Here is a 144179-nt window from a genome sequence, read left to right as displayed (position 1 = left end):
AAACACAAAGCCCAACATGATCTGGGGTGCTTGTTAACCTGTTCCTGCAACCACTGAGCATTTTTACTGGTAACTAAAAGCTGAGGCGGCCTAAGACTGAAGAGGTGTGTAGCATTTGAATGAAGTTCCCCCCATCTTCTTCTTTACATTTTACAAGCTTATCCAAGCTGATTTTGAAGTGCAGCAAAGGGGGCTTTTCTCTCTGGTGCAACATGCCTCATCTGTTCAGAAACTTTTCGTTTTATCACCACGTGTAAGTTTGCACATGGCAGTTTTTCCTACTCTTTTTCACTTGCAAAAGCAGGAGAATTTCCCTGGGATTCCCCAGTGAGGGGTTGATTTAAGCTCTGTCGATCAGTGCGTTCGTGGTGGCACCTTGAATAATAACAATATCATAGGAAGGTTTGGGGAGAAGCCTTTGCTCAAACAGCATGGAGGGGATTATTCAACAAGCCGACAGGCGTGAGTAGTGGACAGGGTGTCTACTCACGAATAAGCCAACTGGGGTCTACTCACGAGTAAGCAGAGCGGGGGTCTACTCAAGAGTAAGCCACTCGTGGTCTACTCAGGCGTAAGCTGAGCGGGGTCTACTCATGAGTAAGGCTACCAGGGTCTACTCATGAGTAAATAAATTGGCATGTATGGCTGCTGTGGTCTACTCGTGAGTCGCTGAGGGGGTTGGTCTACCCGTCTACTCTAACCTTTTAAAGGTATTTCTTATATCCATGTTTTTTGCATCTGTGTAAACACAATTCTGCGGAAACACAAAACACAAAGCCCAACATGATCTGGGGTGCTTGTTAACCTGTTCCTGCAACCACTGAGCATTTTTACTGGTAACTAAAAGCTGAGGCGGCCTAAGACTAAAGAGGTGTGTAGCATTTGAATGAAGTTCCCCCCATCTTCTTCTTTACATTTTACAAGCTTATCCAAGCTGATTTTGAAGTGCAGCAAAGGGGGCTTTTCTCCCTGGTGCAACATGCCTCATCTGTTCAGAAACTTTTCGTTTTATCACCACGTGTAAGTTTGCACATGGCAGTTTTTCCTACTCTTTTTCATTTGCAAAAGCAGGAGAATTTCCCTGGGATTTCCCAGTGAGGGGTTGATTTAAGCTCTGTCGATCAGTGCGTTCGTGGTGGCACCTTGAATACTAACAATATCATAGGAAGGTTTGGGGAGAAGCCTTTGCTCAAACAGTATGGAGGGGATTATTCAACAAGCCGACAGGCGTGAGTAGTGGACAGGGTGTCTACTCACGAGTAAGCCAACTGGCGTCTACTCACGAGTAAGCTGAGTGTGGGTGTACTGAAGAGTAAGCCACCCGTGGTCTACTCAGGCATAAGCTGAGCGGGGTCTACTCGTGAGTAATGCTACCAGGGTCTACTCTCGAGTAAACCAATTGGCATGTATGGCAGCTGTGGTCTACTCGTGAGTCGCTGAGGGGGTTGGTCTACCCGTCTACTCTAACCTTTTAAAGGTATTTCTTACATCCATGTTTTTTGCATCTGCGTAAACACAGTTCTGCGTAAACACAAAACACAAAGCCCAACATGATCTGGGGTGTTTTTCAACCTGTTCCTGCAACCACTGAGCATTTTAACTGGTAACTAAAAGCTGAGGGGGCCTAAGACTGAAGAGGTGTGTAGCATTTGAATGAAGTTCCCCCCATCTTCTTCTTTACATTTTACAAGCTTATCCAAGCTGATTTTGAAGTGCAGCAAACGGGGCTTTTCTCTCTGGTGCAACATGCCTCATGTGCTCAGAAACTTCTCGTTTTATCACCACGTGTAAGTTTGCACATGGCAGTTTTTCCTACTCTTTTTCACTTGCAAAAGTAGGAGAATTTCCCTTGGATTTCCACGTGAAGGCTTGATTTAAGCTCTGTCGATCAGTGCGTTCGTGGTGGCACCTTTAGTAATAACAATATCAAAGGAAGGTTTTGGGAAAAGCCTTTGCTCAAAGAGCATGGAGGGGATTATTCAACAAGCCGACAGGCGTGAATAGCGGACATGGTGTCTACTCACGAGTAAGCCAAGTGAGGTCTACTCACGAGTAAGCCGAGCGGGGGTCTACTCAAGAGTAAGCCACTCGTGGTCTACTCAGGCATAAGCTGAGCGGGGTCTACTCGTGAGTAAGGCTACCAGGGTCTACTCATGAGTAAATAAATTGGCATGTATGGCTGCTGTGGTCTACTCGTGAGTCGCTGAGGGGGTTGGTCTAACCGTCTACTCTATCCTTTTAAAGGTATTTCTTATATCCATGTTTTTTGCATCTGTGTAAACACAATTCTGCGGAAACACAAAACACAAAGCCCAACATGATCTGGGGTGCTTGTTAACCTGTTCCTGCAACCACTGAGCATTTTTACTGGTAACTAAAAGCTGAGGCGGCCTAAGACTAAAGAGGTGTGTAGCATTTGAATGAAGTTCCCCCCATCTTCTTCTTTACATTTTACAAGCTTATCCAAGCTGATTTTGAAGTGCAGCAAAGGGGGCTTTTCTCCCTGGTGCAACATGCCTCATCTGTTCAGAAACTTTTCGTTTTATCACCACGTGTAAGTTTGCACATGGCAGTTTTTCCTACTCTTTTTCATTTGCAAAAGCAGGAGAATTTCCCTGGGATTTCCCAGTGAGGGGTTGATTTAAGCTCTGTCGATCAGTGCGTTCGTGGTGGCACCTTGAATACTAACAATATCATAGGAAGGTTTGGGGAGAAGCCTTTGCTCAAACAGTATGGAGGGGATTATTCAACAAGCCGACAGGCGTGAGTAGTGGACAGGGTGTCTACTCACGAGTAAGCCAACTGGCGTCTACTCACGAGTAAGCTGAGTGTGGGTGTACTGAAGAGTAAGCCACCCGTGGTCTACTCAGGCATAAGCTGAGCGGGGTCTACTCGTGAGTAATGCTACCAGGGTCTACTCTCGAGTAAACCAATTGGCATGTATGGCAGCTGTGGTCTACTCGTGAGTCGCTGAGGGGGTTGGTCTACCCGTCTACTCTAACCTTTTAAAGGTATTTCTTACATCCATGTTTTTTGCATCTGCGTAAACACAGTTCTGCGTAAACACAAAACACAAAGCCCAACATGATCTGGGGTGTTTTTCAACCTGTTCCTGCAACCACTGAGCATTTTAACTGGTAACTAAAAGCTGAGGGGGCCTAAGACTGAAGAGGTGTGTAGCATTTGAATGAAGTTCCCCCCATCTTCTTCTTTACATTTTACAAGCTTATCCAAGCTGATTTTGAAGTGCAGCAAACGGGGCTTTTCTCTCTGGTGCAACTTGCCTCATGTGCTCAGAAACTTCTCGTTTTATCACCACGTGTAAGTTTGCACATGGCAGTTTTTCCTACTCTTTTTCACTTGCAAAAGTAGGAGAATTTCCCTGGGATTTCCCAGTGAGGGGTTGATTTAAGCTCTGTCGATCAGTGCGTTCGTGGTGGCACCTTTAGTAATAACAATATCAAAGGAAGGTTTTGGGAAAAGCCTTTGCTCAAAGAGCATGGAGGGGATTATTCAACAAGCCGACAGGCGTGAATAGCGGACATGGTGTCTACTCACGAGTAAGCCAAGTGAGGTCTACTCACGAGTAAGCCGAGCGGGGGTCTACTCAAGAGTAAGCCACTCGTGGTCTACTCAGGCATAAGCTGAGCGGGGTCTACTCGTGAGTAAGGCTACCAGGGTCTACTCATGAGTAAATAAATTGGCATGTATGGCTGCTGTGGTCTACTCGTGAGTCGCTGAGGGGGTTGGTCTACCCGTCTACTAACCTTTTAAAGGTATTTCTTATATCCATGTTTTTTGCATCTGTGTAAACACAATTCTGCGGAAACACAAAACACAAAGCCCAACATGATCTGGGGTGCTTGTTAACCTGTTCCTGCAACCACTGAGCATTTTTACTGGTAACTAAAAGCTGAGGCGGCCTAAGACTAAAGAGGTGTGTAGCATTTGAATGAAGTTCCCCCCATCTTCTTCTTTACATTTTACAAGCTTATCCAAGCTGATTTTGAAGTGCAGCAAAGGGGGCTTTTCTCCCTGGTGCAACATGCCTCATCTGTTCAGAAACTTTTCGTTTTATCACCACGTGTAAGTTTGCACATGGCAGTTTTTCCTACTCTTTTTCATTTGCAAAAGCAGGAGAATTTCCCTGGGATTTCCCAGTGAGGGGTTGATTTAAGCTCTGTCGATCAGTGCGTTCGTGGTGGCACCTTGAATACTAACAATATCATAGGAAGGTTTGGGGAGAAGCCTTTGCTCAAACAGTATGGAGGGGATTATTCAACAAGCCGACAGGCGTGAGTAGTGGACAGGGTGTCTACTCACGAGTAAGCCAACTGGCGTCTACTCACGAGTAAGCTGAGTGTGGGTGTACTGAAGAGTAAGCCACCCGTGGTCTACTCAGGCATAAGCTGAGCGGGGTCTACTCGTGAGTAATGCTACCAGGGTCTACTCTCGAGTAAACCAATTGGCATGTATGGCAGCTGTGGTCTACTCGTGAGTCGCTGAGGGGGTTGGTCTACCCGTCTACTCTAACCTTTTAAAGGTATTTCTTACATCCATGTTTTTTGCATCTGCGTAAACACAGTTCTGCGTAAACACAAAACACAAAGCCCAACATGATCTGGGGTGTTTTTCAACCTGTTCCTGCAACCACTGAGCATTTTAACTGGTAACTAAAAGCTGAGGGGGCCTAAGACTGAAGAGGTGTGTAGCATTTGAATGAAGTTCCCCCCATCTTCTTCTTTACATTTTACAAGCTTATCCAAGCTGATTTTGAAGTGCAGCAAACGGGGCTTTTCTCTCTGGTGCAACATGCCTCATGTGCTCAGAAACTTCTCGTTTTATCACCACGTGTAAGTTTGCACATGGCAGTTTTTCCTACTCTTTTTCACTTGCAAAAGTAGGAGAATTTCCCTTGGATTTCCACGTGAAGGCTTGATTTAAGCTCTGTCGATCAGTGCGTTCGTGGTGGCACCTTTAGTAATAACAATATCAAAGGAAGGTTTTGGGAAAAGCCTTTGCTCAAAGAGCATGGAGGGGATTATTCAACAAGCCGACAGGCGTGAATAGCGGACATGGTGTCTACTCACGAGTAAGCCAAGTGAGGTCTACTCACGAGTAAGCCGAGCGGGGGTCTACTCAAGAGTAAGCCACTCGTGGTCTACTCAGGCATAAGCTGAGCGGGGTCTACTCGTGAGTAAGGCTACCAGGGTCTACTCATGAGTAAATAAATTGGCATGTATGGCTGCTGTGGTCTACTCGTGAGTCGCTGAGGGGGTTGGTCTACCCGTCTACTCTAACCTTTTAAAGGTATTTCTTATATCCATGTTTTTTGCATCTGTGTAAACACAATTCTGCGGAAACACAAAACACAAAGCCCAACATGATCTGGGGTGCTTGTTAACCTGTTCCTGCAACCACTGAGCATTTTTACTGGTAACTAAAAGCTGAGGCGGCCTAAGACTAAAGAGGTGTGTAGCATTTGAATGAAGTTCCCCCCATCTTCTTCTTTACATTTTACAAGCTTATCCAAGCTGATTTTGAAGTGCAGCAAAGGGGGCTTTTCTCCCTGGTGCAACATGCCTCATCTGTTCAGAAACTTTTCGTTTTATCACCACGTGTAAGTTTGCACATGGCAGTTTTTCCTACTCTTTTTCACTTGCAAAAGCAGGAGAATTTCCCTGGGATTTCCCAGTGAGGGGTTGATTTAAGCTCTGTCGATCAGTGCGTTCGTGGTGGCACCTTGAATACTAACAATATCATAGGAAGGTTTGGGGAGAAGCCTTTGCTCAAACAGTATGGAGGGGATTATTCAACAAGCCGACAGGCGTGAGTAGTGGACAGGGTGTCTACTCACGAGTAAGCCAACTGGCGTCTACTCACGAGTAAGCTGAGTGTGGGTGTACTGAAGAGTAAGCCACCCGTGGTCTACTCAGGCATAAGCTGAGCGGGGTCTACTCGTGAGTAATGCTACCAGGGTCTACTCTCGAGTAAACCAATTGGCATGTATGGCAGCTGTGGTCTACTCGTGAGTCGCTGAGGGGGTTGGTCTACCCGTCTACTCTAACCTTTTAAAGGTATTTCTTACATCCATGTTTTTTGCATCTGCGTAAACACAGTTCTGCGTAAACACAAAACACAAAGCCCAACATGATCTGGGGTGTTTTTCAACCTGTTCCTGCAACCACTGAGCATTTTAACTGGTAACTAAAAGCTGAGGGGGCCTAAGACTGAAGAGGTGTGTAGCATTTGAATGAAGTTCCCCCCATCTTCTTCTTTACATTTTACAAGCTTATCCAAGCTGATTTTGAAGTGCAGCAAACGGGGCTTTTCTCTCTGGTGCAACATGCCTCATGTGCTCAGAAACTTCTCGTTTTATCACCACGTGTAAGTTTGCACATGGCAGTTTTTCCTACTCTTTTTCACTTGCAAAAGTAGGAGAATTTCCCTTGGATTTCCACGTGAAGGCTTGATTTAAGCTCTGTCGATCAGTGCGTTCGTGGTGGCACCTTTAGTAATAACAATATCAAAGGAAGGTTTTGGGAAAAGCCTTTGCTCAAAGAGCATGGAGGGGATTATTCAACAAGCCGACAGGCGTGAATAGCGGACATGGTGTCTACTCACGAGTAAGCCAAGTGAGGTCTACTCACGAGTAAGCCGAGCGGGGGTCTACTCAAGAGTAAGCCACTCGTGGTCTACTCAGGCATAAGCTGAGCGGGGTCTACTCGTGAGTAAGGCTACCAGGGTCTACTCATGAGTAAATAAATTGGCATGTATGGCTGCTGTGGTCTACTCGTGAGTCGCTGAGGGGGTTGGTCTAACCGTCTACTCTATCCTTTTAAAGGTATTTCTTATATCCATGTTTTTTGCATCTGTGTAAACACAATTCTGCGGAAACACAAAACACAAAGCCCAACATGATCTGGGGTGCTTGTTAACCTGTTCCTGCAACCACTGAGCATTTTTACTGGTAACTAAAAGCTGAGGCGGCCTAAGACTGAAGAGGTGTGTAGCATTTGAATGAAGTTCCCCCCATCTTCTTCTTTACATTTTACAAGCTTATCCAAGCTGATTTTGAAGTGCAGCAAAGGGGGCTTTTCTCTCTGGTGCAACATGCCTCATCTGTTCAGAAACTTTTCGTTTTATCACCACGTGTAAGTTTGCACATGGCAGTTTTTCCTACTCTTTTTCACTTGCAAAAGCAGGAGAATTTCCCTGGGATTCCCCAGTGAGGGGTTGATTTAAGCTCTGTCGATCAGTGCGTTCGTGGTGGCACCTTGAATACTAACAATATCATAGGAAGGTTTGGGGAGAAGCCTTTGCTCAAACAGTATGGAGGGGATTATTCAACAAGCCGACAGGCGTGAGTAGTGGACAGGGTGTCTACTCACGAGTAAGCCAACTGGCGTCTACTCACGAGTAAGCTGAGTGTGGGTGTACTGAAGAGTAAGCCACCCGTGGTCTACTCAGGCATAAGCTGAGCGGGGTCTACTCGTGAGTAATGCTACCAGGGTCTACTCTCGAGTAAACCAATTGGCATGTATGGCAGCTGTGGTCTACTCGTGAGTCGCTGAGGGGGTTGGTCTACCCGTCTACTCTAACCTTTTAAAGGTATTTCTTACATCCATGTTTTTTGCATCTGCGTAAACACAGTTCTGCGTAAACACAAAACACAAAGCCCAACATGATCTGGGGTGTTTTTCAACCTGTTCCTGCAACCACTGAGCATTTTAACTGGTAACTAAAAGCTGAGGGGGCCTAAGACTGAAGAGGTGTGTAGCATTTGAATGAAGTTCCCCCCATCTTCTTCTTTACATTTTACAAGCTTATCCAAGCTGATTTTGAAGTGCAGCAAACGGGGCTTTTCTCTCTGGTGCAACTTGCCTCATGTGCTCAGAAACTTCTCGTTTTATCACCACGTGTAAGTTTGCACATGGCAGTTTTTCCTACTCTTTTTCACTTGCAAAAGTAGGAGAATTTCCCTGGGATTTCCCAGTGAGGGGTTGATTTAAGCTCTGTCGATCAGTGCGTTCGTGGTGGCACCTTTAGTAATAACAATATCAAAGGAAGGTTTTGGGAAAAGCCTTTGCTCAAAGAGCATGGAGGGGATTATTCAACAAGCCGACAGGCGTGAATAGCGGACATGGTGTCTACTCACGAGTAAGCCAAGTGAGGTCTACTCACGAGTAAGCCGAGCGGGGGTCTACTCAAGAGTAAGCCACTCGTGGTCTACTCAGGCATAAGCTGAGCGGGGTCTACTCGTGAGTAAGGCTACCAGGGTCTACTCATGAGTAAATAAATTGGCATGTATGGCTGCTGTGGTCTACTCGTGAGTCGCTGAGGGGGTTGGTCTACCCGTCTACTAACCTTTTAAAGGTATTTCTTATATCCATGTTTTTTGCATCTGTGTAAACACAATTCTGCGGAAACACAAAACACAAAGCCCAACATGATCTGGGGTGCTTGTTAACCTGTTCCTGCAACCACTGAGCATTTTTACTGGTAACTAAAAGCTGAGGCGGCCTAAGACTAAAGAGGTGTGTAGCATTTGAATGAAGTTCCCCCCATCTTCTTCTTTACATTTTACAAGCTTATCCAAGCTGATTTTGAAGTGCAGCAAAGGGGGCTTTTCTCCCTGGTGCAACATGCCTCATCTGTTCAGAAACTTTTCGTTTTATCACCACGTGTAAGTTTGCACATGGCAGTTTTTCCTACTCTTTTTCATTTGCAAAAGCAGGAGAATTTCCCTGGGATTTCCCAGTGAGGGGTTGATTTAAGCTCTGTCGATCAGTGCGTTCGTGGTGGCACCTTGAATACTAACAATATCATAGGAAGGTTTGGGGAGAAGCCTTTGCTCAAACAGTATGGAGGGGATTATTCAACAAGCCGACAGGCGTGAGTAGTGGACAGGGTGTCTACTCACGAGTAAGCCAACTGGCGTCTACTCACGAGTAAGCTGAGTGTGGGTGTACTGAAGAGTAAGCCACCCGTGGTCTACTCAGGCATAAGCTGAGCGGGGTCTACTCGTGAGTAATGCTACCAGGGTCTACTCTCGAGTAAACCAATTGGCATGTATGGCAGCTGTGGTCTACTCGTGAGTCGCTGAGGGGGTTGGTCTACCCGTCTACTCTAACCTTTTAAAGGTATTTCTTACATCCATGTTTTTTGCATCTGCGTAAACACAGTTCTGCGTAAACACAAAACACAAAGCCCAACATGATCTGGGGTGTTTTTCAACCTGTTCCTGCAACCACTGAGCATTTTAACTGGTAACTAAAAGCTGAGGGGGCCTAAGACTGAAGAGGTGTGTAGCATTTGAATGAAGTTCCCCCCATCTTCTTCTTTACATTTTACAAGCTTATCCAAGCTGATTTTGAAGTGCAGCAAACGGGGCTTTTCTCTCTGGTGCAACATGCCTCATGTGCTCAGAAACTTCTCGTTTTATCACCACGTGTAAGTTTGCACATGGCAGTTTTTCCTACTCTTTTTCACTTGCAAAAGTAGGAGAATTTCCCTTGGATTTCCACGTGAAGGCTTGATTTAAGCTCTGTCGATCAGTGCGTTCGTGGTGGCACCTTTAGTAATAACAATATCAAAGGAAGGTTTTGGGAAAAGCCTTTGCTCAAAGAGCATGGAGGGGATTATTCAACAAGCCGACAGGCGTGAATAGCGGACATGGTGTCTACTCACGAGTAAGCCAAGTGAGGTCTACTCACGAGTAAGCCGAGCGGGGGTCTACTCAAGAGTAAGCCACTCGTGGTCTACTCAGGCATAAGCTGAGCGGGGTCTACTCGTGAGTAAGGCTACCAGGGTCTACTCATGAGTAAATAAATTGGCATGTATGGCTGCTGTGGTCTACTCGTGAGTCGCTGAGGGGGTTGGTCTACCCGTCTACTCTAACCTTTTAAAGGTATTTCTTATATCCATGTTTTTTGCATCTGTGTAAACACAATTCTGCGGAAACACAAAACACAAAGCCCAACATGATCTGGGGTGCTTGTTAACCTGTTCCTGCAACCACTGAGCATTTTTACTGGTAACTAAAAGCTGAGGCGGCCTAAGACTAAAGAGGTGTGTAGCATTTGAATGAAGTTCCCCCCATCTTCTTCTTTACATTTTACAAGCTTATCCAAGCTGATTTTGAAGTGCAGCAAAGGGGGCTTTTCTCCCTGGTGCAACATGCCTCATCTGTTCAGAAACTTTTCGTTTTATCACCACGTGTAAGTTTGCACATGGCAGTTTTTCCTACTCTTTTTCACTTGCAAAAGCAGGAGAATTTCCCTGGGATTTCCCAGTGAGGGGTTGATTTAAGCTCTGTCGATCAGTGCGTTCGTGGTGGCACCTTGAATACTAACAATATCATAGGAAGGTTTGGGGAGAAGCCTTTGCTCAAACAGTATGGAGGGGATTATTCAACAAGCCGACAGGCGTGAGTAGTGGACAGGGTGTCTACTCACGAGTAAGCCAACTGGCGTCTACTCACGAGTAAGCTGAGTGTGGGTGTACTGAAGAGTAAGCCACCCGTGGTCTACTCAGGCATAAGCTGAGCGGGGTCTACTCGTGAGTAATGCTACCAGGGTCTACTCTCGAGTAAACCAATTGGCATGTATGGCAGCTGTGGTCTACTCGTGAGTCGCTGAGGGGGTTGGTCTACCCGTCTACTCTAACCTTTTAAAGGTATTTCTTACATCCATGTTTTTTGCATCTGCGTAAACACAGTTCTGCGTAAACACAAAACACAAAGCCCAACATGATCTGGGGTGTTTTTCAACCTGTTCCTGCAACCACTGAGCATTTTAACTGGTAACTAAAAGCTGAGGGGGCCTAAGACTGAAGAGGTGTGTAGCATTTGAATGAAGTTCCCCCCATCTTCTTCTTTACATTTTACAAGCTTATCCAAGCTGATTTTGAAGTGCAGCAAACGGGGCTTTTCTCTCTGGTGCAACATGCCTCATGTGCTCAGAAACTTCTCGTTTTATCACCACGTGTAAGTTTGCACATGGCAGTTTTTCCTACTCTTTTTCACTTGCAAAAGTAGGAGAATTTCCCTTGGATTTCCACGTGAAGGCTTGATTTAAGCTCTGTCGATCAGTGCGTTCGTGGTGGCACCTTTAGTAATAACAATATCAAAGGAAGGTTTTGGGAAAAGCCTTTGCTCAAAGAGCATGGAGGGGATTATTCAACAAGCCGACAGGCGTGAATAGCGGACATGGTGTCTACTCACGAGTAAGCCAAGTGAGGTCTACTCACGAGTAAGCCGAGCGGGGGTCTACTCAAGAGTAAGCCACTCGTGGTCTACTCAGGCATAAGCTGAGCGGGGTCTACTCGTGAGTAAGGCTACCAGGGTCTACTCATGAGTAAATAAATTGGCATGTATGGCTGCTGTGGTCTACTCGTGAGTCGCTGAGGGGGTTGGTCTAACCGTCTACTCTATCCTTTTAAAGGTATTTCTTATATCCATGTTTTTTGCATCTGTGTAAACACAATTCTGCGGAAACACAAAACACAAAGCCCAACATGATCTGGGGTGCTTGTTAACCTGTTCCTGCAACCACTGAGCATTTTTACTGGTAACTAAAAGCTGAGGCGGCCTAAGACTGAAGAGGTGTGTAGCATTTGAATGAAGTTCCCCCCATCTTCTTCTTTACATTTTACAAGCTTATCCAAGCTGATTTTGAAGTGCAGCAAAGGGGGCTTTTCTCTCTGGTGCAACATGCCTCATCTGTTCAGAAACTTTTCGTTTTATCACCACGTGTAAGTTTGCACATGGCAGTTTTTCCTACTCTTTTTCACTTGCAAAAGCAGGAGAATTTCCCTGGGATTCCCCAGTGAGGGGTTGATTTAAGCTCTGTCGATCAGTGCGTTCGTGGTGGCACCTTGAATAATAACAATATCATAGGAAGGTTTGGGGAGAAGCCTTTGCTCAAACAGCATGGAGGGGATTATTCAACAAGCCGACAGGCGTGAGTAGTGGACAGGGTGTCTACTCACGAATAAGCCAACTGGGGTCTACTCACGAGTAAGCTGAGCGGGGGTCTACTCAAGAGTAAGCCACTCGTGGTCTACTCAGGCGTAAGCTGAGCGGGGTCTACTCATGAGTAAGGCTACCAGGGTCTACTCATGAGTAAATAAATTGGCATGTATGGCTGCTGTGGTCTACTCGTGAGTCGCTGAGGGGGTTGGTCTACCCGTCTACTCTAACCTTTTAAAGGTATTTCTTATATCCATGTTTTTTGCATCTGTGTAAACACAATTCTGCGGAAACACAAAACACAAAGCCCAACATGATCTGGGGTGCTTGTTAACCTGTTCCTGCAACCACTGAGCATTTTTACTGGTAACTAAAAGCTGAGGCGGCCTAAGACTAAAGAGGTGTGTAGCATTTGAATGAAGTTCCCCCCATCTTCTTCTTTACATTTTACAAGCTTATCCAAGCTGATTTTGAAGTGCAGCAAAGGGGGCTTTTCTCCCTGGTGCAACATGCCTCATCTGTTCAGAAACTTTTCGTTTTATCACCACGTGTAAGTTTGCACATGGCAGTTTTTCCTACTCTTTTTCACTTGCAAAAGCAGGAGAATTTCCCTTGGATTTCCCAGTGAGGGGTTGATTTAAGCTCTGTCGATCAGTGCGTTCGTGGTGGCACCTTGAATACTAACAATATCATAGGAAGGTTTGGGGAGAAGCCTTTGCTCAAACAGTATGGAGGGGATTATTCAACAAGCCGACAGGCGTGAGTAGTGGACAGGGTGTCTACTCACGAGTAAGCCAACTGGCGTCTACTCACGAGTAAGCTGAGTGTGGGTGTACTGAAGAGTAAGCCACCCGTGGTCTACTCAGGCATAAGCTGAGCGGGGTCTACTCGTGAGTAATGCTACCAGGGTCTACTCTCGAGTAAACCAATTGGCATGTATGGCAGCTGTGGTCTACTCGTGAGTCGCTGAGGGGGTTGGTCTACCCGTCTACTCTAACCTTTTAAAGGTATTTCTTACATCCATGTTTTTTGCATCTGCGTAAACACAGTTCTGCGTAAACACAAAACACAAAGCCCAACATGATCTGGGGTGTTTTTCAACCTGTTCCTGCAACCACTGAGCATTTTAACTGGTAACTAAAAGCTGAGGGGGCCTAAGACTGAAGAGGTGTGTAGCATTTGAATGAAGTTCCCCCCATCTTCTTCTTTACATTTTACAAGCTTATCCAAGCTGATTTTGAAGTGCAGCAAACGGGGCTTTTCTCTCTGGTGCAACATGCCTCATGTGCTCAGAAACTTCTCGTTTTATCACCACGTGTAAGTTTGCACATGGCAGTTTTTCCTACTCTTTTTCACTTGCAAAAGTAGGAGAATTTCCCTTGGATTTCCACGTGAAGGCTTGATTTAAGCTCTGTCGATCAGTGCGTTCGTGGTGGCACCTTTAGTAATAACAATATCAAAGGAAGGTTTTGGGAAAAGCCTTTGCTCAAAGAGCATGGAGGGGATTATTCAACAAGCCGACAGGCGTGAATAGCGGACATGGTGTCTACTCACGAGTAAGCCAAGTGAGGTCTACTCACGAGTAAGCCGAGCGGGGGTCTACTCAAGAGTAAGCCACTCGTGGTCTACTCAGGCATAAGCTGAGCGGGGTCTACTCGTGAGTAAGGCTACCAGGGTCTACTCATGAGTAAATAAATTGGCATGTATGGCTGCTGTGGTCTACTCGTGAGTCGCTGAGGGGGTTGGTCTAACCGTCTACTCTATCCTTTTAAAGGTATTTCTTATATCCATGTTTTTTGCATCTGTGTAAACACAATTCTGCGGAAACACAAAACACAAAGCCCAACATGATCTGGGGTGCTTGTTAACCTGTTCCTGCAACCACTGAGCATTTTTACTGGTAACTAAAAGCTGAGGCGGCCTAAGACTAAAGAGGTGTGTAGCATTTGAATGAAGTTCCCCCCATCTTCTTCTTTACATTTTACAAGCTTATCCAAGCTGATTTTGAAGTGCAGCAAAGGGGGCTTTTCTCCCTGGTGCAACATGCCTCATCTGTTCAGAAACTTTTCGTTTTATCACCACGTGTAAGTTTGCACATGGCAGTTTTTCCTACTCTTTTTCACTTGCAAAAGCAGGAGAATTTCCCTGGGATTTCCCAGTGAGGGGTTGATTTAAGCTCTGTCGATCAGTGCGTTCGTGGTGGCACCTTGAATACTAACAATATCATAGGAAGGTTTGGGGAGAAGCCTTTGCTCAAACAGTATGGAGGGGATTATTCAACAAGCCGACAGGCGTGAGTAGTGGACAGGGTGTCTACTCACGAGTAAGCCAACTGGCGTCTACTCACGAGTAAGCTGAGTGTGGGTGTACTGAAGAGTAAGCCACCCGTGGTCTACTCAGGTATAAGCTGAGCGGGGTCTACTCGTGAGTAATGCTACCAGGGTCTACTCTCGAGTAAACCAATTGGCATGTATGGCAGCTGTGGTCTACTCGTGAGTCGCTGAGGGGGTTGGTCTACCCGTCTACTCTAACCTTTTAAAGGTATTTCTTACATCCATGTTTTTTGCATCTGCGTAAACACAGTTCTGCGTAAACACAAAACACAAAGCCCAACATGATCTGGGGTGTTTTTCAACCTGTTCCTGCAACCACTGAGCATTTTAACTGGTAACTAAAAGCTGAGGGGGCCTAAGACTGAAGAGGTGTGTAGCATTTGAATGAAGTTCCCCCCATCTTCTTCTTTACATTTTACAAGCTTATCCAAGCTGATTTTGAAGTGCAGCAAACGGGGCTTTTCTCTCTGGTGCAACATGCCTCATGTGCTCAGAAACTTCTCGTTTTATCACCACGTGTAAGTTTGCACATGGCAGTTTTTCCTACTCTTTTTCACTTGCAAAAGTAGGAGAATTTCCCTTGGATTTCCACGTGAAGGCTTGATTTAAGCTCTGTCGATCAGTGCGTTCGTGGTGGCACCTTTAGTAATAACAATATCAAAGGAAGGTTTTGGGAAAAGCCTTTGCTCAAAGAGCATGGAGGGGATTATTCAACAAGCCGACAGGCGTGAATAGCGGACATGGTGTCTACTCACGAGTAAGCCAAGTGAGGTCTACTCACGAGTAAGCCGAGCGGGGGTCTACTCAAGAGTAAGCCACTCGTGGTCTACTCAGGCATAAGCTGAGCGGGGTCTACTCGTGAGTAAGGCTACCAGGGTCTACTCATGAGTAAATAAATTGGCATGTATGGCTGCTGTGGTCTACTCGTGAGTCGCTGAGGGGGTTGGTCTACCCGTCTACTCTAACCTTTTAAAGGTATTTCTTATATCCATGTTTTTTGCATCTGTGTAAACACAATTCTGCGGAAACACAAAACACAAAGCCCAACATGATCTGGGGTGCTTGTTAACCTGTTCCTGCAACCACTGAGCATTTTTACTGGTAACTAAAAGCTGAGGCGGCCTAAGACTAAAGAGGTGTGTAGCATTTGAATGAAGTTCCCCCCATCTTCTTCTTTACATTTTACAAGCTTATCCAAGCTGATTTTGAAGTGCAGCAAAGGGGGCTTTTCTCCCTGGTGCAACATGCCTCATCTGTTCAGAAACTTTTCGTTTTATCACCACGTGTAAGTTTGCACATGGCAGTTTTTCCTACTCTTTTTCACTTGCAAAAGCAGGAGAATTTCCCTGGGATTTCCCAGTGAGGGGTTGATTTAAGCTCTGTCGATCAGTGCGTTCGTGGTGGCACCTTGAATACTAACAATATCATAGGAAGGTTTGGGGAGAAGCCTTTGCTCAAACAGTATGGAGGGGATTATTCAACAAGCCGACAGGCGTGAGTAGTGGACAGGGTGTCTACTCACGAGTAAGCCAACTGGCGTCTACTCACGAGTAAGCTGAGTGTGGGTGTACTGAAGAGTAAGCCACCCGTGGTCTACTCAGGCATAAGCTGAGCGGGGTCTACTCGTGAGTAATGCTACCAGGGTCTACTCTCGAGTAAACCAATTGGCATGTATGGCAGCTGTGGTCTACTCGTGAGTCGCTGAGGGGGTTGGTCTACCCGTCTACTCTAACCTTTTAAAGGTATTTCTTACATCCATGTTTTTTGCATCTGCGTAAACACAGTTCTGCGTAAACACAAAACACAAAGCCCAACATGATCTGGGGTGTTTTTCAACCTGTTCCTGCAACCACTGAGCATTTTAACTGGTAACTAAAAGCTGAGGGGGCCTAAGACTGAAGAGGTGTGTAGCATTTGAATGAAGTTCCCCCCATCTTCTTCTTTACATTTTACAAGCTTATCCAAGCTGATTTTGAAGTGCAGCAAACGGGGCTTTTCTCTCTGGTGCAACATGCCTCATGTGCTCAGAAACTTCTCGTTTTATCACCACGTGTAAGTTTGCACATGGCAGTTTTTCCTACTCTTTTTCACTTGCAAAAGTAGGAGAATTTCCCTTGGATTTCCACGTGAAGGCTTGATTTAAGCTCTGTCGATCAGTGCGTTCGTGGTGGCACCTTTAGTAATAACAATATCAAAGGAAGGTTTTGGGAAAAGCCTTTGCTCAAAGAGCATGGAGGGGATTATTCAACAAGCCGACAGGCGTGAATAGCGGACATGGTGTCTACTCACGAGTAAGCCAAGTGAGGTCTACTCACGAGTAAGCCGAGCGGGGGTCTACTCAAGAGTAAGCCACTCGTGGTCTACTCAGGCATAAGCTGAGCGGGGTCTACTCGTGAGTAAGGCTACCAGGGTCTACTCATGAGTAAATAAATTGGCATGTATGGCTGCTGTGGTCTACTCGTGAGTCGCTGAGGGGGTTGGTCTAACCGTCTACTCTATCCTTTTAAAGGTATTTCTTATATCCATGTTTTTTGCATCTGTGTAAACACAATTCTGCGGAAACACAAAACACAAAGCCCAACATGATCTGGGGTGCTTGTTAACCTGTTCCTGCAACCACTGAGCATTTTTACTGGTAACTAAAAGCTGAGGCGGCCTAAGACTGAAGAGGTGTGTAGCATTTGAATGAAGTTCCCCCCATCTTCTTCTTTACATTTTACAAGCTTATCCAAGCTGATTTTGAAGTGCAGCAAAGGGGGCTTTTCTCTCTGGTGCAACATGCCTCATCTGTTCAGAAACTTTTCGTTTTATCACCACGTGTAAGTTTGCACATGGCAGTTTTTCCTACTCTTTTTCACTTGCAAAAGCAGGAGAATTTCCCTGGGATTCCCCAGTGAGGGGTTGATTTAAGCTCTGTCGATCAGTGCGTTCGTGGTGGCACCTTGAATAATAACAATATCATAGGAAGGTTTGGGGAGAAGCCTTTGCTCAAACAGCATGGAGGGGATTATTCAACAAGCCGACAGGCGTGAGTAGTGGACAGGGTGTCTACTCACGAATAAGCCAACTGGGGTCTACTCACGAGTAAGCTGAGCGGGGGTCTACTCAAGAGTAAGCCACTCGTGGTCTACTCAGGCGTAAGCTGAGCGGGGTCTACTCATGAGTAAGGCTACCAGGGTCTACTCATGAGTAAATAAATTGGCATGTATGGCTGCTGTGGTCTACTCGTGAGTCGCTGAGGGGGTTGGTCTACCCGTCTACTCTAACCTTTTAAAGGTATTTCTTATATCCATGTTTTTTGCATCTGTGTAAACACAATTCTGCGGAAACACAAAACACAAAGCCCAACATGATCTGGGGTGCTTGTTAACCTGTTCCTGCAACCACTGAGCATTTTTACTGGTAACTAAAAGCTGAGGCGGCCTAAGACTAAAGAGGTGTGTAGCATTTGAATGAAGTTCCCCCCATCTTCTTCTTTACATTTTACAAGCTTATCCAAGCTGATTTTGAAGTGCAGCAAAGGGGGCTTTTCTCCCTGGTGCAACATGCCTCATCTGTTCAGAAACTTTTCGTTTTATCACCACGTGTAAGTTTGCACATGGCAGTTTTTCCTACTCTTTTTCACTTGCAAAAGCAGGAGAATTTCCCTTGGATTTCCCAGTGAGGGGTTGATTTAAGCTCTGTCGATCAGTGCGTTCGTGGTGGCACCTTGAATACTAACAATATCATAGGAAGGTTTGGGGAGAAGCCTTTGCTCAAACAGTATGGAGGGGATTATTCAACAAGCCGACAGGCGTGAGTAGTGGACAGGGTGTCTACTCACGAGTAAGCCAACTGGCGTCTACTCACGAGTAAGCTGAGTGTGGGTGTACTGAAGAGTAAGCCACCCGTGGTCTACTCAGGCATAAGCTGAGCGGGGTCTACTCGTGAGTAATGCTACCAGGGTCTACTCTCGAGTAAACCAATTGGCATGTATGGCAGCTGTGGTCTACTCGTGAGTCGCTGAGGGGGTTGGTCTACCCGTCTACTCTAACCTTTTAAAGGTATTTCTTACATCCATGTTTTTTGCATCTGCGTAAACACAGTTCTGCGTAAACACAAAACACAAAGCCCAACATGATCTGGGGTGTTTTTCAACCTGTTCCTGCAACCACTGAGCATTTTAACTGGTAACTAAAAGCTGAGGGGGCCTAAGACTGAAGAGGTGTGTAGCATTTGAATGAAGTTCCCCCCATCTTCTTCTTTACATTTTACAAGCTTATCCAAGCTGATTTTGAAGTGCAGCAAACGGGGCTTTTCTCTCTGGTGCAACATGCCTCATGTGCTCAGAAACTTCTCGTTTTATCACCACGTGTAAGTTTGCACATGGCAGTTTTTCCTACTCTTTTTCACTTGCAAAAGTAGGAGAATTTCCCTTGGATTTCCACGTGAAGGCTTGATTTAAGCTCTGTCGATCAGTGCGTTCGTGGTGGCACCTTTAGTAATAACAATATCAAAGGAAGGTTTTGGGAAAAGCCTTTGCTCAAAGAGCATGGAGGGGATTATTCAACAAGCCGACAGGCGTGAATAGCGGACATGGTGTCTACTCACGAGTAAGCCAAGTGAGGTCTACTCACGAGTAAGCCGAGCGGGGGTCTACTCAAGAGTAAGCCACTCGTGGTCTACTCAGGCATAAGCTGAGCGGGGTCTACTCGTGAGTAAGGCTACCAGGGTCTACTCATGAGTAAATAAATTGGCATGTATGGCTGCTGTGGTCTACTCGTGAGTCGCTGAGGGGGTTGGTCTAACCGTCTACTCTATCCTTTTAAAGGTATTTCTTATATCCATGTTTTTTGCATCTGTGTAAACACAATTCTGCGGAAACACAAAACACAAAGCCCAACATGATCTGGGGTGCTTGTTAACCTGTTCCTGCAACCACTGAGCATTTTTACTGGTAACTAAAAGCTGAGGCGGCCTAAGACTAAAGAGGTGTGTAGCATTTGAATGAAGTTCCCCCCATCTTCTTCTTTACATTTTACAAGCTTATCCAAGCTGATTTTGAAGTGCAGCAAAGGGGGCTTTTCTCCCTGGTGCAACATGCCTCATCTGTTCAGAAACTTTTCGTTTTATCACCACGTGTAAGTTTGCACATGGCAGTTTTTCCTACTCTTTTTCACTTGCAAAAGCAGGAGAATTTCCCTGGGATTTCCCAGTGAGGGGTTGATTTAAGCTCTGTCGATCAGTGCGTTCGTGGTGGCACCTTGAATACTAACAATATCATAGGAAGGTTTGGGGAGAAGCCTTTGCTCAAACAGTATGGAGGGGATTATTCAACAAGCCGACAGGCGTGAGTAGTGGACAGGGTGTCTACTCACGAGTAAGCCAACTGGCGTCTACTCACGAGTAAGCTGAGTGTGGGTGTACTGAAGAGTAAGCCACCCGTGGTCTACTCAGGTATAAGCTGAGCGGGGTCTACTCGTGAGTAATGCTACCAGGGTCTACTCTCGAGTAAACCAATTGGCATGTATGGCAGCTGTGGTCTACTCGTGAGTCGCTGAGGGGGTTGGTCTACCCGTCTACTCTAACCTTTTAAAGGTATTTCTTACATCCATGTTTTTTGCATCTGCGTAAACACAGTTCTGCGTAAACACAAAACACAAAGCCCAACATGATCTGGGGTGTTTTTCAACCTGTTCCTGCAACCACTGAGCATTTTAACTGGTAACTAAAAGCTGAGGGGGCCTAAGACTGAAGAGGTGTGTAGCATTTGAATGAAGTTCCCCCCATCTTCTTCTTTACATTTTACAAGCTTATCCAAGCTGATTTTGAAGTGCAGCAAACGGGGCTTTTCTCTCTGGTGCAACATGCCTCATGTGCTCAGAAACTTCTCGTTTTATCACCACGTGTAAGTTTGCACATGGCAGTTTTTCCTACTCTTTTTCACTTGCAAAAGTAGGAGAATTTCCCTTGGATTTCCACGTGAAGGCTTGATTTAAGCTCTGTCGATCAGTGCGTTCGTGGTGGCACCTTGAATAATAACAATATCATAGGAAGGTTTGGGGAGAAGCCTTTGCTCAAACAGCATGGAGGGGATTATTCAACAAGCCGACAGGCGTGAGTAGTGGACAGGGTGTCTACTCACGAATAAGCCAACTGGGGTCTACTCACGAGTAAGCTGAGCGGGGGTCTACTCAAGAGTAAGCCACTCGTGGTCTACTCAGGCGTAAGCTGAGCGGGGTCTACTCATGAGTAAGGCTACCAGGGTCTACTCATGAGTAAATAAATTGGCATGTATGGCTGCTGTGGTCTACTCGTGAGTCGCTGAGGGGGTTGGTCTACCCGTCTACTCTAACCTTTTAAAGGTATTTCTTATATCCATGTTTTTTGCATCTGTGTAAACACAATTCTGCGGAAACACAAAACACAAAGCCCAACATGATCTGGGGTGCTTGTTAACCTGTTCCTGCAACCACTGAGCATTTTTACTGGTAACTAAAAGCTGAGGCGGCCTAAGACTAAAGAGGTGTGTAGCATTTGAATGAAGTTCCCCCCATCTTCTTCTTTACATTTTACAAGCTTATCCAAGCTGATTTTGAAGTGCAGCAAAGGGGGCTTTTCTCTCTGGTGCAACATGCCTCATCTGTTCAGAAACTTTTCATTTTATCACCACGTGTAAGTTTGCATATGGCAGTTTTTCCTACTCTTTTTCACTTGCAAAAGCAGGAGAATTTCCCTGGGATTTCCCAGTGAGGGGTTGATTTAAGCTCTGTTGATCAGTGCGTTCGTGGTGGCACCTTGAATAATAACAATATCATAGGAAGGTTTGGGGAGAAGCCTTTGCTCAAACAGCATGGAGGGGATTATTCAACAAGCCGACAGGCGTGAGTAGTGGACAGGGTGTCTACTCACGAATAAGCCAACTGGGGTCTACTCACGAGTAAGCTGAGCGGGGGTCTACTCAAGAGTAAGCCACTCGTGGTCTACTCAGGCGTAAGCTGAGCGGGGTCTACTCATGAGTAAGGCTACCAGGGTCTACTCATGAGTAAATATATTGGCATGTATGGCTGCTGTGGTCTACTCGTGAGTCGCTGAGGGGGTTGGTCTACCCGTCTACTCTAACCTTTTAAAGGTATTTCTTATATCCATGTTTTTTGCATCTGTGTAAACACAATTCTGCGGAAACACAAAACACAAAGCCCAACATGATCTGGGGTGCTTGTTAACCTGTTCCTGCAACCACTGAGCATTTTTACTGGTAACTAAAAGCTGAGGCGCCCTAAGACTAAAGAGGTGTGTAGCATTTGAATGAAGTTCCCCCCATCTTCTTCTTTACATTTTACAAGCTTATCCAAGCTGATTTTGAAGTGCAGCAAAGGGGGCTTTTCTCCCTGGTGCAACATGCCTCATCTGTTCAGAAACTTTTCGTTTTATCACCACGTGTAAGTTTGCACATGGCAGTTTTTCCTACTCTTTTTCACTTGCAAAAGCAGGAGAATTTCCCTGGGATTTCCCAGTGAGGGGTTGATTTAAGCTCTGTCGATCAGTGCGTTCGTGGTGGCACCTTGAATACTAACAATATCATAGGAAGGTTTGGGGAGAAGCCTTTGCTCAAACAGTATGGAGGGGATTATTCAACAAGCCGACAGGCGTGAGTAGTGGACAGGGTGTCTACTCACGAGTAAGCCAACTGGCGTCTACTCACGAGTAAGCTGAGTGTGGGTGTACTGAAGAGTAAGCCACCCGTGGTCTACTCAGGCATAAGCTGAGCGGGGTCTACTCGTGAGTAATGCTACCAGGGTCTACTCTCGAGTAAACCAATTGGCATGTATGGCAGCTGTGGTCTACTCGTGAGTCGCTGAGGGGGTTGGTCTACCCGTCTACTCTAACCTTTTAAAGGTATTTCTTACATCCATGTTTTTTGCATCTGCGTAAACACAGTTCTGCGTAAACACAAAACACAAAGCCCAACATGATCTGGGGTGTTTTTCAACCTGTTCCTGCAACCACTGAGCATTTTAACTGGTAACTAAAAGCTGAGGGGGCCTAAGACTGAAGAGGTGTGTAGCATTTGAATGAAGTTCCCCCCATCTTCTTCTTTACATTTTACAAGCTTATCCAAGCTGATTTTGAAGTGCAGCAAAGGGGGCTTTTCTCTCTGGTGCAACATGCCTCATGTGCTCAGAAACTTCTCGTTTTATCACCACGTGTAAGTTTGCACATGGCAGTTTTTCCTACTCTTTTTCACTTGCAAAAGTAGGAGAATTTCCCTTGGATTTCCACGTGAAGGCTTGATTTAAGCTCTGTCGATCAGTGCGTTCGTGGTGGCACCTTTAGTAATAACAATATCAAAGGAAGGTTTTGGGAAAAGCCTTTGCTCAAAGAGCATGGAGGGGATTATTCAACAAGCCGACAGGCGTGAATAGCGGACATGGTGTCTACTCACGAGTAAGCCAAGTGAGGTCTACTCACGAGTAAGCCGAGCGGGGGTCTACTCAAGAGTAAGCCACTCGTGGTCTACTCAGGCATAAGCTGAGTGGGGTCTACTCATGAGTAAGGCTACCAGGGTCTACTCATGAGTAAATAAATTGGCATGTATGGCTGCTGTGGTCTACTCGTGAGTCGCTGAGGGGGTTGGTCTAACCGTCTACTCTATCCTTTTAAAGGTATTTCTTATATCCATGTTTTTTGCATCTGTGTAAACACAATTCTGCGGAAACACAAAACACAAAGCCCAACATGATCTGGGGTGCTTGTTAACCTGTTCCTGCAACCACTGAGCATTTTTACTGGTAACTAAAAGCTGAGGCGGCCTAAGACTAAAGAGGTGTGTAGCATTTGAATGAAGTTCCCCCCATCTTCTTCTTTACATTTTACAAGCTTATCCAAGCTGATTTTGAAGTGCAGCAAAGGGGGCTTTTCTCTCTGGTGCAACATGCCTCATCTGTTCAGAAACTTTTCATTTTATCACCACGTGTAAGTTTGCATATGGCAGTTTTTCCTACTCTTTTTCACTTGCAAAAGTAGGAGAATTTCCCTTGGATTTCCACGTGAAGGCTTGATTTAAGCTCTGTCGATCAGTGCGTTCGTGGTGGCACCTTGAATAATAACAATATCATAGGAAGGTTTGGGGAGAAGCCTTTGCTCAAACAGCATGGAGGGGATTATTCAACAAGCCGAAAGGCGTGAGTAGTGGACAGGGTGTCTACTCACGAATAAGCCAACTGGGGTCTACTCACGAGTAAGCTGAGCGGGGGTCTACTCAAGAGTAAGCCACTCGTGGTCTACTCAGGCGTAAGCTGAGCGGGGTCTACTCATGAGTAAGGCTACCAGGGTCTACTCATGAGTAAATAAATTGGCATGTATGGCTGCTGTGGTCTACTCGTGAGTCGCTGAGGGGGTTGGTCTACCCGTCTACTCTAACCTTTTAAAGGTATTTCTTATATCCATGTTTTTTGCATCTGTGTAAACACAATTCTGCGGAAACACAAAACACAAAGCCCAACATGATCTGGGGTGCTTGTTAACCTGTTCCTGCAACCACTGAGCATTTTTACTGGTAACTAAAAGCTGAGGCGGCCTAAGACTAAAGAGGTGTGTAGCATTTGAATGAAGTTCCCCCCATCTTCTTCTTTACATTTTACAAGCTTATCCAAGCTGATTTTGAAGTGCAGCAAAGGGGGCTTTTCTCCCTGGTGCAACATGCCTCATCTGTTCAGAAACTTTTCGTTTTATCACCACGTGTAAGTTTGCACATGGCAGTTTTTCCTACTCTTTTTCACTTGCAAAAGCAGGAGAATTTCCCTGGGATTTCCCAGTGAGGGGTTGATTTAAGCTCTGTCGATCAGTGCGTTCGTGGTGGCACCTTGAATACTAACAATATCATAGGAAGGTTTGGGGAGAAGCCTTTGCTCAAACAGTATGGAGGGGATTATTCAACAAGCCGACAGGCGTGAGTAGTGGACAGGGTGTCTACTCACGAGTAAGCCAACTGGCGTCTACTCACGAGTAAGCTGAGTGTGGGTGTACTGAAGAGTAAGCCAGCCGTGGTCTACTCAGGCATAAGCTGAGCGGGGTCTACTCGTGAGTAATGCTACCAGGGTCTACTCTCGAGTAAACCAATTGGCATGTATGGCAGCTGTGGTCTACTCGTGAGTCGCTGAGGGGGTTGGTCTACCCGTCTACTCTAACCTTTTAAAGGTATTTCTTACATCCATGTTTTTTGCATCTGCGTAAACACAGTTCTGCGTAAACACAAAACACAAAGCCCAACATGATCTGGGGTGTTTTTCAACCTGTTCCTGCAACCACTGAGCATTTTAATTGGTAACTAAAAGCTGAGGGGGCCTAAGACTGAAGAGGTGTGTAGCATTTGAATGAAGTTCCCCCCATCTTCTTCTTTACATTTTACAAGCTTATCCAAGCTGATTTTGAAGTGCAGCAAACGGGGCTTTTCTCTCTGGTGCAACATGCCTCATGTGCTCAGAAACTTCTCGTTTTATCACCACGTGTAAGTTTGCACATGGCAGTTTTTCCTACTCTTTTTCACTTGCAAAAGTAGGAGAATTTCCCTTGGATTTCCACGTGAAGGCTTGATTTAAGCTCTGTCGATCAGTGCGTTCGTGGTGGCACCTTTAGTAATAACAATATCAAAGGAAGGTTTTGGGAAAAGCCTTTGCTCAAAGAGCATGGAGGGGATTATTCAACAAGCCGACAGGCGTGAATAGCGGACATGGTGTCTACTCACGAGTAAGCCAAGTGAGGTCTACTCACGAGTAAGCCGAGCGGGGGTCTACTCAAGAGTAAGCCACTCGTGGTCTACTCAGGCATAAGCTGAGCGGGGTCTACTCGTGAGTAAGGCTACCAGGGTCTACTCATGAGTAAATAAATTGGCATGTATGGCTGCTGTGGTCTACTCGTGAGTCGCTGAGGGGGTTGGTCTAACCGTCTACTCTATCCTTTTAAAGGTATTTCTTATATCCATGTTTTTTGCATCTGTGTAAACACAATTCTGCGGAAACACAAAACACAAAGCCCAACATGATCTGGGGTGCTTGTTAACCTGTTCCTGCAACCACTGAGCATTTTTACTGGTAACTAAAAGCTGAGGCGGCCTAAGACTAAAGAGGTGTGTAGCATTTGAATGAAGTTCCCCCCATCTTCTTCTTTACATTTTACAAGCTTATCCAAGCTGATTTTGAAGTGCAGCAAAGGGGGCTTTTCTCTCTGGTGCAACATGCCTCATCTGTTCAGAAACTTTTCATTTTATCACCACGTGTAAGTTTGCATATGGCAGTTTTTCCTACTCTTTTTCACTTGCAAAAGCAGGAGAATTTCCCTGGGATTTCCCAGTGAGGGGTTGATTTAAGCTCTGTCGATCAGTGCGTTCGTGGTGGCACCTTGAATAATAACAATATCATAGGAAGGTTTGGGGAGAAGCCTTTGCTCAAACAGCATGGAGGGGATTATTCAACAAGCCGACAGGCGTGAGTAGTGGACAGGGTGTCTACTCACGAATAAGCCAACTGGGGTCTACTCACGAGTAAGCTGAGCGGGGGTCTACTCAAGAGTAAGCCACTCGTGGTTTACTCAGGCGTAAGCTGAGCGGGGTCTACTCATGAGTAAGGCTACCAGGGTCTACTCATGAGTAAATAAATTGGCATGTATGGCTGCTGTGGTCTACTCGTGAGTCGCTGAGGGGGTTGGTCTACCCGTCTACTCTAACCTTTTAAAGGTATTTCTTATATCCATGTTTTTTGCATCTGTGTAAACACAATTCTGCGGAAACACAAAACACAAAGCCCAACATGATCTGGGGTGCTTGTTAACCTGTTCCTGCAACCACTGAGCATTTTTACTGGTAACTAAAAGCTGAGGCGGCCTAAGACTAAAGAGGTGTGTAGCATTTGAATGAAGTTCCCCCCATCTTCTTCTTTACATTTTACAAGCTTATCCAAGCTGATTTTGAAGTGCAGCAAAGGGGGCTTTTCTCCCTGGTGCAACATGCCTCATCTGTTCAGAAACTTTTCGTTTTATCACCACGTGTAAGTTTGCACATGGCAGTTTTTCCTACTCTTTTTCACTTGCAAAAGCAGGAGAATTTCCCTGGGATTTCCCAGTGAGGGGTTGATTTAAGCTCTGTCGATCAGTGCGTTCGTGGTGGCACCTTGAATACTAACAATATCATAGGAAGGTTTGGGGAGAAGCCTTTGCTCAAACAGTATGGAGGGGATTATTCAACAAGCCGACAGGCGTGAGTAGTGGACAGGGTGTCTACTCACGAGTAAGCCAACTGGCGTCTACTCACGAGTAAGCTGAGTGTGGGTGTACTGAAGAGTAAGCCACCCGTGGTCTACTCAGGCATAAGCTGAGCGGGGTCTACTCGTGAGTAATGCTACCAGGGTCTACTCTCGAGTAAACCAATTGGCATGTATGGCAGCTGTGGTCTACTCGTGAGTCGCTGAGGGGGTTGGTCTACCCGTCTACTCTAACCTTTTAAAGGTATTTCTTACATCCATGTTTTTTGCATCTGCGTAAACACAGTTCTGCGTAAACACAAAACACAAAGCCCAACATGATCTGGGGTGTTTTTCAACCTGTTCCTGCAACCACTGAGCATTTTAACTGGTAACTAAAAGCTGAGGGGGCCTAAGACTGAAGAGGTGTGTAGCATTTGAATGAAGTTCCCCCCATCTTCTTCTTTACATTTTACAAGCTTATCCAAGCTGATTTTGAAGTGCAGCAAAGGGGGCTTTTCTCTCTGGTGCAACATGCCTCATGTGCTCAGAAACTTTTCATTTTATCACCACGTGTAAGTTTGCATATGGCAGTTTTTCCTACTCTTTTTCACTTGCAAAAGCAGGAGAATTTCCCTGGGATTTCCCAGTGAGGGGTTGATTTAAGCTCTGTCGATCAGTGCGTTCGTGGTGGCACCTTGAATAATAACAATATCATAGGAAGGTTTGGGGAGAAGCCTTTGCTCAAACAGCATGGAGGGGATTATTCAACAAGCCGACAGGCGTGAGTAGTGGACAGGGTGTCTACTCACGAATAAGCCAACTGGGGTCTACTCACGAGTAAGCTGAGCGGGGGTCTACTCAAGAGTAAGCCACTCGTGGTCTACTCAGGCGTAAGCTGAGCGGGGTCTACTCATGAGTAAGGCTACCAGGGTCTACTCATGAGTAAATATATTGGCATGTATGGCTGCTGTGGTCTACTCGTGAGTCGCTGAGGGGGTTGGTCTACCCGTCTACTCTAACCTTTTAAAGGTATTTCTTATATCCATGTTTTTTGCATCTGTGTAAGCACAATTCTGCGGAAACACAAAACACAAAGCCCAACATGATCTGGGGTGCTTGTTAACCTGTTCCTGCAACCACTGAGCATTTTTACTGGTAACTAAAAGCTGAGGCGGCCTAAGACTAAAGAGGTGTGTAGCATTTGAATGAAGTTCCCCCCATCTTCTTCTTTACATTTTACAAGCTTATCCAAGCTGATTTTGAAGTGCAGCAAAGGGGGCTTTTCTCCCTGGTGCAACATGCCTCATCTGTTCAGAAACTTTTCGTTTTATCACCACGTGTAAGTTTGCACATGGCAGTTTTTCCTACTCTTTTTCACTTGCAAAAGCAGGAGAATTTCCCTGGGATTTCCCAGTGAGGGGTTGATTTAAGCTCTGTCGATCAGTGCGTTCGTGGTGGCACCTTGAATACTAACAATATCATAGGAAGGTTTGGGGAGAAGCCTTTGCTCAAACAGTATGGAGGGGATTATTCAACAAGCCGACAGGCGTGAGTAGTGGACAGGGTGTCTACTCACGAGTAAGCCAACTGGCGTCTACTCACGAGTAAGCTGAGTGTGGGTGTACTGAAGAGTAAGCCACCCGTGGTCTACTCAGGTATAAGCTGAGCGGGGTCTACTCGTGAGTAATGCTACCAGGGTCTACTCTCGAGTAAACCAATTGGCATGTATGGCAGCTGTGGTCTACTCGTGAGTCGCTGAGGGGGTTGGTCTACCCGTCTACTCTAACCTTTTAAAGGTATTTCTTACATCCATGTTTTTTGCATCTGCGTAAACACAGTTCTGCGTAAACACAAAACACAAAGCCCAACATGATCTGGGGTGTTTTTCAACCTGTTCCTGCAACCACTGAGCATTTTAACTGGTAACTAAAAGCTGAGGGGGCCTAAGACTGAAGAGGTGTGTAGCATTTGAATGAAGTTCCCCCCATCTTCTTCTTTACATTTTACAAGCTTATCCAAGCTGATTTTGAAGTGCAGCAAACGGGGCTTTTCTCTCTGGTGCAACATGCCTCATGTGCTCAGAAACTTCTCGTTTTATCACCACGTGTAAGTTTGCACATGGCAGTTTTTCCTACTCTTTTTCACTTGCAAAAGTAGGAGAATTTCCCTTGGATTTCCACGTGAAGGCTTGATTTAAGCTCTGTCGATCAGTGCGTTCGTGGTGGCACCTTGAATACTAACAATATCATAAGAAGGTTTGGGGAGAAGCCTTTGCTCAAACAGCATGGAGGGGATTATTCAACAAGCCGACAGGCGTGAGTAGTGGACAGGGTGTCTACTCACGAGTAAGCCAAGTGAGGTCTACTCACGAGTAAGCCGAGCGGGGGTCTACTGAAGAGTAAGCCACCCGTGGTCTACTCAGGCATAAGCTGAGCGGGGTCTACTCGTGAGTAAGGCTACCAGGGTCTACTCATGAGTAAATAAATTGGCATGTATGGCTGCTGTGGTCTACTCGTGAGTCGCTGAGGGGGTTGGTCTACCCGTCTACTCTAACCTTTTAAAGGTATTTCTTATATCCATGTTTTTTGCATCTGTGTAAACACAATTCTGCGGAAACACAAAACACAAAGCCCAACATGATCTGGGGTGCTTGTTAACCTGTTCCTGCAACCACTGAGCATTTTTACTGGTAACTAAAAGCTGAGGCGGCCTAAGACTAAAGAGGTGTGTAGCATTTGAATGAAGTTCCCCCCATCTTCTTCTTTACATTTTACAAGCTTATCCAAGCTGATTTTGAAGTGCAGCAAAGGGGGCTTTTCTCTCTGGTGCAACATGCCTCATCTGTTCAGAAACTTTTCGTTTTATCACCACGTGTAAGTTTGCACATGGCAGTTTTTCCTACTCTTTTTCACTTGCAAAAGCAGGAGAATTTCCCTGGGATTTCCCAGTGAGGGGTTGATTTAAGCTCTGTCGATCAGTGCGTTCGTGGTGGCACCTTGAATACTAACAATATCATAGGAAGGTTTGGGGAGAAGCCTTTGCTCAAACAGCATGGAGGGGATTATTCAACAAGCCGACAGGCGTGAGTAGTGGACAGGGTGTCTACTCACGAGTAAGCCAACTGGCGTCTACTCACGAGTAAGCTGAGTGTGGGTGTACTGAAGAGTAAGCCACCCGTGGTCTACTCAGGCGTAAGCTGAGCGGGGTCTACTCGTGAGTAATGCTACCAGGGTCTACTCTCGAGTAAACCATTTGGCATGTATGGCAGCTGTGGTCTACTCGTGAGTCGCTGAGGGGGTTGGTCTACCCGTCTACTCTAACCTTTTAAAGGTATTTCTTACATCCATGTTTTTTGCATCTGCGTAAACACAGTTCTGCGTAAACACAAAACACAAAGCCCAACATGATCTGGGGTGCTTGTTAACCTGTTCCTGCAACCACTGAGCATTTTTACTGGTAACTAAAAGCTGAGGCGGCCTAAGACTAAAGAGGTGTGTAGCATTTGAATGAAGTTCCCCCCATCTTCTTCTTTACATTTTACAAGCTTATCCAAGCTGATTTTGAAGTGCAGCAAAGGGGGCTTTTCTCTCTGGTGCAACATGCCTCATCTGTTCAGAAACTTTTCGTTTTATCACCACGTGTAAGTTTGCACATGGCAGTTTTTCCTACTCTTTTTCACTTGCAAAAGCAGGAGAATTTCCCTGGGATTTCCCAGTGAGGGGTTGATTTAAGCTCTGTCGATCAGTGCGTTCGTGGTGGCACCTTGAATACTAACAATATCATAGGAAGGTTTGGGGAGAAGCCTTTGCTCAAACAGCATGGAGGGGATTATTCAACAAGCCGACAGGCGTGAGTAGTGGACAGGGTGTCTACTCACGAGTAAGCCAACTGGCGTCTACTCACGAGTAAGCTGAGTGTGGGTGTACTGAAGAGTAAGCCACCCGTGGTCTACTCAGGCGTAAGCTGAGCGGGGTCTACTCGTGAGTAATGCTACCAGGGTCTACTCTCGAGTAAACCATTTGGCATGTATGGCAGCTGTGGTCTACTCGTGAGTCGCTGAGGGGGTTGGTCTACCCGTCTACTCTAACCTTTTAAAGGTATTTCTTACATCCATGTTTTTTGCATCTGCGTAAACACAGTTCTGCGTAAACACAAAACACAAAGCCCAACATGATCTGGGGTGTTTTTCAACCTGTTCCTGCAACCACTGAGCATTTTAACTGGTAACTAAAAGCTGAGGGGGCCTAAGACTGAAGAGGTGTGTAGCATTTGAATGAAGTTCCCCCCATCTTCTTCTTTACATTTTACAAGCTTATCCAAGCTGATTTTGAAGTGCAGCAAACGGGGCTTTTCTCTCTGGTGCAACATGCCTCATGTGCTCAGAAACTTCTCGTTTTATCACCACGTGTAAGTTTGCACATGGCAGTTTTTCCTACTCTTTTTCACTTGCAAAAGCAGGAGAATTTCCCTTGGGTTTCCACGTGAAGGCTTGATTTAAGCTCTGTCGATCAGTGCGTTCATGGTGGCACCTTTAGTAATAACAATATCAAAGGAAGGTTTTGGGAAAAGCCTTTGCTCAAACAGCATGGAGGGGATTATTCAACAAGCCGACAGGCGTGAATAGCGGACAGGGTGTCTACTCACGAGTAAGCCAAGTGAGGTCTACTCATGAGTAAGCTGAGCGGGGGTCTACTCAAGAGTAAGCCACTCGTGGTCTACACAGGCATAAGCTGAGCGGGGTCTCCTCGTGAGTAAGGCTACCAGGGTCTACTCATGAGTAAATAAATTAGCATGTATGGCAGCTGTGGTCTACTCGTGAGTCGCTGAGGGGGTTGGTCTACCCGTCTACTCTAACCTTTTCAAGGTATTTCTTACATCCATGTTTTTTGCATCTGCGTAAACACAATTCTGCGGAAACACAAAACACAAAGCCCGACATGATCTGGGGTGCTTGTTAACCTGTTCCTGCAACCACTGAGCATTTTTACCGGTAACTAAAAGCTGAGGCGGACTAAGACTAAAGAGGTGTGTAGCATTTGAATGAAGTTCCCCCCATCTTCTTCTTTACATTTTACAAGCTTATCCAAGCTGATTTTGAAGTGCAGCAAAGGGGGCTTTTCTCCCTGGTGCAACATGCCTCATCTGTTCAGAAACTTTTCGTTTTATCACCATGCGTAAGTTTGCACATGGCAGTTTTTCCTACTCTTTTTCACTTGCAAAAGCAGGAGAATTTCCCTGGGATTTCCCAGTGAGGGGTTGATTTAAGCTCTGTCGATCAGTGCGTTCGTGGTGGCACCTTGAATACTAACAATATCATAGGAAGGTTTGGGGAGAAGCCTTTGCTCAAACAGTATGGAGGGGATTATTCAACAAGCCGACAGGCGTGAGTAGTGGACAGGGTGTCTACTCACGAATAAGCCAAGTGGGGTCTACTCAAGAGTAAGCCGAGCGGGGGTCTACTCAAGAGTAAGCCACTCGTGGTCTACTCAGGCGTAAGCTGAGCAGGGTCTACTCGTGAGTAAGGCTACCAGGGTCTACTCACGGGTAAACCAATTGGCATGTATGGCAGCTGTGGTCTACTCGTGAGTCGCTGAGGGGGTTGGTCTACCCGTCTACTCTAACCTTTTAAAGGTATTTCTTACATCCATGTTTTTTGCATCTGCGTAAACACAGTTCTGCGTAAACACAAAACACAAAGCCCAACATGATCTGGGGTGTTTTTCAACCTGTTCCTGCAACCACTGAGCATTTTAACTGGTAACTAAAAGCTGAGGGGGCCTAAGACTGAAGAGGTGTGTAGCATTTGAATGAAGTTCCCCCCATCTTCTTCTTTACATTTTACAAGCTTATCCAAGCTGATTTTGAAGTGCAGCAAACGGGGCTTTTCTCTCTGGTGCAACATGCCTCATGTGCTCAGAAACTTCTCGTTTTATCACCACGTGTAAGTTTGCACATGGCAGTTTTTCCTACTCTTTTTCACTTGCAAAAGTAGGAGAATTTCCCTTGGATTTCCACGTGAAGGCTTGATTTAAGCTCTGTCGATCAGTGCGTTCGTGGTGGCACCTTTAGTAATAACAATATCAAAGGAAGGTTTTGGGAAAAGCCTTTGCTCAAACAGCATGGAGGGGATTATTCAACAAGCCGACAGGCGTGAATAGCGGACAGGGTGTCTACTCACGAGTAAGCCAAGTGAGGTCTACTCACGAGTAAGCTGAGCGGGGGTCTACTCAAGAGTAAGCCACTCGTGGTCTACTCAGGCATAAGCTGAGCGGGGTCTACTCGTGAGTAAGGCTACCAGGGTCTACTCATGAGTAAATAAATTAGCATGTATGGCTGCTGTGGTCTACTCGTGAGTCGCTGAGGGGGTTGGTCTACCCGTCTACTAACCTTTTAAAGGTATTTCTTATATCCATGTTTTTTGCATCTGTGTAAACACAATTCTGCGGAAACACAAAACACAAAGCCCAACATGATCTGGGGTGCTTGTTAACCTGTTCCTGCAACCACTGAGCATTTTTACTGGTAACTAAAAGCTGAGGCGGCCTAAGACTAAAGAGGTGTGTAGCATTTGAATGAAGTTCCCCCCATCTTCTTCTTTACATTTTACAAGCTTATCCAAGCTGATTCTGAAGTGCAGCAAAGGGGGCTTTTCTCCCTGGTGCAACATGCCTCATCTGTTCAGAAACTTTTCGTTTTATCACCACGTGTAAGTTTGCACATGGCAGTTTTTCCTACTCTTTTTCACTTGCAAAAGCAGGAGAATTTCCCTGGGATTTCCCAGTGAGGGGTTGATTTAAGCTCTGTCGATCAGTGCGTTCGTGGTGGCACCTTGAATAATAACAATATCATAGGAAGGTTTTGGGAAAAGCCTTTGCTCAAACAGCATGGAGGGGATTATTCAACAAGCCGACAGGCGTGAGTAGTGGACAGGGTGTCTACTCACGAGTAAGCCAAGTGGGGTCTACTCACGAGTAAGCCGAGCGGGGGTCTACTCAAGAGTAAGCCACCCGTGGTCTACTCAGGCGTAAGCTGAGCGGGGTCTACTCGTGAGTAATGCTACCAGGGTCTACTCTCGAGTAAACCAATTGGCATGTATGGCAGCTGTGGTCTACTCGTGAGTCGCTGAGGGGGTTGGTCTACCCGTCTACTCTAACCTTTTAAAGGTATTTCTTATATCCATGTTTTTTGCATCTGTGTAAACACAATTCTGCGGAAACACAAAACACAAAGCCCAACATGATCTGGGGTGCTTGTTAACCTGTTCCTGCAACCACTGAGCATTTTTACTGGTAACTAAAAGCTGAGGCGGCCTAAGACTAAAGAGGTGTGTAGCATTTGAATGAAGTTCCCCCCATCTTCTTCTTTACATTTTACAAGCTTATCCAAGCTGATTTTGAAGTGCAGCAAACGGGGCTTTTCTCCCTGGTGCAACATGCCTCATCTGTTCAGAAACTTTTCGTTTTATCACCACGTGTAAGTTTGCACATGGCAGTTTTTCCTACTCTTTTTCAGTTGCAAAAGCAGGAGAATTTCCCCGGGATTTCGACGTGAAGAGTTGATTTAAGCTCTGTCGATCAGTGCGTTCGTGGTGGCACCTTTAGTACTAACAATATCAAAAGAAGGTTTTGGGAAAAGCCTTTGCTCAAACAGCATGGAGGGGATTATTCAACAAGCCGACAGGCGTGAATAGCGGACAGGGTGTCTACTCACGAGTAAGCCAACTGGGGTCTACTCACGAGTAAGCTGAGTGTGGGTCTACTCAAGAGTAAGCCACCCGTGGTCTACTCAGGCATAAGCTGAGCGGGGTCTACTCGTGAGTAATGCTACCAGGGTCTACTCTCGAGTAAACTAATTGGCATGTATGGCAGCTGTGGTCTACTCGTGAGTCGCTGAGGGGGTTGGTCTACCCGTCTACTCTAACCTTTTAAAGGTATTTCTTACATCCATGTTTTTTGCATCTGCGTAAACACAGTTCTGCGTAAACACAAAACACAAAGCCCAACATGATCTGGGGTGTTTTTCAACCTGTTCCTGCAACCACTGAGCATTTTTACTGGTAACTAAAAGCTGAGGGGGCCTAAGACTGAAGAGGTGTGTAGCATTTGAATGAAGTTCCCCCCATCTTCTTCTTTACATTTTACAAGCTTATCCAAGCTGATTTTGAAGTGCAGCAAAGGGGGCTTTTCTCTCTGGTGCAACATGCCTCATCTGTTCAGAAACTTTTCGTTTTATCACCACGTGTAAGTTTGCACATGGCAGTTTTTCCTACTCTTTTTCACTTGCAAAAGCAGGAGAATTTCCCTGGGATTTCCCAGTGAGGGGTTGATTTAAGCTCTGTCGATCAGTGCGTTCGTGGTGGCACCTTTAGTAATAACAATATCAAAGGAAGGTTTTGGGAAAAGCCTTTGCTCAAACAGCATGGAGGGGATTATTCAACAAGCCGACAGGCGTGAGTAGTGGACAGGGTGTCTACTCACGAGTAAGCCAAGTGGGGTCTACTCAAGAGTAAGCCGAGCGGGGGTCTACTCAAGAGTAAGCCACCCGTGGTCTACTCAGGCGTAAGCTGAGCGGGGTCTACTCGTGAGTAAGGCTACCAGGGTCTACTCTCGAGTAAACCAATTGGCATGTATGGCAGCTGTGGTCTACTCGTGAGTCGCTGAGGGGGTTGGTCTACCCGTCTACTCTAACCTTTTAAAGGTATTTCTTACATCCATGTTTTTTGCATCTGCGTAAACACAGTTCTGCGTAAACACAAAACACAAAGCCCAACATGATCTGGGGTGCTTGTTAACCTGTTCCTGCAACCACTGAGCATTTTTACTGGTAACTAAAAGCTGAGGGGGCCTAAGACTAAAGAGGTGTGTAGCATTTGAATGAAGTTCCCCCCATCTTCTTCTTTACATTTTACAAGCTTATCCAAGCTGATTCTGAAGTGCAGCAAAGGGGGCTTTTCTCCCTGGTGCAACATGCCTCATCTGTTCAGAAACTTTTCGTTTTGTCACCACGTGTAAGTTTGCACATGGCAGTTTTTCCTACTCTTTTTCACTTGCAAAAGCAGGAGAATTTCCCTGGGATTTCCCAGTGAGGGGTTGATTTAAGCTCTGTCGATCAGTGCGTTCGTGGTGGCACCTTGAATAATAACAATATCATAGGAAGGTTTTGGGAAAAGCCTTTGCTCAAACAGCATGGAGGGGATTATTCAACAAGCCGACAGGCGTGAGTAGTGGACAGGGTGTCTACTCACGAGTAAGCCAAGTGGGGTCTACTCACGAGTAAGCCGAGCGGGGGTCTACTCAAGAGTAAGCCACCCGTGGTCTACTCAGGCGTAAGCTGAGCGGGGTCTACTCGTGAGTAATGCTACCAGGGTCTACTCTCGAGTAAACCAATTGGCATGTATGGCAGCTGTGGTCTACTCGTGAGTCGCTGAGGGGGTTGGTCTACCCGTCTACTCTAACCTTTTAAAGGTATTTCTTACATCCATGTTTTTTGCATCTGCGTAAACACAGTTCTGCGTAAACACAAAACACAAAGCCCAACATGATCTGGGGTGCTTGTTAACCTGTTCCTGAAACCACTGAGCATTTTTACTGGTAACTAAAAGCTGAGGGGGCCTAAGACTAAAGAGGTGTGTAGCATTTGAATGAAGTTCCCCCCATCTTCTTTACATTTTACAAGCTTATCCAAGCTGATTTTGAAGTGCAGCAAACGGGGCTTTTCTCCCTGGTGCAACATGCCTCATCTGTTCAGAAACTTTTCGTTTTATCACCACGTGTAAGTTTGCACATGGCAGTTTTTCCTACTCTTTTTCAGTTGCAAAAGCAGGAGAATTTCCCCGGGATTTCGACGTGAAGAGTTGATTTAAGCTCTGTCGATCAGTGCGTTCGTGGTGGCACCTTTAGTACTAACAATATCAAAAGAAGGTTTTGGGAAAAGCCTTTGCTCAAACAGCATGGAGGGGATTATTCAACAAGCCGACAGGCGTGAATAGCGGACAGGGTGTCTACTCACGAGTAAGCCAACTGGGGTCTACTCACGAGTAAGCTGAGTGTGGGTCTACTCAAGAGTAAGCCACCCGTGGTCTACTCAGGCATAAGCTGAGCGGGGTCTACTCGTGAGTAATGCTACCAGGGTCTACTCTCGAGTAAACTAATTGGCATGTAAAGCAGCTGTGGTCTACTCGTGAGTCGCTGAGGGGGTTGGTCTACCCGTCTACTCTAACCTTTTAAAGGTATTTCTTACATCCATGTTTTTTGCATCTGCGTAAACACAGTTCTGCGTAAACACAAAACACAAAGCCCAACATGATCTGGGGTGTTTTTCAACCTGTTCCTGCAACCACTGAGCATTTTTACTGGTAACTAAAAGCTGAGGGGGCCTAAGACTGAAGAGGTGTGTAGCATTTGAATGAAGTTCCCCCCATCTTCTTCTTTACATTTTACAAGCTTATCCAAGCTGATTTTGAAGTGCAGCAAAGGGGGCTTTTCTCTCTGGTGCAACATGCCTCATCTGTTCAGAAACTTTTCGTTTTATCACCACGTGTAAGTTTGCACATGGCAGTTTTTCCTACTCTTTTTCACTTGCAAAAGCAGGAGAATTTCCCTGGGATTTCCCAGTGAGGGGTTGATTTAAGCTCTGTCGATCAGTGCGTTCGTGGTGGCACCTTTAGTAATAACAATATCAAAGGAAGGTTTTGGGAAAAGCCTTTGCTCAAACAGCATGGAGGGGATTATTCAACAAGCCGACAGGCGTGAGTAGTGGACAGGGTGTCTACTCACGAGTAAGCCAAGTGGGGTCTACTCAAGAGTAAGCCGAGCGGGGGTCTACTCAAGAGTAAGCCACCCGTGGTCTACTCAGGCGTAAGCTGAGCGGGGTCTACTCGTGAGTAAGGCTACCAGGGTCTACTCTCGAGTAAACCAATTGGCATGTATGGCAGCTGTGGTCTACTCGTGAGTCGCTGAGGGGGTTGGTCTACCCGTCTACTCTAACCTTTTAAAGGTATTTCTTACATCCATGTTTTTTGCATCTGCGTAAACACAGTTCTGCGTAAACACAAAACACAAAGCCCAACATGATCTGGGGTGCTTGTTAACCTGTTCCTGCAACCACTGAGCATTTTTACTGGTAACTAAAAGCTGAGGGGGCCTAAGACTAAAGAGGTGTGTAGCATTTGAATGAAGTTCCCCCCATCTTCTTCTTTACATTTTACAAGCTTATCCAAGCTGATTTTGAAGTGCAGCAAACGGGGCTTTTCTCCCTGGTGCAACATGCCTCATCTGTTCAGAAACTTTTTGTTTTATCACCACGTGTAAGTTTGCACATGGCAGTTTTTCCTACTCTTTTTCACTTGCAAAAGCAGGAGAATTTCCCTGGGATTTCCCAGTGAGGGGTTGATTTAAGCTCTGTCGATCAGTGCGTTCGTGGTGGCACCTTTAGTACTAACAATATCAAAAGAAGGTTTTGGGAAAAGCCTTTGCTCAAACAGCATGGAGGGGATTATTCAACAAGCCGACAGGCGTGAGTAGTGGACAGGGTGTCTACTCACGAGTAAGCCAAGTGGGGTCTACTCAAGAGTAAGCCGAGCGGGGGTCTACTCAAGAGTAAGCCACCCGTGGTCTACTCAGGCGTAAGCTGAGCGGGGTCTACTCGTGAGTAAGGCTACCAGGGTCTACTCTCGAGTAAACCAATTGGCATGTATGGCAGCTGTGGTCTACTCGTGAGTCGCTGAGGGGGTTGGTCTACCCGTCTACTCTAACCTTTTAAAGGTATTTCTTACATCCATGTTTTTTGCATCTGCGTAAACACAGTTCTGCGTAAACACAAAACACAAAGCCCAACATGATCTGGGGTGCTTGTTAACCTGTTCCTGCAACCACTGAGCATTTTTACTGGTAACTAAAAGCTGAGGGGGCCTAAGACTAAAGAGGTGTGTAGCATTTGAATGAAGTTCCCCCCATCTTCTTCTTTACATTTTACAAGCTTATCCAAGCTGATTTTGAAGTGCAGCAAACGGGGCTTTTCTCCCTGGTGCAACATGCCTCATCTGTTCAGAAACTTTTCGTTTTATCACCACGTGTAAGTTTGCACATGGCAGTTTTTCCTACTCTTTTTCAGTTGCAAAAGCAGGAGAATTTCCCCGGGATTTCGACGTGAAGAGTTGATTTAAGCTCTGTCGATCAGTGCGTTCGTGGTGGCACCTTTAGTACTAACAATATCAAAAGAAGGTTTTGGGAAAAGCCTTTGCTCAAACAGCATGGAGGGGATTATTCAACAAGCCGACAGGCGTGAATAGCGGACAGGGTGTCTACTCACGAGTAAGCCAAGTGGGGTCTACTCACGAGTAAGCTGAGTGTGGGTCTACTCAAGAGTAAGCCACCCGTGGTCTACTCAGGCGTAAGCTGAGCGGGGTCTACTCGTGAGTAATGCTACCAGGGTCTACTCTCGAGTAAACCAATTGGCATGTATGGCAGCTGTGGTCTACTCGTGAGTCGCTGAGGGGGTTGGTCTACCCGTCTACTCTAACCTTTTAAAGGTATTTCTTATATCCATGTTTTTTGCATCTGTGTAAACACAATTCTGCGGAAACACAAAACACAAAGCCCAACATGATCTGGGGTGCTTGTTAACCTGTTCCTGAAACCACTGAGCATTTTTACTGGTAACTAAAAGCTGAGGGGGCCTAAGACTAAAGAGGTGTGTAGCATTTGAATGAAGTTCCCCCCATCTTCTTCTTTACATTTTACAAGCTTATCCAAGCTGATTTTGAAGTGCAGCAAACGGGGCTTTTCTCCCTGGTGCAACATGCCTCATCTGTTCAGAAACTTTTCGTTTTATCACCACGTGTAAGTTTGCACATGGCAGTTTCTCCTACTCTTTTTCAGTTGCAAAAGCAGGAGAATTTCCCTGGGATTTCGACGTGAAGAGTTGATTTAAGCTCTGTCGATCAGTGCGTTCGTGGTGGCACCTTTAGTACTAACAATATCAAAAGAAGGTTTTGGGAAAAGCCTTTGCTCAAACAGCATGGAGGGGATTATTCAACAAGCCGACAGGCGTGAATAGCGGACAGGGTGTCTACTCACGAGTAAGCCAACTGGGGTCTACTCACGAGTAAGCTGAGTGTGGGTCTACTCAAGAGTAAGCCACCCGTGGTCTACTCAGGCATAAGCTGAGCGGGGTCTACTCGTGAGTAATGCTACCAGGGTCTACTCTCGAGTAAACTAATTGGCATGTATGGCAGCTGTGGTCTACTCGTGAGTCGCTGAGGGGGTTGGTCTACCCGTCTACTCTAACCTTTTAAAGGTATTTCTTACATCCATGTTTTTTGCATCTGCGTAAACACAGTTCTGCGTAAACACAAAACACAAAGCCCAACATGATCTGGGGTGTTTTTCAACCTGTTCCTGCAACCACTGAGCATTTTTACTGGTAACTAAAAGCTGAGGGGGCCTAAGACTGAAGAGGTGTGTAGCATTTGAATTAAGTTCCCCCCATCTTCTTCTTTACATTTTACAAGCTTATCCAAGCTGATTTTGAAGTGCAGCAAAGGGGGCTTTTCTCTCTGGTGCAACATGCCTCATCTGTTCAGAAACTTTTCGTTTTATCACCACGTGTAAGTTTGCACATGGCAGTTTTTCCTACTCTTTTTCACTTGCAAAAGCAGGAGAATTTCCCTGGGATTTCCCAGTGAGGGGTTGATTTAAGCTCTGTCGATCAGTGCGTTCGTGGTGGCACCTTTAGTAATAACAATATCAAAGGAAGGTTTTGGGAAAAGCCTTTGCTCAAACAGCATGGAGGGGATTATTCAACAAGCCGACAGGCGTGAGTAGTGGACAGGGTGTCTACTCACGAGTAAGCCAAGTGGGGTCTACTCAAGAGTAAGCCGAGCGGGGGTCTACTCAAGAGTAAGCCACCCGTGGTCTACTCAGGCGTAAGCTGAGCGGGGTCTACTCGTGAGTAAGGCTACCAGGGTCTACTCTCGAGTAAACCAATTGGCATGTATGGCAGCTGTGGTCTACTCGTGAGTCGCTGAGGGGGTTGGTCTACCCGTCTACTCTAACCTTTTAAAGGTATTTCTTACATCCATGTTTTTTGCATCTGCGTAAACACAGTTCTGCGTAAACACAAAACACAAAGCCCAACATGATCTGGGGTGCTTGTTAACCTGTTCCTGCAACCACTGAGCATTTTTACTGGTAACTAAAAGCTGAGGGGGCCTAAGACTAAAGAGGTGTGTAGCATTTGAATGAAGTTCCCCCCATCTTCTTCTTTACATTTTACAAGCTTATCCAAGCTGATTTTGAAGTGCAGCAAACGGGGCTTTTCTCCCTGGTGCAACATGCCTCATCTGTTCAGAAACTTTTCGTTTTATCACCACGTGTAAGTTTGCACATGGCAGTTTTTCCTACTCTTTTTCAGTTGCAAAAGCAGGAGAATTTCCCCGGGATTTCGACGTGAAGAGTTGATTTAAGCTCTGTCGATCAGTGCGTTCGTGGTGGCACCTTTAGTACTAACAATATCAAAAGAAGGTTTTGGGAAAAGCCTTTGCTCAAACAGCATGGAGGGGATTATTCAACAAGCCGACAGGCGTGAATAGCGGACAGGGTGTCTACTCACGAGTAAGCCAACTGGGGTCTACTCACGAGTAAGCTGAGTGTGGGTCTACTCAAGAGTAAGCCACCCGTGGTCTACTCAGGCATAAGCTGAGCGGGGTCTACTCGTGAGTAATGCTACCAGGGTCTACTCTCGAGTAAACTAATTGGCATGTATGGCAGCTGTGGTCTACTCGTGAGTCGCTGAGGGGGTTGGTCTACCCGTCTACTCTAACCTTTTAAAGGTATTTCTTACATCCATGTTTTTTGCATCTGCGTAAACACAGTTCTGCGTAAACACAAAACACAAAGCCCAACATGATCTGGGGTGTTTTTCAACCTGTTCCTGCAACCACTGAGCATTTTTACTGGTAACTAAAAGCTGAGGGGGCCTAAGACTAAAGAGGTGTGTAGCATTTGAATGAAGTTCCCCCCATCTTCTTCTTTACATTTTACAAGCTTATCCAAGCTGATTTTGAAGTGCAGCAAACGGGGCTTTTCTCTCTGGTGCAACATGCCTCATCTGTTCAGAAACTTTTCGTTTTATCACCACGTGTAAGTTTGCACATGGCAGTTTTTCCTACTCTTTTTCACTTGCAAAAGCAGGAGAATTTCCCTGGGATTTCCCAGTGAGGGGTTGATTTAAGCTCTGTCGATCAGTGCGTTCGTGGTGGCACCTTTAGTACTAACAATATCAAAAGAAGGTTTTGGGAAAAGCCTTTGCTCAAACAGCATGGAGGGGATTATTCAACAAGCCGACAGGCGTGAGTAGTGGACAGGGTGTCTACTCACGAGTAAGCCAAGTGGGGTCTACTCAAGAGTAAGCCGAGCGGGGGTCTACTCAAGAGTAAGCCACCCGTGGTCTACTCAGGCGTAAGCTGAGCGGGGTCTACTCGTGAGTAAGGCTACCAGGGTCTACTCTCGAGTAAACCAATTGCCATGTATGGCAGCTGTGGTCTACTCGTGAGTCGCTGAGGGGGTTGGTCTACCCGTCTACTCTAACCTTTTAAAGGTATTTCTTACATCCATGTTTTTTGCATCTGCGTAAACACAGTTCTGCGTAAACACAAAACACAAAGCCCAACATGATCTGGGGTGCTTGTTAACCTGTTCCTGCAACCACTGAGCATTTTTACTGGTAACTAAAAGCTGAGGGGGCCTAAGACTAAAGAGGTGTGTAGCATTTGAATGAAGTTCCCCCCATCTTCTTCTTTACATTTTACAAGCTTATCCAAGCTGATTTTGAAGTGCAGCAAACGGGGCTTTTCTCCCTGGTGCAACATGCCTCATCTGTTCAGAAACTTTTCGTTTTATCACCACGTGTAAGTTTGCACATGGCAGTTTTTCCTACTCTTTTTCAGTTGCAAAAGCAGGAGAATTTCCCCGGGATTTCGACGTGAAGAGTTGATTTAAGCTCTGTCGATCAGTGCGTTCGTGGTGGCACCTTTAGTACTAACAATATCAAAAGAAGGTTTTGGGAAAAGCCTTTGCTCAAACAGCATGGAGGGGATTATTCAACAAGCCGACAGGCGTGAATAGCGGACAGGGTGTCTACTCACGAGTAAGCCAACTGGGGTCTACTCACGAGTAAGCTGAGTGTGGGTCTACTCAAGAGTAAGCCACCCGTGGTCTACTCAGGCATAAGCTGAGCGGGGTCTACTCGTGAGTAATGCTACCAGGGTCTACTCTCGAGTAAACTAATTGGCATGTATGGCAGCTGTGGTCTACTCGTGAGTCGCTGAGGGGGTTGGTCTACCCGTCTACTCTAACCTTTTAAAGGTATTTCTTACATCCATGTTTTTTGCATCTGCGTAAACACAGTTCTGCGTAAACACAAAACACAAAGCCCAACATGATCTGGGGTGTTTTTCAACCTGTTCCTGCAACCACTGAGCATTTTTACTGGTAACTAAAAGCTGAGGGGGCCTAAGACTAAAGAGGTGTGTAGCATTTGAATGAAGTTCCCCCCATCTTCTTCTTTACATTTTACAAGCTTATCCAAGCTGATTTTGAAGTGCAGCAAACGGGGCTTTTCTCTCTGGTGCAACATGCCTCATCTGTTCAGAAACTTTTCGTTTTATCACCACGTGTAAGTTTGCACATGGCAGTTTTTCCTACTCTTTTTCACTTGCAAAAGCAGGAGAATTTCCCTGGGATTTCCCAGTGAGGGGTTGATTTAAGCTCTGTCGATCAGTGCGTTCGTGGTGGCACCTTTAGTACTAACAATATCAAAAGAAGGTTTTGGGAAAAGCCTTTGCTCAAACAGCATGGAGGGGATTATTCAACAAGCCGACAGGCGTGAGTAGTGGACAGGGTGTCTACTCACGAGTAAGCCAAGTGGGGTCTACTCAAGAGTAAGCCGAGCGGGGGTCTACTCAAGAGTAAGCCACCCGTGGTCTACTCAGGCGTAAGCTGAGCGGGGTCTACTCGTGAGTAAGGCTACCAGGGTCTACTCTCGAGTAAACCAATTGCCATGTATGGCAGCTGTGGTCTACTCGTGAGTCGCTGAGGGGGTTGGTCTACCCGTCTACTCTAACCTTTTAAAGGTATTTCTTACATCCATGTTTTTTGCATCTGCGTAAACACAGTTCTGCGTAAACACAAAACACAAAGCCCAACATGATCTGGGGTGCTTGTTAACCTGTTCCTGCAACCACTGAGCATTTTTACTGGTAACTAAAAGCTGAGGGGGCCTAAGACTAAAGAGGTGTGTAGCATTTGAATGAAGTTCCCCCCATCTTCTTCTTTACATTTTACAAGCTTATCCAAGCTGATTTTGAAGTGCAGCAAACGGGGCTTTTCTCCCTGGTGCAACATGCCTCATCTGTTCAGAAACTTTTCGTTTTATCACCACGTGTAAGTTTGCACATGGCAGTTTCTCCTACTCTTTTTCAGTTGCAAAAGCAGGAGAATTTCCCTGGGATTTCGACGTGAAGAGTTGATTTAAGCTCTGTCGATCAGTGCGTTCGTGGTGGCACCTTTAGTACTAACAATATCAAAAGAAGGTTTTGGGAAAAGCCTTTGCTCAAACAGCATGGAGGGGATTATTCAACAAGCCGACAGGCGTGAATAGCGGACAGGGTGTCTACTCACGAGTAAGCCAACTGGGGTCTACTCACGAGTAAGCTGAGTGTGGGTCTACTCAAGAGTAAGCCACCCGTGGTCTACTCAGGCATAAGCTGAGCGGGGTCTACTCGTGAGTAATGCTACCAGGGTCTACTCTCGAGTAAACTAATTGGCATGTATGGCAGCTGTGGTCTACTCGTGAGTCGCTGAGGGGGTTGGTCTACCCGTCTACTCTAACCTTTTAAAGGTATTTCTTACATCCATGTTTTTTGCATCTGCGTAAACACAGTTCTGCGTAAACACAAAACACAAAGCCCAACATGATCTGGGGTGTTTTTCAACCTGTTCCTGCAACCACTGAGCATTTTTACTGGTAACTAAAAGCTGAGGGGGCCTAAGACTGAAGAGGTGTGTAGCATTTGAATGAAGTTCCCCCCATCTTCTTCTTTACATTTTACAAGCTTATCCAAGCTGATTTTGAAGTGCAGCAAACGGGGCTTTTCTCTCTGGTGCAACATGCCTCATCTGTTCAGAAACTTTTCGTTTTATCACCACGTGTAAGTTTGCACATGGCAGTTTTTCCTACTCTTTTTCACTTGCAAAAGCAGGAGAATTTCCCTGGGATTTCCCAGTGAGGGGTTGATTTAAGCTCTGTCGATCAGTGCGTTCGTGGTGGCACCTTTAGTACTAACAATATCAAAAGAAGGTTTTGGGAAAAGCCTTTGCTCAAACAGCATGGAGGGGATTATTCAACAAGCCGACAGGCGTGAGTAGTGGACAGGGTGTCTACTCACGAGTAAGCCAAGTGGGGTCTACTCAAGAGTAAGCCGAGCGGGGGTCTACTCAAGAGTAAGCCACCCGTGGTCTACTCAGGCGTAAGCTGAGCGGGGTCTACTCGTGAGTAAGGCTACCAGGGTCTACTCTCGAGTAAACCAATTGGCATGTATGGCAGCTGTGGTCTACTCGTGAGTCGCTGAGGGGGTTGGTCTACCCGTCTACTCTAACCTTTTAAAGGTATTTCTTACATCCATGTTTTTTGCATCTGCGTAAACACAGTTCTGCGTAAACACAAAACACAAAGCCCAACATGATCTGGGGTGCTTGTTAACCTGTTCCTGCAACCACTGAGCATTTTTACTGGTAACTAAAAGCTGAGGGGGCCTAAGACTAAAGAGGTGTGTAGCATTTGAATGAAGTTCCCCCCATCTTCTTCTTTACATTTTACAAGCTTATCCAAGCTGATTTTGAAGTGCAGCAAACGGGGCTTTTCTCCCTGGTGCAACATGCCTCATCTGTTCAGAAACTTTTCGTTTTATCACCACGTGTAAGTTTGCACATGGCAGTTTTTCCTACTCTTTTTCAGTTGCAAAAGCAGGAGAATTTCCCCGGGATTTCGACGTGAAGAGTTGATTTAAGCTCTGTCGATCAGTGCGTTCGTGGTGGCACCTTTAGTACTAACAATATCAAAAGAAGGTTTTGGGAAAAGCCTTTGCTCAAACAGCATGGAGGGGATTATTCAACAAGCCGACAGGCGTGAATAGCGGACAGGGTGTCTACTCACGAGTAAGCCAAGTGGGGTCTACTCACGAGTAAGCTGAGTGTGGGTCTACTCAAGAGTAAGCCACCCGTGGTCTACTCAGGCGTAAGCTGAGCGGGGTCTACTCGTGAGTAATGCTACCAGGGTCTACTCTCGAGTAAACCAATTGGCATGTATGGCAGCTGTGGTCTACTCGTGAGTCGCTGAGGGGGTTGGTCTACCCGTCTACTCTAACCTTTTAAAGGTATTTCTTATATCCATGTTTTTTGCATCTGTGTAAACACAATTCTGCGGAAACACAAAACACAAAGCCCAACATGATCTGGGGTGCTTGTTAACCTGTTCCTGAAACCACTGAGCATTTTTACTGGTAACTAAAAGCTGAGGGGGCCTAAGACTAAAGAGGTGTGTAGCATTTGAATGAAGTTCCCCCCATCTTCTTCTTTACATTTTACAAGCTTATCCAAGCTGATTTTGAAGTGCAGCAAACGGGGCTTTTCTCCCTGGTGCAACATGCCTCATCTGTTCAGAAACTTTTCGTTTTATCACCACGTGTAAGTTTGCACATGGCAGTTTCTCCTACTCTTTTTCAGTTGCAAAAGCAGGAGAATTTCCCTGGGATTTCGACGTGAAGAGTTGATTTAAGCTCTGTCGATCAGTGCGTTCGTGGTGGCACCTTTAGTACTAACAATATCAAAAGAAGGTTTTGGGAAAAGCCTTTGCTCAAACAGCATGGAGGGGATTATTCAACAAGCCGACAGGCGTGAATAGCGGACAGGGTGTCTACTCACGAGTAAGCCAACTGGGGTCTACTCACGAGTAAGCTGAGTGTGGGTCTACTCAAGAGTAAGCCACCCGTGGTCTACTCAGGCATAAGCTGAGCGGGGTCTACTCGTGAGTAATGCTACCAGGGTCTACTCTCGAGTAAACTAATTGGCATGTATGGCAGCTGTGGTCTACTCGTGAGTCGCTGAGGGGGTTGGTCTACCCGTCTACTCTAACCTTTTAAAGGTATTTCTTACATCCATGTTTTTTGCATCTGCGTAAACACAGTTCTGCGTAAACACAAAACACAAAGCCCAACATGATCTGGGGTGTTTTTCAACCTGTTCCTGCAACCACTGAGCATTTTTACTGGTAACTAAAAGCTGAGGGGGCCTAAGACTGAAGAGGTGTGTAGCATTTGAATGAAGTTCCCCCCATCTTCTTCTTTACATTTTACAAGCTTATCCAAGCTGATTTTGAAGTGCAGCAAAGGGGGCTTTTCTCTCTGGTGCAACATGCCTCATCTGTTCAGAAACTTTTCGTTTTATCACCACGTGTAAGTTTGCACATGGCAGTTTTTCCTACTCTTTTTCACTTGCAAAAGCAGGAGAATTTCCCTGGGATTTCCCAGTGAGGGGTTGATTTAAGCTCTGTCGATCAGTGCGTTCGTGGTGGCACCTTTAGTAATAACAATATCAAAGGAAGGTTTTGGGAAAAGCCTTTGCTCAAACAGCATGGAGGGGATTATTCAACAAGCCGACAGGCGTGAGTAGTGGACAGGGTGTCTACTCACGAGTAAGCCAAGTGGGGTCTACTCAAGAGTAAGCCGAGCGTGGGTCTACTCAAGAGTAAGCCACCCGTGGTCTACTCAGGCGTAAGCTGAGCGGGGTCTACTCGTGAGTAAGGCTACCAGGGTCTACTCTCGAGTAAACCAATTGGCATGTATGGCAGCTGTGGTCTACTCGTGAGTCGCTGAGGGGGTTGGTCTACCCGTCTACTCTAACCTTTTAAAGGTATTTCTTACATCCATGTTTTTTGCATCTGCGTAAACACAGTTCTGCGTAAACACAAAACACAAAGCCCAACATGATCTGGGGTGCTTGTTAACCTGTTCCTGCAACCACTGAGCATTTTTACTGGTAACTAAAAGCTGAGGGGGCCTAAGACTAAAGAGGTGTGTAGCATTTGAATGAAGTTCCCCCCATCTTCTTCTTTACATTTTACAAGCTTATCCAAGCTGATTTTGAAGTGCAGCAAACGGGGCTTTTCTCCCTGGTGCAACATGCCTCATCTGTTCAGAAACTTTTCGTTTTATCACCACGTGTAAGTTTGCACATGGCAGTTTTTCCTACTCTTTTTCAGTTGCAAAAGCAGGAGAATTTCCCCGGGATTTCGACGTGAAGAGTTGATTTAAGCTCTGTCGATCAGTGCGTTCGTGGTGGCACCTTTAGTACTAACAATATCAAAAGAAGGTTTTGGGAAAAGCCTTTGCTCAAACAGCATGGAGGGGATTATTCAACAAGCCGACAGGCGTGAATAGCGGACAGGGTGTCTACTCACGAGTAAGCCAAGTGGGGTCTACTCACGAGTAAGCTGAGTGTGGGTCTACTCAAGAGTAAGCCACCCGTGGTCTACTCAGGCGTAAGCTGAGCGGGGTCTACTCGTGAGTAATGCTACCAGGGTCTACTCTCGAGTAAACCAATTGGCATGTATGGCAGCTGTGGTCTACTCGTGAGTCGCTGAGGGGGTTGGTCTACCCGTCTACTCTAACCTTTTAAAGGTATTTCTTATATCCATGTTTTTTGCATCTGTGTAAACACAATTCTGCGGAAACACAAAACACAAAGCCCAACATGATCTGGGGTGCTTGTTAACCTGTTCCTGAAACCACTGAGCATTTTTACTGGTAACTAAAAGCTGAGGGGGCCTAAGACTAAAGAGGTGTGTAGCATTTGAATGAAGTTCCCCCCATCTTCTTCTTTACATTTTACAAGCTTATCCAAGCTGATTTTGAAGTGCAGCAAACGGGGCTTTTCTCCCTGGTGCAACATGCCTCATCTGTTCAGAAACTTTTCGTTTTATCACCACGTGTAAGTTTGCACATGGCAGTTTTTCCTACTCTTTTTCAGTTGCAAAAGCAGGAGAATTTCCCCGGGATTTCGACGTGAAGAGTTGATTTAAGCTCTGTCGATCAGTGCGTTCGTGGTGGCACCTTTAGTACTAACAATATCAAAAGAAGGTTTTGGGAAAAGCCTTTGCTCAAACAGCATGGAGGGGATTATTCAACAAGCCGACAGGCGTGAATAGCGGACAGGGTGTCTACTCACGAGTAAGCCAACTGGGGTCTACTCACGAGTAAGCTGAGTGTGGGTCTACTCAAGAGTAAGCCACCCGTGGTCTACTCAGGCATAAGCTGAGCGGGGTCTACTCGTGAGTAATGCTACCAGGGTCTACTCTCGAGTAAACTAATTGGCATGTATGGCAGCTGTGGTCTACTCGTGAGTCGCTGAGGGGGTTGGTCTACCCGTCTACTCTAACCTTTTAAAGGTATTTCTTACATCCATGTTTTTTGCATCTGCGTAAACACAGTTCTGCGTAAACACAAAACACAAAGCCCAACATGATCTGGGGTGTTTTTCAACCTGTTCCTGCAACCACTGAGCATTTTTACTGGTAACTAAAAGCTGAGGGGGCCTAAGACTGAAGAGGTGTGTAGCATTTGAATGAAGTTCCCCCCATCTTCTTCTTTACATTTTACAAGCTTATCCAAGCTGATTTTGAAGTGCAGCAAAGGGGGCTTTTCTCTCTGGTGCAACATGCCTCATCTGTTCAGAAACTTTTCGTTTTATCACCACGTGTAAGTTTGCACATGGCAGTTTTTCCTACTCTTTTTCACTTGCAAAAGCAGGAGAATTTCCCTGGGATTTCCCAGTGAGGGGTTGATTTAAGCTCTGTCGATCAGTGCGTTCGTGGTGGCACCTTTAGTAATAACAATATCAAAGGAAGGTTTTGGGAAAAGCCTTTGCTCAAACAGCATGGAGGGGATTATTCAACAAGCCGACAGGCGTGAGTAGTGGACAGGGTGTCTACTCACGAGTAAGCCAAGTGGGGTCTACTCAAGAGTAAGCCGAGCGGGGGTCTACTCAAGAGTAAGCCACCCGTGGTCTACTCAGGCGTAAGCTGAGCGGGGTCTACTCGTGAGTAAGGCTACCAGGGTCTACTCTCGAGTAAACCAATTGGCATGTATGGCAGCTGTGGTCTACTCGTGAGTCGCTGAGGGGGTTGGTCTACCCGTCTACTCTAACCTTTTAAAGGTATTTCTTACATCCATGTTTTTTGCATCTGCGTAAACACAGTTCTGCGTAAACACAAAACACAAAGCCCAACATGATCTGGGGTGCTTGTTAACCTGTTCCTGCAACCACTGAGCATTTTTACTGGTAACTAAAAGCTGAGGGGGCCTAAGACTAAAGAGGTGTGTAGCATTTGAATGAAGTTCCCCCCATCTTCTTCTTTACATTTTACAAGCTTATCCAAGCTGATTTTGAAGTGCAGCAAACGGGGCTTTTCTCCCTGGTGCAACATGCCTCATCTGTTCAGAAACTTTTCGTTTTATCACCACGTGTAAGTTTGCACATGGCAGTTTTTCCTACTCTTTTTCAGTTGCAAAAGCAGGAGAATTTCCCCGGGATTTCGACGTGAAGAGTTGATTTAAGCTCTGTCGATCAGTGCGTTCGTGGTGGCACCTTTAGTACTAACAATATCAAAAGAAGGTTTTGGGAAAAGCCTTTGCTCAAACAGCATGGAGGGGATTATTCAACAAGCCGACAGGCGTGAATAGCGGACAGGGTGTCTACTCACGAGTAAGCCAACTGGGGTCTACTCACGAGTAAGCTGAGTGTGGGTCTACTCAAGAGTAAGCCACCCGTGGTCTACTCAGGCATAAGCTGAGCGGGGTCTACTCGTGAGTAATGCTACCAGGGTCTACTCTCGAGTAAACCAATTGGCATGTATGGCAGCTGTGGTCTACTCATGAGTCGCTGAGGTGGTTGGTCTACCCGTCTACTCTAACCTTTTAAAGGTATTTCTTACATCCATGTTTTTTGCATCTGCGTAAACACAGTTCTGCGTAAACACAAAACACAAAGCCCAACATGATCTGGGGTGCTTGTTAACCTGTTCCTGCAACCACTGAGCATTTTTACTGGTAACTAAAAGCTGAGGCGGCCTAAGACTAAAGAGGTGTGTAGCATTTGAATGAAGTTCCCCCCATCTTCTTCTTTACATTTTACAAGCTTATCCAAGCTGATTTTGAAGTGCAGCAAACGGGGCTTTTCTCTCTGGTGCAACATGCCTCATCTGTTCAGAAACTTTTCGTTTTATCACCACGTGTAAGTTTCAACATGGCAGTTTTTCCTACTCTTTTTCACTTGCAAAAGCAGGAGAATTTCCCTGGGATTTCCCAGTGAGGGGTTGATTTAAGCTCTGTCGATCAGTGCGTTCGTGGTGGCACCTTGAATACTAACAATATCATAGGAAGGTTTTGGGAAAAGCCTTTGCTCAAACAGTATGGAGGGGATTATTCAACAAGCCGACAGGCGTGAGTAGTGGACAGGGTGTCTACTCACGAGTAAGCCAACTGGCGTCTACTCACGAGTAAGCTGAGTGTGTGTGTACTGAAGAGTAAGCCACCCGTGGTCTACTCAGGCATAAGCTGAGCGGGGTCTACTCGTGAGTAATGCTACCAGGGTCTACTCACGGGTAAACCAATTGGCATGTATGGCAGCTGTGGTCTACTCGTGAGTCGCTGAGGGGGTTGGTCTACCCGTCTACTCTAACCTTTTAAAGGTATTTCTTATATCCATGTTTTTTGCATCTGTGTAAACACAATTGTGCGGAAACACAAAACACAAAGCCCAACATGATCTGGGGTGCTTGTTAACCTGTTCCTGCAACCACTGAGCATTTTTACTGGTAACTAAAAGCTGAGGGGGCCTAAGACTGAAGAGGTGTGTAGCATTTGAATGAAGTTCCCCCCATCTTCTTCTTTACATTTTACAAGCTTATCCAAGCTGATTTTGAAGTGCAGCAAAGGGGGCTTTTCTCTCTGGTGCAACATGCCTCATATGCTCAGAAACTTCTCGTTTTATCACCACTTGTAAGTTTGCACATGGCAGTTTTTCCTACTCTTTTTCACTTGCAAAAGCAGGAGAATTTCCCTGGGATTTCCCAGTGAGGGGTTGATTTAAGCTCTGTCGATCAGTGCGTTCGTGGTGGCACCTTGAATACTAACAATATCAAAAGAAGGTTTTGGGAAAAGCCTTTGCTCAAACAGCATGGAGGGGATTATTCAACAAGCCGACAGGCGTGAATAGCGGACAGGGTGTCTACTCACGAGTAAGCCAACTGGGGTCTACTCACGAGTAAGCTGAGCGGGGGACTACTCAAGAGTAAGCCACTCGTGGTCTACTCACCATAAGCTGAGCGGGGTCTACTCGTGAGTAAGGCTACCAGGGTCTACTCACGGGTAAACCAATTGGCATGTATGGCAGCTGTGGTCTACTCGTGAGTCGCTGAGGGGGTTGGTCTACCCGTCTACTCTAACCTTTTAAAGGTATTTCTTATATCCATGTTTTTTGCATCTGTGTAAACACAATTGTGCGGAAACACAAAACACAAAGCCCAACATGATCTGGGGTGCTTGTTAACCTGTTCCTGCAACCACTGAGCATTTTTACTGGTAACTAAAAGCTGAGGCGGCCTAAGACTGAAGAGGTGTGTAGCATTTGAATGAAGTTCCCCCCATCTTCTTCTTTACATTTTACAAGCTTATCCAAGCTGATTTTGAAGTGCAGCAAAGGGGGCTTTTCTCTCTGGTGCAACATGCCTCATGTGCTCAGAAACTTCTCGTTTTATCACCACGTGTAAGTTTGCACATGGCAGTTTTTCCTACTCTTTTTCACTTGCAAAAGCAGGAGAATTTCCCTGGGATTTCCCAGTGAGGGGTTGATTTAAGCTCTGTCGATCAGTGCGTTCGTGGTGGCACCTTGAATACTAACAATATCAAAAGAAGGTTTTGGGAAAAGCCTTTGCTCAAACAGCATGGAGGGGATTATTCAACAAGCCGACAGGCGTGAATAGCGGACAGGGTGTCTACTCACGAGTAAGCCAACTGGGGTCTACTCACGAGTAAGCTGAGTGTGGGTCTACTGAAGAGTAAGCCACCCGTGGTATACTCAGGCATAAGCTGAGCGGGGTCTCCTCGTGAGTAAGGCTACCAGGGTCTACTCACGAGTAAACCAATTGGCATGTATGGCATCTGTGGTCTACTCGTGAGTTGCTGAGGGGGTTGGTCTACCCGTGTACTCTAACCTTTTAAAGGTATTTCTTATATCCATGTTTTTTGCATCTGTGTAAACACAATTCTGTGGAAACACAAAACACAAAGCCCAACATGATCTGGGGTGCTTTTTAACCTGTTCCTGCAACCACTGAGCATTTTAACTGGTAACTAAAAGCTGAGGCGGCCTAAGACTGAAGAGGTGTGTAGCATTTGAATGAAGTTCCCCCCATTTTCTTCTTTACATTTTACAAGCTTATCCAAGCTGATTTTGAAGTGCAGCAAAGGGGGCTTTTCTCTCTGGTGCAACATGCCTCATCTGTTCAGAAACTTTTCGTTTTATCACCACGTGTAAGTTTGCACATGGCAGTTTTTCCTACTCTTTTTCAGTTGCAAAAGCAGGAGAATTTCCCTGGGATTTCGACGTGAAGAGTTTATTTAAGCTCTGTCGATCAGTGCGTTTGTGGTGGCACCTTGAATACTAACAATATCATAGGAAAGTTTGGGGAGAAGCCTTTGCTCAAACAGCATGGAGGGGATTATTCAACAACTCGACAGGCGTGAGTAGCGGACAGGGTGTCTACTCACGAGTAAGCCAACTGGGGTCTACTCACGAGTAAGCTGAGCGGGGGTCTACTCAAGAGTAAGCCACCCGTGGTATACTCAGGAATAAGCTGAGCGGGGTCTCCTCGTGAGTAAGGCTACCAGGGTCTACTCACGAGTAAACCAATTGGCATGTATGGCAGCTGCGGTCTATTCGTGAGTCGCTGAGGGGGTTGGTCTACCCGTCTACTCTAACCTTTTAATGGTATTTCTTACATCCATGTTTTTTGCATCTGCGTAAACACAATTCTGCGGAAACACAAAACACAAAGCCCAACATGATCTGGGGTGTTTTTCAACCTGTTCCTGCAACCACTGAGCATTTTTACTGGTAACTAAAAGCTGAGGCGGCCTAAGACTGAAGAGGTGTGTAGCATTTGAATGAAGTTCCCCCCATTTTCTTCTTTACATTTTACAAGCTTATCCAAGCTGATTTTGAAGTGCAGCAAAGGGGGCTTTTCTCTCTGGTGCAACATGCCTCATCTGTTCAGAAACTTCTCGTTTTATCACCACGTGTAAGTTTGCACATGGCAGTTTTTCCTACTCTTTTTCACTTGCAAAAGCAGGAGAATTTCCCTGGGATTTCCCAGTGAGGGGTTGATTTAAGCTCTGTCGATCAGTGCGTTCCTGGCATCGGCATGCAGAAGGTTCCACGTTCCCTCTCTGGCATCTCCAAGATAGGAGACTCCTCCCTGCAAATTTGGAGAGGCCACTGTCAGTTTGTGCAGACAATACTGAGCTAGATGGACCAGTAGAAGGCAGCTTCCTATGTTCCTGTGATTTTGAAATCATAGCCAAAGATCAGTGGACAACAGAACTCTGAACTAATAGCCGAGTGAACTTGTGTGGGTGTGCCCATCACGACCTATTTCCCTTTCAACAGAGAGTCTATTAGAAGCATCAGATTTGGAAAAAAAGTGTATCCTCAACTTATCACATACTCGCCATCGGCTCTGTGCTGGCAGGCTGCCCTCTTGGTTTGTGTTTTGATATCAAGTGTGCAGAAGTGAGATGACCAGATAAAAATGTTCACTATGTACTTCGAGTGGGTGGAAAGCAACCTGAACCCATCAAACTGGAGACACGTTGACAGGTGAGCCAGGTAAAAATATCTTGGTTTTTCCCTTTGGGGAATTGCATAGGAAATGGCTATACCTGATGCTTTCTCAGGTTCTTGTGTTTTGGGCAGTGGGGAGAGACAGAGGGTCAGGGCCAGGAGGACAAAGGAGGGAAGTGATGAAGATGCACAGCAGCCCCTATGATTGGCTAATGAGGGAGGGACAGCAGGCAGAAATGTTCACTCTGCTTTCTCAAGTATGAATCAGATTCATGTAGAAGAAGACAGCCCTTCAGGGACCTTGGCCTCAAGGTGTTTAGGTCATTAAAGGTCATCACTGCCCTGTGCTTTGTAGAGTTGCATTGGGCAGAAACTCATCAGGTGCATTCCTAACAAGTGATTGCGGCTTAAATTTCTACGTGGTTGCAGCAAAAGGTGGCAGCTTAGTGAAGGCTATATAAAGTCTTGATTGCCCAGGAATATAACACAAGGCTATATAAAGTCTTGATTGCCCAGGAATTAAGTGCAATGTCTGTTATGATTTCCACACTTCTTAGAGCACAAGTGAGAATTGTAAGGGCTTAACTCTCATCTTAAACCAAAGAGTTTTAAAAAATTATTTTATTATCATTAATAATACCATTTAAAAGAACGTCTTCATCACCATGAGCCCCACCACCTGTTGAGATCATCTAGAGAGGTTCGCCTGCAGTTGCTGCCAACTCGTTTGGTGGCTACTCAGGAACGGGCCTTCTCCATTGCTGTCCCTGGACTTTGGAATATGCTCCCTGGTGACCGCCCTGAGCCATTTTTGGAAGGGCAGTATAGAAATTGAATGAATGAATGAATAAATGAATAAATAAGAGCCTCGCATCTCTGGCAATTTTTAAAAAGGAACTGAAGATGCATTTATTTACCCAGGCTTTTAATTAGATGTATGGTTTAACTCTTTAATGCTGGTTTTAAATGATTTTAATGTTAATGTTTTTAACGTTTAAGTGATTTCAATTGTTTGATTTAGTTTTGATTTTAACTTTTAACTGTTTTTGTTTGTCGTAAACCGCTCTGAGCCATTTTTGAAGGGGCAGTATATAAATCAAATCTAAAGAAATCAATGATAAACACCATAGTCTTATAAATATGCTAGCATGCTCTTTTACCAGACTCTATCGATCAAGTTCTATGGGAGCGTATTCTGTTATATAGAGGTGTGGAGCCGAGATGCCTGTTGTCATCTTGGCACTGACTGCACGGGCCTCTCACTTCTCTGCCGAACAGCCCCTTTCTGGCCTTCCTCCATGTGGAGGAAGCAGAAAGGTGGGACTTGGAAGGCCTGTGCAATCAGCCGGGAAGACGGAGGGCAGCTGGAAGGATCTCGCGACCTCCCATCCCAACAGAAGGGGAACTCTCTGCTCCTCGCCCCCCTCCCTGCAGCCTCCGCCACCAGCGTCACACCGCATCCCACACTCCCTCCCTTGGTAAAAGGTAAAAGATTTGTTAGGGTGAACTCTCCTCTCCTTGCCCCCACTCCCACCCTCATTGCAGCCACTTCCACCATCCACAGAGAGGGGTGGAAAAATCTGAGGAGCTGCTCCTCAAATTTTGCCGCCGTAGGCAGATGTCTTCTCTGCCTCGCCGGTAATCCGCCACTGTATCTTGTTTGTCAACAGCGGCAAGAATCTGCATTTGATTTTGATAAAAGATCTCCAACCCACCAGCGGTTTTCGAATGGATTTGGACCAGCCCCAGTGTCGTCAAATCACATGACATAACCAGGGGAAAGTCTCCAGAAATGAAATAGGATCCAAAGAAAGCTAAAACTAGGAGAATCCAAATGCTCAAGCTAGTTTGATGAAAGGAGAACGCAAATATTCTTTGAGAGTTTTCAAAGGATTATTTGGTTCAGCTTTGCTAATTCTCCCCCACCCCACAACGAAAGGATGATATCTAAGTCACATTCCAGACTATCAAAGTTCTTGGTTCCAACATGTTCCTTTGCGGTTTTCTTTGGTTTTTATCAGTGTGCCGAACTGTCTTTCAAGTTGATATTTTTGTTGTTATTCATTTAACTTCTGAAAGTACATTTCGGTGTTGTTCTAAATTACAAGAAAGAATTATGAGGCCAGCATGCACACTAGACTGGTAATGCCTCCACTGATTCAAATGCACCGATGTTTTTAATGAGTTTAGAGTTATGTGAGGGACGTCACATTATGGCAATATTTGGGGGCTTAAAATGCTGAGTTCAAATAGGACTGAAAATAAATAAAATGGGGCCCATATCTAATTTTTTTTAAATCTCTATGGGAGTTTAAGGAGTTTATGGATTTATGGGAGGAGAAGTGGTCTTGTGGTAGGAAGCATGACTTGTCCCATTTGCTAAGCAGGGTCCACCCTGGTTTGCATTTGAGTGGAAGACTACGTGTGTAAGCACCGTAAGTTATTTTTCTTTGGGGATGGGTCTGAGGTTCCAAGTTCCTTCCCTGGCAGGGTTTGCAGGGTTTGCAAACTTTTTTAAAAAGTTATTTTTTAAAAACTTACCCCCTCCGGGGGCATTCAGCTTATGTCCAGGCCAGGCAGAGGCCAATTGTGCAGGCACGGTGGCCTCCAAAATGGCCACCACACCAGGGGGAAAGGCCTGAACAGGCCGAAGAACAGCCGAACGGGCTGGTTTTGAACAAAAAGGAGTTTGGCTGGGGAAGGGGTAACCTCCGTGGACCCTGTGGACCCCCTGCCACCGCGCAGAACAACCCCAGAGGGGGTAAGTTTGTAAGTATGTGTGTGTGTGTATCTCGAACCCCTGAACGGGTCGGGAGGGTGGGATTTCAGTCCAGGGTTGGACCAAACAGGGGGTGGTTCGGTTCAACCCTGAACTGTCAAACCGAACCACTTCAACATCGAACATGTTCGACATCGAACCTGTTTGCACATCCCTATAGCTCATTGGAGGAAGCAATTGATATATTTTCAAAGTATACCTGCAAATAAAATGGTAGGGTGGAATTGGAAAGTAAGATGGACCAGAAGACTTTCTGTGTGCAGAGCAGATGGGAAGGGCTTGAGTGTCCAGGCGAAACTAGTGATGGGGCTTTGGGCACCATCAAACTGGGGGACACCAATCAGCCCACACATCTACTCCACCAGGATGAGTATCTACCCACCAGACCCCTTGCAGATCATCCTGTGAGGTAGACCACAAGTTCCACTGGCATAGGTGGGCAATCTCAGGCCTCCGGCTGATGTTGAACTACAACTCTCATCACCCCCAGGCACAATTGTGTCTGGGGATGATGGGAGTTGTAGTTCAACAACAGTTGGAGGGCTGAGCCAAGAAAAGGAGTTCTTGAACCAGCAAAGGGCTGGCTGCAAATGGAGCGGTTACAATACAGCCAGTGTGGCACCAGTAATAATATTGGAGCAGGTGTGACCTTTGGAACCTTGAAGGCTTCATTTTCTATGAATACACAACTTGCCGGGGAATGCTAGACCTTTAAGCTGCTCCAGCTGGGCTCTTCTTAGGTTCTTCCCATGGAAAAGGCCATTCTTCCCATTAAAGTAGCCAAAGCTATGGCAAATCCTGTGGATCTCCTTTGTGGAATGGGTTCCATTTATAGAATCCGAGATGCTCACGATGCCCATATGAAACCTTTCCCCAATGACAGTGTTGTTATTTATTGATTGATTGATTTGATTTTTATACCACCCTTCCAAAGTGGCTCAGGACGGTTTACAATTAAATCAAAACCATTAAAACCAATAACAGTTAGAACAGAAATATAAATAATATAAACATCAATTAACAATTAAAACATCATAAAAAACAATTAAACAATCACAACAATTAAAAAACACCCTGAAAACAGATTACAGCATAAAAACAATTAAAACTAATTAAAAACCCTGGAAGGCCAGGCCAAACAGATAGGTTTTAAGGGCTCTCCTAAAGGTCAACAAAGAATTCAGATTGCGGATTTCTGCTGGGAGTGCATTCCACAGCTCAGGAGCAGCTACAGAGAAGGCCAGCCTCTGAGTCGCCACCAGACAAACCGGTGGTAACTGGTCAGATGACCTTAAGGTGCGGTGGGGATCATGTAGAAGAAGGCGCTCTCTAAGATACCCAATACATTAATTTTAAATATGTTTGTTTTATTTGTACCCTGCCTTTCAGCCCAAGGCACAATGCGATGATAGGTCAGTGGTAAGGCAAAGGCACTGCAGAGTGAAGCTCTGGCATATCTGAGTAGGGCTGGGAAAGATCCATGTCTGAAACTCTGGAGAGCCGCTGCCAGTCAGTGAACACCAGGGGTAGGCAACCCTCGGCGCTCTAGCTGTTGCTGAACTACCATACAATTTAGGTGGAGGTGATGGGAGTTGTAGTTTAACAACATCTGGAGTAGGGATGTGCAAACCGGCTCAAATTTGAGTCGGTTCACCATTGAACTGGTTCGGCTTGACCTTGAGCTGGACCGGGCCCAGTTCGGCTCGACCTTCAGAGTTGGTTCAGGATTTGGATTATTTTTTAGAATTTTTTTTATTGAACCCTGGACTGGCTCAAAATCGAGCTGAACTGGGGGGCTGTTCGGTGGTGCACAAAACCGAACATGCCCAGTCCGGTTCAAGTTCAGTCCAGACTTGAACCGAACTGGGCTAACTGGTTTTGTGCACACTCCTAGTCTGGAGTGCTAAAGGTTGCCTACCTGTAGATGATCCTGTACTAGGCAGACAAATGGTCTCACTCAATAGAGATCAGCTTCATAATGCCCCCTGTTAACTGGGCAAAGAGGCACCTTTTACCGTGGTGATTCTCTTTATTTAGCAGGGGGAGAGTAACTGGCCCTATCCACTCCCAGCATAGTACCTCCAGTGACTGTTGCTGGTGTGTGTCTTATGTTTCTTTTTTAGATTGTGAGCCCTTTGGGGACAGGGAGCCATCTTATTTGTTTGTTATTTTTCTTTGTAAACTGCCCTGAGCCATTTTTGGAAGGGCGGTATAGAAATTGAATTAATAATAATAATAATAATAATAATAATAATAATAATAATAATAATAATAATATCACCGGTGGTGGGACTGCGGCTCAGTGGCAGAGTACCCAACTAGGAGTTGGGGCCAAAGCAGTGGAGAGTCTGCTTTGCATGCAGAAGGTACCTGTTTCAATCCTTGGCAGCATCTCCAAGTCAGGTTGGGAAAGATTCCTGCCGGAAACCTTGGAGAGCGGCTGCTGCCAGTCAGTGTACACCAGGGATTCTCAGCGTTGGGTCCCCAGATGTTATTGGACTTCAACTCCCATAATCCCCAGCCAAAGGCCACTGGGGCTGGGGATTATGGGAGCTGAAGTCCAATAACATCTGAGGACCCAACGCTGAGAATCCCTGGTCTACGCACGGACCAAGGGTCTGACCTGGCGTTGATGAGAATGTTTGATTTATATTTCTCATTTTAATGTGCTAGTTAATGGCTTTTAATAGAAGGGTGATGGTTAAATGCACACTATGAAAGTGAAGTGGGTGGGGTGGGGTGGGGTGGGGTGAAAGGAAAGGAAGAAAACCTTGCCCCATAGTACTACCAAATAAAGGGACTGTGGGTAGAAGGTGAAAAAAACAGGAACCATATGAGAGGCAATGTGGGGAAATGCTTCAGTAGAAAGGCTGACACAATGTTTGTGACCACAATCTTCGGTACATTTTCCGGGTACTGCCCATTAACAAGACAACTGCTGCCACATTCTTCCTGCTAGAAGACACATTGCACAGGGCCATTTAGCTTTGCAGTCAGATGAGGTAGCGTCATCATTCTGTCTTTGGGCTGTTTTGCATAGGAAAGGAAGGACAAAAGGGGCTTACGAGTGAAAAAGAACCCAAAAAGGAGACGTCAGTAACAGCAGCTCCGATGGGAAACGAGGCCCCTGTTTCTTGGCGTGTACAACCAATAATTGTTCCAACCAGGTACAAATCATTCCGTAGGCTTGTTCACACTGCTGTGTACTGGATAGGACAGTTTCAGGAGTCGTGTACGCTCTAGGAGTCGACACCGACTCAATGGCACAACTTTATTTTACTTTGCAAGTGCGAAACCAGGTAGGAGGCAGGCAGCATGATGCTAAGCCCCAGCTAGGTAGGAAGGCGAGCTGGTCTTGTGGTAGCAAGCACGAATAGACACCTTTGCTAAGCAGGGTCCACCCTGGTTTGCATTTGAATGGGAGACTACCTGTGCGAGCACTGTAAGCTATTCCCCTTAGGGGATGGGGCCACTCTGGGAAGAGCATCTGCCTACTTGCATGCAGAAGGTTCCAAGTTCCCTCCATGGCGGCATCTCCAAGAAAGGGCTGAGAGAGACTCCTGCCTGCAACCTTGGAGATGCTGCCAGTCTTTGGGGACAATACTGAGCTAGATGGAACAATGGTTTGACTCAGTAGAAGGCAGCTTCCTATGTTCCGATGTACCTATCTCATGAATGCGCTACTTTGATGCCGGCTTCAGGATATCACTAAATCAGGATTGCAGGCCTCTTGCAACTTCTTCTTTGGTCTGCTTCCCTCTTTCTCCCTAGCTCACTGCAGATAGCAAGCAAGCAGTGAAGAACCAAGCCAGCCCTGAGCCCATCCCTCCATTCCTGCACTGGAACATCCTGAACCCCATCTATTCTTTCCCCACCACCCCCTTTTCCCTTGGCTGTCTTATCTTTTACTGTGCAGACCTGAGAGCAGGATCTTTCTCTTCTCATCATGTCTGTAAACCACCCACCAGCAGCATTGTGCTTTATGACATCTCAATTACCGTGAGCAGCTTTGAGATCCTTTTTTTTGGTCTGGTAAATGGGGAAAAAGTAAATGCGATGTTGTCTGCAGACTAATTGTCCTCATCCCTGCATGAAAAGTTGTACAACTGTCCAAAATGGCATCTCATCTCATCTAATCTAATCTAGAGCTCATCACAAACTTCACTGAGAATTGGAGTCCAAAAAATGCAATTGACTTGCAGCATTTGCAGCAAGCTATAAGCCAGAACACTGTGGATCTGTCTTCCTCTAGAGGTGCTTCAGTCGGAGCTTCAAGTGCTTTCTGGAAGTGCTTGTTCTTGTTTGAATAGCTTTTAATAGCTGAGGCTAAGAATCGTAGGGCAATGGGATGTAACTTTAATCTGTTCACATGCAGTACTTTTCAAAGGGCTTAGGTCATTTTGCTGGGTTTGTCATGTCGCCTTTTATTTTTAAATGATCTTACCCGCTCTGAACCCAAAGAACAAGATGGGCAGGAAACTGAAAGAATGAACTAACTAGGAAGGATGAGCAGATTTTATCCTTCCAATTTCAGTGGACCAGATGGTTTAATCTTCAAATATAATGACTGAGATGTGGTCATGGATATCTTACAGCCACAACATAGTAGATCCATGATAGGATATTTCAACCTCCTCCTTTTTTTTTAAAGTCTCTGGGGTAGAGCTGAATTAGATCTGGGCTGTGGCCCTGGGAAGGAGCTGCATATTTTCTCTGTACCTTTCCCCCATTCTTCATTGCCTCCCCTGCACATTTTCTCCATTCTTAAATGCTTTTCCTGCAGCTTTACCCTAGTCTTCCCCTCCACCATTTCCCCATTCGAATTGCCTTCATGAACCTTTTCTACATTTCTAATTGTCTCCCCTGCACCTCCCCCCTCCACTCTTGATGGCCTCCCCTGCACCTTTTTCTCATTCTTAATTGCTTCCCCTGCATCTTTTCCCCATTTGTAATTGCTTCCAAAAGTTGCTATTAGCCCTGCTTGGGAAGAAAAAGAAAAGCACAATGCAGCTATTAATATTTTTCCCCAGAGGGGGGGAACTGATAGCAACTTCAAGGGCAGTGAGGGACATTGATCAGGAATATGGCAGAGTAAGCATTAATCACTGCCTTCTCCAGTTCAGAAATCCCCAGATTTTTTAAAACTGGAAAATACAAGCACAGTCTCCTACATCATGCCTGAAATAGCGTCATAATGTTGACTCAAAATGTATGTAACATTGTTAATGGTTTTTATAGATCGTATTTTAAATTGTGTTTTATCACTTATAATCAATAGTGCAATCTGGAAAGCAACTCATACAAATATGCAGATATGCAAACTATAGCTTGCTATGCAGCTTTCACTATTGGAGAGAATATTTGTCCAGGGGCTGTTTTTCAAAATATGTTTTTGAAAAGCCCAAAGGAGCTAAATATTTGCTTTTTCTAGTGATAGCTGTTCCTGGGAAAAAACCCCACACACACACAATCAGTAACATAAGATTTGCATGCAAATTTTAAAGATAATTTTTATCTGCATTCCAATTTTTGGATGTTGGAATTTCAGTTTCATGTTACATAGAGTTTATTTTGGCAGAATGGAACAAGCAGCAAGCAATTCCTCTGTTTCACCAGCAACTCTTGTTTCTCATCTAGCAGAAAAGTTAAAAAAAAAATAAAAATCCAATGAACTTGAATTCCAAGTCAATGAACTGCAAAGCAACAACTTTAGTAGTTTAGGAATATTAGGAGAATGTTCAAAATTGTTGATATTTCATTTTAGCTCAAGTGTAATTTCCTCCCTTTCCCTTTTTGGTGGCATATTGTGTAACTGTTTGATAGTCTTATATGGTTTAGAATGTTTTGTAAACCACTTTGAGATTGTTTTAATGAAAGGCGGTATATACATTCAACGATAAATAAATAAATATGAAAATTGTGCAACTATCATAAAAGTAAACAAGCTCTAAATTGTAGAGATTAGGCTATCAGTATAAGCCTTGTAATGATTAATCATAAGCCTTGTAATGGATTAGTCAATTATTATTGGAATAAATTTGCATATTGCCAAAACCTCCATGAGGGTGTATTATTTTTCAGATATTGAAGAAAGTCTAATGTAATAAATGCACAGTGTGATCTTATGCGTGAAGGACATTTCACTGAATTCAATGAAATTTACTTCCAAGATAATGTGCTTAGAATTGCTACCAAAATCCACCAACAAATATTAATCATTGTTAATATTTTCTTCATTCTATACTAAACTAACATCCTAGAGGTCCTTACCCTGGGGTCCATGGACTCCCTGGCGGAGGGGGACAGGGTAGACCTAGGTGGTGTGTGGAAAATTAAATATATAATTAAAGGTAGCTCCCCCCAAAAACATCATTTATAAGCCAATACAGTGCTTCTTTTCTCTCTCTATTTTTTCCTGGGGTCTTATGGAAATATATAACACAGAAGTTTTCAACCTCTGGTCCTCAAAAGTTGTTAAGAACATAAGGCCTGCTGGATGAGGGCCATCTAGTCCAACATCCTGTTTCACACAGTGGACCACTAGATGCCACTACAACTCCTACAGGCAGGAGTTGAAGGCATGCCCCCTCTCCTGCTGTTACTCCCCTGCAACTGGTATTCAGAGGCATCCTGCCTCTGAGGCTGGAGGTGGCCTCTAGCCCTCAGACTAGTAGCCATTGATAGACCTCTCCTCCATGAAGTTATCCAAACTACAATTCCCATCAACCCCAGACACAGTGGCCAAAAACCATTGTGGTTGGGGGCGATGGGGATTGTTGTCCTGCAACATCTGGACTCAAGGTTTCGATTCCCTAAAAGTGATGGATGCCCATGGGTAATATTTGATGATCTGGGGGTCTGTAGATGCAAAAAGCACTCTGCTCTAGAATCTTAAAGTAATTTAAGCCTGCAGGTCTAATATTTAAAAAGCAGCAGAAACCAGAAACCTTTTCTTGTTGTCATTCCTCCTAGATGTTCACCTTGCCTTGTTAGGATGTGGATACGGTGCATTCTTCTGTGTCTGCCTCTCTTCTGGACCTGCTTCAATCACCCACAGTTTTGCTACTCCAGATAACGAAGGAGTGTGTGTTTGCCATCTTACCACAGTGGCAATGATTCATGCTTCACTGTGTGGCCACTTCTATCACTTCCCCTGCCCTCAAAACTATTAAACTGACATCAACAGAAACTGAAACTCACACTGAAAACATGACCAATTAACTGTGGAAAGCTGGGTTAAGTTTATTGCTGCAAAAATAGCAGTCTTGGGCATAAACATTCAACGGCCAGACAGAGCCCATTTCTTCAAAAGCAGCCAATGAAGCAAGCCAGTGAATGTCACTATTTTTCCAAACCGGGGCAACTTTGGCAAAAAACTTTCAAGGAAAGAACAATTTCCCACTGTGCTGCCTTCCCCACAGTACTGTACTTTTCTCAGGGCTGGAAGGGCCCTTTAAGAGAGATGGTGCCCTCTCTAGAACTCAGACTCAGAGTCAAGCATTTCCATGTACACCAGGGATGCTCATCTTCAGCCTTTCTACAGATGTTGGCCTACAACTCCCATAATCCCTGGCTATTGGCCACTGTGGCTGGGGATTATGGGAACTGTAGTCCAAAAACAGCTGGGGAGCCAACGTTGAGCAGGCCTGGTGTACATCTTCCAAGGTGGTGCAGAAGCTCAAGAGAGCTCAGTTTCCTTTAAAGCTTTGGCAGAAGCTTCACACAGGCCCCATAAATAATTTGTCAGGGGGCTGATGGGGGGTCACGACTGATCTCTGGACCTTACAATAAAGAACACTGAGGTAGAGACCTAGGAAAGTTGATGCCGCAATAAACCTGTTAGTCGTTAAAATGCCTTGTGGGTTTCTGCAGAATAACTAATGATCCTGCCAACTCCTAATCCGTCTATTGTTGAAAACTTCCTGAAACCTGCCGAACTTTCTTGAATGTGTGTGATGCTCTTAGAACATTGCAGAAATAAACCTCCTATCCTTTCCCCTTCTTTCTTTACAGGGTAGCTCTTTAAACCGCCACAGGTCCATAGTTGGCCTAAAGGTTTAGGGGGGCACCCTAAAAGTAGGTGGACAGTTTATCCAGCTCCCATTGGTCCAAAGTACAAGCAACATTCAGTTATTTATTTAAAAATTATTTGTTTGCAGTGGTGACCTAAAAAAAAAAGCAGGGGGAGACACAGAAGGGGCAAAGTGCATTTTTGGGTGGATGAGCTTTAAAGTGCATTTCCAAAGTGCATTTTTGGGTTGGGCAAAGTGCATTTTTGCAGCGGAGTAACAGCAGGAGAGTGGGCACGCCCTCAACTCCTGCCTGTGGCTTCCAGTGGCATCTGGTGGGCCACTGTGCGAAACAGGATGTTGGACTAGATGGGCCTTGGGCCTGATCCAGCAGGGCTGTTCTTATGTTCTTATGAGCTGTGTCTCACATATTAGATTTTTACTCAGTTCAGTTCAGGTTATTACAATCTTTGATCAGATAAACAGATTTCAGCTCAGACCCAGATTAAAAACACACATGTTACGAGTAAATATTGATACATATAGAAGCTATTACAGGGCTCTGTGGTTGCCTGGAGTTGACCCCAACTCGAGGACACACTTTACCTTTAAAATAAGATAAGATGAAACAACATAAAGGCCTAAATTAGCCATTTCTAACACATCTTGTGCAGATCTTAATTGCAGCCGTACAGAGATTTCTAAAACAGGAATGGGGGCAGGTGGGGGCAAAGTATTTGTCTGGGCGTGGGTGCTTGCCCCCTTCACCCACCTCTTGAGCCACTCTTTGTAAAAAGTTAAGGGGGGAAAGAACATTTTAGGGGAGGCAGGCCTGTCCTACTCGGCCCCCAGTCTATAGGTCTGAACTACTGTGTTAGAAAAAGAAAGAAAAAAGAGTCAGCTTTTATTTACCCCAGAGAAGAACTTGACACAGAATTAACTCATTCTTGTGGGCTTCTGCCTTGTAAGGAGCCGTCCCATCGGTCACCGTGCATGTGACAACCGGCAACGCAAAGTTCTACCTGTTGTGGCAGTGTTGCAACTTGGAACTTCCTCATGCAGGAGCAAGAATAAAGTCGACGGCCTCATTCTTTGCTTCTCGCAGACGGAGTGAAGACGGCTGGCACTCACGTCCTCGCATCAAGAGCCCCTCGGCCAGCCCCCCCACCCAAAATGATCAGAGCACTCTTTGTTACTGTGAGCGTAGCCTTTGTCCTGCATCAAGGTAAGGGTCTTTTGTTTCTTGGATGACCTCACTCAGTACCTGTGTGTGCAGCACCTGAGCCCTTCCTATAGCTCTTGTGAGACTTTTAATGATTAACAGGTACATAAGAATGTCAGTTTCAAGAGCCAGTTCAGAGGTTCTCATTCATATGACTCAACCAATGCCTTTCCTAATATTTTACCTTTTGGAACATGTTAAATCTGGCACTGGAAGCCTTGGAATGTCAAGTGAAATGAAAACATTAAAATATCTTGGCTACAATGTGAACAGTTGGGGATCAGGGCTGGGTTATGAAGAAGCACTATTTCAATTGACATTCCATTTTAAGATGGAGATATGGATGTGCAAACCGGTTCGGATCTATGATAGCAAATGAGATTTTCAATGAGACACAATGAATCCACTCTAATATGCTATCATAGAATCCACACTCAATACCTCAGAAACAAGAGAACCCTGTACCCCATGGGTTAGAAACCCATGGGGGTGGTTGGCACCCTATGTGCACTACACCACCACTCTCTCTGGGCCACCCCAGCACCCCGCAAGTGCACTTATGGGGCTGCTGAAAGCTCCATTATAACTTATTATGAGGAAAAACCTTAAAGACGCGTAAACTTCAACAATTAACCAAAAACCAGCCATCTGCCCAATTCCTTTCAAATAATTCAGGTAGCTTCCTTGCCCACCCTAGGAACTACCACCCACCACACTCCACTCTATGACACCCCTTTCCCCCCGACGTGAAGCTATACATTTGCTGCAATCCTAATTATTCTCTATGAGGAATTCAAAAATAATTTTACAATTCACCAATAATCAGAGGATGGGTACTCCACAACAAGGAATAATGGCCTGGTTCTAGTCCCATTATATCCTATGAGAAAAAAATAAAAATAATTTTCAAAAATTCATAAAAAATCGTACGAGTGTCCGATTGCTTTGGGGTTTGGGTGACAGGTACCCCTGGGTGCCGGCTACCACCAAACCAATTTTCAGGTGTCCAAACTAATCTGAACTGGTCCGAACCAGTTCGGATCCGAACCGAACCAGGGGGTGGTTCGGACGAAACCAAAACCGAACCACCCCCTCCTGGTTTGGACCCGGTTCGGATTCAAACCGAACCGGGTGAACCAGTTTTGTGCACATCCCTAGATGGAGAGAATGGAGCAAATAAATGTCATGGAATCAGCTGGCATAAATACTGACATGGCTTGAGAATTACTATTCATACTGAATATGAAAGCTCTTTGACTGCTCTTCTAGAAACTATGCCACCGTTTACTTTTTTGCAGTGTAAAATTTTCAGACATATGCCAGGAGAAAATATATGCGATTTTTCATTAACTATTTGGTAGACTATTTGCTATTTTTATCCTATTTTCTCTTTAGGGAAGTCAAAGAAATATCTATGACACCATCCCCATTTAACTCTCACAACAACCCTGTGAGATAGATTAGACTGGGCCAATCTAATCTAAGATTGGGGCCAATCTTAGTGATTGGCCCAAAGTCCCACAATAAGCTTCAGAGCTGGCTGAGGAGAGATTTGAACCGAGGTCCTAGTCCAGCACTCTAACCCCTATGCTCCACTGGTCTTTATGGATGTGCACAAAACAGATTTAGCATTTCATTTTGAGTTCAAAACAAAATGCAAAAGGGCAGAAATGTTTCGATGAAACAGCAATCGAACTGGTTGTTTCAAAGGAACAAACTCAAAACAGCCAAACTTGAAACACCCCATTGTTCCCCATGGGTAGCTCCTAGGGGCACCAGAGTAGGTTGTGTGATAGGGCATGATGGGTGCTACCTACCACCCAACCAACAACAGAAATGGACAAGTGGGCAAGGATCCTATAGGGATTTTGGGGAAAGGTTAATAATTTGTATAAAAATTGCCTATTTCTTTTGGGTAGTAGGTAGCACTCATCATGCCCTACCAACAATGGGAACAAATTCGAGTTTTGAGTTTCCTCATTGTTCCCTATGCACTTGAGTACACACACAAGTTTTGCATTGCAAATGCAAATTTGCACTGCAACCCTGCCTTGAAAAAGAAAAACGCTGTAGAAGGACACAGTAAAAAGGAATCTGTCTCCCTCCAAGACAGAACACACATTTCAAACACAGTCCAAAAATGGCCAAAAAAAAGAATCATTGATCCAGAATCCACTTCCAGCTACAGTGCCTGCGCTGCAGTAACAACACTGGCATAAATTGCTTTCTCATACACAATTAGGACTTCTTGCTTCCTAGAATTGCAAGAGCTGCCACAGCAGCACCCTTACTTAGCAACAAGCATAGTTAAACTCAGCCACATTTTGACTGAGTACACCTTGCAATGCAGATTGCAGAGCAGACACACAAGTTAGTCTCAAGGCCAGACATGGAGCTCATCACAGCAAACACAAAGAAATATTACACACACACACACACACACAGCTGCCACTGTCCATTTCTTGCCACAACACAATCTCACAAACAAAGAAAACTATAACTCAAGGAAGGCAACCACCCAAGTTCTGCCTTTGTCAAAGTGAGATCCAGTAAAACCAGGTAGTTATATCAGCAATAGCACAGCATATTATATTCAGTTTTGAGAAAAGAAAACCGCAGAATCAAACTTTCCTTCCTCCTCTCCTGATGTATCCTCTTCAAGAAAGGCACATTATAAGGGCTCTCTCTGCCTCCCAATCCCTTTGAATTCATTTTGAAATACCCTCCTTTTTTGTTCCCCCTCCCCCCTTCCTCCCAGCCAATGGGGGCACATTTGCCCATGACAACACTTGATTTGTATGATAACAAGCCAAACAAGAAGCAAGGAGATTGCAAGCCAAATGGAAGCCATGAAAGAAAACCAATCAGCAAGGAAAAACAATACTCCAAAATGGTGCTCGAAATGTCAAAATGTTTCATTCAAAATGGTGTTGTTTCATTCCTAGCTCAAAACAAGTCCTTTATTTAGAGGATGTTTTTTCAAGCTCAAAACACTCAAAACGGTCCGTTTTTAGTCGAAACGTTTCAATGTCGAAATCTTCCACATATCCCTACTGGCTTTCCATTGAAGGCAGGGATTTTTAAAGGGACATGCAGAACTGCACAATGGCGTGTGAGTGTAATCCATGTGCACAATGTCACCACTACAACAAACACTTATCCATTTTCCTTGTCTGTGGACACATACTTGGTTGCCTAGTGTCACATGCTATAACATTTAGAAGCCTGCACTGAGTGGGAGAATATTCTCAGAGCTGGGAATTGGACAGCACTATTGCAGAGCAGTGTGATATTCATTGGTGAAGATTATGTGGGGAGTTGAAGTGGAGTCTGAGGTTCACGTCTTTGACAAGGGGAGGAGAAATGGATGCATTTGATCAGGGTCTGGGTTATAGAGAAGCCTGGACAACTCCCTTGACTTTTCTCATGGCTGTCAGTCACTTTTTACATCATCTAACATAATGCAAATTTTGCATGACTTAATTTTTTGAACTGCCCAAATGCCTTTGAACTGCATATTTTGTGTCCGATGTACATTTGATTTTTAAAGCCCTGACTGAAGGACATTTTTTCATTGAGGAAATGTGTCTGTAATCTTCTTAACCGCGTTTCTTTAAAACTTAGATCTGTTCAGTTTGGAAGCATACAGTATGTGCATACATGAGATTAATATTTCCAAAAAAACACCCCAGTCCCAAACACAGTTCTGTAAAACTAAGGCTTTAAAACAACATAGTGAACTTACAGATAAGCAAAAGATGCTGAAAGCCCACTGATTACCTCTTTGGCAGGGAAGCAGGTGAGGGAACACAACTAGCCCCCACCTCCTTTAAAAAGCAGATTAGCAGGGATCTGACTTAAAAAACACACATCTCACCTCAACTTATGCACACAGTTCCTCTCCCAGGTAGGACTATGCAAGTGTATTCTTGCTTCCACGCACTTATAGCCACTTGATGGATCAGGGCAACGGAGAACAGATTCTGAGGAGGTGCATTTACAATTCAATGCAATACAGTTCATCTACAGATGCATTACATTCTCCTCAGAATTAAATTCCATGTGTAGCCTTCTCTAGGGTTGCCCAAGGGCACTGGCACCTCTTCCAAATGGAACTGGGACCACCCCATCTCTGGCTGTTTTTAAGTGACTCTTGAAAATGCATCAATTTTATCAGGCATTTAGTTTATAAGGTTTTGTTGTTGGTTATTTTAATTTGCTTATTTATTTATTTATTTATTTATTTATTTATTTATTTATTTATTTTAATTTTATTTCTTACATTTATATCCCACTCTTCCTCTGAGGAGGAGTACATGTTATTTTAAGGCTTTAATTGTTTTATGTTAATTTGTAAACCGCCCAGCATTTTTATGTGGGGTGGTATACTGCCCAGAGACGTGAGTTTTGGGTGCTGTAGCAATTTGTTAAATAAATAAAAATATAAATGCAATTAAATAAAGGTGATAGATCTCTAAATAAATAATTTAGATCATCTAAATAAATAACTGACCATTAAGAACATCAGGATGGGTCCGTCTTTGGGTGCCACCGTTTCATCTGGTGATGACCTAGGATCGCACCTTCTCAATCACCCCTAAGTGGTGGAACACGATCTTCATGGATATGAGGGGATTATCTTCCTTGGAGGCCTTCAGGAGAGCCTTAGACCCAATCAATCATCTTTATTACGGTCAAAGACCAGCACAGGATATAGTACAGATACAATGAAATAAAAATCATTAAAATTATTATAAACCAGATAGATACACCTAAAATGCTGTGAATCCATAGCTATAATTAGCCTATAAAATTATGATTATGATTATTATGATTGTGATTATGATTATATTATGATTAGTGAAATACAACTCTAAAAGCTGTGGAATGATTAATAAAATAAGATACAGCAGGGTAATCCTAGAAGCTGTAGGGAGATTAATAGAGAAGAGATAAAACAAGGGTAAGTATACAAATATCTTTAAAAGTAGGGCACCTAAAAATATAAAATAGCTTTAGACCCTTCTTTTTAGCCTGGCTTTTAATGATAGCTAGCTTTAATTTTAATTTTAATCTGCTTTTAAATTGTGTTTTTTGTTTGTTTGAATTGTTATGTGTTCTTGATTTGTATTTAAACTGCCCTGAGCCACTCTAGGAAGGGCAGTATATAAATCAAATGAATGAATGAATGAATGAATTCATTGGGACCTGCACCCAGGAAAAATGTGGTTAGGATTTGCAACCTTAGGGATTCTGTTTAAGGGCACAATCTACCCATCAATTTGCATGAACAAGCCCATGCTGTTCTGCCACCTGCATTGCATCTCTTGCAAAGGGACTCTGTGTATTTCCTTCCTCAATTAGAATAAAGCAATGCAGGAAGCCAAGTAGGGATAATCCCCACAGTTTCGTGCAAAGATCTTGCTTCGTGAAAGATGGTTACCATTTAACAAAACCAAACCCGACCCAAGTGTCGCTGCTTGCACATCCATATCTGCTGTAAGCATTTGACATGGTCCACAGAACAAAAGGGAAGGATTTTAGTTTCCTACCAAAAAAATCTAGTAATTTGCATTTTAGACTCCCCACCTTAGTGTTTTACATATATGATCTCACAAACTTTATCTATTTTATTTTCATTATTTTTACATTTATATCCTGCTCTTCCTCCAAGGAGACCAGAGTAGTATGCATGGTTATATTTAACCTCACAACAACCCTGTGAAGTAGGTTAGGCTGGGAGAGAAGTAATTGGCCCAGAGCTACCCAGTGGGTTTCATGGCTGAAGCAGGATTTGAACTCGGGTCTTCTCAGTCCTAGTCCAACACTTTTCTTTTCCCCCTCATCTCGACAAGGCGTAGCATAACATCACATGTGATGGTGTGTTTCCGTGACCCCATGACAGCCAATTGTGTGAAGCACGTGTGCAATGAATTCACATCACACATGACGTTATGTTCCATGTTATGGGGAGATGGAATCACTAAGTGGTGGCAACTCCCTGTATTTCGCCGTCGGGTTCTGCTGCTCTCGGTGCCCTGCAGCAGCTAAAGCGTTGGCACACAGCGGGCATGTACATTTCAGAGATGCAGGAGGATGCCAGCTCTTTTAACGTCCCCGAATCACCTGAGAAAAGCAGCCCACACCTACTGCTCTGGAAATCAAGGACTGTATTAGTGGCTGGCATGTTCTGTTCTTCAGATTGCTGTTGAATAATGTACCTTCAGCAACAGCATTCCCAAAATAGGTTCTGCACACCCACACTGAGAAAGATCCATAACACACCCACTCACTCATACAACCTGACTTGGAATAAAGCCCAAGTGGAATCTGGCACTGGAGCATAGGTGAGGCCACTTACAAATGCTTCCTCCTACTGTACAATTATCCAACTCCTTTATGGAGCACAGTGTCTGGGAAGAACCAGACAGGAGAGCTGGTCTTATAGTAGCAAGCATGAATAGTCCCCTTTGCTAAGCAGGGTCTGCCCTGGTGTTCATTTGAATGGGAGACTACATATGTGAGCACTGTAAGATTTTCCGCTTAGGGGATGGGGACACTCTGGGAAGAGCATCTGCATGCTTGTGTGCAGAAGGTTCCAAGTTCCCTCCCTAGCATCTCCAGGGCTGAGAGAGACTCCTGCCTGCAATCTTGGAGAAGTTGCTGCCAGTTTGTGTGGACAATAGTGAGCTAGATGGACCAATGGTCTGACTCAGTATACGGCAGCTTTCTATGTTCCTAAGTAAGAACTGGTATGGAGGGTATGCTTGGAATGTGTTTGGAATGGCCTGTTGGATTAGAAAATCCCTCTGGAAGGAATGTAGTGAGATATGGGTTATCGAATTTGAGTGCCCATATGTTGTCGGAATACAAATCCCACCATCCCCACAATGGCCAAAGGGATTATGAGAGTTCTGGTCCAACAGCATCTAGGAAGCCAGATTTAAGAACCCCTGCATTAAGATATACTCAGCTACATGAGCCCTGCTAACCTGGCAAAGAGGCACCTTTTAATGTGGCGATTCTCTTTATTTAGCAGGGGGAGAGTAACTGGCACTTTCCACCCCCGGCACAGTACCTGGGGTCTGTTGCTGGTGTCTATCATTTCTTTTTAGTTTGTGAGCCCTTTGGGGACAGGGAGCCATCTTATTTATTTGTTATTTATTTGTGTAAACCGCCCTGAGCCATTTTTGGTAGGGTGGTATAGAAATTGAATGAATGAATGAATGAATGAATGAATGAATGAATAAATAGGCTGCCACTGAACCCAGGGATTGTTAATTGACCACTGCAAAACTGTTACAGTTATACCAAAAACATGTAGGTCAAATTTTTTTGGTTAGAGGTGGTGTAATTTGAGGATGGGGCTGTGACATAGAGAATCTGCTTTGCACGCAGAAGGTCCCAGGTTCAGTCCCTGGAAGCATCTCCCGGTAGGATAGACTCCTGCCTGAAACCTTGGAGAGCTGCTTCCAGTCAGAGTAGACACTAATGAGCTAGAAGAACCAATGGTCTGATCTGGTAGAAGGCAGCTTCCTATGTTCCTTTGAGAGGCCTAGGGAGCTCTATTAGATTTCTCAGCATCCTTAGAACATAAGAACATAAGAACAGCCCTGCTGCATTAGGCCTAAGGCCCATCTAGTCCAGCATTCTGTTTCCCAAAGTGGCCCACCAGATGCCTCTGTGGAGCCCACAGGCAAGAGGTGAGGGCATGGGCTCTCTCCTGCTGCTGCTCCCCTGCAACTAGTATTGAGAGGCATCATGCCTCTGAGGCTGGAGGTGTCCCACAGCCACCAGACTAGTAACCATTGATAGACCCGTCCACCATGAATTTGTCTAAGCACTTTTTAAAGCCATTTAAGCTGGTGGCCATCACCACAATCCATGGCAAAGAATCCATAGATTAATTAATTGTGTGCTGTGTGAAAATGTACTTCCTCTTGTCAGTCCTAAATTTCCCGGCCTTCAGTTTCATGGGGTGACCCCTGGTTCTAGTGCTGCGAGAGAGGGCGAAAAAGATCTCTCTGTCCACCCTCTCCACTCCATCCATAATTTTATACACCTCGATCATGTGTCTCCTTAGTCGCCTCTTTTCCAAAGTAAAGAGCCCTAGATGCTGTAGTCCCGCCTCATAAGGAAGGTGCTCCAGGCCCTTGATCATCTTGGTTGCCCTCTTCTGCACCTTTTCCCAGTTCTTTCCAAAATTTCAATTTGCACAGCTCCTTGGGAGTAGCCAAGAAAGGCTTTAAGATCAATTTAAGTTGATAATGCTGTCATAGTCTCACTTGCCTGGCAAAAGGGTTCACGATTAGCATGAAACTTGACAAGAAGATTGACTCCACCAGGCAACAGGCAGCAGGTATATCTTGACCTATTCCTGCAGGTTACAGATTACGATCTACACACACAGTGAGTAATGGAAGTGTGTTGTGGTGCCATTGTTATGCTGCATACCTATGTGCTGAGCAGTCATGGGGCTGCTTCAGCCCCCTAATTAGCTTCCTATTATTCAAGCCGCAGTGTAAGTTCACAGCCAATCCCTCTGCAGTGAAAGGAAATGGCAACAAATTACTCACTACTAGCGTTTCATAGCCTCAGGCTGGTGTTATGTCTAGGGTGCTGGAAATATTCAGGTGGTTCCCGGAGTAAGACATTAATGGATGAACTGTTTACCTGTCAGGCAAGTTCATGCATGAACTATGCAGAAAAGAAAAATAGGGATGTGCACAAAACCGGTTCGCCTGGTTTGGTTCAGATCCAAACTGGGTCTGAACCAGGAGGAGGTGGTTCGGTTTTGGTTTTGTTCGAACCACCCCCTGGTTCGGTTCAGATCCGAACTTGTTTGAACCAGTCTGGACTGGTTTAGACATCCAGAAATTGGTAGAATGGTAGCTGGCACCCAGGGGTACCTGTCACCCAAACCCCAAAGCAATCGGACACTCGTATGATTTTTTATGAATTTTTGAAAATTATTTTTTCTCTCATAGGATATAATGGGACTAGAACCAGGCCATTATTCCTTATTGTGGAGCACCCATGGGTGCCAACAACCATGCAAACCCTGAAGGAATCAGTCACTCCTATGATTTTTTTTATGAATATTTGAACTATTTTTAATTATTTTTCTTTAATTATTTTCCCGAACCAGTCCATATCCCCTATTATGGAGCACCTAGGGGCACAAAAGTGGGGTGGGTGGTAGACTGTCAGGGGTGCCTACCACCCAAAAAATCCCAAGGCAATTGGACACTGATTATTGGTGAATTGTTAAAGTATTTTTGAATTCCTCATAGAGAATAATTAGGATTGCAGCAAATGGATAGCTTCACGTCGCAGGGAAAGGGGTGTCGTAGATTGGAGTGTGGTGGGTGGTAGTTCCTAGGGTGGGGAAGGAAGCTATCAGAATTATTTGAAAGGAATTGGGCAAAGGGGTGATTATTAAGGGATTTTTCAAGTTTACGTGTCTAAGGCTTTTCTCCATAAAGAAGCATGGAGGTGTCAGCAAATGTATAGCTTCACGTCAGGGGCAAAGGGGTGGCCTAGAGCAGTGTGGGGTTGGTGGTAGTGCTGGGTAGGGGCAAGGAAGCTACCTGAATTTTTTTCAAAGGAATTGGACAGAGGGCTGATTTTTGGTTAATTGTTGAAGTTTACGCGTCTTTAAGGTTTTTCCTCATAATAAGTTATAATGGAGCTTTCAGCAGCCCCATAAGTGCACTTGCGGGGTGCTGGGGTGGCCCAGAGCGAGTGGTGGTGTAGTGCACATAGGGTGCCAACCACCCCCATGGGTTTCTAACCCATGGGGTACAGGGTTCTCTTGTTTCTGAGGTATAGGATTCTATGATAGCAAATGAGATTTTCAATGAGACACCATGAATCCACTCTAATATGCTATCACAGAATCCACACTCAATACCACCCTAGTTTGCATTTGGATGGGTGGCCACCTGCGAGCACTGATTCCCCTCAGGTGACTATCATTCTCCTAAGAAGGTACCTCTATACCAATGATTCTCAATGCTGGGTCCCCAGATGTTATTGGACTTCAACTCCCATAATCCCCAACCAAAGGCCACTGCAGCTGGGGATTATGGGAGCTGAAGTCCAATAACATCGGGGGACCCAACATTGAGAATCCCTGGCTGTAGATAATATTGAGCTAGATGGACCAAGGACTCCATAGAAGGCAGCTTCCTTTTTTCCTAGATTATTCCTTTGGATATCTTAATCGTGAGAATGGGCCTAGCATCTTGTAAGTAAATTAGTTAAGCTAGACTGGGTGACTCTGGGCCATTCATGTATCTCTCATCCTAACCTACTTCACAAGGTTGTTGTGAGGATAAACATAACCATGTACACCTTTCTGGGCTCCTTGGAGGATGAGCGGGATATAAATTTTTTTTTAAATCCCCTTTAGGGGATGGGGCTGCTCTGGGAAGAGTATCTACATGTTTACATGCAGAAGCTTCTAACTTCCTTCCCTGGCATCTCCAAGATAAGGCTGAGGGAGACTCCTGCCTGCAACCTTGGAGAAGCTGCTGCCAGTCTGTGAAGACAATACTGAGCGAGATGGACCAAGGGTCTGACTCATTATAAGGCTCCTATGTTCCTAGATTATTCCTTTGGATTTCTTTTCCACAGGGTCCGTTTGCAGAAAAAGCTGGAGGGAGGATGTTGTGCTTTTAAACCAGGGGACTGCCAAGAAAAGCAACATAATGTTTAGATATAACAATTGCAAAAGATACTTGCATTGCTCAACATTTATTTTGTGACCACATTGTAAAAGGCACTTTGCTGCAGGTCATAAAAGTGAGCCATCCTCTGCCAAGAAGACTTCAAATTTACACTTAATGGGCCGTGCATGAATCGAGAAAGAGATCAGGTGTTGAAAATTAGGGATGTGCACAAATAGACTTTTTTGATTCAATTTGTACCCAAATTGAATAACCCCCGATTTGCTTTGGGTCTGAATCTGGCCAGCTAGCACAGGGGCGATTTGTTTTGTCCACAAATCTCCCAAAACAGGTAGATTCAGGTACAAATCATTTTGTACCCAAATCGATTTGCACAGACAGCAGGCGCAGGCAGTGATTTTCTCAGCAGCAGGAAAGGGGTAGGGAAAAAAAATTCTCTTCTCTTTTCCTCAGGAAAGCAGGAACAAAAAGCAGAGAATCTACTCTAGGCAGCATACAGGCAAGGCAAAGCAAAGCTCCTCTGGCTGTCTCTCTCTCTCTCTCTCTCTCTCTCTCTCTTTTCTCCCACAAGGCAGAAAGGCAGAGTGGTACTCCTTGAGTGCCTCCTTGAGTACGTTTGAAAATCCCTCCTTTGAACTCCTCCACTCTTGTCCCTTCTTTGACCCTTCCCCTAGCCAATACAGGGTCAGTCACCCCTGTCAACACAAGATTTGAATGGAAATGAGCCAATCTGGAACTAGGGGAGAATTGCCAGCCAATTGTTGCACACTCTAAGTCACCAATCTGAAGCTTGTGAGGGCGGGGTAATATTTTTAAAAATTCCTGATGCAAAATGGAGACATCAAGAGAGATCACCACAAAATGGAGGTCTGAATCTACAAGTTTTTGAGGTCCGGGCTTCCTTCAGTTGTATTCATTCTCCGAAACTGACGTAAGTGTTAAGACCTGGAGGTACTGGAACAGCATGTCTTTCTCTAGTACCATTAAATGACTTGCATCATCCACAATTTACAAAACCTTTTAAAAAATAATTTAGGATGATGTTCTATTGTGGCACATATAATTGGCTCCAACCACTTACCTGTCACTGTTTTACATCTGAGTAAACTGCCATAGGCTTGAAATGTACAACTTTCCCCCCTCTTTCACAGGCTTCATTCCAACTGCCAATCTGTATCCTTCAGTCTCCATCAAGGGTGGGTGTTAGCAGCCAGCAGCCCGCAGATATGAAAAACCATTAAACCAACATTTTCAGCAAGCAAACTTTGCACAAGTCTTGGGTGAACGTCAATGTGTAATTATTCATTTCAGTAGAACATAGAAGTCATGCTGGATTGCTAATTGATTGGCAATTAAATTAGGCATGGTAGTGTCTGGAAAATGTGGAGCTACATATCAAAGCAAATAATACTCTTCCCCCCCCTTCTCCTCATGAAGAGAGCTCAACAAATGCTCTGCCTCAGGCAAAGGATTATGAAGTGGTGTATCTGCGGAAAATTCATTCACTGCACAAAAGAGATGTGGGAGGAAGCCAGAACCCCCATCGAAAGGTAAGACGGGCTACTTTTTCCTCTCTTGCAGCGTCAAGGTGCACATAGGGCCTGATTTTTATAAATCACTGACTTCCAAAGATTTCCCATCAGGCCTTTGGGCCACCACCAAGAGGACTGTGTACCTATAAACAGAGGTTCTTTGCCAAACTCTCTGTGATGTAGTTGTTTCCTGAGTGTGAAATTAGGTGCAGGGTTCAGGTGCCAGCTTGAAAGGATTAATTTCATATTGTTCCCAAGGCTGCTCAGGTTCCAACTCCAGTCTTGAATAGATCTAGGCTGCAGCCCTAGGCGGCTGGATCGGCCACCCACACGACTGCCAGTTCTGTCATGGAGCTGGTGGGGGCAGCGGGGATTGGGGGCCAAACAGCCCCTGGAAGTTCAAGGATGCCCCAAGTGAGCGTGTGGGGCATCCCAGAGAGACTCCCATGGCCGGGAGGTTTGTTTCAGCCTCCCGGCAGGGGAATCCCCATGTGTTACCACGGTGCGGAGCCGCGCCGCAGCAATACATGATCAAAAAGACAGGGTCAGTGGAGCACTTGCTCCGCTGACCTTGTCTAAGGGGAGGGGTAAGTTAGTGGGTTACTCACTTTGGAGAAACCGGGCTCACCTGCAATCCTGGTGGTTCTCACATTCTGCCAAAATCAGGCTAGGCTCCCTTAGCCCGATTTTGGCCGATCGCAAGAATAGCCTCAGGGTCTTTTCTGCGGTGGCCCCTTAACTTTGGAACACCCTCCCAGAAGACCTCCGCCATGCTCTCTCTCTTGCTCTCTCAGGGTCTTTAAGAAATTCTTGAAGACCCATCTATTTAAAGGGGTGTTTTAACATTTTAGTTGTAACTATATCTGGTGGGTTTTAACTTTTAACATTTGAACGTAATTTGAAATTTTGATTTTAACTGAAACTTGTTTGGGTTTCTGTTTTATTAGTTTTATACTTTTTTTTGCTGGTGGGCTTCCCCCCTCCTCCCCGCATATGCAATCAATAATGACTCATCCACCCTCTTACACTTTCAATATAGGCCAAATATGAAGATGCTGTACAGTATGAAATCAAAGTGAATGGAAAGAAGGTGGTTCTTCATCTAGAAAAAAACCAGTAAGTCAGACCACTGGTTCTGTCATGTTTGCTATCAAGATATATAGAAAATGGTTCAGCTCATTCATGTGTTAATTTCCCCTTGCCTCAGTTGTTATGTGGTCATTGGGAAGCATCAGTCAGAGATAAATTAGACATTGTGAGAGACACTGAGATGAAGCCCATCCATTTTTGTTTTTACTTGCTTTCCTTTAACAATGAGTATAAATAATATGTGATATGACGTCATTGTACTTTGTGTCTGCTGGACTCCTCTTGCATCCTTGATTGATAGGGGGTGGGGAGCAGTGAGTGTTCCCTGTAACAGGGCATCCAAGATCCCAGCATCACCAGCGGTAATGAACTTTGGCTGGGGATACTGGGAGAAATGTTGTCCCTTTATACCTCACACTATAGCAATGGTATTGACACAGGTCAAAAGAGCAACTCACTTTTTAAAAACCTATTTCTTTTTCTTTCTTTTTTTGTTTAAAACAAACAAAAGCAATAATGGAAACAATATAGCATATAACACTAGTGTATAAATTCAGCACTATTAATTACTAACAAAATTCAGCACTATTAATATTAAAAAGAGAACACACAATATCAATACCATAAATATTTCACATAATGAACATCATCTTTAACTGTCCTGGCCTAGTATAAATGGACTTAGAATTGTCAATAAAACTGAGAAAAGCATTCCACCTTAAACTAACTTATTTTACACTCAGAAATGGAAATTGATCACCCTGAAAGATGGTTTAATTCGTAATGATCATTTGTTCTGTATTAAGGTTCCCTTCTTTTTTAACCATCCTCTTATTCCTGGTGGTCTTCTTTATTTCCAGTTAGTGACCATTTTAAATTTTGCTAAATATTAATAATAACACCGTTAATTCATTCTGCAAATCTGAAGCTTAATTTTCAGTCTTCAGTCATTAACTAGAACTATATCCAGTGTATATGGCACTTCCTATATATATAATAGAAAGACCCTTTGACAAAATGGGCAGATGTGAGGGCAAGACCACCATACAGTATATTAAAATATTTAACTGTCCCACCACAGTTTATCCAACATAGGGATTTGAAGACATCCCTATGTCCTTTTGGTCTCTGTGGGACAGTAATAATACCTTTCTGTACTATTGTGACCTTACTGTAGAAGAACACTGTTTTTAAGAGATTCATGCATATATCTAGTCATTCACACTTGATGTTCAACACACATACAGTCTGTGTACAATGTATGTACATAAAAACCTTATTTTCCAACAGTCCTCTGGAAATATTGTTACATTGCAACATAATTCCATGGAAATTATGTGAAATGAAAATGGCAACCTGAAGCCACCTTGAAGAGAGGTGCTGAAACCCACTCCTGCGCCAAAGAAAAAAATCCCTCTGAAAAAAAGTAGCCTTCTGGGAAGTCAATTTCAGGACAAATTTTGTCCACTGCTTTGGGGGTTGACGTGTGTCACCACACGCCGCAGTGAAACACGAGCACAAAAAGGGAGCTATCACTCCATTAACCCCATTTAAGGAGAGGGGGGTTTATCATGGCTAGCTACCAGGAGCCATGCAGCTCCCGTTGCAGCCCATGATTGGCCCAAAGCGGGCTGGGCTCCTTTAGCCCACTTTTGGGCGATCGTGGGAATAGCTTCATTAACTTGGTTTTTCTCTCTCTCATTTTGCTCCTCACTCTCCTTTGAGAGCTAAAATGCCCCTCACTCTCCTTTGATGTCCTTACTCTGTTGCTAAAAATAGACAGAATGTCATTGGGAAAATATGGCTGTCATCTTGTTATGCAATTATCTTTGGCACAGCTCCATTTCCAGCTTGAATAACAAACCGATTGCATTCTTTCCAGGGATCTTTTTTCCAGTGAGTACACCGAGACCCAATACTCCCACGAAGGCAGAGAAATCACAACAAGCCCTCAGATGACGGTAATGTTTTGAGCATCTTCATCAAAGGGGTGTGACCATGTAGGGAGTATTGTAGGTTGTCTCTCAAACCAGAAGGCTTTCTGACAGGTAGAATAGTTCAATGTTGTCATTTAGCCAAAAAGACAGTGAGGTCATTCACACAATCAAAAACTGATTCTATTCTATTCTATTCTATTCTATTCTATTCTATTCTATTCTACTTCTCCATCTCTGGCTGCCTTCAAAAAAGCACTGGACACACAACAGTTTTCTCAGGCCTTTTCCTAAAATGGTTGGTGTGTGTGTTTGTGTGAAAACAATTTTTTAAATGTATGATTTTAAAATTGTTTTTGAGTGTTATGTATTGTTTTAAGTTGTGTACACTGACTTGAGATTTAGGTTAGGTGGCTTACAAATACAATCAATCAATCAATCAATCAATCACCCACAGCCACAGTAACCAATAGTCAAGAGGACCAAAGTTGTGCAGCTCTAGTATAAACCAACAGATATCAACAATGTACTTTAGATGTTGTTGCTGGAGTATGTAGCTTGCATCTTAGATCATACTGTACATAGAACATTAAAGAGAAAACCATGTAAGTGTCTGGGGGGAAACCCACTTCCTTTATTAAAGCCTATCGGTAGCAATCTTTAAACAAGGGAGCCTTAGCAGAGTTCTGCTTTGCCAATCTGCTGCAAAAACTGTAGCGGGAAACTGGTTAACAGTCATTCTTTCACAGAACTTCTGCAATCACAGGACTGAACAATATTGCAGATAAACAAGCTATAAAAACTAGCGGAGTCAGAACGAGCAGGTGGCTTGGTAAAGGAGGGACGAGCAGACCCACTTTAGCTATGGGTTGTGCCGGGGTGGGGGGTGGGGCAAGCGGTGGCACGGGCAGTGCGCTTGGGGATAAGCAGACCCTTTTAATACCACTCTCACTGCTGCCTGTTTGGCATCGAACTGGTCTGCCCGAACCGGGCTTGGTTCGGTTTGATCATGGACCAAACCGCCCCTGGTTCGGTCTGTTCTCAAACCTCCAAACTGGTCCGGTTCAAGGCGAACCGGTTCAGCACCAAACTGTTCATGCACACTGCTACCACTGGGTGCATGGCTTACTTGTGTGTGAGTGCCAGAGGGGAGAAAACAGTCAGCTGGCACACACAGGCACACAGGGCTGCCATTGCCTTATCTGGGGCACATGTTCACCATGGCCCAGCCTGGGCCCAGCCAAATGCCCCCTCCTCCTCCTTTCCCAGAACCCTCTGCCTCCACCTCCACTGCCACACTGCCTCGTCAGTGAAGGGAACCAGTGTGGGTGACAGCAGCCATTACAACTTGGTATTCTAGGTGACCAGGTCACCTGTACAGATGGGCCAGCCCTGTCGGTCTATCTGGGACAAAACGTTCTTGTCAAAATCACTGTTAGTCCTGCTCCGGAGCTGAAAAGCATCACCCTTGACTTGCTGCTAGAATTCCTAGAGGACAGTGTGTGGAGCTATGTGAGCCTAAATACTGAGGCTTCAGTCATGTGGCTTTACCAAACAAGATATTCATTTCATAATGCTGGGCCCCAGCATGCATCCCCTGCAGCAGATGTTTTGCAGATTATTCTAGATGGCTTCCTTGGACCGTGAAAATCAGTTGCTCTCTTATAAGAACAAAGGCGGTCCCTGTGTCAAGTTCCTTTTCTCTAATTAAGATCTGACCACAGCAGTTCCTAATTTCCCAGCATGGCAAAGGAGCTCTCTGTTCTGAGCCCCTCTTCAATGTCCTAATAGGGATTTTCACAATTAGTTTCTCTAAAACAATCCAAGTGCGCTCTAAAAATAGTACTCTATGACCACATAGTGTACAAGAGTACTATGTGGTCGCTAAGAGTCAACACCGACTTGACAGCACTTAATCAATCAATCAATCAATCAATCAATCAATCACTCTAAAAACAAAATCAGGTGGTCACAACCCAACCAAATGATAACATGTTTAAGTCCCATTGATTCCAGTTACAGGTCAAGAGCTGGGACAGTGGCATGTGATACAGTTATCTGCGTGTTCATCAAGAACTGTGGCTTGTGGCATTTGTTTTCAGGGAAAACAGTGGGTGTTCAAAACATTTCCCACACAGCGGGCAGGTTCACATGAGGCCCATTCACACATTATATTCAATGAGTATACACAGGTAGTCATTCACATAATGCTGAATGCAGGTACACTTCTTCTCTGTTCCATGCATTTGAAGGACCTGAATCCAGGTTCACTTTTAAAATGAACCCAGGTACAGCCATTCGCACAAACACATGGACGAGTGTTCAGACATCTGTAAACTCATACAGCATAATGTCTGAATTGGGCTGTGATCTGCCACAAGTCCTGTTTCTGGGAACCACTGGCTCCAAGGGAGTCCACGTTCCCAGGAGCTACTTGACCAAACCTGCCAAAGTCTGGTTCCTGAGCCTGTTGGTCAACATTTGCCTGACATTCTCCATCTGTTTGGTGAATGTTGAGTGGTGGAGAGAAAACTGGTTTGGGAACTGGACTTTGTCGGGTTTGGATGACACAAACGTTCACACCAGGAGTGCATGCTCTCTGGTAACCGGAGGTTCCCGCCATCTTACTTTCAGGTGGTTGCAGAGGCGCTCTTACTCCCGGACCTTGGGGCCTTGCTCTGTGATCTCGCCTCCCCACTCACGGCGGACGGAGCGATCGCTGGGCTTGTCCGTTCAGCCCAGTGGTTCTTGATAACTTTGAGGTGCTCCAGCACGCCTGCACAGTTGAAATAGATCGCTGCAAGCCCGCTATGTAATTTAATAATTTAAGCTGCCACCCCTCAGCCACATACATGGCTGCTTAAATTATGGGGTGGGGGGAGACACAGAAGTTCGGCACAGTGGGGCAGGTGTGGGGTGGATGCAGGAGGCCCCCCCCAAAAAGCAGGGTTGAGGGGGGCTTGTGGTGGTGGGTCTCAGGGCGGGGGCAGCCCAGGTGCCCCAATTACCTAGGTGCGCCCCTGGGTGGTTGTATGAACCTTAGAATATCTGTACATCTGCCTTTCTAGGATTGAGCCAAAATCCCTGCTCCAATTCTGCCACCCCAATTGCAGGTGACAAAACGTCCCATTTGGCAGGTGATGAAATGTCCCATTATGCTTGGTAACAGTGGTTCATCCAGCAGTGCCAGATGCTGGCCACTATGCCCCCCCAGTGCCTCTGTGGACAACACACCGTCACTACATAGGGTCATTCTAAAAGGATAGATGGCTAAATAAACCCCAGCAGCTGCCATTTTTCAGTAATAGCTCCACATCCCCCTCTGAATGATGCTACATCATGACATTGTGCTGATCTAGGGCATTCCAGGGGAACAGCAGCTGAGATTCAGGTTGCAGGGTATCATCAAGGTCTGGCTGCTTTGAATGAAGCACTGGAGGGAGAATTCAAAGCTTGTGTGGGTTAAGTCAAACTTGGCTGAAGGCCATTGCAGCAGAAGATGATGGGAGTTGTAGTCCAGCAACATCTGGGCACCCAAGTTGGATAATCCCTTGATTAAACGCTAAAGAAAGCTTAGTTTAAACCCATAGATGGGGACAATCCACAATACGGAGAGTGCCTTCTTCTTTATGAACCCCACCACCTATTAAGATCACCGGGGAAATCTAGTGGAAGTTGCCACTGGCTCACCGGGTGGCGACCCAGAACCGAGCCTTCTCTAGAGTTGTCCCAAGTCTCTGGAACACACTCCCAAATGAAATTAGAATCTCTCCATCTTTGACTGTTTTTAAACGGCTTTTGAAAACACACCAGTTTCATCCGGCTTTTCGTTTATGGTGTCTTAAAATTTTATTTACAGTAATTTTAATCTGTTTTAGCTGATTTGGGGTTTTTAGCTGCTGTTTATTTAGATTGTAAACCACCCTGAGATTTTATATAGGGCAGTATATAAATGTGATAGGTAGATAGATAGATAGATAGATAGATAGATAGATAGATAGATAGAATAATCAATATTTTGGAACAATATGCATACAAGTATGGAGAGAATCCTTGGAAACAGCCTTGGAAAGGATATTGAGATGCCAAAGATTACAATAGTTCAGACAATGGTATTTCCCTTGACACTCTATGGATGCAAAAACTGGACTTTGAAGAAGCAAGATAGAACAAGCATTGACGCTTTTGAACTTTGGTGCTGGAGAAGACTTTTGAGGATACCATGGACAGCCAGGAAAACAAACCAATGGGTCATAAAACAAATCAATCCAGAATTTTCACTCGAGGCACAAACAACCAGGCTCAAACTATCATACTTTGGACACATTAAGCAAAGACCTAGCTCCCTTGAGGTCCATAATGCTGGGGAAAGTTGAAGGAAAGAGAAGAAGAGGATGACCAGCAGAAAGGTGGATGGACTCAATGACGACAGCAATGAATGCACCACTGAGAGACCTTGAAGGCCAAGTTGAAGACAGATCATCCTGGAGAGAATCTATCTATGTGGTTGCAAGTAGACCCTTGCGTGTGATGAACTGCTCACATGGGGAGATCCTCTGCAACCTGAACATGTTGGAAATTCTCTGTGGTGAGAGAATCCCTTTCTCATTATAGCAAAGTGCACAGAGGCACGACACAGCGGATTTAGTTAAGCATGTGTGTATCCTGAGAGTAAAGTAACTTGGAGCCAATTCATAGTTTCAAATTAATATAAAAGGCATTTATTAAGGAACTCCATTCCAGATAGGAAAGTGAGGAGTTAGGATCTCTAATCTAACTATCTAATTGGATGCAGATGGATTCTGCATCCTCTCTGCACTTACGGTGCAGGGAGAGAAACTTGCCATGTTGCAAGGTAGACGGCCAGGTAGGAAGAGAGAGAGGAAGGAAGTTGAATCCCTGAGATTAGCAATCTACATTTCAAAGGGATAGCATCAGAGCAGTGGAGAAGTGATGACAAATGTCTTGACCCTCTAGCCCTACTTACTAGTCTGTCCTCCACTGTCTGAGGCAAAGAGACAGCGCAAAGTCCTTTAACTTCCAACAGAACATGCACACTACATATACATTTGATATACGTTGCTTGTGCATGTTGCATACGCAGGCCATGTGCAAAGAAGGCCTTGGATGTGTTTTCTTAAGCACTGCATAAAGTACACAGGGCAATTTATTGATGACATTTCTCACCAAAAGGATAAAGCAAAATGCACTGAGAAATAACTTGACTAAAAATTAAGCCGGATGAAACATGGTAAGCAAAGAGCTCTAACTGGCACCATCTGTGAATCAGCACTTACCGCATGATTGGAATTTCCATGGGACAAAAAGTTTCCTGTCTTTCTCTGCATTATGCAAGAAATGTACAATGTTTCTTCTCTTTTTTAACCATTATAGAGGTCAGCAATTCCTCCTTTAAGAAATCCACATGATCTTCATCTATGTAATCATGTTGATCCAAATATTGTTAAGATGGGATAAGATTTCTATCAGCATATATATGTAGATTCAATTTGATGGTGGTAGTTACAGAAAAGAAAGTTTTCTCTAAGAGAAAAGAAATACTAAATTAAAATCAAATCTTTATTGTTACGGTTATTTGACCAGCAAAACACAAAAGAAATACTAAATACATTTAGATCTTTTTACTTCAGACACGAAAATACTCGACTTGATCCTCTCTTCCAGTGTCACTGAATTGTTGTCGTAGTATAGTATTGCATGGTACTTCTCAACCTGCAGTCCAATTATATTGTACACCTCTGTCTCCATACAGGACCACTGCTATTATGAAGGTTACATCCAAAATGATAATAGCTCTTCTGCAAGCATCAGTGCATGCCATGGCTTGAGGTAAGACAGACAATGGCCTTCTATTGGATTAAGGCAAACTCTTATTAAGGCAAACTATTCCCATCCTCCCTGCCAATACTGAGAAATGGCTTTGTTTAACCTGAGCCACTCTGATATATTTTTACTCCAACATGCCCTTGGTTGGGAACTGGGTAGGATCTGACCCATCCCTGCCTTTGGGTTGTGTTTTTGTTTTGTTTTTTGTCCCTTCAGCAGTCCAGTGTTTTCCTCTGGAATGTAATGGAGGAACTGCAGCTTAATTACATTAAGCAGGAGAAATGTAAGGGGATGAGAATGGATTTCGGCCATTTTTCCGGACTTCAGACTAGAGATGTTTTCAGGTTCAGAATGGATATTATTTTGTGGGGGGAGATCTTAGGTCATTTCCATGTTAAACTGGGGTCAGCCTGGGATATTTTACTCATGCCTACACCCACTAACCCACAGTCCTCCACACTCCCTTCCCACTTCCCTATATATATTTCTACTCTGCTCCCAGATCTCTTTGTATGAAGAGGAGGGAATCGTGATCTACAACAGGGATTCTCAATGTTGGGTCCTCAGGTGTTCTTGGACTTCAGCTCCCATAATCCCCAGCCCCAGTGAACTTTGGTTGGTGATTATGGGAGTTGAAGGCCAATAACATCTGGGGACGCAACGTTGAGAATGCCTGATCTACAACATCTGCCTCTGTGGCCTTTGGAGTGGCCAGTCATAGTATAAAATGCCTTTTGCTTTTCCTGGTCAACAGAACTGTGTCTCTACCATGCAGGAATGCTTGAAGAATATGCACTTGATATTCCTTGATATTCCTGTATGATGTCTTCTGCTATTGCAGATGTTGCAGCTGTCCCTGTTTTCAGCTACCTGGCCCCTGTTTTGCCCTTATTTCGCATGGGGAAAAAGATTTTTCAAATGTATTTTTCTTTTTTAGTACAAACATGTCTACTACCTTCCTTTCCACCATCCCATAACCACCCACCCAGATGGTAATATCTATTCTGGATGAGGACAGTGAAGCCATTCTACATAAGAATAACTCTTTTGAATTAAATCAAAGGATTTTCTGGTCCAATGCCTGCTCTCTCATAATTTATTTATTTATTTATTACCTTTCGATACCACCACATGCCAATGTCTCGTGGCGGTTTACAAAATAAACTATAAAAACAGAATTAAATCCAAATTAAAGCAGTTGTAAAAAATTTCAAATAATTGAAAACAGCAGAACAACAGCAAAAACCAATTTACGGCTAATCAAAGGCAGCATCTCCGGGTAGGGCTGAGAAAGACTCCTGCCTGAAACCTCCAGTCAGCGTAGACCAGTGGTTCCCAACCTGGGTTCCTCCAGATGTTGCTGAACTACAACTCCCAGCATCCCCAGCCCCATTGTGGCTGGGGATGCTGGGAGTTGTAGTTCAGCAACATCTGGAGGAACCCAGGTTGGGAACCACTGGTGTATACAGTACTGAACTAGATGGACCAATGGTTTGATTCAGTATAGAAATTTAACACGTTGCATAAAAACACATTTAGCTTCCCTTAAAAAAAACCTGTCACATGTTTTGATTTGGAAAGAACCCTGATATGATTGAAATTTCAGTCCCAGTCTTGAGGACATGCAGAACCTTGCTTATTTGGCTGCCCTTTAAAATGTGCAGATATTTCTCTTTGGGGAGAATTTCCCCAAGTGAAATTCACTTTGCATTTTGCTTATCTTCCACACCGCCCAAAATGCTCCAAAATGCCAATCCAAGTTTTACACAGGGGTTTAAGAGAGATCAAGGTCATGGCTGGACCAATAAAATTCAACTTAACTTTTTTTTTTAACAGAGGGTACTTCATGAGTGATGGTGAGAGATATCTTATTGAACCCTTGAAACTCTCAGACAGTGAGGAACATGCAGTCTTCAAATATGAAGATCTTGGGTCCCAAGATGAGGGTCCCAAGATATGCGGAGTAACTAATACCACTTGGGAATCCGGAGACCCCATCAAAAAATTGTCCAGGATGAGCACAAGTGCAGAAGTAAGTTTCATCCTCAAATGTGGAGAATGGTTTGGTTCATTCATTCACCAAGTGAAACAATTGCAAGTTTATTGAAATGTAAACTAATTGAGTAAGTAGTCAGTTAAAAAGCAGATGATTGATCCACTAAAAATGCTTTACTCAGGTATTTTTTTTATCTAAGAGCAAGGTGGCTCCAGAAGCGGGCAAGCCCCCCCTGCCCCAGTCAAGCAATTACTCTCCCACCTGTCCCCCCATTTCTGTTTCTGAAATCTACTGTATTTACCCAAATGGAAGACAACTCTGAATTTAAGATGATTCCCTTAAAAATACAGGTTAAATACAGGTTGTACCTATATTTATCCAAAAGAAAGAGAACTTTGAATTTATGACAAACCCCTCCCCCCTATAAATAGCATCAAAGAACTTGGAAGTCTTGGGTTTAGATAAATATAGTAACATGTGGGACACAGCTCACCCACTCAGAAATACACTTCGTTCCTTCTGTGCCCCCTTCAATTTTTTTCTGTTGGTGCCACCATTTTCTGAGAGAGGAGTGTGGGTGAGACGTTAGGTTAGGTATGGATCCTGCAATAGTTACCATTTGGGTTCTCCTTGCTGAACATTTCATATTTCATTTGCATTTGGAACGTAAAACTCACTCAGTGGGATGGCTCCAAAGCTACCCTTCCACAAGCAGAAGGTGTCTTCCACTCACGGAAGTGCTGCATTCCAGTTACCACTAGAATCTTACACAGGAACAGTGAAAAAAGAAAGTGAACTTGACCTAGAGATGGTGCTGTTCACCTTGCAGAAGAGCTGATGGAAGAGCACATGCAGAATTGTGCAAATGGATACAGAACCTACCTATTGTAGCCCGATTATAAACTCTTATGCAATCTCTTGCATAAGAATAGCACTAGCAGTTGTTAGTATTTTTCCACCACTCATCATTCTTTGAATCCAGCCCATGATTTGAGTTTAGCACATGCAAATATAGATATCAAATACATGCCTGTACACATTACGTGAACCTTTCAATAGCAGTTTTGCAGAGTTGGCCTCCAACACATTATTTTCGTAGGATGTCAAAATTATGCAAAGTATTAAGTGCTGTCCAGGCTTTTATTTCGAGGTACATAATTTTTGAGCAACTTTGATTAGCAGCATTGCTTCTACAACATCTTTTTTTTCCAAATTCAATTTTTATTGATTTCAACAATAGTAATATTGTCATTCATTACAAATATACAAAAGTGGACTTCCCACACACATATCTTCGTGAATCATCAACTATAAAGTTTACCCTTGCTATAATAATAGTTCAAAGCATAAATTTAAACCTTTACAAACACAGCTAATCTACCCAACCTGCAGTTTTTTTACTAAATTTCAAACCCTGCTGTAAAGTCCATAGTAGGAAAATAGTTCTTTAGATACAACAAGAATGGTTTCCAATCTTCTTTAAAACATTCCAAATTTTGGTCTCTTATTAGTGTTGTAAGTTCTGCCATCTCCGCGTATTCCAACATTTTTATCAGCCAGTCTTCTTTTGAAGGCAGTTCATTACTCTTCCATTTCTGTGCATATATTATTCTGGCCGCCGTAGAAGCGTACATAAAAAATGTTAAATTCGTTGTAGAAAACTCTACTTGTGTTATTCCCAGCAGTAAGGATTCTGGCTTCTTAGGAAATGTCATTTTAAATATTTTCTTTAACTGATTATATATCATATCCCAATAGGCTTTAGCCTTCCCACAGGTCCATCACATATGAAAAAAAGTTCTTTCAGAATGTCCACACTTCCAACATTTGTTTGAAACATTTTTATACATTAATGCCAATTTTTTTGGTGTCAGATACCATCTATACATCATTTTGTAATAATTTTCTTTTAAAGCATAACATGCAGTAAATTTCAAATCAGTTTTCCATAGTTTTTCTGAGGCTGCCATTTCTATGTTACGACCCACATCTTGAGCCCACTTTATTATGGTCACTTCCTCTCTTGTCTCCTCCAGAAGTAACAGTTTATACATTTTAGAAACTAATTTTTCATCATTTTCACATAATTCCTTCTCAAAGCTCGAAATCTGATCCTCAAATCCAACTTTAAAAACTTTCTTGTATATCTCATTTAACTGATGATACTGAAACGAATCTCTAACCAAATTTTGTATTTCAGTTAAACTTTTTAACTTACAATCCTTTCCCTGAAAATGTAACAAATCCCTATAGGTGCCCCAATGTATTTGCATATTTACTTCTTTACAAGATAAAGCTTCAATCGGGGATACCCATAGCGGAGTTTTAGGTTCCAACCAATTTTTATATTTTAGCCACACCCTCATTAAACTCCTTCTCACTTAGTGGCTCAAAAAATCTTTATGTATTTTACTTTTTTCATACCACAGATATGAATGCCATCCAAACCTTCTATCAAATCCTTCCAAATCAAGTATTCTAGGGTTTCTTAATGTTATCCATTCTTTTAGCCATGTCAAACAAACAGCATCAAAATACAACCTTAAGTAAAGGTTAAGTAAAGTAAGACCACCTCTTTCCTTTGCATCTGTTAAATTCTTAAAATTAATTCTTGGTCTTTTCCCTTGCCAAACAAACTTAGTTATATCCTTCTGTCGTTGCTTAAAACAAGTTAAAGTGTTGATTATAGGAATAGTCTGAAATAGAAATAACATTTTAGGCAGAACATTGCTTCTACAACATCTAACACAAGCAGTCTCTCAGGAGGCAACCAAGAGAAACCACAATGCTTGGATGTCAGTTGATTGGTCCTCTTCACATGCAAGCACAATGACAACAATGACACCCTATGAGGGCCAAATGTCAGAAGTCCTTCCTGCCATAGGAACACAGAAACACAAGAACACTCATACTGAGTCAGACCATTGGTCCATCTTGTTCAATATTCTCAACATAGACTGGCAGTGGCTGACCGGATCACAGGTAGGAGCCTTTCCGAGCTGCCAGGGAGTGAACCTGGGACCTTCTGCATGCAAAGCAGATGCTCTCCCACTGAGCTACGGCCCCTCCCCTAAGGGGAATATCTTGCAGTGTTCAAATAGTCTCCCATCCAAATGCAAACCCAGGTGGACCTTGCTTAGCAAAGGGGACAATTCATGCTCACTACCACAAAGCCAGCTCTCTGCTATGTTCCCATGAGCCAGTAGCATGGAGGAACTGGAGGAGTGAAAAATGAGTCATAACTGCTTTGGTACTAGCAAACTGGTGTGTTTGGTGTGCAAACTGGTGTGTTCGGTGTGAATATTGGTGTGTTCAGTGTGCAAACTGGGTCCCACTGAGCTGGTGTGGCGGCCTCCAAAATGGCCACCGCACCAGGGAATAGGCCTAGAAAGGGCAGAAGATGCCCGAACCGGGTGATTTTTAGGAAAAGGAAGGTTGGCGGGGGGGGCGGGGAATCTCTGTGGATCCCCCCTGTCACCTTGGAGAAGCCCCCCAGAGGGGGTAAGTTAAAAAAGAAGATTTTGGTTTTTTTAAAAAATGTTCATCAAACCCCACCAAACCAAACCAAACCATACCAAACCAGGGGTGGGTGGTGGTTCAGAATGGGCCAAAACCAAACTAGCCCAGTGCGGTTCAAGTTCGGTTCAAACTCAAACGGAACTGGGCCAGGTGGTATTGTGTGCACCCCTACCAGCAGTTGCTTTCTTGATCCCTTCTGGCCCTGCCCTGGCTGTAACTGAGCTATGAGGGCTGGCCATTCGTCCAGTAGGGGAGGGAAATCCCCATCCTTGGTCATTCACCAGGAATGTCATCTCGTAGCCAAATCTGATTGGCTGCATAGGGTCACGGCATTTACTATGTGGTTCCTCACTGACTGGGTTCACATGTGCCAGGAGGAAGAATTAAAAGGGATAACACAGAAGCAACAGCGGAAGCAGCCTCAAAAAAAGTAGATTTAAGGTTTTATTTTTCAGAAAACATTCTGGTTCCCCACCCTAAAGCATTACTCCTTGTTTCAGAGATCTTTTAGGTTATATATATGGCCATCATCATATCTTTTTTAAGCATCAAGGATCAAATATTTAAACAGTTACAATGCTCAGATAGAAAACGCAAATTAAAATTAAAACAACTGGTTAACGCATATAGAATGCTTTGGCAGCTCTAATCTTAATTCAACACTGATCTTAACTAAGACGTAAATTGCTCTGGCCAGTTAGCCGTTGCCAGGTTTTAACTGCTGTCGCACAAAAGTTTGCTACATAATTGCCTGCCTTCTTATCTGTTAAGAGTAATGAACTGTCGAATTCATCACCTCTACCCAGAGAATTGCTCATAATGCTTGTTGTTCTGTTATAAACAACTGTATGTTATGTGTTATGTTTACCCCCCCATTTTAAAAAAATCTATCCAGGGAATCCATTAATAAAGGTGTTATAAATCTATCCCAGGAATCCTTGTAGAAAGGGCAATATTGCACAACATGTTGTATTGATTCAATTGTGCCTTCACCACAAGGGCAGGATCATTATATCCTGCTCTAAAAAAGAATACCTACAGGGTAGGTATTCCAAAATCCCACTTGATCATTGATCCTGCCCTTGTGGTTTGTATGAATAAACTCTGCTGGTATAAAATTAGTGAAAATCCCCACTTGGGATCCCCCAAATATGCAGGGGAAGTTCAGATCTCCAGAATTTGCATTTCAGTGTTTTGAAGTTGGGCACAATTTGGAATCCACAAGCATGACGCAGTTTTGTATATGGAGGAAGTGACTCAACAAAACTACTTCCCGTGCAAAATCTCCATATCTCAGCAGATGCAAAATAAAAACTAAAACTACTATTTTTTCACTGCTAAGAAATGAAATCTTATATGTTCTTTAAATTCAGAACCTTTAGCAAGCTGTAGCCTAAGCAATGTCCTATTATACACATGCTTTGACTAAGTGGAAAAAGCACAGCCTTTAGAATATCTTATGATCCAGATTCCTGTCAACAAATGTTTGAACAAGCTATGCATTATTTTGTTGTTTTAGAAACAGGCATACCTGAAGGCCAAAAAGTATGTTGAACTTTACGTAGCTGTAGACAACACAGTGGTAAGTCTACAGATGAATGCTTTTCCTTTTAAATGATTTACAGCTTTATTTTTACTGTACTTTATTAAGAAGCTACTAGATCCTTATTCTGCTAGTGCAGTCTTAAGTTCCATCTAGCCTAGCATACTGCTTCCAACAGCACTCAGTAGAGGTTTCTGGAAAGTTGAGAAGCAGGGCATATGGCTGAAGGTAATCCCTTGTTTTTGCCCAACAGCTGGCATTCAAAGATATACTACTCCCATTAAGGAGGCTCAATTTAGTTACCGGGGGTAATAGCCATTGAAGATAGACCTAACTTCTATGCATTTTCCTGTTATTTTTAAAAGCCATCAGAATTACAGGACATTTCTAGTGATTAGGGGTGTGCACGGAACTGATTCTAGTGGTTCAGTTCGAATTCGAGCTGAATTTGAACTGGCCTGTTCAATTCGAGTTGAACCTGCACTTGGGTCGGTTGGACTGGGCCGAACCAGTTCAATTTGGCATGCTTGTAAAGGGGAATCCTGACTGGAAGCCCCTTTACAAGCATGTCCCCTCGAACCGCTAAACCGGTTCCATTAGAACTGGGGCTGGTTCAACTTGAACTTGGACTAGCACCGCTTTGTGGGGGCTCAGTCCAGCTTGAGTCCAAACTGGTCAAACCAGGCCAGTTCTATTTGAACCAGTTCTGCACATCCCTACTAGTGATACTGGGGAAGTTTCCCCAAGCCAGATTCAGAAATAAGCTTCGAGATCTTATTAAAGCTTTCCTCAAAGAAGAAGCAACCTTTAGAGGCCCCTGAATTCTTCGCTGACTCACATTTATAAGGATAGAGATCTCTCTAGGCCTTCTATAGGTTGACCTGCCCAACCCTATGTCTTTGCCATTGCAGCATCTGAATTGGAGCCCAAATACTGTAGGGACAGAAACTGAGGGAAAGAAACCAACCCCTAGATTCTCCGTGGAGAATTGGCTTTGCACCCTTGGTTTCTGCTCCTGCTGTGTCCAAATTCTTCAATGCAATATAATGGAATGACCATTATATTGAATTGGTCCTCCCATTATATTGAATTGGGAGGACCAGTTCAATTTTTTGAATCTTGGATTGGCTTGATTAATTGGTCAAAAAACGAGAGGAAGAAACCAACCCCTTTCTATCCCCCTGTAGATGACCTTGGATCATTGTAAGTTAATCTGATCTTTGCCTGTCTATTTTTACAGTTTTATCAATGTGTACACGTGACACGATTGTATTTATCTATGGTGTATCACTGATGCACATGTAACACTTCAAAAAAGCAAAACTTGAACTTATTATATTGCAAAATTGTGTATCAAATTATTTGTGGTACCACTGCACAGGGGTACACGCAGGGCCATCCTGAGGGGGTGGGAATTCGGGGCAATCCCCCAAACCCCACATGTGCCCTTTACCCACCCAGACACAGCCTTGCTGGGGTTGGGGGCTCTGACCAGGCAGGGCTGTTTACAGAATGTGGCAGACAAACACAGATGTGCATGCACATTCTCACTGCCAGCAGCCAACAGTGATTGTTAGCTCCCTCTGCAACTCTTTTGTTATTTGGGGCTTGTGATGAAGCGGGGGTGACTCTATGCTTTCCAGGGATCTACCCGCATTAGAGAGATTGCTCTGATCCCACATCTAGGAGCACGCCACTCCTTCAAGGTAGGCTGCCACCTGTTGAAGATGGATCTAAAGCCACTGACCAGGCTTAGACGGCTTCAACCAGCTAGAACTGTCTGGCTGGGGACTTATAGGCACTGCACAGCCACAGTCCACACAACCCAGCTCTAGAAAACAAGATTTTATTCTGAAAACAACTCAACAGTAGCGAATGACCTTATGAGGCACATGGGGAAGAGTTTTGCAAGTAAGCCTCCAGAACCTGTTAAATCAGACTGAAGCCACTACTAAGTATATGAACTTTATTAAGAAACAAGGGTTGCACACAGAATATGGATTTGGGGTAAGGTAGGTTGAAAATGGAAGTAAAGAAAGGCACACAGGAATTCAAAAGAAAATACAAAGAGCATTTACTGACTGACTAGCACTGAGTTTTACCTTAGCCTATCAGTAGGCAGGTCTTTGGCTGAGGGAGCGTTAATCTCTACAGCTTGTCCCACTGAACACCCATTTGCAGATGGGAAAGGGTTGAACACTAGCCAGGCTTTCCCCCTCTAGCTTTAAAGCCATAAGGGAGGGGGTGAGCTGGGCCCAGGACTCTGGGTCTCACACCTGTCCGTAGTTCAAAGAGTATTCTAATTTTAATTCTAATCTACTGTGTCAGATAAGATAAGGGAATTGGTGAAGGGAGGGTCTGTTAGATGTTGCGGAGTGATGCTCTCTCTTCAAGGTGATGGAGGTCTGCGTTTGTCACAGGGTTCTTTTTTGCTCCCGTCTTTCTTCCCCTCTCCTTGACAGTTAAGATGAGTGGTGTCAGTCTAACCACAAAGTCAGCAGGGCAGGAAAAGCAAGCGGAGGCTTTATGCTGACATCAAGCTGCACACGTTACCATTCCAGACAGCCTCAGCCTTATGCATGTTGAGCGGAAGCCCAACGGCGGAGAATAAGCTGGAAAGAGGGGAGGAGGAGGAGTGTGTAGGAGGCAGTGAAGCAGTTAACTGTACAACTATACAATGACCTCAAGATTCTATTTGTGCAGTGTTTTATCAATGTGCCCATGCAGTGGGGAGGGAGTTTAGATGAACTGAAGAATGTGAAAGTTGCACCAAAGTGCACACTTACAATGCTCTGTGCAAAATTCAATTAAAAAATCAACAGAATCATGGAAGATTTTTAAAATGCATTGCTCAACTCCACAATCTGTACACACACACAATGGGTAGAGGAGATTTTTAGTCCTTGCCTATGGGACCATCAGGACACAGACCTCAAGCATGACTTTTGCCAAAGCAAATTCACCCTCAAAATAATTCCAGAGGCTGTGAGTGGGCATTTTTTAAAAAGACACAAGATGGTTTCATAATCTCAAAAACACGCTATGAATCAAAGCTCTCTCTGCACAGCCAAAATATGTGCAAATAAGTTTAAAGGAAATTGCTCTTATACTGAGGTCAGTTCAAGCGTTAGTTACTTCCTTCTTTATGCCCAGTGCTATTCCACTTCCATATATAGCCACACTCTTAGAAGAAATGCTTCTTTGCAAAAATATAAACAAGTTGTTTAGGCGAAAATCTAAGTTCACTATGCATTTTTTACTGTACTCCTTGAGTCACTCGGGGGTTTTGCATGATAAGGAGGATCAGCTGGCACAATAAGTTTCCATATGAAGCAGTCCGTGATATCTAGTTAAGTTATTAACTGAAGACTAGGAACTGAATAAGGAATTCACCTTATCTTGCCATCTTTTGCCTGCATGTTCATGGGATACAGAACTTGTTAACACGCTACATTTATATCCGTTTCACATATGTTCAGTTGTCCTGGGATGCAGAGATGGGATAAATTTAGGACAACAATACATCCTGTACTGAGCAGGGAGTTGGACCAGGAGACCTACAAGGTTCCTCCCATCTCCAGAATCCTATGATGTTGGGATGCTGCAGCTGATATTGGTGGGACTGATGACAAAGCTTTCATAATTCCATTACAATCCTATTTATAAAAGGTATATTGATCAGACCATGAGCTGATTAGAATCCAATATGACAAATCTGACCTGATTTCTTAGGCATATTAAGCTTCTCTCCTGATGGTCCATTGGTTTTTTCACATTGCCGAATTGTTTCTGTTAGTTGGCTTCCCTTCCCACCATAGACTGTTTCCCTCTCTCCACTGTTTCCTAGTCATGCTTAATGCAGTCAGGCTTTTAAAAAAATTATTTTTTTTTGCAGTTTCGGAAGTACAGTCGCAATATGACTGGTGTAAGGTCAAGAGTATTTGAAATTGTCAATTTCATCAATGTGGTAAGATATTGCGCCAAAGATTCTGGGGAGAAAAGAACACAAGGTTTTACTGTGATGGAACGACAAAGAAATGACTCCATATAAAAACTAGTGATTTGGAACTTGTGCCTGCTTTTGTACAAGTTAAGCATCATACTTCTAACTTCAATGGGATTCTTTTGAGTAATTTGCCGCCTGGAGCCTTTGGAGTCAGGTGATACATAAATTAAACAAACAAACAAGTAAAATATTTCTTTCTCATGTTGTTAGTAAAGTTTGAGGCTGCTCTTATGAGCAGCCAAGACCAAGCTAGGGCAGCTCAGACTGGCCTTGGCAGCCTATGGGAACTGCCTGGAGCCATGCAGCTCCCAGAGAAGCCAAGTTGGTGGCAAACCCAGCTCAGAAGCCGGGCTCTTAAACAAGCTTCCTTAACATTCCCTTAATCTCATTAAATTGACTTTGTGTTCAGCGTCAGCTGCTTTCAGCCAGAAACACTGATGGGCACCCGCCAGCTGCTGGGGAGATCCCCACAATGGACCTCACACTTGTGTGGTGCATTGTGGGATTTCTGGGGGCTGGGATGATAGGTCCCAACCCCCACACCTCCACGCTGACCGTGGCAGCCGTGGATCGTCTGGGTGCACAATTCGCTCACCCAGCATCTCCACGTGGGTCATCTGTGGGGAATGTGAGCTTCTGCTGTCTGCCCCACCACCTGCCCTCAAGCCCTTTCACTCAACCGTGGGAAAGGGCTCTTTGTATCCTCAGGGGCCACACTGTTGAAAACTTTTCTAGAAAGTGATCCAGAGATCATACATTTATTTTGTAACATAAAGGGATCCCTGAGTGAGTGCTCCGAATCCACCATCTACAGTGATTAGTCAGACCAGTTTTGGAGATTAGTCAGACCAGTTTTGGAGCATCTAGGATCTGACAGAGCATTGATTGCAAGTGTTCATTTTGCACATGCTATGAAATATCTGAAATAGACGTGAATAATTACAGCGTGGATAGTCTCTGGTCCTTACAACCTGATCTCATTTCTCTTTTGAGTAAAACTGTAGACAATAACAACATTATTGTTATTATTACAATTGTTGATATACCACTTTTCAATGAAAAAGTCCTCAAACCAGTTTACAAAGTAAAAGAGTAAGAAGATGATAGGTCCCTCTCCACAAAGCACTTGCAACCTAAAGGGAAAGGCAAGGTAGGAACATAGGAACATAGCAAGCTGCCATATACTAATTCAGACTATTAGTCCATCTAGCTCAGTATTGTCCTCACAGACTGGCAGCGGCTTCTCCAAGGTTTCAGGCAGGAATCTCTCTCAGCCCTATCTTGGAGATGCTGCCAGGGAGGGAACTTGGAACCTTCTGCTCTTCCCAGAGTGGCTCCATCCCCTGAGGGGAATATCTTACCGTGCTCACACATGTAGTCTCCCTTTCAAATGCAAATCAGGACAGACCCTGCTTAGCAGAGGGGACAATTCATGTTTGCTACCACAAGACCAGCTCTCCTTCCTCACACCAGCAGTAGACACTGGAGGAATGTTGTGCTACCATTTATTAACAGGGTCAGTTGCTCTCTCCCTGCTAAAGAGAAGAGAATCACCATTATGAAAATTGAGCCTTTGTTCAGTTGGCAGGCAGATGTGCCGCTTTAAAAAGCCAAACAAACCTATAATTCGATTAAAATTTGGAAGAGCTGCCAAGAGCCAGATGAAATTACACTGACCAAGTTACCCGAAGGCCAAATCTTTAATAAAGATCATTCTGTATTAAAAGTAAATCAATGAAGGGTTCAACATTCCAGGTTTACAAAAAAGAAAAGCAGATATTGCTTTCCATCTTATATAAACTTTATACTGCAGTACTGAATAAAAGAAGTTGCCTTATGCTGAGCTAATATGTAGCGCTGTATAGTCTACTGGAAGCCCTATACTTTTTGCCCGTTTCACATTTATATAGTCTTATATCATCTACTCCACAACCAGTAGTAGCTTTGGAGGTCAATGAGATTGGAGGAATAGATTAGTCCCAACACAATTCCTTTCTCCATGTCTATTTTTAAATAAAGAAATACCTTGGAAGATTCTTTACAGATCTCTCATGTCATGTATCGTTTGGTTCCAACATCCGTATTTTAAAAAGTGTGCCGATTAGGGGTATGCACGAATCAAAATTTGTGGTTCGGTTTGAATTCAGACCAAATACGAACCGAACCACTGCTCCGTGAACCGGTTTGGTTCAATCGACAGGCAGGTCTTGTCCATTTGACCAGACAGGACCACATCCACAGAAGCCGGAACCATGCCACCTTGCAAGCAAATTGCTGGAGGGAGCATCATGTGTTTGGAGTGGTGGCGGCAGCAGCTGGGTCAGTAAGAACTGTAATCTACTTTTAAAAGTGCCCTCTTGCCTCCCCACAACCGCCCTATAGAAGATGTTGCAAGGATTCATCACCAGATTCCCTTTTACAAGCATAGCCCCACGATCCCAAACCGGCCCACCACTGACCAGGCTCGGTTTGGTTCGATCGTGGACTGGACTGCCTCCAGTCTGATTCGTGATTGAGTTGTCGAACCGGCCTGTTCTGAGGCAAAACAGTTCGGGATCAAACAGTTTGAGCACACCCCTAGTGCGGATTCATTTGCGCTTAAGGTGAAAAGTCCATTATCAACTGTGAGTGTTTGCTGGGAATGTTTCTCAAGCTCTTTTTGGTTGTCTGATGACAGTTTGCCTTCCCTGCAGATTTACAAACCTATAAACATTCACATAGCATTGATCGGCCTTGAAGTTTGGTCAGATGGGGATAAGATTGAAGTGAACAAAGCAGCAGGCGTCACCTTAGATCGGTTCTCAAAGTGGAGGAAGGCTGACCTGCTGAAGCGGAAAAAGAATGATAATGCCCAGTTACTCACGTATGTATTGCAGCAGTGAAAGGGAACAGGTGCATCCAGGTGAGCAGCACTGGGATAAAGTTTGGCAGAAGGAGGAGAGCTGGTCTTGTGGTAGCTAGCATAAAGTGTCCCCTTTGCTAAGCAGGGTCCACCCTGATTTGCATTTGAATGGGAGTCTACATGGGTGAACACTGTAAGATATCCCCCTTAGGGGATGGGGCTGCTCTGGAAAGAGCACTTGCATGCAGAATGTTCCACGTTCCCTCCCTGGCATCTCCAGATAGGGCTGAGAGAGACTTCTGCCTGCAAGCTTGGAGAAGCCGAGTCTGTGTAGACAATACTGAGCTAGATGGACCAAAGGCCTGACTCAGTAGAAGGCAGCTTCCTATGATCCTATGGAAATGCAGTGCTTAATTTCTAGACAAAGAAGGGTGGGGGATTAAGCCAGCAGGGAGGGAGCCCTTCTGTCTCTCCTGACAGAAAACCCTGCTTCAAAGTCTGTGACAGGTTGCAGTTGCCCAGCAGTGAAGAGAAAGCACTCTGAACATGGTCAGATATGCTCAGATATCAGAAATGTCCTTTTCCTTATGGTATTACTGCATGCATCCTCTTTCCCCAAGCACATACATCTCAAACACATTGCATTAGAAATGACGTTTGTAGAAATGATGTACAGTATGGTGCATATGTTTGGTGAAGAAACCCAGGCACACACTGCTAGCAGCCCCCACTTCTGACGTGCTCATGCTGGGGAGGGGGTGATTTTCAGTTATCCCCCACTCCCCCTGATGTGACCCAAAAGTAGGTCCCCGAGGGTTGTGCAGCCCGCAGGAGCCCAGTTCTGGGTTGCACAGAGCAGACCACCTGAAGAAAGCAGAAATACTCCTGCTCAGTGGCCAATCAGAGCAGGAAGAGAAAATTCCCTCTTGGATCCCATTAAGGGTGACCAGCCATAGTCTAGGCTGCTTTCAGGTAAACCCAGTGGGAGGGTGGGCAGGGTGCTTCACCCTTACATCCACACTAAAAGAGAGCTGCTGCTTCTATACCTCCACTTTCTGCCTCTCATCCCAGCTCCTGCAGGTAGCAGGCAAAACCACATCACCAATCAAATTAAACCCAGACACCCCACCATTTCTCATTTGCTCCCTGCAGTTATCACTGAGGAGGGTTCCCTGATTTTCCATGAAGTTTGCATGTGGGTAGCTTGATTCTGAGAGACATCACAACTGCAATCCTCTATAATAAAGTCCCTGGGTGTGCGCCCGTGTCCTTCAGTGTCTGCGCCCGTGTCTCCCTCGGCCATTCAGGGCATGCGTGGAGCGCATGCCCAGAACGGCCGAGAGAGAAACGGCCGCAGGCACCAGGCAGCCATGTTGGGACCGGGAGGAGGAGACAGGGCCAGGAGGGGAAATCACGGGGGGACAGAGGCAGCCTGGCCGGAGACTGGGGCAGGGAACAGAGACGGCGGCGGGCCCGGCCCGGCCCAGCCGCTGAGGCCACAGGAGAGCGGTGGGCCGAGAAGAAGCCGGACCGGACGGACCGGACCGAGGGAGAAACGGCCGCAGGCACCAGGCGGCCATGTTGGGGCCATGACCGGACAGGCTGTGGGCAGGGCAGAAGCGGCAGTGGCGGGACCAGCCCTGCCACAGGGGGGGGGGGATGGCGGCAGCGACTGGGGCCAATGGCGGTGGCGGCGGCAGGGCGACGAGTGGTGGTTGCAGGGCCAACCCGGCAGCGGGCGGGCAGCCCGCAGTGGGCCCCGATACCGGGGCAGAAGGTGGGAATGGGGGGAGCGGTGGCTGTCCACCGGACTGAAACCCACGCCGCAGCGTCACCCAGAAGTGGTCCTTGAACAGCATCTCCCGCATGGCGGCGGCTCCTGAAAGGGTGGCGACCCTCCCCAGGTGCAAAAGCGCAGCGAGTGAAGAGGGAGCCGAGGAGGCTGCAGCGGCTCTCAAGAGGCGCCGCTGGCCTCCCCAGCCAAATTCCTCTATTCTTTTTAGCGCCTTCAGCTGCCTGCGTCCGCCCTCCATTAAGCCCTCCATAAAGCCCTCCATTTCACCGATAGCAGCCAACTTTTAAAAATGCAGGGGGAGGGCAAGGGGAGGGGGCAGGGGGGCAGGGGGGAGGGGAAAGGGCAAGAGGGAGTGGGGCAGGGGGAGGGGAAAGGGCAAGAGGGAGTGGGTCAGGGGGGAGGGGGAAGGGCAAGAGGGAGTGGGGTGGGGGAGGGGGAAGTGCAAGAGGGAGTGGGGCAGGGGGAGGGGGGAGGGCAAGAGGGAGTGGGGCAAGGGGGAGGGGGAAGGGCAAGAGGGAGTGGGGAAGGGGGGAGGGGCAAGAGGGAGTGTGGCAGGGGGGAGGGGGAATAGCAAGAGTGAGTGGGGGGAGGGGAGGGGCAAGAGGGAGTGGGGTGGGGGGAGGAGGGGCACGAGGAAGTGGGGCAGGGGAAGGGCAAGAGGGAGTGGGGCAGGGGGAGGGGCAAGAGGAAGTGGGGTGGGGGAGGGCAGGAGGGACGGGGCAGGAGGCTGAGTGGGAGGGGAGGGTGAGAGATTGGGGTGGGAGGGAGGGGAAGAGAGGCAAGTGTGTGGGGCCAGAGGAGACGGTTGGCCCGGCTGGGTGGAGGAGGACGCGGTGCGGCCGATGCGGCGGCGGAACCACAGCCTCGGCCAGAGGAGGCGGTGGGACCGGCCGGGTGGAGTCGGCGGAGGAGGTATGGAGGAGGAGGAGGAGGAGGAGGAGGCTGGCCCCAAAGGTCTACTAGTGCCCATTATTTTAACGGGCTTAAAAATACTAGTATATACCAAGTAGAGTTAGTGGCTCTGTTTGTCTGTAGCAATCACAGATATCATAGATTTTTATTTATTTATTTGCAAGAAAACCCACACTTGGTTTTTCTCCCATCTTTCTTACAGGGGTATTGATTTCACTGGACCGACAGTAGGATTGTCATTCGTTGGAACTATGTGTAACAGCGCCTACTCCGTGGGAGTTGTTCAGGTTGGCTGTGATTTTGGAATTGAGTATTTGGTAGCATTAAGAGGAAAGAGGTCTGAGACAGAGACAAAGAAGGCTTAGAGGTATTCTGTTGTGAAGCTAAACAGATTGGACTGCCATGGCTCCCTTCTCTGGGAGCTATTGTTTTTGTATGTAGATGACAGGTAGGAGTGAGCATCCCACAGCTAATTCTTAATCTCTTCACAACATTATAATAGCCAAGGGAAGTGGTGCTAGTTAAGAACTATGCTGGCCAAGATCCCAGAACATGATCTGAAGGCCCATGATGCAGCACAGGCCTTCTAAAAATGTGCAACCAGGCACAAACCTTGCGGTTCTTTGAGCAAATGTGCAGTTCTAAAAATACATTCGTGCAGTTCAAAAACTGAAGTCTTGCAAAAGTGGCATGATGTTAGAGGACATAAAAAGTGACTAATGATAATGAGGAAAATCAAGTGAGTAGACTAGGCTTCTCTAGAACCTGGACCCTCATCAAATGTACCCATTTCTCTTTCCCCTGCCAAAGATGCTTTCCACAGACTCCACTGCTACTCAATGTATATCACCCACTATTCTGCAAGAGTGCTGTCAGATTCCCCGTTCTGAGGATTTTTTTGCCACTTCTTACTGTCATGGGATGTGACTCTGGTCAACAAAGTCATGGGATATGACTCTGTTCACCGACAAGGAAAATGTGTAGGTGTGTGTTGTAGTGGCACATGCTAAGCGAGCAAATTTCACTCTGCACATATCATTGTGCAGATCTAAATTTTCCTTTGGAAAAAGCCCTGATGCAGCAATTAAGTCAAGCTGGGATTGGTCAGTTTCTTGTTAGGAGTCCTTTGTATGCAGTGTTTCTCAGCCACTGGTCCATGGACCAGAGCCAGTCCGTAAGGAGTTGAGTGCCAGTCCGTGCTAGTCCATGAGGAATTAATCCCCCCAAAACACAATTTTGAGCCGGTGAGTGCCACTGTTGCTAGGAGCTCCCCAGATCTCATTTCTAGGCAGGCAGCCCTCACTGCTGGGATAACGTTCATTTCAAGGAAGCTAAATGAGTGTTATCCCAGCAGTGAGGGCTGCCTGCCTAGAAATGAGTTCTGAAATTGTTTTGGGGGGAGCTTGGGGGTGGGGGAGACCCTTTTACTAACTGCTAGTCCGGGAAACTGCGCACAAAGAAAGCATGACTCCAAAAACGTTGAGAAACACTGCTCTTATGAGTTTCCTCATGGAAGGTCAGTGGGCAAAAGTTCTATGAAATAAAGATGATGCTGTTGAATATGCTATCTGCAGTGAATACAGATAAGAGAGCTGGATAGGAGAGAGGGTCTTGTGGTAGCAAGCATGAATTCTCCCCTTTGCTAAGCAGGGTCCACCCTGGTTTGCATGTGGACCCTGCTTAGACGTAAGTACAGTAAGTACAGTAAGTACAGTAAGATATTCCTCTTAGCGGATGGGGCTGCTCAGCCTTGGAGATGCCACTGCCAGTCTGTGTAGACCAGGCCTGCTCAACTTCGGCCCTCCTGCAGATGTTGGCCTACAACTCCCATAATCTCTGGCTATTGGCCACTGTGGCTGGGAATTATGGGAGTTGCAGTCCAAAAATAGCTGGGGGGGCCTAAGTTGAGCAGGCCTGGTGTAGACAATACTGAGCTAGATGGACAAATGGTCTGACTCAATATAAGGCAGGTTCCTATGTTCTTATGCCTCTATGAATGTTTTCTGAGAAATGTCAGCTGTTTAATGGGACCATCACTTTCTGTTTCCTAGCAAACTGACAACGAATCCACTGCTTTCCTTTCTGCAGGATCACAACACCAACGCAATTGCAATTGGTGCTACTATGGCCCATGAAATGGGTCATAACTTTGGCATGAATCATGATACTAAGGGTTGTTCATGCAGTGCCAAATCTTGCATCATGGCAGCACATATCAGGTGAGGCTACTGTACATGCTGAAAGAGTTGTCAAATCTTGTGATTGCTTTTCAGGGTTACTGATTTTAAGAAATTTGGAATTAACTATGCAGCTCCTCTGCAGCAGAGTGTTCTGCTTATCCTGAGGCCCAATTACATGCTTAACTTGATGCTTACAGAAACTAGTCCCTGTTATGGTATTTCTAGAAAACCAATTTAATGGCCAAGTTAGATATAAAATATGTTAATATACTGCCAGGTAACTTGACATAAGGGAAACAGAAACTATTCTTACATTTGCTAAGATTGCAATCTCACTGTTAATTGTATTTACTGTTACCTTTAATGGCAGTGATGCAGTGGGAGAGGTTGTTGACACTGTGCCTCCTACTGGGCTCCTTCCTGTCACATGTCCTTTTCTCCACTCTGCTTGGGGGTAAAATTAAAGTGCAATTTATTTTAGCAGGTGGGGAAGTGATTGAAGGCACCTGGGAGGAGAGGGATGGGGTGGAGGCAGAGGAGTGGCTGGCATGAGGATGAGGACTGAAGAGGTGCAGGTTGGGATTTTCATTCATGATGGGGATGAGGTAGACCTGGGTAGCCATGGCCTCATAGCCTAACCTACCTCACAGGACTGTTGTGAGAATTAAAAGAAGGAGAAACCTGTATGCCCCTGAACCGCTTGGAGGCAGAGTGACATAAAAAATAATAAGCAAGTCAATGTTGGTAAAGGGGAAAAGCTGTTTTGGACTGTAACCTGAAAGTCCTAATGGGGTTGTGGAAATGCTTGGGCACCTAGAGCCTTACTCCCAGGGGAATCCCCTAAGGCACCATGCTCGTTGTGCGGGACACACGACGAGTGGGACTCCTGGGGGCTGGGGAAACAAATTCTGGCCTCCGCTAATCCATGCTGCATGAAGCAGCACAGATTATATGGGCATGTGACAATATGCCCATGAGACTCTTAAGGATGGTCTGAGGGGAAGGTAGGAGTAACCCGTTTCCCCACCCAACCACCTGTCTGTACAGACAAGAGAATAGCCTCACTGAGTAGGGAAATGGTCTTCCAGCTGGTTTTTCGCTGCGACCACAGTGGCTTTGCAGAAGATGCATGATATTTATTTTTCATTATTATTATTAGAAGCATTTAATATACTGCCCACTCCAAAGACTCTGGGAGGTGTACAATGACATGTAAATAAAGTAACGTTAAAAATTACAATCAAAAATTACATTTAAAATTGCAAACTAAAATAGATAATGGAACAGGTGCCAAGCCCCACAAGGCTTTGAAGGTAAGAACCAGGACTTTAAATTGAATTTGGTAGCGAATGGCTGTCATAAAATAGCCTCTTCAAATGTATGCTGTCCTGAGTGGGTCTAGAAGTCCCATCCCTGGTGCACCACTCACTCCCCCTTCTGCTCTGCTCATGGTTATGACATTCAACTGAACAAATCAATGCAATAAGTTTCATGTCAGGTGCTTCCATGGTTGGCACCCTGGAGCGCCCCAGGCTGCCAATTATAGAAGTGTATTTCATTATGTTCACGGCATCCACCTCTTTGGAGAGACTCTGTAACTGTGAGTAGCATGCGAGGGGAAGTGGGTGAGGCACTGGGAGGTGGGATTTCCAGATCTTCTTTGGACAGTGTACATGAATATGTCTTCCCTTTTACAACATGTCTGTGGAGGGTGCTGGACTTCTCTTAATTTGAGTTCTAATTCCTTACGTTTCTGGGCTATATTATGAAGGAGATAGCTGAACATTTCCCTTTAACAAAAAAAAGTGCTTTGCAGCGTAGGAAGCTGTGATTAGAAACAGAAGATCAGTATTAATGAAGGGTGAAGGGGCATAGGAACATAGGAAGCTGCCATATACTGAGTCAGACCTCACAAAAACCCTTCACAGATATTATGGTTGTTCACATGACCTTGGCAGTGTTGGGAGAGGTGGGCAGGGGAGAAAGGAGGGTTGGACCTACCTTACCCCAGATGGTCTATATTCTCCTCTTCGGTACACCGTCATGTGCCTACACCAAGCCCCCCCAACTGTTTTTGGGCTACAACTCCCATAATCCCCAGCCACAATAACCAATAGCCAGGGATTATGGGAGTTGTAGGCCAACATCTGCAAGAGGAGCCCTGGCCTACATGAGCCATGCTCCTTCCAGTAGTGTAGGCCACTGGAGGCTGGGAAAACGAGTCCCGGCCTCCAGGTATCCCATAATGCACTGCACAGTGAATGCAGTGCATTGGGGGAATTCGCTGTGAGTTGGGCACTCTAGGTGCTTGACTCTGTGTGCGCTCGGGTTACATGCAGCCCGAGTATACACATGACCCTGGCACTGGGGTTGAGGATGCACTCATACCTTCTAAGCCCAGTTAAGGGCCGGGGTTAAAAGTCAGGTTTGCGGTGGAGGACGCACCAGGATTGGCCTTGATCCCAGTACTGCACACAACCCCTTAGCCTGGATTGGGCTGCTTGTGTGCACAGACTCATTGAGTAAGGCTCTTTGCACCAGACTTTGTCTTCTTGGAACACAGAACCTGTTGATAAATTTGTGTACTCTTCTGCAAAGACCCTAGCATTCCTTGCGTCACGTTTTATGCAATGCTGATGAGGCCAGAAAGCCTGGTTTTTGCAAATGCTATGTTACCTTTCTTGACACAATTAAATTGAAATTGTGCGTCATGCACAGTTTAGTGTCCTGAAATTGTTTCTTTGGTATTTCAAGCAGCAGCTTTTGCTTGAGAATTTCAATAAGCAATGGCCGAGGTTTCTGGTGCAACTTTTCTGATCTTTTGAGAAACCCACTTCTGCAAATCGTTTACATTCTGCTGTTTCTTTCAGTTCTTGCTATCTGGCTTGGTGGACATCGTTAACTTCATTACTGTCATTTTATTTTTCATTATGAAATTCATTCACTTGGTTGAGCTTTTGCAGTTACCCATTTTCTCCCTGTATTTATTTTAAGTATTCCTTGGACCCATCTTCAGCTTACTTCATTCTGCTTTGATTGCCTGGAATCATGCTTTGCCCAATGAAGTGGTTTAAGAACAAAAGCTTAAAACTTTTTCTCAGTGCAAAATTATCTTTGTAGTTGCTTTAAAATAGTCCTTAGATAACCATCAGCATCACCCTGATTGGGAGTGGGGGGAAGGAAGGAAAGCCACATTTTGAGATCCTTGATATAAGAACATAAGAAGAGCCCTGCTGGATCAAGCCAAAGCCTATCTAGTCTGGCATCCTGTTTCACACAGTAGACCACCAGATATAGACTATAGTCGGATGTTGGCCTATAGCTCTCATCATCTCTGGCTACTGGACATTGTGACTGGGGACGATGGGAATTGTTGTCCAACAATAGCTGCAGGGCCCTAGGCTGAATTTGCATGTAACGTGGAATTGGACCCATTGGGCCCATGGTTCCATCCCCCCTCCCCCTGCACTTCTGTTCACAGTCAGACATTCAAGAGACCATCCTCTCTGCAGTCAGTCAGTCAGTCAGTCAGTCAGGGGAGCTGGCTGTGTGGGCTTTCTTTGTGCTTGAAGGATAGCCCACACAGCCAATCAGGGAGGGTGGGAGGGACGAGCTTCTCCCCTCAACTCCAGTTTGTCAGAATGCAGCTTCCAGTGCCGGGAGGAGGCTTGAAGCTGCTAAACCTCACTGCAATTCGAGGGTTCAAACTGGAGCCTCATCAGTGTGACCTTGGATTGCACTACGGATGAGACCAGAGTTGGCTGGGTTTGGACATAACGGTAAGGAAAACCGCGGTTCCCTCCATAATCCTTTATTATGTGAATGCAGCCCTAGTCTGATGAGTGTAGAATTGATGCTTCCCTTTCCTTTTTTTTTTTTTAAAACCTACCCCATTTTAGTACTAAATGCTATCAATGTGCTATCACATTGATGTGCCTTGTAGACATCAACTGCTAACTCACAGGCTGCCCATGGATTCCTATTGATAGGCTCTGAATCTTTGGGCTGAAACTAGAGAAACCAACGTGTTGCCATTTTGGATTTTGTTTTACATGTAATGTGTGCTGCTTTCATGGGAGTTGGTCAGCAGGATGTGCTGTCACTCTGGATTCTGCCCCTCATTCAACCAGGGAGTTCCTAGGTGCTTAGAAGATCCTGGGCTCAGGCTCACAGCCCCACTTCTGATTAGTTAGCTTTTCTTAACACAATTTGGATGGCATGAATTGGATTGATTCAGTGCTGACGCATTCATTTCCTTGCAAGTTCCATTTCATGCATCTTGGCTTCTTTGCATGGCTGGTGTAATTGACTGCATATTGGTTTGCTTTCACAGCTATAACCCCCCCTGGAAATTCAGCTCCTGCAGCCTCCAGGATTTTCAGAAATACATTCTGGACCGCACCCCGGCATGCTTAACTAATGTGCCACTGACGAAAGATATTGTTGCAACCCCAGTCTGCGGGAATGACTTTGTGGAGGAGGGAGAAGAATGTGACTGTGGCCCTCCTGAGGTATCTCATTAACCATGTTATTAAAAGGAATTACCAAGAGGTGGCAGTCTTATTGCTCTTCTAGCTTTTTAAGTTATACTGTATTTCCCTGAATCCAAGACTAGTTTTGCCTCCAAGTTCTTTGATGTTAGAAATTGGGAGTTCTCTTAAATTCTGAGTGTTGTTCCTTTTGGGTAAATACAGGTGTGACCTGTTTTTTAAGGGGTCATCTCCTATATGGGTAAATACGCTATGTTGATTATTGAATGGCATAAACATGTATAATCTTAGATTAATGCAAATGTGCATTTGCATTGCTTCATCCTAATTCACATTTGCAAACTTGGTTACAACATTCTAACATCCATGTCTGGAAATCTTAATTCTGAGAGATGATGGTTTCATACGGCTGTTGTGTTTAGTGAATGTTAGATTGATTGGCCAAAGCTGTGCTTCTGATACATCAGTCAGCAGACTTTAAATTTTTAAAACTATTTTTAGTGCAAGTTCTTATAGAACAGGGAGTGCATTCCACAATCTCGGGGCAGTGACCGAGAAGGCCTGTCTCTGTGTAGCCACCAAACGAGTTGGTGGTAACTGGAGACGGACCTCCTCAGATGATCTCAATGGGAGGTAAGGCTTGTAATGAAGAAGATGCTCTCTAAAATACCCAGGGCCTAAGCCATTTAGTGCTTTATAACTAGCACTTTATATTTCGTCTGGAAACCTATTGGGAGTAACATGGTCTTCCCGAGATAACCCAGAGACCAACCTGGCTGCCGCATTCTGAACCAACTGAAGTTTCTGGACTACGTACAAAGGCAGCCCCATATAGAGCGCATTACAAAAGTCAAGTCTGGAGGTTACCAACAGATGTACCACTGTTTTGAGGTTGTTGATCTCAAGAAATGGGCACAGCTGGCATATCAGCCAGAGCTGATAGAAAGCATCCCTGGCCACCGCCTCAACCTGAGAAACCAGGGACAGGTGTGAATCCAGAAGTACTCCCAGACTGCGAATCTGTTCCTTTTGGGGAAGTGTGACCCCATCTAGAACAGGCAAATCAAAATTGTCTCTAGAGTTCTGAACCCACACAATAAGTCCCCCTGTCTTATCTGGATTCAGCTTCAGTTTATTCTCCCTCATCCAGCCTATGTGTAGAGATACTCACATTATCAGGTGGCACATAAAAACAAACAAACAAACAAATATATGCACCAATGAACTGGGGAAGGAGAACTTTTGCCATCCATACTTGCCCCCAGGAAATCCTGTGTGACACCCAAAAATATGTTCCTGAGGGCCACACGATCCTCAGGGGCATATTTTAGGGTGGCCCAAAGGACTTGCTGGAGAAGGGGAGTATGTTGGAAACTTATGTGTCCCTGCTGCTGTTAGTTGGAAAGTTCAATCCGGCTGTTCTCTTGCTGTACCAGTGCGTCCTTTCTCTGCATGTCCATTACTAAGTGGAAGAGAACAGGCAGAAAGGCCTGTAATGCTGCACTGATAATACAGAGCTGTTCTTGCTTTTCAGGAATGTACGGACAAATGCTGTCAAGCTGCAACATGCAAGCTGAAGCCAGGTGCTAAATGCGGGTTTGGGCAGTGCTGTGAGAACTGCCAGGTGAGGCTTTGCATCCTGTGGTGGGATCTGTCATCACCTTACTGTTAACCCGGACATTCAGGCTGAAAGGGATTAAGAGCCTCCATATAAGGGCTGCTCAACTTTGGCCCTCCTGCAGATGTTGGCCTACAATTCCCATAATCCCTGGCTATTGTCCATTGTGACTGGGGAATATGGGAGTTGTAGTTCATAAACAGCTGGGGGGGGCACTGAGTTGAGCAGACCTGCTCCATACCCTCAAACACTTTACAGATGCAAAGAGGAACATTCCTGTATTTCCAACACCCATATGTCATATGTGTTCCAAGCACCCCTATTTATTAGGAACAGATCGTGTTTTTTGGTCTTTGTCCCTTGTAAATCACTCTTCATATTTGGCCCCTATTTATGAGGGCTGGTTTAGATCTCACCCAAAACTGTGATTCAAGCCTCGCCCCATGTGATGTCCCTGAACATAAAGAGCATATGCTCTCCTTCGCTATGCCTGCAAAATTTTAAAAACAGACCTTTAAAACACATCTAGAATTCAATCTAAAACAATAAATTTCAGTTTATTACAGCCAACGGCCACTCAATACAGCAAAATAACACACACAACACTACATGACACTTCAAAAAACATCAAAAGAAACTGCAATAGAAACAGTACAGTAAGAGTATCATACATGAAAAATTTTATCTAGATAAAATCTTTTCACCCTCCTACTATACTATGCCCGCATCTAATCTCTTAACATGTCTTCTGCGGAGTTTACTTGCAATACAAAGAAACTTTGCTACTTTTGTCGAGATGAAATCATCCAAGTCTACAAGTAAAAACCACTTTCTCCTGGCCTGAGGTCAATCTACAACCTCTTAAAAGGGGGAAAATTAATTCTGTTCTTAACTCCTTATAGAAACAACAATTCAACAACACATGTACTGTAGATTCAACCTCTCCTGCATGACACGGGCACAATCTCTGGAGATAAGGGATTTTCAGAAATCGCCCTTCCAGGACGGCTGAAGGAATGGCATTGAACCTGTCTTTGCTCTACGGTGTTCAACGTGTTCATTGCTCTACGGTGTTCATGGCCGGTGTTCATTGCTCTACGGTGTTCAACTTTGTCAAGTATCGAGCCGGGAGCCGATTATCAATTTGGGCCCCCATAAAAACCTCAGATCTTATTTTACTAACATCCTCCTGCCTGGCAATGTCCATTATGCATTGGTTTATGGCGTCTGAGGCCTTCTCGAGGCCCATCTGTCTTATCACTGAAGATGAAAAACCCAACCTACTTAATCTGTTGTCAACGGCCCGTTTCCATCGGGTCTTAAAAGAATCTTCTAGGACTAACGGGGCAAGCCCATCAGGGCAGAAAAACAACTTGAGCCAAAAACTGAACATGGCCTTTCAGATTCTAGCCTCAACAGTAGGCCAGCCCACTTCCAGTCTAAGGCATGCGTTGCTTATACTGAGCAACCCTCAGTATACCCCTGAGAAATTTGGTTTGAACAATTTCTATCCTCTGGGTGTAAGCACCCATCTGTGCACCCACCATAAGTAGAGCCAAAACTTTGGCTTTGAAAAGCTCAAGGACCACCTGTACTGATTGGGCATGTTTTATAATATGTAAAGATTGAATTGCCGAGGCGACTCTTTGGGCGTTGAGACTTACATAATCCCTGTGGGCAGCAAAGCTCTTATTTGCCTGCAGAACCCATCCTAAGTATTTAAATTGCCTCACTTGCTCCAATTTATGGCCATTTAAGGACCAGGCACAGTTTCTTGGTCTATTTGAGAAAACCATAATTTTGGTTTTGTCATAATTTATGGCTAGCTCCTGGGTGGTGCAAAAATCTGCCAATGCCTGTAGCGCTCTTTTAAGACCAATTTGAGTTCTTGAAACTAATGTGGCATCATCCGCATAAAGTAAAACATTGACATGCCTGCCAGCTAATTTAGGCGGATGGAACTCTAGTTTCTTCATGTGAGTGATTAAGGAGTTAATATAAAAATTAAAAAGCATCGGGGCCAAAATGCACCCTTGCTGAACCCCCCGTCTCGTGCTGATCGACCTAGTCACCTGTCCTCTGTTGTTGAGCTGAACCCTTAGTGAGGTATCATCATGGAGTTTAAATATCAGGTAAAGCAGTCTCCTGTCTATAGATGTTGCCGCAAGTTTCTCCCATAACCTACCTCTCGGGACTGAATCAAATGCGAACTTCAAGTCCACAAATGCTGTATATAATGCATCTGGGGCCTTCCCCAAATATTTTTCTGCCAGATGTTGTAACACAACTATCGAGTCCATAATTGACCTTCCCGCCCTAAAGCCATTTTGTTCCTCGGCAAGCATCTGGTTGTTGTCAAGCCACTCCATGAAGCGAACAAGCAGATGCCTGGCATATAATTTGCCTATAAAACTTAAAAGGCTGATGGGGCGGAAGTTCCCTGGTTGGTCCCTTTGACCTTTCTTGTATATTGGAACAATAATCGCCGACCCCCAATCTTTGGGGATCTGGGCTGTCCAATCGATGTGTGAAAAGAGGGCTGCCAATATCGGGGCCGACCACTCCAAGTTGTTCCTAATACACTCCACCAAAATATAATCTGGCCCAGGGGCCTTACCCACTTTAAATTGATTTACCAGCGATACTATATCAGAGCATGAGACCAGCGGCCAGACTGGACAGTCCTCCAGATTTAGCAGCATTACTGGGGAAGGCCGTTCATCCAAGCCATACAGTCTGGTGAAATGGTCTTCCCATATAGCTGCTGGAATTTGAGATTCAACTCTGGATATTCCCCTTCCCCAAAATTTGGAAATCAAATTCCAAAAATAAGAGTGGTTTTTTTGTTGCGCGGCAAAGATCAACTGCTGCCAGTCCGCTCTATCTGCCTCAAGTTTTTTAGCTCTGATAAGTTTTTTATATGCCCTCTTCAGAAGGAATAAATTGGTAGCACGAGTTGGATCAGATGACTCACGGTATCTATTGTATTCATTAACCAGGACCCTTTTCAGCTTCCTACACTCATAATCAAACCAGGCTCTCGAAGAGGGAAGGCCCATCCTCTTGTGGGCTCCCTGCGGAACACAAGGTAGGGCGGAGTAACTCGATTAGCCCTTGGTAGGCATCTATACATTCCCTAGGTTCCTCGCCCGTCAATATTAGGTTCCTTAAGGTAATAGAATTTAAGAAGAGCGACAATCTCTCTTGTTGGATTAGAGTCCATCTTAATCTGGTGGGCATAACTTCTAGAGACTCAGCATCAAAGGCTGTGTATTCATGTCTCTGAATCTTAACTGGGAATGACAAGAATAGCTCCAGTGGAAGGTGGTCACTATCAAATCTAGGGACAACACTAAATCACACGACCAAATCTAGCAGATTTTGGGAGCATATCATATAATCAATTGTTGAAGTTCTAGAACCTGACCAAAAGGTAAATTCTGCTGGGTAGTCATGTGGACAGTTGACATTTACTATGTACAAATTTAGATCATAGATGGTCTGGGCTAACTTTAGACCAGCAAAAGAGACCCCCTTATCCTTAAATCGGCGTACTAGGTGGCCATCAGGAACTGACTGATCGGGGGATAAAGATGGAATCTACTGAATAGTGTTTTATCGTCATGCTCCAGTCGCGCATTGAAATCACCCACTATCAGAAGAGAGGCATCGGGAAATTTAATCTGGAATTCTGTGAGATATGGCTCAAGACGTAACCAGGTCTGGTTGACATAGGCTTTCTGGCATCTCGGAGGTGTATATACATTGACCACTATAAGGGATGAGTTACCCAGTTGAATATAAACGGCCATAGCAATGGAATCCAGAGATTTAATTTCCCTAGCCTGCGCCCTAAGTGACATCGACACAAACACTGCAAGGCCACCAGCTGGTCTCCCCTTTCTCTCGCTCCCATCCTGCTCCAAAGATGCCTGGACCATATATACATGAAATCCCTCCATGAACACATCTTCCACCATCCATGTCTCTTGGCACATAAGGATGTCTATTTTGGAAACATAGTCAATAAATGATGGGTCGGACAACTTGGCCTTGAGGCCCGCCACATTCCATGAGGCGATCTTCAAAACGTTTGGGTTTCTCTGGGGCAGTCATTTGGCAGATACAGTGACAGAGTTCTCCTGGGGAGTACAAGCTGAAGGATCTATGTCTTCTATGGGATCCGTCCCGGGGCCCTCACTCAAAGGGAAAGTACACGAGGGTTCCAACTCTGAAGGAACAACTATATCAATTAATGGCCGTTGGCAGCTCTCGTCGAATGCTGGCACTCCATCCTCGGAATCGATAACAAAGACTGTCTTCTCCTCTTGATGTGGCACTATACTAATGCCACCTTTTCTCTGCACACTCTCACAGCTAACCTCAGGAGGGAGGACAATGTCCATACAACCAAAATCCTCTTCAGTGTCTTCCATCTTATTGGAGACATCCTCCCGAGTAAGGGGAGGGTGAACAGCTACTGGTGTAGAGGGTAAATCAACATGAACTGGAAATATACCTGGGAGGTGGGTCTTTACACTTGATATGGAGGGAATTGGGGCAAGTGGATCTAGGAGAGTCAAAATCGAATCAAAGTGAGGATCAAAAGAGAGGCCGGCAGGAGTATCAGATGAAATTTGGCCGGCTTCTTGTAGGGCCATAGTAGCTTGCTTCACAAGGTCGGAGTCCTTCAGCAGTTCAGAAGGAGGCTGAGAGCTCATTTGAGTACATCCCCCATTAAAGTGCTCTGGGTTGTTATTCGCTTTCTCAGACATCTCAGGGGTTAAGGTGAGAAGGCAGGGCTCAGAGCTCTCATTTAGAATTATAAGGTCATCTGCAAGAGTTGTAAGGGTATCATGGAGATTCCTAAGGGAATTTGTTAAAGGAGTCAGGTGATGCTGTGTATCCACAGCTATGGCTTTAGAGGGCTCCTGATGGATAGGAATATTTAGAGCCACTGATTGCAGAAAGGGCTTTGAAACGCTGGGTGAGTCTTTACTGGAGAAGTGACCTTGATGCTTAGTCCCATTTGTTTGGAGTGTTTTCCTTATGGGTTGAGATAAGGGCTTTGGAGAATGCCTTTTAACAGGCTGTGTTTTAAGCCTCTTCACAGCCAGGGGCAGCACATTGGAAGTTTCAAAACATCTCAAAGGTCTTATGCCGAACTGGTTCAAGCAGCTCTGAACGCGAAGGAGCAGATTCGGCAGCCAAGATCAATCAAGATCAATAAGCATCAATCTTTGGCAGCCGTTTATCTTGGGCAGAAAATAGGAGGAAACAATGTCTCCAGATTGAATATTCTGCCTGGTTAATTGCCTCAAGGAGTTCAGGATCTTTGTTTTGTTTGACCATTTGCCCCTGTTTAATGGTGAGTCTGCTATCTGGAGGTGAATTTTACAAGGCTGTAACTGCAGCTTAACTGAGTCAGCAATCAGAGGGAAAGCGAAGGAACAAGAGGACTGCAAGGTTTCACATTGGTCTCCCTCAGTTAAGTTAGCCTCAGGAGAAGCAGAAGAGCATGCTGCAGTCTTTTCCAAAAACATTGATTTAATAGAGTCAAGTTTGTTTTCCAAACGATATAAAATTTTTGTGAGATGGTCGAATGAGCAGGCAATTAAAGCACATTGCTGGATAAAATAATCACCCAATTCTTTGCCTGAGTTGTGTTCTTGAGGCACGTTAGTTGTTTTCTTATCGGAGGACGCAGATGGAAGGCTTGCCTCCTTAAGGGGAGTAAATCTGTTATGAAGGTGAACAGGGGATAGCTGACTTACTTTTCCAGTAATAAAGGAGTCAATTCTGGACTGTTTGGGTAACCTCTGCTGGTCCACTTCTGTGGGAGGGCTTGTTCTCGGTCGTTTCTTTTTCCCCATCGTCTGGTCACGCAGGCAAGAATAAAATCAATCATTACACCCCCTTTGAGGGCTTAAGAACAGTTCGAAGCTCAACAGTTTAAAATAAAAGTTGTTCAACCTAGTTTAATTTAGTAAAAAGTGAACTAAGAAGAGATAAAATAGAAAATAAACAGCTAAAACAAGAAAAACGCTGAGAGCTCAGCCAAAAGCCTGCTGTCCGTGGCCATGTTAAATCCCTCCCCACCATAAATAATAAAAATAAACAATGATCTGTAATTTACTTTGAGGCCATTCTCATGCGCAGCCTAACCCACGCTAAGGACGCCCAGACTGGGTTAGGCTGCAGGTGAGAACTGTGGGATTGGGCTCGATCCTGGTGGGCCAGTGTTGCCTAGCCTGGCTTTTTAGCCTGGCTGTTAGCCAAGGCTAAAGGAGCGAGCACTCTCTTAGCCCGGGCTTGCTGCTCATGTATGAGCATGGACCGCTTTCAGTCCTGCTATCAGTCCTCCTTGTCCATCAGCATGGACTGTCCATCAGCATGGACTGCTTTCAGTCCTGCTTTCAGTCCTCCTATCAGGTGCGCCTACAGCGGCCATCTCCTGGGCAAATCCCCCAGTGCATCACACGTGTCGCATGGTGCATTGTGGGCTCTCTGGAGCCTGGGACACAGCACTGATCATCTGGGAACATGCTTTGAGCTCCCCAGAGAAGAAATTGGTTGTCTGGGAAGAATATGAGTATCACAAGGCCTCCCTCCACTGCCAGTCCAGTCATGTAAATGACCTCTTTGAATCTTGGTTACAGATCACAATTTATTGCAAGGAAACGTGTTAGAATAAAGAAAATTTGGACCACACAATCAGTCTTGGTTTATTCAAGATTGGTAAGGTTGGGATTACCCAGTTACTGGAGACTGATGGGTCTGTGGGGAAGGGCCTTGTTTTCTTAGCTGGTAGTCTACATGTCAGAGCAAGAGGAGTCTTTTCAGTGGATTGGAACCATCACCACCTTTCTGCAACTGAATGTGATAAACAATGAGAGAATTGAAGCCTTTTCACTCTGCCCAACAGCTTAGGAGAGCAGGAGCAGTATGCCGACCTCCTAAGCACGGCTGTGACCTGCCAGAACTCTGCACAGGCCTCTCGCACCAGTGTCCAGCCGATCGCTTCCGCGTGAACGGATACCCATGCAATAACAACCAGGGTTACTGCTACATGGGCAAGTGTCCTTCCTTGGAGGCCCAATGCACGTCTCTCTTTGGACCAGGTAGTGGGAGTCTAAAGTTACACACCTGTAGAGCTGGAAGGGACTGCTTCATGTGCTTGAGTCATGCAGACGTCTGATGCTGCCTTAACAGAGCAAGGGGGTCCTGCTGCCACCAAGGGTCCAGATGGCATCTCTTCTTCCCATACTCTGTGCCCATCAGGAAATGAAGGTGGAGTTCACTAGCAGTTCCGTGCTCTCCTACCTTCTGAGGGTGGGAGGGGGAGGAGCTGCTGCCAAAGAACCCCTTCATTTGCTGAGGAGGAAAGTGGGAGGACTCACAATGACCAATAAGCTGGAAGAGATGGAGGGCCCAGAGCAGGGTGCTGTTTCAGGGCCCCTGGTAACCTGGTGCTCTGTGCTCAATTCATGCCATCTTTCTTTATCTCTCTCTCTCTCTAAGGTGTACCCTCCACTAATCCCATGTGTGGCAGCTCTTGAAAGAGTTTGCAAGTAGTTTTCAAGCGGCTACAGGATACCTTAAATGGCTGCTCTTGGCATACTATTTTCATTTTACGTATGCATTTTTCTATCTTCCTTTTTTCACAGATGCCAAAGTGGCTAAAGATTCTTGTTTTGATATAAACAAGAATGGGGTTTACTATGGACACTGCAAGAAGAGTAATGGGACCTTCATCCCATGTGGACAAAAGTAAGCCACAGAGGTTCTTGCTGGATTCTGGATGATAGTTAATATGATGTGTGTGAGATGGTTCCCAGTGATTGAAAGTGAAACCCATAACGGTCTTATGAGTTCCTAAGCTTGTTCTCGCTATCCTACACAGGATAGGAGAGCCAGACCTGATCCCAATTGACAGTCATATAAATACAAACAACAAGGTGTCTAAACACAAACAAGGCAGGGGAGGGGGAGAGGGATCGGGTGGGAGCTGAGAGTTGGGTAGGATGACTTTTAATCCACCCTCAATAAAATGCTGGGGAGAGCATGTGGGTTGACCATGCCCGCCCTACCAAGCTCCTGCCTCCAACATGATCACTCTCCCTGCCTCATATCTTGTTATTTGGGCTTACATGCCCACTAGTCAGGTGTGCACCTGCCTCTCCTACTCCTCCTTCTACCCTGATTAGGACTGTGAGAACCAACCTTCTGTTTGTTTAGATTAGAGATGATCGAGTTCTTTCCTTTCCAGAGATCTAAATTGTGGGAAGTTATATTGTGCTGGTGGATCCCGAACTCCAGTTCCAGGGGAAGCAGCCTGCAGTTCTGCATTCAGATGTAACGCAAGCTGCATCCAACCTTGGGCTGTGGTCATGAGACTCACTACAACCTGAGGTTTCAGAGTGGAGTCCAAAATCTGAACCCTCAGGTTCTTCACCGCATATAACCTGGGTTGCCCACATTTGGATGTGGGTTGTAGAACCTCTGGCCCACTCAACTGTGGTTCCACATTACGTGTGAATGCGGCCTATTTGAGCATGATTAGATTGCGGTTTCGATGGCAGGTGGCTATGTGGCATTGAGAGACTGAGAGGGGTTTTCTTATGCCTGGGCTTCTCCATCCAGGGTGGAAAAACCCAAGTGTAAGCCCAGAGCTCATGAGGAGCCAGGCAGGCAGACAGCCTAGATGTGCAATGAGTGATATGGCAATGGTAGTGAGAGCCCTAAGAAAGGAAGGAGGAGAGATGAAGGAAGCATAAAAAGCTGCCTTATGCTGAGTCAGACCCTTGGTCCATCTAAGTCAGCAATGCCTGCATTGATTGGCAGCAGCTCTCCAAGGCTTCAGGCAGGAGTCTCTCCTGGTCCTGCCTGGAGATGCCAGGAAGTGAACATGGGATGCAAGCAGATGCTCTAACCACTGAGCTACAGCCCCATCTTCTAAGGGGAATGTCTTACAGCAGACAGCGCTCATATGTAGGTACCCATCCAAATGCAAACCAGAGAGGGCCTTCCTTAGGAGAGGGAACAATTCATGCTCACTATTGTATTCTACCAAAGACAACCACAGGGCTCTGTGGTCGCCAGGAGTCAACACCGACTTGATGGCACACTTTAATGTACTTTATTGTGAGAGTTAATTGTTAGAGCTGGCTGTCATTGTGAGTCTGGACTAGGGCAGGAGAAACCTAGGATGTCAAAACGTCCTGTGGACTTCAGAGGGCATTCTTGTCAAGTCCATCCAGAATGGCCTTTGTGGAGGAGATGATGGGCAGGTACCGAATATCAGAGTCAAGCTTGCACCATATAGCCATAGAGGCTTAGCAGCAAGAGGGACCTTTCTGACTCGTTAGTTGAGCCAGCTCCTTGTGGGCCCTGTGCTGGCCGAGTTGCAGCATTTCCTGAGTCCCTCATGTGGGCAGTGAATGTACGAATACAATGATACGAATACGACAAATATTGATATGCTGCTTTTCAACATAATTTAGATATAAACAATCAAAAAACCCAAATAGAATGGGTTCCTGTCCTCAAAGGGCTCACGATCTAAAAAAGAAACGTAAGAGAGACCCCAGCAACAGCCAGTGGAGGGACGCTGTGCTGGGATGGATAGGGCCAGTTGCTCTCCCTCTGCTCAATAAAGAGAATCACCCTTTAAAAAGAGAATCGCCTCTTTGCTCAGTTAGCAGGAGAAGAACATTGAAGAACAGCATTGTATTGAAGAACAGCAGGCTGGAGAACCCCAGAAGCTCCCAGGATGGCAGTGACTCAGGTGATCCACCTGTCAGAAGGTGAGGTATTGCTGTGCCAGAGAGGTACAGACGGGCATCCCTATATAGGCCAAGACTGGGACCTAGGAAGCAAGCTGCTGTATACTGCGCTAGGCCCTTGGTCCATGTAGTCCAGCATTGTCTACACTGACTGGCAGCAGCGCTCCAGGGTTTCAGGCAGGAGTCTCCCCCAGCCTTACCTGGAGGTGCTGCTGGGAATTGAACCTGGGACCTTCTAGCAGATGCTCTTCCAGTGAGCTATGGCCCCATCCCGTAAGGGATTCCCCTTACAGCAGACGGTGTTCACATGAACAGCAGTACTCTCATTTGCACAGCACTTTGAAGGTAAAGTCGCTCACATTTGCCATGAGTTGGACTTTACAGCTAGGAACACAGAAACATAGGATGCTGCCTTCTACTGAGTCCTTCTGTTGGTCCCTCTAGGTCAGTATTGTCTGCACAGACTGGTAGTGGCTTCTCCAAGGTTGCTGGCAGGAGTCTATTTCAGCCCAACTGTGGAGATGCCAGAGAGGGAACTTGGAACCTTCTGCATGCAAGAGTAGCCCCATGAAGGGAATATCTTACAGTGCTCACATGTAGTCTCCCATTCAAATGCAACCAGGGTGGACCCTGCTTAGGAAAGGGGACAAATCATGCTTCCAAGACCAGCTGTCCTCTCAATCAATTTGATGCCGTGTCACTGGGAGAGCTGGCCAGAGTACCACATGGTCCAGTTTTGCTGGAACAGTTTCATTTATTGGTGCCTGAGGATGTAGTGTTCATTCAAGTTCAGCCGACCACTTGCATGCTTGACCCTTGCCAATCATGGCTTATTAAATCTAGTAGGGAGGGTTTTTTAAAATCTGGGTCCAGCAGATTCTAAATGATTCATTGAGAGAGGGAGTGATCCCAGCAACGTTGAAGGAAGCTATTATCTGTCCACTCCTAAAGAAACCTAGTCTAGGGGTGAACATGGAACCAGCTGGTCCGGTTTGGTTTGAGTCCAGACCGGACCTGAACCAAACTGGGCCAGTTCGGTCTGGCACCCCCTCGAAACCCCACCCCCCAGTCCGGTCTGGGGGTGGTGGTTGCGAACAGATTTAAATTTTTTTTTAACTTACCCCCTTCGGGGGAGTTGTTGGAGGTGGTGGGGAGGGGTCCAGGGAGGTTCCCCCTCCCCCTGATGGCCCCTCTTTATGCCTCCATTGGCCATTTAGCTGGCTCTTTGGCCCCTTTGGGCCTTTTCTCTGTGACCCAGGTCACGCAGAGGTCAGTTGTGCAGGTGCGGCAGCCTCCAAAGTGGCTGCTGTGCCAGAGGGGGGAGGACCAAATGTGCCCAAGAGCCAGCTGAATGGCTGTTGGTGGCATAAAGGGAGGCTGGCAGGGGGAGGGGGAACCTCCACGGACCCCCCCCACCTCCTCCAACTTCTCACCCAAAGGGGGTAAGTAAAAACAACAACAGTGAACCCCCCGAACAGTTGGGGGATGTTCGGTCTGGGGTCGGACTGAACAGGGGATGGTTCAGTTTGACCCCAAATGGTTGAACCAAACAGGTTTGACATCGAACATGTTTAACGTCGAACCTGTTTGCACATCCCTAACCTAGTCTGGACCAGTGTCCCCTCTAACAGGAATTCCCAGATGTTGTTGACTACAACTACCATAATCCCCAAGCAAAAGCCATTGCAGCTGGGGATTCTGGGAGTTGTAGTCAACAACATCTGGGAATCCCTGTTAGAGGGGACACTGATCTGGATCCAGAAGTCATAAACAACTATAGGCCTGTGGCCAATATTCCTAGGGATGTGCATAAAACCGGTTCTCCTGGTTTGGTTCAGATCCGAACCAGGTCCGAACCAGACCGTCGTGGTTTGGTTTTGGTTTTGCCGAACCACCCCCCTGGTACAGTTCGGATCTGAACTGAACTGGTTCAGATCTCAGAAAGTAGCTGGTTTTGAAGGGGACCTTGTGTTCTACCTGCCACCCAAATTTCAAGTCGATTGGACCTTCCTCTGATTTTTTACAATTTTTAAATTTTTTTTCAATTTTTGCCCATAACTCCCAATGTGGAGCACTTAGGGGCAAAAAGCTGGGGTGGGTGGTAGCCACCCATGGGTGTCCTCCACCCCAAAAATCCCAAGGCAATTGGTTGCTCCTAGTATTATTGGTGAATTTTTGAAAATAAAAAATTTCCCATTGGCTAGAATGGGGGTTTGGGGCTGCCCCAGACCCACCTCTGTGGGGCGGCAGCACCCCCAAAGTGGGTCCGGGGCCATGGCAAAAATGGCCTCAGTCCTTCCCAGCAATCCCCGGAGAGATAGGAGTGATGGGTTTTTTAATTAAGATTTTCTAAGGCATTAAATAATATCTAATTGGAAAGAATAGAATGTGTGTCACTGGGTGAAAGGTGATAAAAAGCCACATAGAGAGACAGTTATTCATTTAATGCCTTAGGAAATCCTAATAAAAAAACCATCACTCCTATCTCTCCGGGGATTGCTGGGAGGGACTGAGGCCATTTTTGCCATGGCCCCGGACCTACTTTGGGGGTGCTGCCGCCCCACAGAGGTGGGTCCGGGGCTGCCCCCCCCAAACCCCAATCTAGCTAGCCAGTGGGATTTTTTCTCTTCTTTTCAAGAAATCCACCAACAATGCTAGGGGCAACCCAACAATTGCCACCCCAGGTTTTTTGCCCCTCTCTCTGGGCGCCCTAACACGTAACACCCAGTCAGTCCACCTTAATGCCTACCTACTACCACCACACCTATCCAAGCAACTAAGAGGACACTCAGAGAGACAACACCAACTCTCTGATCTAACAAAAAGGCCACTGCTGTTGCTGCCTGCCAGCACAGCAGCAGCAGTGGAGCAGCACACTAAGCACAACAGCACACACAGAGAGAAGAAGCAGGAGGCGGAGCAGCAGAGCAGCAGACCTGCTGCTCTGCATGATGGGTGATGTGATGCCCAAAGAAACCACCGCCTCACTCAGTGCCTGCCACTGACTAGGCCTGACAGGCAGAAGCCAGCCAACCTGCTCTGCTCTGCTCTGCTCTGCTGCTCCCCATGGATGATGCACACACACCCTACATCTGCATCCAAACCAGACCAAGTGCGCAGAGTCAGCACAGGCCAGCAGCCACCAGCCCAGCAACAACAACAACTACTGCTACCACCACATCCAGTGTTGCTGCTACACTAACATTCCCATTCCAGTCACGCGCGCCACAGCCTGAGCCTAGCACACACAGCCAACAGCTGCTGCCAGCCAGTGCCTAGCAAGCCAAGCCAACATGAGGAGGAGACCTAAGTAGATGGCGCACACACACCAACCCATCACGACGAAACTGCAAGGGGAGAGGGCGCAATTACAGGCAGGAGGAGAAGGAGGCGAGGCAATCCTAGCACAGCTTTGAAAGTTTAAAATCCACCAGGACAGGACATCTTCTTCTTTTCTACCACCACCAGCTGTAGTGTCTAGTTAGTGAGTGCTGTGCAGCAGCTCAGCTGAGCTGCGTGTGAGGATGATAGTAGCTACTAGTTTAGTTTCAGCAGACTGAGCATTGAGCATTGGCAGTGGCATTGGGAAGCAACACAATTACACAACACTTACCTGCTGGTGGTGGTTCTAGAAGTTGCCTCTTCTCATCTTTTCACCTCTTCTTTGTGTGTGTGTGTGTGTGTGTGTGTGTGTGTGTGTGCAGTGAGTGCATGCCTTTTGCCTTACTTGAAAGAAATGCTTCTCTGGTCCACCACCACTTGTGCTCAAGGACACAGAGAGGCCCAAGGCAGGTGGTGGCACCAGTGTGAGTGCATGTGTGCTGGTGGTGTTTGCCACCACAGGTGTTTTGTGTGTGTATGTGTGCGCTGCTAGCTAGGAGGGGGGAGGGAGGGAAGGGGGGAGGGGAGGGGAGGGGGAGAGGGATGTGGCAGAGGGGATTGAAGGGGGAGGAGGGTCCGGCTCAGAGTTGGGTCAGCCACATATTATGCACACACATGATCACGTATGTGCTTCGGTGGGAGACCAGATTCTCATCATCTGCCAGGCTGGGGTTTGGGGGCAGGTGAGGTGGTGGTGGGCTGGAAGGGAGGATGGAGGGTGGTGAAGAGGAAGGGGGGAGGATGAGGGGAGGGATGGAGGGAGGCATGGGGGGGAGGAAAAAAAAAGGTAGACAGACACAGAAGACAGCACACTACACAGAAAGCATCCACACACAGAGACAGTGCTAGGCAGACAGACACTGAGACACACAACAGGAAGAGACAGACTGAGCCGGCACCACACACACACACACACACAGACCCAATTTCCCCCCTGCATAGTTATCAATCAATATGTTGTGTTGGCAGCCAGTTCATTGCTATTCTGATGGGTTTTTTTTGTTTTTTTGCCATCAGCCAACATCAACAGTGACCACAATCAAGATGAACATTATTATGATAATAATTCATTCGTTTCATTATAAAAAATCATCAAATTATTTTCTCCATGTAAACCAAGCCCCCCCACACACATGATTTCTGGTAACATTTTCAATAAAATCAATTCATTTAGCATTCATCAATCATTTTGTTCTCCCTTTGTTACCTCTTTTTTCCCCTTTTGCATAATTTTGAGGGTTGGTTTTAACATGGGGTTTTACAGAAAAAAATATTTACATGTTTATTTACATACAAGTATTTACAATATTTACACTGCATTAGAACGTATACCCGCCGCTGCCGCTGAGCTACTTTGGGCTGTGCTACTTTTGGGGTGTGTGCCGTGCCCATGCCAGGTCCCCAAATTTTGACAGGTGGAGAGATAAGGGCCTGTGCTGGTCAGAATTGGGTTTCTTTTTAGGTGGGCGTGGGCATTGTAAACGTCTGGGCAGTCGCAGCACTACAACTACTACTACCAATGCATCTCTGTGTGGGCACACTACATGCTGCGACTGGCTGGCACGGCTCAGCATCTGGCATGTCAGCTCAGCTAGAGGTGGATGTGGGGAGGGTAGGGATAAGCACAGAGGTCGAGCCAGGCAGGTGACCAACCATAGGGCAACCCACGGTAATCACTCGCCTGGCTCAAACTCCAGCTTCGGGTAGCCCAACAGGGGGAGGTTCACCTTCAGGAAGACCAGCTGCTCCACCAGACCAGGGTCCAAGCGGGAGCCAGAGGGTGTCACCACGTCCCTGGCACGTGAAAACACCCGCTCGCTCTGGACACTGGTTGGGGGGCAGGAGAGGAGGCGCACAGCCACCACCGCCAGGACCGGCCAGACTTGGCGGCGGCTTGCCCAGAACTGTGCGCAGTCCACGCCGTCTTCCTCCACAGGCTCCTCCAAGTACTGCGCAACGCATTGCTCAGCACTGGAGGGGGGCCTGGCAGGTCGAGCCTCCCGCATACCAGGCATGGCGCCATAGCAGAACCGCTGAAACCACTGGGCGGATCTCGAGTTGGTAGCAACTGGCTGCTGCGATGGCGCCGCCTGGGATGCCGCGCTGCTGGACTGGGAAGAGGAAGGGGAAGTGGAAGCTGACGCCGGCTGGCCACCCATGCTGCTGCTGGGTGCGGGTTGGGTGGCTGCCCCCGCACCACTACCAACATCCTGGTCTCTGCGGGCCCTAGCGGCCTCCTCCTCCCTAACCTTCTCTACCAGGATGCCCCTCCACCTGGGCAATTCGTCGGCACTCACAGCATTGCCCTTGAGGGCTGGGTGACAGAGACAAGCGAGGACATACTCCTCCCTCTCTCCCAGCACCCCAATGAGCCGCCTGTCAACCCCAGACTTCAGCCTCCCAGCCAGAGCACAACCCCCTGGCGTGGTCAGAGAAATCTGGAGTTCACCCATCAGCTTCTCCAGACCCATAGCTGTGGGCAGCACCTGGCTCAAGGGAGTGGTGTCGGCACACAAGCCCTTCGTGGCAAATTGGAAGGGCTGGAGTGCCAACACCGCCTCAGACATCTGCTTCCACTCTGCGTTCGAGAGGTCGCAGACATCCAAGGACTCGTCCCTCGCCATGGCGACAAGGGCTCTCTCCTGCTCCAACAGGCGCTGGAACAGGAGGAAGGTGGAGTTCCACCGCGTCTCAACATCCGAAGGGATGAGATGGCGAGGAAGCCCAAGGTCATCCTGCTTGTGGCGAAGCAGTCTCCTGGACTTCTCGCTGTGGTGGAAGTGGGCGGCCAGCTTGTGGGACTTATCCACAAGCATGGCCGTGGCAGCAACAGCAACTGGGATGGGGCGGCCCCCCCTCTCCTGGGATGCCTTCAGCTCCTTAAGGCCAAGGGCATCCCTGACGGTCAGATGGAGCGTGTGTGCCATACACCGTATGTTCACACAGTCCATGAACTTCTCGACAGCGGCGGTAACGTTGGCTCCATTGTCAGTGACAATGAAGCTGCGGGAGAGGTGTGGACACCCGCCAATCCACTCCTCTATCTGGCGGTCGAGTACGGCCGCCACCTCCTCCCCGGTGTGCCTCGTGTCCATCGTCTCCACGTGCAGGATGGCCCACCTCTGCCGTAGTGCAGCGGGAGCCGCGCTGGACCCGGAAGCATCGCCCGAGGAGGTCCCCTCACTCTCTGGTCCCCACCAGTGGGCAGTGAGGGCCAGGAAAGCAGTGTGCATCCCACTGACACTGGTCCAGAGGTCAGTCGTGAAATGCATGCTTGTCCTGGCCAGAGCTGCACGCAGCTCGGCCGACACGAGCTCCCTGCACTGTCGGTACAGGGAGGGGACCACGTTCCGGCTGAACGTGGTCCTTGAGGGGATGACGTATTCGGGCACCAGGTATTGGAGAATCTGGCGGAAGCCGTTGTTCTCGACCACCTGAAACGGCTGGTCATCGGTGGAAATCATCTCCCCTATGAGGCGGGTGAGGTGATGATGGTCCACGCGAACAATACGCTGGCTGCCCGACAACTGCGTCCACCGCTGGACGGGCAGTGTAGCCTGCCTGCTGGCTGGCACACTGCCGCTGCCTGCCCTAGTGGCAGATGCACAAGGCGCACTAGCGCTGCCAGCCTGTCCCCTGAGACCTGGGTGGTGACGCTCTATGTGTCTCCACATAGGCGTCGTACCCCGGTGCGCAGGGTCCCTTCCATGGCTGACAAGCATCCTGCAGTGGACACAGCGGGCGTGGAATGAGGCATCTTGAGGGACCTCAAAATGCACCCATGCACCACTGCGCTTGGCCTCCTGCGCCCTGGACGCCGTCCTAGGCCATTTTTCTCTGGGTGGCTGCAGTCCTGTGGGGGGGGGGGCGGCTGCCGCTGCCTGCCCACTGCTGCCACCCAACCCGCCCCTTCCGCCCTCCACACCAGAGGAAGGGCCCGGCTCCACTGGCATCGGAGAGGCAGGCCTCTCCTCCACCAGTTCACCAGACCGCTCCCCACCAGAGTGTTGGGCTTCATGAGGGGGGGGCCCACTGAGCAGCGAAAGGATAGGGGGAAGGGGCCCCAGAGGGAGGGAGAACCTGGCTACATCCTCACCGCCCTCTACCTGCTCTTCCACCTCCACAGTCTCCTCCACCACAATGAATGGCGGTACCTCAGCAGCACCTGGTGCCGCCGAGGAGGGACCCGCCACAGCCCTAGTCCGAGTGAGCATGCCCGTGCCGCGATTGCCGGCAGCAGGCGGGGGGAAACGAATCCTGCGCACCAAACTCGGAGCCGTGGCAAAGAATTCTCCAATGGGGATGACCGGGGTGTCCTCAGGCTCCCCGCGTCCTCTCCGTCTCTGAGTTTCCGCAGGAGCACCCTGCTCCTGGCCTCTCCCACGTCCTCTGCCTGGCGGCAACCTAGAGCAAGCCCTGCCCGCCACACGGCGCTCAGACATTATTTCTTATCTGGGAGGAGGGAGGGAGACTTTAAGAGTAAGGCCAGGAAGGGGCAAAAAAATAATTTGGAGGGGGTTGAAAAGGGCCAAAAAAACACAATTGATTTTGAGCTGACGGGGGGGGGGGGGCTGTTTTGAAAAAGTAAGCCAATTAGGGGGGTAAAGGAATGGAAGACTTTTTGATGGGGGGGAAGCCAATTGAATTGAGGGGGAGAGGGTGACCTTTTAAAATTTGGGAGTCAAGCCAATTGGGGAGATGGGTCTGGGAGGTTTTTTAAAAAATTGGGGATTAAAGGGTGGACCACGGGCAGTTGGGTGGAGTAGTTGTGGTGTGGATGGCAAGTTTTTTTTTAAAATTTTTGGGGAGAGTGGATGGGGGGGAGGGCACAGCACCTACCGAGGGGGAGGGACGCAGTCAAAGCTTGGGCACCTTCAGATCAAAGGAGGAAACCCTTATTTAGTGAACTGAAACACACAGTGTGGGATGGTTCTGGGGGGTGGTTTTCAAGTAATGCTCCTGTGGGGGGAGCATCAACCTCAATGCAGCCTATTTAGTGACTTTAAATTGCACACAACCAAAACCAGAACCCAGTCGCACCTGCACAGAAGTTGAACCCACCCACACTGTGACTCTGCCCACCATGGCAAGCAAGCAGCAGCAAACACTTGATGGCAGCATGGATGGAACATCATCATCATATATGTGTATTGGCACAGCAGCCATGTAGTAGCAGCAAGCATCAGAGCAGAACCCATGACCCCACTCTGCCCCACCCAGAGGCCAGGAAACTCTCTGGCATGGCATTGGCACACAGCATGTAGTGGCAGCATCGGAACCCATGACCCCACTCTGCCCCACCCAGAGGCCATGAAACACTCTGGAAGGCACCGGTTCAAAGACCAACTGCAAGACGCATGCAATGCAACGCAGCACACAGCAGCAATTTCTTCATTGAGCAAGAAGACACAAGTTACAACAGTACATCTCCTCTCCAAGGGTCCCTCCCTCCTCCCCACACCCAAATGCATTTCAAAATAGGGGTGTCCCTATTTAAAACCACCAACTAGGGAGGGAAAGGGGGCAACAAAAGGTGCACAATTGCACATGCACTAAGCCCTCTTCTTCCGGTCCTTCTCCTGCCGCTCACTGCTGGTCACGGATGCGCCGCCGCCAGCCAGCCACCCCTGGGCTGGGACACAACAGGGCGGCCGCACGAGGCACAGGCAGGCGGGTTAGGTCAACGATGGAGGGGCAGAAGTGAGGAGACAGACAACACTATTTGTGTCGCTCAACTCACCCCCAAACAGAGACAAATGAAATGAACAACTTTCAAAAGAAAAAAACCCGATGGCAGGGACCTCCAGGTGAGGTCGGAGGTAGGCTACTGTGTGGCTGCAGCTGTGGGAGGAAGAAGAAGTGAAGGGATGAGGAGAGAGAAAGAGAGAGAGAGAGGAAGAAGAGAGGAGGAGGAGCCCGGGGAGCTGTAATGTAGCAGCAGGGAGGGGGGATTCGGGTGTGGGAGGACAGCAGCAGCAGCGGTCCCAAGAGGAGAGACCAGAGGGTGTTTGGGGGTGGGGTGGGGTGTGTTTCAGGGGGTCTGGGGTATGTAGCAGGGAGTCAGGGGGGCAAGAGGGGGAGAGACCAGAGGGTGTTTGGTGGGTGGGGTGTGTTTCAGAGGGTCTGGGGTATGTAGCAGGGAGTCGGGGAGCAAGAGGGGGAGAGACCAGAGGGTGTTTGGTGGGTGGGGTGTGTTTCAGAGGGTCTGGGGTATGTAGCAGGGAGTCAGGGGGGCAAGAGGGGGAGAGACCAGAGGGTGTTTGGTGGGTGGGGTGTGTTTAAGGGGGTCTGGGGTATGTAGCAGGGAGTCAGGGGGGCAAGAGGGGGAGAGACCAGAGGGTGTTTGGGGGTGGGGTGTGTTTAAGGGGGTCTGGGGTATGTAGCAGGGAGTCGGGAGGGCAAGAGGGGGAGAGACCAGAGGGTGTTTGGTGGGTGGGGTGTGTTTCAGGGGGTCTGGGGTATGTAGCAGGGAGTCAGGGGGGCAAGAGGGGGAGAGACCAGAGGGTGTTTGGGGGTGGGGTGTGTTTCAGGGGGTCTGGGGTATGTAGCAGGGAGTCAGGGGGCAAGAGGGGGAGAGACCAGAGGGCAGGGTGTGTTTTGGGGGGATTAGTGTGCATCAAGGGGGCAGAAACTGGGTGGGAGGGGGCAGGGCAGGAGTGGAGGAGGTGGCGGTGGGGGGAGTGGGTTTCTGGAGGGGAGGGAGGAGGGAAGCTAGGAGCAGGACCACACACAGAGGGGAACAATCAAATTTGAATCAAAACAATCTATATGCAAAGTTTTAAAAAAAGGAAACCTTGGACAAAAGGCAGCCAGAAAGTCTCGGGGGGGGGGGCAACAACTACCAGGGAGGGACTGGGGAGTGGGTGGGACACACACAGCGAGCAAAACCAAAACTAGAAGAACCTAATTCCACAACAAAATCCAAAGGAATGCAAGACTCAACAGGCAGCAGCACCAGCGAGGAGGGAAACAATCTTATCTGGGTGGGAGGGAGGGAGGGGGGAAGCTAGGAGCAGGGCCAGAGGGGAACAAATTAACAATCAAAATCAGAACCCAAGGAATCAATTGCAGCAATAATATAAACTAAATCCTCAGAAACAGAACTCAAGCAGCCAGCAATAACAATGGCACAAGTTATTAATTAAAAACCAAAAGCAGCAAATATATAAATTTACACAGAAGCAATAAACAATCAAATTGAATGAAAGTCAGTGGAACAAAAGTCAGGCAAGAAGGCACAAAAACAGCAAAGCAATGCAGAAGATGGGTGGGGGTGGGGGGGAGGGCAAGCCAAAACTTTGGGAGGAATGAGTGAGGGAGAGAGAGAAAGAGTAAAGGGAGAAGAGAACAGAAGAAAACACAACAGGAAAAGTTGGGAAAAGTTGAGGGAAAAGTAAAGAGGTAACTTTGAAAAGATGAGACAGGGGCAGATGGACAAAAGGTGGCACACAACAACACACAGAGAGAGCAGAGAGACAGACACACACTAATATGACACACAGTCAGGGACTCACAGCAGACACCAGCAGCAAAAGAGCAAGGTCTCAGAGATGATCCCACAACTGCAGCCAAGAGAAGTTTCTAGGCAAGAGGCTTGGGTTTATATAGGTTTGAAATTCCCTCCTTTGGGATCCCCCACCTTTGCACTCCCCCCACGGCCAACAGGGTGCCAGCTCTCAACAGTGCAACAGCCAAGCAGCCTACCAGACCAAAGGACTCATTCTGGTCAATCAAAGGATCAATAGCGCAGCCAATACAATGCCTGAAAATAGCATCACAAAATGGATGCCAGGAGCAAAAGTTTCAGGAATGAGCCACAAAATGGAGCACACACACCAAACTTCACAGATACACTGAAAACAGTCCATAGAAGCCTCTGGCACTCCCGAACCGGTTCAGAAAATCCGAACCGGTTCGGATCTGAACCGGCTCGGATTCGGTCCGGATCGGTGCCAAAAGGGCCCGATTCGGTCCGGGATCGAACTGCCGAATCTGAACCAAACCGCACATCCCTAAATATTCCCTTCCTGGGCAAGGTGTTTGAGTATGTAGTAACTCCAAGCCTGCTCTCGTATTTTGATGATTAAACTTTATCTTGCTCCAATACTCGCTTCCCATTTTGGAAGTCATTAAGGCAGCATGGAGGACTGGGGCACTAAAGAATAGGTCCCAGGGCACATGTCTGGCTGGCCATGTGCTGTTAACAGCCTGGGTCCCTGGACTTGCCTTTGCTTCTGCTGCCCTGGCCAGTTTTCCTGCCACTGAACTCTTTCCTCTGGCATTCCTTCTTAACCCCAAAAGCTGCCTAATCTCTGGCTCCACCACACTTCCTGGCTTCCGATCTTTCACTTGGTGTTTCGGGGTGTCTGATCCAGCTCTGATTTCCATCCCTCACCCAGCTCAAAATGGCACTGTAAGCAGTCCGCTGACAACTAGGTCAAGGCGGCTAAGGGAGCAATTGGTCGATTCTTTTGATGTCTGTCTCCTGGATGAGGACAGAAAGAATTGGAATCTTGGACTTACTGTGAGATAGCTAGTCATATGCTTTGGTCAGATGAGGGTCACCAACAGTGTTCCCTGTAAGAGGCAATCCCAGATGTTGTTGACTACAGCTCCCAGAATCCCTAGCTGCAATGGGCTTTGGCTGAGGATGCTGGGAGTTGTAGTCAAGAACATCTGGGGTTTTCTGCTAGAAGGAACACTGGTTGCCAACTGTCTTACTGGCCACTGTAGCTGTGCTTTTAATGACAGCTGGATGTGACGAAATAAGCAGGTGTTTATGTTTGTATCAATCTGGGAAAAGCCACATATTTTCAGATTTTCTAAACTGGGCAGATTGTACCCAGGTACAGGGAGAACAGGAAGATGCCAGGTTGCCACACACCCGGTGCCGATACACTCCTTCAGATCTGTTCTCCCCAGATCTAGTGCTTGTCTGCAGAGGCCAGTGCTGAAATTTGGGAGTTTGTGGTCTGCCACAGCACTGGTCTCTGCAGACAGATGCTGAACCTGGGGAGAGCAATGGAATATGCCGACAATGGGGACATGGCTACCTGGCAGGTTCCTGTTCTCCCCAAACCTGGGTAAATTTATCCCCAGTTCAGGCATGCATCTGATGTAAGAACATAAGACAAGCCCTGCTGTATCAGGCCAAGGCCCATCCAATCCAGCATCCTGCCTTACATAGCAGCCAACCAGGTGCCCTTGGGAGGCCTGCAAAGCAGAGAAAAGTGGGCAGCGGTCCCCTCCCTTGGTGCTTCCTGGCACCTGGTGTTCAGGGGTACACCCCTTCTGGTCCTGATGGAAGTATAAGAGCTACCAAGGCTTGTAGCTGCTGATATCCCTGTCCTCCATGAATTTGTTTAATCCCCTTTAAAAACCATCTAGATTGGTGGATAACCTACGCTACGCTGATGATGCCACTCTGATAACTGAGAATGCGGGTGATCTGCAAGCTCTCGTAATGAAAGTCAAGGAGCACAGTGAAAAAATGGAACTACATAAAAACATAAGAATAGCCCTGCTGGATCGGGCCCAAGGCCCATCTAGTCCAGCATCCTATTTCACACAGTGGCCCACCAGATCCCGCTGGAAGCCACAGGCAGGAGTTGAGGGCATGCCCTCTCTCCTGCTGTTACTCCCTACAACTAAATGTAAAGAAGACTAAATTAATGACAACAGGCACAGCAACCAGCCTCAGAACTGATAATGAAGTGGTGGATAGCTTCTGCCTTTTAGGATTGACCATCAACAGTAAAGGATCCAGCAGTCAAGAAATACACCGCAGAATAGCACTTGGGCGGGTTGCAATGAAGGCCTTGGAAAGGATATTTAGATGCCATGACGTGTCTACACTTACAAAGATTAGAATTGTTCGGACAATGGTTTTCCCCACGACACTCTATGGATGTGAAAGCTGGACTTTATTATTATTATTATTATTATTATTATTATTATTATTATTATTATTATTATATTTATTTGAAGAAGCAAGACAGAAAAAGCATTGACGCTTTTGAGTTTTGGTGCTGGAGAAGACTTTTGGGGATACCATGGACAGCTGGGAAAACAAACAAATGGATCATAGAACAAATCAATCCAGAATTTTCAGTTGAAGCGCAAATGACCAGACTCAAACTATCATACTTCAGACAAATGATGTGAAGATCCAGCTCCCTTGAGAAGTCCATTATGCTGGGGAAAGCTGAAGGAAAGAGAAGAAGGGGGCGGCCAGCAGCAAGGTGGATGGACTCGATTATGACAGCAATGAATGCACCACTGAGAGACCTTAAAGGCCAAGTTGAAGACAGATCATCCTGGAGAGAAACTCTCTATGTGGTCGCTAAGAGTCGACACTGACTTGACAGCACTTAATCAATCAGATTGGTGGTCATCACCACATCTGGCGGCAACCAATTCCATAGTCACTGTAGTAACTGAGGGCCATTTTGGAGATAATGGCCTGGTTCATATGTAAGGGGAAACCGGAGGTCCCTTCACCTCTGGTTCCCAAACCTGAACATACAAATAGGAGGAAACGGAGTTTGTTGTGGGGAGGCTACCCTTGGATTCCCTTGGCAAACTCCACTCTGAACCTTTGGTCAGTGGAGTTTCACTGCCACAAACTCCATTTCTGCAGTACCAGTGTTACATACCAGTGATGGCACGGCAGTTTGGGAGGAGTGAAGCTCGGCTCTCACTCCAGGCTGCTTGGTTATGTGGGCTGTCCTTTGGTGAAGAAGGAAGGCCACATAGCCAGCTCCCCTGCCTCTCTGAAATCTCACTGACTGCAGGGAGACAGCATCTGAATGTGGATGGGAGAGCATGATCTGGGTCTAAGCTTCTGGGATAAACCTTTCTTCTTTCTCTTAGGCCATATGAAACTGTTGTTCAGCTGAATACAGGTCACTCGGAGACTCTCTTTTCTGAGTCCTTGCCCGCATTAGCAGGTATACATATCCTAAAGCAGTGGCTCCCAACTTAGGTTCCCCCAGATGTTGCTGGACTACAATTCTCAGCATCCTCAGCTACTATGGCTGGGAATGCTGGTAGTTGTAGTTCATCAACATCTGGAGGAACCCAGGTTGGGAATCCCTGTCCTAAGGGGTTCCCGGGATGCTCACTCAGCATCGCCCTTGGCACAAAGCTGAGGTGCTGCTGTGGGTGCCTCACTCTTTATACCTGGGGAACAAACGACAGCAGAAGCAGGTTCAACCTGGGCTGCAGATGGAAAGGGCAGGAGATGACAACCACTTTCCCGGTCTCAGCCCTAATTGGTGGGCCACTGTGTGAAACAGTATGCTGAACCAGACAGGCCTTGGGCCTGATGCAGCAGGGCTGTTCTTATGTTCTTAAGGTAAAGTGTGCCATCGAGTCGGTGTCCACTCCTGGTGTCCACAGATCCCTGTGGTTTTCATTTGGTACAGTACAGGAGGGGTTTACCCCATCTCCCACGCAGTAGGAGAGGATGCCTTTCAGCAACTTCCTGTATTGCTACTGCCCGATGTTGGTGTTTCCCATGGTCTGGGAAACAGACCAGCAGGGACTCGACTGGCTTTCTAGTCAAGTCAATTCCCTGCTGCACCATTAGGTGGCTGGCTCTTATGTTCTTAAGCCCCATTAAAGTGATTTGGGTCTGGAAAACAGCACTACAGCATGTTAAAGTAGTCTTGTTTGGAGGATACTAAAACATGAATGAACAATATTAAATGAACAACACAATCCTTCTCTCACCTTTGTGGTTTGTTTTTGTTCCCCAGCTTTGGTTACTAGAGTTTGAGTTACGGTAGCAATCCAGCGACTTCTGCACACATAAATAGCACTATCCTCTGGATGAATAAGATCTAAATTCCTGCTTGAGCTTCTCCCATTCAAAGATCTCGGGGAGCATGACAAAAATTCCTGGGTATTGCCCATAAGGGCTGCCAGTACTGGATCAAGTATTGGATTTGCTGATCCTTCACCCAAATCCGGATAAGGGTGTCTATTTCTGAAAAGTGACATTGATTTGTGATAGGGGATCAGGGGTACCGCCTTCCCTTCTGTCCAGGGCAGGGCTGTACAACTTTGGCCCTCTGGCTGTTTTTGGACTATAGGTCCCATCATTCCCAGCCACAGTGACCAACAGTCAGGAATTATTGGGGTTGTAGTCCAACATCTTCAGGAGGACTGAAGTCGTGCAGATCTGGTCCAGTAGGTGTTTCCCACCACAATGGCCTTTTGTGGGGGGGGGGGGTATGACAAATATTTTTGATTGGAGTGTTCATTGCATGCAGATGTAGGGGGATGTTTTCTTGCACAATGCAATTGTTCCCTATGTCAGCCTAGGGACCAATGGTATAGGCTAAAGGCACAACCCATCAGGAAGTTTTCCTGCACAGCTCCCATTGAAATGAAGAGGCACGGTGCAAGATAATGAGTGTAGTGCTATTTTCCAGGTCCCATTCATTTTAATGTGCAAGAGAACTTCCTACTGGATTGTGCCCTTAACTTTTTTATGGCTGATTTAGGGACAAGGTTCCCTCTAACAGGGATTCCCAGATGTTGTGGACTACAACTCCCCTGCTGCAATGGCTTTTGCTCAGGGATTATGGGAGTTGTAGTCCACAACATCTGGGAATCCCTGTTATAGAGAACACTGCTTAGGGAACCCTTTTATTGGACTTGTGGGTGGAAGAAACATTAAACAAGATTTTGCACTTGAGTAAATTTGACCCAATGAATCAAATTTATTAGCTTGATGGTGGGGGGTGAGGTGGGGAGGCAGGAAACTGGGCCAAATTTCAAAATCCCCATGACCTTTAAAACAATGAGAAATCATCAGAGGGAAAACCTGAATGTTAACTTACAGTTCAGGGGAAAGGAATTTATATATTTTTTAAAATATGAAGGAAAACATTGTAACATTTTGCATGGAATGCTGTTTCCCCCCCTCCGGCCTCGGAGCTGTTATGAATTATATACCGTAAATTTGCCGCTAGTTCTTATGTGTGTGCGTGTGGATGTCTCAGTGGTTCTGTGTATTCTTTTCTTCCCATTACTGATCAAATAATTGTGTGAAATAGCATTTGTTTTGTCATTTAAATGCCACTGTCAGTTTGTTCCTACGCACTATTTATGGTGGTGAAAGGGGGAAATGTTTTCCATTTACTTTGAGAGAGCTTTACAGGGAAAGGTTGTTATTCTGACAAGTCGATGAGGCCTCTAGCTAGAGGAGCCTAAACATGTCCACAGCCGCAATCCTTGGACAGAGCCAGACGCGGCTTTTTCATGAGGCAAGGTGAGGTGGTCACCTCAGGCAGTGGGTTCCCAGGGCACTAGAGAGGGGGCAAAATGCTTTCCTGCCCCATTTTGTTTTAAAAGTCTGTGTGCCCAAAGTTTGTGTGTGTGTGTGTGTGTGTGTGAGAGAGAGAGAGAGAGGGGGGGGGGGGTATTTGGGGCCCTGCCGCATGCACACAAAGGTTTGAGTTACCAATGGTCATAACTGGAAAGAGAGCTGAGAAGGATTTTGGAAAGCTGTCATACCTGCTGCTTCAGACCTTAGCTGTTTAGTGGGGAGAAAGCCCTAAATGGTTTGGGCCCTGGATACCTGAGGGAATGCCTGCTCACAAGGGTTTATACCTGCTCGACGAGGTCATGGGGGCCCTTTGCTCTATGTGCTGACAATGAGGGAGGCTCAGTTGTCGTGCACACAGGACAGGGCCTTCTCAGTCACTGCCTCCAGACTTTGGAATACTCTCCTGGCGGGCATCTGCTCCGTAGTCGCCATCACAGTTTTTAGGAAGCAAGTAAAATCTTGGTGTTTTACCTAGGCCAGAACAAAATGAATGTTTTGTTTGCTAGTGCTTTGTATTGTATGGTTATATGGTACAAATATTTAAATTTTTATTTAGATAAAAAGATTAGATTAGATCTGTATTTTTATATTCCTTTTTATGGTTTATGTGTTGTGTGTTTTATGTGTTAAATGTTTTGTAAACTGCATTGAGATTATTTTAATGAAAGGCAGTATATAAAAAACCCTAACAATAACTAAACTAAACTAAACTATCTGAAATAGCAATCACCAAAAGTTCAATAATTAAAGCAAAAAATAAAGGAGAGAAAAGATAGCCTTTCCTAGTGCCTCTTTGCAATTCAAAATCTTCTGAAGGGTATCCATTAATTACAACTCTGGCCATAGGAGAGTGATACCTTAACTTAACCCAATCAATAAAACTCTCAGCTATATAGAAGGCCATTAATACTGAAATTAAGTAAGTTCTTTCCAGTCAGTCAGTCCTTTATTACGGTCATGGACCAGTGCATAGCTAAAACATACATACTTACATGCTTACATGCTTACATATAAGAAAAGAGACTCAGCATAATAAAACAGACAGATTATAACACAATAGTACCAAGTTAAAATTAGAACAGTTATGGTGAACTCCAAATAGGTCTGACTGAAAACCGCAGAGCACCCTCCATTGCAATCATGAAACAGGAATCACAGGGGAAGGAAAGAAAAGAACAGAACATTATTGAAAACCTGAGCGGATGGTGCAAATGATATGACAGTACCTTGCCATTTTGATGATTAGGTTGTCATCAGAACTGGACAATAAGTACTTCAAATAGAAGTCATCCAAGTGCCCGGGAAAACGTTGCAACAAAGGGGACACTAATCTTAAGCGGGTGTCCCTATAAAAGTTACAATAAAGTATGGCATGCACAATTGTCTCCACTTGACCAGACTCGCAAGGGCAAAGTCGAGCAGAAAAAGGGGTGCCTTTAAATCTTCCCTCCATGACGGCAGATGGAAGCGCATTAAGACGGGCGAGCGTCAGAGCACGTCTAAATTTGGGGATGGTAACTAGACTTAGATAGCTAGCTGGTTTAGTGTTGAAGATTTGATCCCCTAGAAAGATATTCTTAGGCAGAGAAGCGACTTCTTCCTGCACTTCCATGTCCATGATACGTTGTTTAATCTCAATCCTGGCATGATCATATCCCAATTTTATAATCTCATCCTGAGAGAAACCATAGTGAGCCAATTTGTCAGCAATTTGGGTCTGCCATTAAATCGGAAACAATCAGTCTTAATAAGGGGGGCCAGTCCTACGCAACAGAAGACAAATTTTAACCAAAATAACATGATAGTCCTCCAATAGCAAGTTTCCAATCTAATCATACCCACCTCTCGTCTAAGCGCAGCATTGGGCATGCATCAGGGGACTAACAATATAGATCTCAGAAATTTAGACTGCAGGGTTTCTAAAGCCATAAAGTTGCTGACAGGTCCTATTTGGGCTCCGTACAGCACTTGGGAGTGGACTTCAGATACAAACAGTTTAACTGCAGCAGGGATGTAAGAAGCCCCCCTCGAGAAGTGAAAAGAGGTAATAAGGTTCGTGGTTGACTGTGCCATCAGCAATGTGGATTTGAGGTGGGCATTGCGTGAACCTGATGACTGAAAAATCACTCCTAGATATTTGAAGGAGTTGACCTGTGCAATCCTGTGGCCATTGATGGACCAACAATATAGCCTAGGTCGTTTGGCAAAGACTAGGACTTTGGTTTTTCCATACAGTAATTAATCTCAATGGACTCCTGGGAGCAAAATTTTGAGAGGAGACCCAAAGCACGTCTCAAACCAATTGGGGTTTGGGAGCTGATTGCCATATCATCTGCATATAAAAGAATAGATACATGTTTATTTGCTATTTTGGGAGGATGTGTGGAAGGTATAGATACAAAGGAGACCACCGAATTAATATATAGATTAAATAGTAAGGGAGCTAAAATGCAGCCCTGCCTCACGCCCCTGTATGTGGGTATCGCATTTGAAAGGGACCCCAGTGCATTACATCGAACTTTCAGAAAGGCACCTTCATACAAGGAGGAAATCAATAATAGCAACCTTCTGTCGATTGTAAGGTCCCACAATTTGCGCCAGAGCCTTTCACAGGATATGAGATCAAATGCGGATTTAAGGTCAATAAAAGCGACGTAAAGTCCGGAAGCTGGCTTACTAGAATATTTTTCAGATAAGAATTGCTCCAAAGTGGACCGGCCCGGCCGAAAGCCAGCCTGCTCCGGAGCCAAAACGTTATTTGACTCAATCCAATTCTCCAGTTTACAAAATAGGTGTTTAGCAATCACCAAAGGTTCAATAATTAAAGCAAAAAATAAAGGAGAGAAAAGACAGCCTTTCCTAGTGCCTCTTTGCAATTCAAAATCTTCTGAAGGGTATCCATTAATTAATTAATTAATAGAGCCCCTGGTGGCGCAGTGGTAAAACTGCCGCCCTGTAACCAAAAGGTTACAAGTTTGATCCTGACCAGGGGCTCAAGGTTGACTCAGCCTTCCATCCTTCTGAGGTCGGTAAAATGAGTACCCAGAATGTTGGGGGCAATATGCTAAAATCATTGTAAACCGCTTAGAGAGCTCTGGCTATAGAGCGGTATATAAATGTAAGTGCTATTGCTATTGCTAATTACAACTCTGGCCTTAGGAGAGTGATACCTTAACGTAACCCAATCAATAAAACTTCCAGCTATATTGAAGGCCATTAATACTGAAATTAAGTAAGTTCTTTCCATACAGTAAAATGTTTTTGAGCATAAAAAAAAAATCAAAGTACCTTCCTTTTTAGTATAATTTACCCCATAACACCAACTAAATAAACATTTAATATTAACTGATAACCTTCTGCCAAGAATAAAGACTGTCTGATCTTCATCAGTGTAAGAGGGAATAACACTATTTAATATTTTAGCTAAAATGGCCATCCAGATTTTAAAATCTTGATTTATCAAAGCTATTGGACAATATGAACATGAATTTGTCACATCTTTATAAGGTTTAGGCAATACAATCAAGTTAATGAATCAAGTTAGTTATGCCAGGATTCTGCCATATTCTTCTTCTTCACACAGTCTCTAATAGTCAAATATAGAGGCTGTAACAGATCATCAATAACGTTTTTATAGTGCCCCGCAGGAAGGCCATTAGATCTTGGGGTTTTATTATTCTTAAGGGCTAAAATAACAGCTTTCAACTAATCTAAAGTAATGAATCCACTCTCATTTGCTATCATAGAATCTACATTCAGAACACCTCAGAAACAACAGAACCCTGTACCCCATGGGTTAGAAACCCATGGGGGGTGGTTGGCACCCTATGTGCACTCGCTCTGGGTCACCCCAGCACCCCCCAAGTGCACTTATGGGGCTGCTGAAAGCTCCATTATACCTTATGAGGAAAAACCTTAAAGACGCATAAACTTCAACAATTCACCAAAAATCATCCCGCTGCCTAAAGCCTTTGAAAAATTTTTGGTAGCTTCCTTGCCCCTACCTGGCACTACCACCAACCCCACACTGCTCTAGGCCACCCCTTTCCCCCTGACGTGAAGCGATACACCATTATACCTAATGGGGGAAAACCTTAAAGACGTGTAAACTTCAACAATTCACCAAAAATCAGCTGTTTGCCCAATCACTCTGCAATTTGTGATTGCAGAGCACTACCACTCCACCCCACTCTTTTGGCCCAGATCCCACGTTATGCCCCCAATCTGCCCCAAAGACACTAAAACTTCAAAAATCCACCAAAAATCAGCCCTTTGGCAGTTTGGCAGCCCTCTACAATTTGGGTGGTAGCTTCCACCCACTACCACCCCACCCCACTCTTTTGGCCCCAGGACCCATTTTTAAAAATCTGAATCAATTTGGATTTGGATTTGGATTAATTCGGATCCGAATTGAATCGGGGGTGATTCGGAAGGGCCAGATTCGGATACAAAACGAATCGGGGGTGTTTAGATTCGAATCTGAATCGAAACACCAAAAATCTGAATTGCACACCCCTATTCATGACCTTCAATTAAGAGTCTTTCCCCTTTCCAAGATCCTTGGAAAGGGGAAAGACTCTTAATTGAAGGTCATGAGATACTGATCCTGACGGGTCTATATCTTGAAATACTGAGTAAAAGAAGTTTACTCAATATAAAAAGTAATTTTTTAAAATAAAATTGCATCTTTGTAATATTGCATCTTTAACTCTTAAACTGATAAAAGTAGTGATCACATCTCTGGGCCTATCTAATTTTTTAAGAGCCTTAGAGCCAATTCTAGATGCTGTCTCTAACCCACAGCAAATTTGAGGGCCTGCCCCAATAGGCTGTTAATTCAGCATTTGTAATAGTTTCTGAATAGTTTCTTAATCATAAAATTAAGATTACGGATTTGACAAAGATTTTGTACCTTCTCTAATCCATTCTTCATCTCTGCAACCCTGTGGGTTTGCTTATTCCATTCAGCCTTATGTTTACCAATCTCTGTTATGTTATTTAGTTTGCTTAATTATTTTAGCATCCCATTTCTTTCTGTAATCCTCAAGTTTCTCAGCACAGCTACAGGTTTTAACTAAAATGCTTTCCAACCTATCATCCCTGTTTTAAAATTTATTTTCCAACCTCACTTCTAAACTCTTAATCTGTTCCTTAAACTCTTTCTCTATTCCTTCTCCTTTATCACATATTTCTCATAA

General features: G+C 45.6%; 1 protein-coding gene across 1 annotated transcript; it reads left to right on the top strand.

The window, feature by feature from the left end:
* The first annotated feature begins 66422 nt into the window (after nucleotides 1-66422).
* Nucleotides 66423-121143, top strand: LOC128333811 (zinc metalloproteinase-disintegrin-like NaMP). Its single transcript, XM_053269822.1, has 17 exons — nucleotides 66423-66488; nucleotides 78614-78726; nucleotides 79748-79824; nucleotides 81680-81758; nucleotides 87505-87581; nucleotides 89415-89610; nucleotides 94613-94675; nucleotides 98532-98603; nucleotides 101336-101505; nucleotides 104394-104478; nucleotides 106280-106410; nucleotides 110705-110882; nucleotides 112396-112485; nucleotides 119405-119600; nucleotides 120147-120249; nucleotides 120749-120797; nucleotides 121123-121143. Exons 1-17 carry the CDS (start codon nucleotides 66437-66439, stop codon nucleotides 121141-121143), a joined length of 1752 nt encoding a protein of 583 aa, XP_053125797.1. The 5' UTR covers nucleotides 66423-66436.
* The last annotated feature ends 23036 nt before the right edge of the window (nucleotides 121144-144179 follow it).

Source organism: Hemicordylus capensis, chromosome 8, assembly GCF_027244095.1.
Source record: "Hemicordylus capensis ecotype Gifberg chromosome 8, rHemCap1.1.pri, whole genome shotgun sequence".
Classification (NCBI taxonomy): Eukaryota; Metazoa; Chordata; class Lepidosauria; order Squamata; family Cordylidae; genus Hemicordylus; species Hemicordylus capensis.
The sequence above is the reverse complement of the archived record's forward strand: the minus strand, read 5'-3'. Positions and strand labels throughout refer to the sequence as shown.

What these genes read in the sequence shown, in the direction of transcription:
- LOC128333811 (XM_053269822.1), top strand. Translation starts at nt 66,437, where the DNA reads ATGATCAGAGCACTCTTTGTTACTGTGAGCGTAGCCTTTGTCCTGCAT. An exon ending in ACTCCGTGGGAGTTGTTCAG is followed by an intron (nt 104,479 to 106,279) that starts GTTGGCTGTGAT and finishes TCCTTTCTGCAG; the next exon opens with GATCACAACACCAACGCAAT. An exon ending in AGTGCTGTGAGAACTGCCAG is followed by an intron (nt 112,486 to 119,404) that starts GTGAGGCTTTGC and finishes TCTGCCCAACAG; the next exon opens with CTTAGGAGAGCAGGAGCAGT.